Here is a 107,033-nt window from a genome sequence, read left to right on the forward strand (position 1 = left end):
TTTGCTGTCACTTATAAGTGGCCAGAAGAAGATGTGGAGCCGTTCTATGAGCCGTGTGTGCCGAAATAAAGATCCTGGTCCCAGTCGCAATCTGAACTGTCTCTAGTGCTTTGTCTTCCTGCATGACACCCATCTCAACTTTAACATCAAACACAACTCAGAGTCTCAGGGTGTTTAGGGAGGGCCACCATCACAGACTGGTTTAGATTTACATTTATTGATCTGCTGAGCCAATCAGCTGCTGGATGTCCGTCATCAGTCAGAGCTTCTAGAAGCTTTGGAGTCCTCAAAAACTGTCTGAAGTGGTGGAGACAACTGTTTCCTCCTCAGAGCAGATTTACGCACTAGATCTCAGTAAGGTCTCTGCGACGCACGTACACCTCCCTCATCTGCTTCCCTGGTGGTCGTCTGATGTGGCGGTGTGGATCTGAGCCTGATGACCCTGGTGTATGTGAGCTCTGAGTGGAATCATCTAGAACCTCCCTCAGTCTCTGTTTGAGCTGACGACTCAAGCTCTTGTAGAAAAACAGTTCTTTCTCCAGAGGTTGCAACTTGTCGTTTGTAGTGTTCTGGTTCTCTGCTGAGAAATTATGAATTAATGGAAGAAAAAGAAAAAGGAAGAAGAAGAAGGTACCTCTGAGTTTCTGCAGCAGGATCTGGATGTTGCCATGGTGATGGCGTTTTTGCTGAGTCAAACTTCTGTCAGCTTCCAGAGCCAGACGCTGCATGGACGCCTCCATCTCCTTCAGTTTATCGTCCAGCTCTTTAACCTGGAGCTGTAGCTCCTCACAGCACAGCTCCAGGTTACTCTCTTGTTCCCTGAGACACACCACCTGGAGGACAGGATGACAGGGCAGAGATGTGATGATACATGTGATATTACAGGCTTTACTAACATGTTTCTACTTTAGTCTCTTGTTATGTAGAGTAGTGGTTCTCAACCTTTTCAGCCACCAACCACGTTTATTTATTAATCTGAATAATATCCACTGTTATCCAGGAAGTTTATTATTATTTGGACCACAGTATACAGTCATCGTAAAGATGGCAATCATTGTTTTAATCAGAAATAAAATAGGTTCAAAGTGACCAAAAATGGTAGAAAAGGTGGTGAAATGAGATTTCAAAAGCCACTGAAATTGGTTTAAAGTTGCAAATTAGAGTGGGCAAATACAGACAGAAAAAGTGGTAAAAAAAAGGTTCAAAGTGTAAATATTGGAATAATTAGTTTAAACTGGCAAATAATGGGCATAACAAATGGTGAATGTGATTAAATTGGAAAGATAATCAAAAAATATGGTGGAAAGAGGTTAAAAATATTGTATGAATCCATGAGTGTGTTTTTCTCACCTTGTTGAAATATTTCACCAACATTTCAAAAGCCTCAGCCTGGGACAGCCCAGCGAGCTTCCTGATGACATCACAGAGGTGGGCGGGGTCAGTTTGTCGTAACTGAGACAGAGAGGAGGGTGGGATGCCGCACTTCCTCGATCTGGCTCTGATGGATTGGTTCTTAAGGTCCACAGCAGCGTCCAAAGCTTCGATGGCTTCCTCCAGCTGGACCAGAGAGTGCTTGTCCTGTTCAAACACAGAGTTCCTCTACTAACTACCTCATTAAGTTCATTATCATGTGACCTCATAATGCAATTTCATACACTGGAATCTCACACAATCTCATTAAACAACACTATTTAGCACCTTTAGTTACAGAAACTATAAGCTCTTAGCTCCGCCCACACTGACCTCTTCACTGACACCTACTCCATCACTCAGAGTGTCTCTCTGCTTTTGAAGCTCCTCTTTCTCCTTCTCTACTGTAGCTCGTCCACTCCTCATCATCTTCATCTCTCTGCTGCTGCTGAGCTGATGCTCCACTGACTCCAACTGTTTAGACACTCAGTGTGATTATTTATGTTCAGGCTGTGTAACAGGAAGTGGTCAAACACCCTTCATTTTGCTTCATAGTTATTATAACACAAATGTAACGAAGCGAGCTGCTTGGAGTCATTAAAGGGATCCTCTACCGTTTTTACAAATCTGTCCTAAAACCCTCTAAATGTCCTTATTAGTAGATCTATGTCTAACAAAACACATTATTATGAACCATATTCATTGTATGTCCTTTTAAAAATGTGACTACAGTTTTAGAGCCTGTGTTCCGCCATCTTGAAATTACATGATTGACGATGTCACACGGCCCCACTGCCAGTAAACATTCCATTTGTTTTCTATTGGAGTGAAGCATTCAGCCTGCTTTTTAGATCATTTAGCAGCTTTTTCAGTCAAAATGACAACTTGTGCTGCTTTTGGTTGCTCTAAAAAACCAGGAAAGGTTAAATATGTCAATATCAACCTCTTTTGATCATTTAACCCTTCATGAGGAGTCTTACCTGACTGGATCGGAGCATCTTGGTTTCCAGCAGCTGCTTCTCTTTCAAACAGATCTCTCTACGCTGAAGCATCTCCTCTCTCCTCCTTAGCTCGGCTTGGAGCTCCTCCAGCTCAATCCTCTTCTGGATAACTCTCTCTTCTTCTTCCTCAAGCCAACTTCTGTCATCCCACTACAAAGAAAAAACAGGAAGAAAGGAGAAATACAGCAGAGATGATGATGAGAAGTGGTTTGATAACAGGGTTTAACATCATCATTATTAAAGTTTGATAGGAACCTTTCTCTGAGGCTCCTACCTCTGCTTTCTGTTCTTTAATGATGAAAGGTGTTCACTCCGCAAACAGTCACACATGTGTTACAGTAAAGGGGTATATTTGTGAGTGCAAAGTAAAATAGCGTGTGCGATTTACCTGGTTTAATTCTATGGGCCATGCGCATGATAATTGTTTGTTGTTTTTTTTTAACTCATTTTTATATTTTTTTGTTTGGTGTATTTTTCTGTAATGTATGTTTTTTGGAGTCATTATGTGTATTTTTGTATCTTTCTGTTGTATTTTGTATATTTTTTCTATAATCATTGTTTTTTGTTGCCATTGTAGTGTGATTCTAGACTCATTTTGTGTATTTTTTTGTTATAAATACCTTATGTGTGGTGAGGGTGTGTTTTGAGATGTGTGCGTGTGTGTGTATTAGGGAGGTAATGATTCACTCAACTCCCGATATTATTCTATTCATGATACTGGGTTCACAATACGATTCTCTCACGATTTATTTTACAAAATTAGACTGTAGACAACGATGACTGAAATCCATTATTTTTTTTCGGGAAAAAACAAGAAAATACTGTACTATTTTATTTTTATTTTTCATTGTCAAAATATCCCTTGATAAACTATTCAAAACAATGCAATTTAACTAAAAATAAATCCCGAATGAAATAAATAAAGGAATAATACAAATGAAGAAGAAGCTTATTAATTTAAATTCTGGTTCTACAGTAAACAATGCAAAACTGCATAATAGTTCCTTTTCTTTTTGAAAGTGCAACTGAAAATGTATTTTGTGCCTCAACAATTGGACTTTAAAAAAAACAGTCAGTGTACTGTATTTACATCAGATATTAGTTTGGACCAGCAGAGGGCGCTGGTAACCCAGTAGTCGGTTGGCATGCAGCTATTCTAGCAGTGAAGAAGAGATGCTATGCGCTAGCAGACAGAGCTAATAGAAAAATATGACTTTCACAGATACTCACGTAATAATACAGATATTCTCTTGGTGCAAAAGGGGTAAGGAATCATTTATGAACATGTTTAAGAGTAGTAGGCGATTACGCCCTCCGCCTATGCTTCTGGACGGATAAATTATCTTCGACATGACGAGTGCTGTTGTTTGTATCAGGCATTTTCTTCAACGGTACTTGCTTACAATGAGCTGACCAATCGTGGCAAAGTCACATCCAACGTCACTCGCTAGGCTGCCAGTTTGTAAGTACAAACAAATGCATGGCTGGATATATTAGTGGAAATGCACCGTGCAGTTTTATGTGCGCAATGCACAGCAGTGCCAGTAACATGCAAGTGGGGTTGCCAGGTTGGGGGCCCTAAGCAGCCGCTTCGTCTGCGTATAGGCTGGGGCGGCCATGCCTGGCACCGACGCTCACATCACGTGAGAGTGACGTAATTCAAACAAGAGGCGGATAAATAGATAGCGCCCTCTGCTGTTTAAAAAAAGTGCTGCAATTCAATTTTCAGAGTATCGATATGAACCGTGTGAACCTATTAATCGATTTTTAACTGCCTTACGATTAATCGTTACATCCCTAGTGTGTGTGTGTGTGTATGTGGTTACCGTGTGGGACTCTATCCATCACCTCCGTGGGTTTTCTCTCACACACGCACGCGCATCAGCCGCGCGCATGCACATACTCCGTCACATGTTGTTGAAATGCATGTGTAGAAAAAAATAAAAACGGACCCCCGGGAACTATTTCAAACTTCTGAGAACTCTTCCGTTGTCGCAACTCTCTCTCTAAACGGCTCTGTTTGCGAACATGTACATCCAAGGTGCGCATTTCGTTATATAGCACGTGGTGAAAATAGCAGCGTATCCACAGAAATTTTTTTTTGCTGTTCGCTTTCAACACAGCCGCGGCCATTGCCCGCCAATAACTTCCGGGTCCCATCGTCCAGTCTAAACAGTGAACGGTCAAACAAACATGAAAATAACATTTTGAAATGACCAATTGAGTCCAAAATTACGCATGCACACACTCGAGCTATGTGCAAGCTGTTCATAAGAGAAATTTTTCGCAGTTCGCTTTCAACAAGTTGATGTGTTTGGTTTCTAACCGAGCACTGAGGCGTTCCTGTCTCCTCGTTCTCCTGGTGGAGGGTCCTCAGGCTGCTCTGGAGATGGTTTCTCTGGGCTCTCATCTGCTGAAGGCTGACCTCCTCACTCTGCAGAGACAGTGTGTCCAACATGTCCTCACTCTGTCTGTCCAAGGCTTTGGTTTGTTTGTCTGTGAAAACAAAGACGTTAGATCTACTAACGGTTCCTAATTATTCATTCATCAACCACTGGAAAATGTTTTATTACCAGTGGTGTTGATCTCCTGAAGAAGTTCCTCCTTCAGACTGATGTTGACTGACAGGTCTCTGATCAGTGCCTTTGTAATGTTAGCTTGAACCTTCATGCTGCCCTGGAGGAGCTGCTGCTCTGTGTCACCTGAAACACACACACCGAGAACCATTCAGTGATAAAAGGTAGATGATATGAGATAGGCCTCAGGAGATTCATTTAGAAACAAACTGAAGTGTTGGAACCAAATATGAGAACAGAGTGAGCAGCACCTGTGGATAGACGAGGAGTAGGATGGACCATCATCACCACCGTCTGATCTTCATCATCGTGGGTCCTTCTTTTCTGCTGGTTGGTCCATGTTAGGTTCATGGACCGCCTGGAAAAACATCCAGTAGAGTTAAAAAAAAAAAACATCCAGTAGAATCTACGAGGCTTTAGAATAATGAGTTTAACAAACACTGATAATAATGAGTTTATCAAACACTGATAATGAGTTTATCAAACACTGAAAATAATGAGTCATTTAAACTAAACACAGTCCTAGTTATTATTATCCTCATTTCTCATTTGATTGATTGAAACATCTCCATCGTGAATATCGACAGTCACTGTGACTGAATAACGTTACTAAGTTAGTAACTACATTAAAAATCATTTATTAATTTTTTGTGAAAATAAAAGCTGTAGCAACAAGTCAAATTTAAATTGAGAGTCTATTTAATAACACTGGACACTCTTACCTAAACCTTGATCTGCCTACAAAGATGTCATCGTCTTCATCATCATCCTCCTGTTCTTCCTCTCCGTGTTCACTCTCTACCTCTTCTTTTATAGATGGAGATGACACAAAGTGCTTTTGTTCTACCTCAGGCTCTGACAGATGTCCACTGATCCTAAATGATGTCCAAACTCTTTCCGATAGACTGGAGTGAATCTACAGCAGCATGAAACACAATGATTATAGTGTTAATAATAATACTAATAATAATAATAATAATAATAACTAGAACTGCAAGCAGACTCGGCCCCCAGGTTTCGCAGAACCCGTGAAAGTACATCACAAAGGTTGACGGGCTTGTGGCGAGCGTCAGGACACAGGCCAGCGTTCCATTTGCTATGAACAGGTGGATATGAAGTTTTGGAAGATGTGATTTATTTTTATTTATTTATTATTTTTTTTAAAAAAAAAGGAAGATGTGATTTGCGCATATTATGCCCGAACAAATTTTTTTTGCTGAACTTTAGATCAGGTCCAATTGAAAACTCTATGTGCCAAGTTTCACGCTGATTGGACAAAACCCCAAAGAGGAATTCGAAAAAGTAAGTTTTTGATATGTAGTGACTTACAAAGAGCAATGTGCTGTGGGAGTAGGCGTGGCCTATGTCAGAAGATGCGACTCTATGTAGGGAACATGTGGATATGAATTTTATGAAGATGTGAATTAAATTGTGAAAGTTAGAGGCCAAAATGTTTTTGCAATTATAGCGCCACCTAGTGGCGCAATTTTTGGTATGGGTGGTCTGTGTGGTCTTCTATATCTACCCTGTAAATTTCACTGCCCTCAACATAATAATTCAGCTGAAATAAATGTTTGTTTATTTATATGTTATGATGTAATAAGCCATGCCCACTTTGACCAATCGCGAATAACTTTGAGATATCGCCTCAGGAGGGACTCAACATCATACCCTCCAAATTTGGTAAAAATTGGTAAATATTAGTTATTTGCAGCGCCCCCTAGTGGCCTACGTTATTCAAATTTGGCGCATACCCTCACAGTCACATGCCAACTATGGATCTCAGATTTGGTGTTGTTAGCATTTATTTTGACTGAGATATGCGGCAGTTTGCATTTTTATAGCTAGCTAGAAAACGTTACTTGTTAATAATTTGCGCATATTTTACCCAAACAAAATTATTTTGATAACTTTAAATCAAGTCCAACTGAAGACTCTATGTGCCAAGTTTCACGCTGATTGGACAAAACCCCAAGGAGGAGTTCGAAAAAGTAGGTTTTACCTGGCCCCGCGGGCCTGGCCCCCTAATTAGGGGCCAGGTAATGATAATGATAATAGTGATAATGATAATAGTGTAAAAGGAGACCAGGTACTGACCTTTCTGATAGGTCTTTTCACACTGTTAATCTTCATCAGGGGGACACTGACACTGTGGCATCTTTTCTCTGAATACCCAGAATCCTTTGTTTCCTGTGTTTGTCCAGAGGTGATGAGGTCACGTTGTAGATGGTCAATGAGAACCTGCTGGTTCACCAGTTCTTCTGTCTAGAACCATAGATAGTGATGAGATGATACTGAGTGTAATAACACAGTAACTCTTTAACTCCTCCTCCTCCTCCTCACCTGTCGACCAATCAGAGCTCGGTCTTCTTCAGACGCCTCACGGTTAACTTTGATCTCCTGAATCAGTTTCTTCATTTCTTCTTGTAGCCGTCGTAGATCCGCCTCCTTCTGCTGCAGGAGTTGATGCTGGATGTGAAGAGAGTTCTGAGGAGAACGTTGACCACAGGATGAAGTAACATTACACCTCCATCTATATAAACTATAAACTAGAAATGATAAACTATAAACTAATCAATCAGACATGTGATGGCAGAGGCAGTCTGAAGAGTTAGTGAAGAAAGGACTCAACATTTGTCTGTTTGGGGAGAAATAGAGAAGGGAGTGAGGTCTAAACCACCACCAACAGTTCCCGCAATTATTGATTATGGATGAAACAATCATGAAATAAGTGTGTTATTGATGAACGAATGAAACTGAACAGAATCATCACAGCAGGATTTAAGCTACACGTGTTGGTTTAGTTACACAGTTAGTATCACATAGAACGACTAAGGCCAATTATAAATGTAATGGCATAATTGATAGTTAATTACAATAATGACATAATTCTAATTGGAAAAAATCTGTTGCTGTTGTAATTGAATTGTAATTGAGTTCAGATCATTGATTTTGTAATTGTAATTGTCATGGAAATTCTATAAAAACTGTCATTAACAATTTAATCAAACGCAAATCTGTATAAGACGCCCACACCAAAAATATATTATTACCAATATTTTGTATTTTACAGCTGATTTACGACATGGGTCAAACTGACCTGTTATCATTAGAGATGCTAACAGAAAGCTAACACAAGAGGAAGGTTACGTTTTATGTAATTATTTATTATTGGCTCAGTAAGTGTGATTAATTGTAATTTAACTTCAGTAATGAAAATCGCAATTGTAATTGACTTTCAGGGGGAAAATAATAATTTTCATTTTATCGGTAATTGGAAAAAATGCTGGTTACAGTAATCATAATTTAGTTATAAATAAAAATGGATAATTGAAGATGTAATTGAAGAATTACAGGGTTTGCCGCTGACTGAGGCAGAGTGGGATTCACACCCACAACCTCCTGCTGATGAACACTGATCTATATGTTGGTACCTGATTTTTGTTGAGTTCTTTTCTGAGCTGGAGAACGTTGGCCTGGTCCTCACATATTAATGAATCTTCATCACAATCATCATCATCATCCTCATCATCATCATCCTCTTCCTCAGTGTGATTGACAGCTGTTACTCTGAGCTTCCACTCCCTCAGTGCCTGTGTGACTGATGGTGGAGAAGAGTGAGAGATGTGAACCAGTAGATCAGCAGCTTGTTGGATCAGAACCCTGTAGTGGGACACCTTTGACCCCACCCTCCCTCCCCCCTCCTTGTCTCTGGGCGCGTGCAGCTCTTTCGCCATCTCAGCCACTTCAGCTTCTCTACGTTGCCATATTTCAGGTGATAACCTGAGCTCTGAGGGAACCTGTGTTGCCGAGGCAACATTATGGATGTCACGAGCTTTGGACGCAAACTGCAGCACGCTCAGAGTGTCGGCCACATAGTGGTTGGAGGGGCTTACGCACGCCACCATCAGCGTGTGGGCGGTGCCTCCCAGAGAGTCCCGGAGCAGACGTGTGATCTTAGCGTTACGGTACGGCACATGAGCGCTGCTACCTCTGTTGCCATGGCGACCACTCAGAGCACGCATGACATTGCCCAGGGCGAGCAGACCCGCGTTGATGTGGGCCGACTCCTTCAGCTTGGTCCCACTGTTCCCAGTACGAGCAACACGCTCCGACCCAGCCAGGTCCACCAACCGCAGTTTAGAGGAGAAGTCGTTGCTGTTGTTGTTGTTGTCGTGGCGACATGGGCGAATGTGCAGAGTGAGGACGGTGTGAGAGCGACTGGACTCCTGGTTCATCCCAGTAGAACCAGTTTGACTCAAAACTCTCCCCATGTTCACAAAACTGAGCAACTCCTCAACGGATGATACGTCAACTTCCTTAGCCCCCACCACAACTGGACACACACACACACACACACACACACATTAGTGAAGGAGTCACACTGTAAATGTCTAGTTTGACTGGATGAATATGTTTTGAGATATGGACAATTTAGTGAAGGGGATGTATGTAGATTTTTGCTCTACACAGCTCTCCCTCACTAAATTGCATTCATCCAGTCAAACTAAACATGTTGTGTCTTTATTCTCATTCTCACCGGTGTTTCCTCGCTCATCTTCTCTGATGTGCAGGTCTTTGTGAATGTGGGGCATCTCCAGCAGGTCCCTTAGCTCCTCCATGTACAGCTCAATGTAGGACACTGTCACCTGCATGTCATCGCCTGAGCTCCGTTTCTCCTCCAGCAGTGAGAACAGATCCTGGACTGCCAGGTCCACCACTCCTCCATCTTCATCTGGAACATGTTGGAAGTCACAGACATTTGATTATAAAACATATGTTATTTATATCAATAACACTCACCCACTCCAGTAATAATACCGAAACACACACTTAATTAATATGCTTAAAATCTTTAATGTTTCTAATCAAATGATAATATCTCTAGATTAACGTCAGGGTTAAATATAATGTATTATAGGCTGGGACGATATACCGCACATATGATGAGATCTGTGAGATCTAGAATCAGCAGAGGTTGTATTGCTGCCCTCACTGGTCATCAGAGTAACTGTGTCTATGGCACTGGTCCCCTTCCTATTTTGAATCGTGACCCCATTTTTATTTCACCAATTTCTGTCGACCGCAAAGACTTTTTTTCTATAATTAGTTTTTAATCATGTTTGCTAGATTGTGTAACAAATACAGAGTAGAAAGGATTAGTGACAAAGTGACAAAATGCACAAACTCAGATATTCTTATGGCCCTTTGATTGTTTGTAAACATTGTGATTTTGTTGGGCGGGGCTTAGCCTGGAGGCAAACCACCATAGATATATAAACACTAGATGACTCACCCATGCTGTTAGACAATGGGGAGCGACGTAGCAACGTGGCAGACGTCTTACCTCAGACAGCTGGCCCGCTCATTACATTGATGGAAATTGTGCATGTATTATTTAAATAACCCTAACTTGCTAAATGTTCAACCAATTTTCAAACAATAAGCAGCAACTTTAACATGTACAAACATTCTATGTCATACCAACGTATAATGAGGTTTCTAATAAGGTAAACCGTTTGTAAATCTGTCAATATTTCATCGAGTCAAGGGTATTTTGTTTAAGCTGATCACTCCCTTTCCAACAGCTACGGTAGAGCGTGTCAGATGGTCGCCGTTGAGCTACGTTGTGTTATGGCAATTTTTCTAATATCATAATATCGTCAAATGTGTGTTCATGTGTACAATTTGTCATGTTTTAATACATGATGACTGCATTACTCTTCGCACTTTTGAACAGCTGAGTCATGTTAGATTAAACAGTACAGATCGTATTGTACTCAGTGCAACACAGAGTCTCTGCTGAAGGCCATACACACGAACACACACACTATCAAGGATAGATAAGAGTGGCGCCCAATCTTCCTCATAATATACATGTCTTCATCATCCTCAAATGTTTCCACTGTTGGGCATCTGACTCCCTCCTTCTCCTCACCTCAGGTGGAACCTTTTCTGTTATCTGTATAAAAGCTTAAGCTGTGAAACTGTTAGTTATAGTGGGTCTTGCCTTTTTGCTCTGCCACGAGCCTTTTGCCTTTCATTCTTTCAGAATGGAAGCTTCTTTTTTACACCTTTTTTTATTTAATTTTATAATAAATCTTTTTTATAAAATCATCAATGCCTCGCCTGGACTCCATCATTCAACCAGAGCAATAAATCATGTCTCCAAATGAGGTCAACCGCAAATTTGCCGTGACAGTTGGCAAATCCCACTTGCATCATCTCGTGTTTATATATATCTATGCTTTAGCCCGCGGCATTTTCTGTATAATACTGTATTTTATTTATTCATATTCCTTTTTTCTCTCTTTTCTCAAACCGGAATTAAAAAAAAAAAAATGTATTTGGGAAATTGAAAGCATAGAATACAGATGTGTGTTGTGTTTTAATTAGAAATAATAATTTAAAAACGTATTTTGAATTGTTTTTTGTTTTTTTTTTTAATTATTATTTATCATTAGACGTTTCAGGCGACCCCACATGGTGTCACGAACCCAAAGTTTGAAATCCCTAGTCTATGGTGTAGTAGACCACGTCTCAAACTCTATTTTTAGTAGTAAACATTTTAATTAAATAATAATAATAATAATAATAATAATAATAATATAAAATTATAAAGTAAATAATTAGTTTTTTGTAGGTAGATTTGGTCTGTTCCTTTTTAAGTGTATACATGAGATGTGTACTGTATGCAAGGGAACCGTGGCAATATTTATTACCAACAATAAACGTGGGGTAACGTAGTAACTTTTACTTTGAGCACTGTTAAATTCAGCTACTTTTTTACTTTTACTTGAGTGTTTTATGTATGACTTATTAGTACTTGCACTGAATACAATTTCAATCTCCTCCCCCGTACTGTACTACTGGTACTGACCGTCCGTGTCCCTCCTTCCGCCCAGGGTGTAGCTCTTCCCTGAGCCGGTCTGTCCGTAGCAGAACACCGTAGCGTTGAACCCGTCCACCACGTACCGAACCAGCGGCTTCACGCTTGCACAATACACGTCGCGCTGCGTGGCCGTCGGACCGAACACCTGGTCGAAGTTGAAGAGTTTATCGGTGCCGAGCAGCACCTGCTTGGCCCCGGGGAGCACTCGCACACACGCCTGGTGTTGGTGCAGGAGCTCCGCGGGAAGCATGGGGCGGACACGCACAGCCACTCGCACACACATCTCAGTCATGATGTCACGGACACTGTATATTAACGATATTCACGGAATCAGCGTATATCCTCTGTAACTAAAGCGGGATAGAAACTCTTTCATCAGTGACCAACTCTCGTTTGTTTTCGATTCTCGGTTGTCATGGATACCGGCCTGTTTCAAAGGCGGAGCATCTACATAGAACTTCACAGAAGAAGAAGAAGCGTTCAGGGATATCCGGTAAAAACAACACCTGCAGTGCCAAGCCTTAAGTTAAAAAAACAAGTACTGACCATTACTGAGTAAATTATTATTTTTTATTTCTGTTTCATGGTTTCTTCATAATGAAGCACATTGCACATAATACATATGTGGTTTGTCATGTTATTTCTTATCAAAGCCACTTTCAATTGTTGTGGTTTCTACCTATTATGTTATATTATATATGATATTATGTTGTTGCCCACGTGGAACATTTAACATGTTTTAGAGTTCATAAATGTATCTATACTTAGAGCCTGATAATTCATTCAAGTAAATTCATTGGTTTTATTTTATTTTGTACAGATGCCTTTGTGGAAAATTAATTAAGTTTCAATTGTGGTACACATTTAATATACATACATATATATATATATATAGGTAAAAAAAAGAGCATTAAATCTAAATCTAAATGTTATATCTGAATGTTAAATCTGGGTCTAAATATTTAATCTAAATCCAAATGTTATATATCACATCTAAATGCTAAATCTTATATCTAAACGTTAAATCTAAATCTAAATATTAAATCTCTAAATGTTTAAATCTAAATCTCGATATTATATGTTAAATCTAAATGTTTAAATCTAAATCTAAATGTTATATATCATATCTAAATGCCTACTCTTATATCTAAATGTTAAATCTAAATCTAAATGTTAAATTTAAATCTAAATGTTTAAATGTTAAATCTAAATCTAAATGTCGAACCTAAATATTTTGCACATATGCTAATTGACCCCGTCCCTTGTAACCTCAATCAATACACAAGTAGAGACACACACAGCCACTCCCACACACCTCTTCACCGATGCCTGCCTGATTGATATGTGTATAAGTTTGGCAGAAGTCAAACATGGCTGGTTCTCTCCCGGCAGCGGAGATCGAGTGCGCGGTCATGGCAGGTGTACGATTTACACTTCAAAGTACACTCCCAACACAACCACTCACACCATTAACAGTAAGATATCATTTGAACTTTTCAAACTTTTTTTGGAGACATTTACTTTTATCAAGCAACATAGCAATCCTAAGTAGCTAGCTCAGTTGGGCAAGTTTGCCTCAGATTCCAAGCATGACACCGTACCGAGCATCTGGGATGTGATGTATGCATCATTACAGAGAGGACGGGAATTATTGTAACGGACCAAAAAAATCAACCATTGAATGTAGGTTTCAATATATACAGTCAATAGTTTCAACCTTCAACACGTTTTCCCAGGTGCATTCAATGACCCTTCACAACATAGGAAATCTCAAAGATCACATTTGCCAACGTCAGGCTCGATTTTTTTGAAGGCTTAAACGGAAAAACATGATTGTATAAAATGTCTATTAAATCGCTGTTATTCGAATTAAAGTGTGGCCAAATGGAATTTAGAATTGAAGACTAAATACTCTACAGGCACTTATGATAGTTAAAATTAAGACTGTTTTTGCAGGTGTCTGGACTACAGGGTAACTCGCAGATGCTTCCAGCAGTGCCCCCAGGGGCTGCAGCCCGGTTTCCAACCGCAGTCACATCAGAGATCGGTGATCGAAGCAAGAATGCTTTTGTTCATCCTAAACTAATTTAATGTTGTAGCGCCAAAAAAACTTTGTAAATTTGGTGCTTTATAAATTCAGTTGGCTTGGCTACATTCATATTAAATCAGTGACCTCTTTTTGCATAATTCATATTAATGTTCAATATTAATGATAGTTATGGGCTTATTTAAATTGCAAATTTTGTTTTGTTTTGCATGATTATATTTAGTGTATGGCAAATAATTTATTCCTGTATTTCTTAATATCTGAATATCTTGTTCTTTTCTTTTAGAATGGACATGCCTTCATTTTTAAAGAAGATATTGAGGGTCTGTTGTCCCAAGGGGCATCACTTTCTGAGGCAGCCTCTGTTCTGTGTATATCCAGACCCACATTATACAAGCTCATGCGGATTCCCGCATGAGCTTGTATAAGGCATACCAGATTCAGTGATATTTCTGATCAGGACCTAGATGTAATGATAAGAGCCATTAAAGCTGAACATCCTCATGTTGGAGAAAATATGCTAAATGGACATTTGTGTGCCAGGAACATTATCATCCAAAGACGTCATCTCAGAGACTCTATTAAAAGGGTTGATGGTGCGGGTGTTGAGTTCAGAAGAGCGACAACAATACAGAGGAGAGTCTACACTGTTCCTTTCCCAAACTACGTATGGCACATCAATGGTAATCACAAACTGATCCGATGGAAATTAGTTGTACATAGTGCAATGGATGGCTACAGCAGAATTATAACTTTTCTCCAGTGTTCCAACAACAATAGAGCTGAAACTGTAATGGGCCTTTTCAGTACAGCCATTAGGGAAGTTGGGCGGCCCATTCATATTAGAATTGATCACGGGGGGGAGAATGTGCTGATTTGGGAAGAGTCCACAGAGGAGAAAATTCTACGTTGACTGGAAGCTCTGTGCATAACCAGCGCAGTGAGAGATTCAATCGGGACTTGAACAGGAACTGATCAAGTCCTGAACAGGAACTGATGTTCCTGTTCAAGTCTTTGAACAGTCTTTGCCCCAATATTTTCTGAACTTGAGTCAATGGAGATCTTGGATGAAGACAATGAATCAGATTTATTTTGTCTCCACTATGTGTACATCCCTAGGATCTGTCACACATTGTACGAGTTTAAAACAGCATTTAACAATCATTCAATTTCTACTGAGAGTAACAGAACTCCTGTTCAGCTTTTCACACAAGACAGACATCTTCCGTTATTAAACAGTCCAGAAGCTGCAGCTGAGGAAAGACAGGAATCTGTATCAACGCAGGGAGTGCAATACTTATTTTGCCCCCTTAATAATCAGGACTTACACTTTCAAGAACTGGTTGTTGAACCCACTTGAAAATGTTTTTTTTTTTTACTTTATTTTCATATTCTGTATAATGTTAAATATAGTTGGTTTACTAAAGTTTTGAATAAACAACAAATTTATGTTTTGCATTTTGTTTCATACTGTTCCGAAAATTAACCGAACTGTGACCTCAAAACCGATGTACGTATCGAACCGTGATTTTTGTGTATCGTTACACGATAGTAAATATGCAACATTATATGTTTAGTAATGTTTAGTTAGAAAATACTGTACTGTAAATACAACCAAAGTGCATTGCTCCTGCAAAGACTAAACATTTGTAACATTTAACAATCTAAAAAACAGTTACAATTGTATAAACTCAAACATATTGTGTGCTATCTTGCATACCCTGCATGTGGATTTCTCACAATGTATTTAAAATAACTTTGTTCAGTAATGGTGCAGAGGTGGGTAATCCAGGTGCCATAAAGTAAAAATCCTGTCCAGCAGTTGTTCCAACCAATCGCTAAACCAGCTCCTCTGCAGGTAGATGGTAGGTTGTTAGTGAAAACACCTGTTCTAAATGTACAGGCTGATCCAGAAACATGGCAGGGTTTTTACTCTATGGCACCTGGATTACCCACTTCTGGTCTTAAACTTGTGTAGTCTATATTGCACTAAAGATTTCTCCATTCATGAGAGCCACCAGGATGTGGTACTCAAATTCATCATCTGCCAGCATCTTTGAGTTTGCAAAGATCTGAATCTCGTTTGAGCATGTGTGAGCAATGGGAAGGTGTTTTGTGTCATCGTGAACAAAAGTCAGCTTTGGACTGGGATGAAATCCAACAGCAGGAAGTGGCAAAGGCTAGGATGTGACCAGGATTCAAAGTCTGGATGAAAGCTTTTTCTGTTTCAGTGAGGTTTCTGGAACTGAGATGTTGACCACTAGGGTTGGGTCGGCACGTTGCAAATCGAGACCACCAATGACAATTTCATATGTTTCTGCTGGCAATTGTTAATTCAGTTCAAATCAACTTTATTTTTTATGAAGCAGTTTCCAACAAAATCATCTCAATGTGCTTATCAAAATATAAAACTGAACCCACTTATCTATGCGTACTTCAGATCAGGACCACAGGATTATCATATGGGCCTTTTGCGAAAGGTCAATTGTATAAAACACAAACTGTGATGTCACTCTTTACATTTGCATAAAAATAAACAGTTATCTTAAAATTACGTTAAACTACAATAAAATAAATTAATAGACCGCTGTTGCAATGCAATCAATGTTTTTCATTAAACATATTACTACTGTTTTATCCATTTCTGTTTAGCGCTAGCTGCTAACAGCTAACGTTCTGCTAGCTTGCTTGATAATGCACGACTCGATCACAATTAGTTAGTCCATGATAGTCTTAAAACACTGGCTTACCTCTGGCTTTTCCACAAATTGCCGCACCAGATAATGAGTTTGGTCATTTACGCATGATGACGCCACTTGCTGCACACACGAATCAGGTCATTAAAACAGTAAACAACTTGGCCCGAGCGGACTGGGTCACGCCTCAGGTGTCAATCAATGTGGGGGGTGGCGGGCTGGGGAGTAAAACTCTTTTATACTATCAAATTTAGTATTCTAATAATATCACCGCTTTGATTGTTTAATTCCTTTTTCTTTTTTTCCAATCAGCCAATTTGGTGCCCTCTGGATGTATGGTGCCCTTAACATTTGCCTATATTGCCTATATAATGGGCCGGCCCTGTCCCTGTGCTTCTTGACCACAGTTGGTCTGCTGCACGGGAATGGTTAACTCATGGATCATTTAATCTCTTCTGACCACTAAGCCCCTATGTTGAATCTGCCATCATGCTCCATTAATGACTTAATAAACTCAATCGCGTGTATGTGTGAATAGTGACCACAGGGGTGGCCGTTACTAAACAAGGCATTGCTGATAATTTTTTTGGCTTTTGACAGGAAGATTCCCGCACAATATGGTATATACTCCGGAAGATGGCGGCGTGCACAGACGAAGCGGCTCAGAGCTCTGCTTATTTGTGCATTCTTTTGTGCTTATCATGTGTTGTACGTTTGTCTACCTACACTACTCACTACAGTCGTCTGGACTTACTGGACATCGGTTTCCAACTGAAGATGACCATCTCCAGTGACTTTCATCGCACTCACAACATTCCGGAAAAGATAGCAAGGATAGCGGTGTCTGTGGATTGATATCGGGTCTGGCAGGCGACGCCGGCGGCGACATGAGAGGAAACAAAAGCGAGGCTGCAGGCCCGAGCTACTGGCTAGGTTAAGGAAACAGCTACTCAAACCTACACTGCCAAGCCTCTACCTTACAAACGCCAGATCCTTGGTATACAAAATGGACGATTTGGAACTACAGCTGGCTGGTAATCGCTACGTTTGTGATTGCTGTGTGTTTGCTGTCACGGAGATGTGGCTACGTACGCAAATCCCTGATGCCACGGTGCAGCTAGCAGGCTGCCCGCTACACAGATGGGACAGGACCAGCGACTCCAGGAAGAGCAGATATAATTTTATCATCATATTTGTTGACGAAAACAACACTGTTGAAGGGAAAAGGCAGCTGTTTTGAGATGAAGCCTCCAATTGGCTGCTGCAACTGTTTCTTTTTTTTTTTTTAAAGCCTGGTACATTTTTCAACTTTATTTTTCAAAGGCAAACTAATCATATTAGGCCACATTGAAAAAAAAAAAAAGGATTACAAATGATGATATTGCATTGCACATATATATATATATATAGTTCCAAAATAAAACTATAAAGTTCCTCCAGATGTAACTTAAAAACAGTAGAATATTCACAACGTTAACATAACTCAGCAATGTGCAACATACCGTTCAAAAAATACATATATAAAAAAGCTTTTTGTCTATTTCAAAGGATTGTAATTTATGATAGGCATGTTCAATAGGGGTTACATTTTTAAAAAATAACAAATAACTTTTCAATACTAACAAATCAAAACAATACAAAACAGAATCTCATGTTCTGCTGATGTGAACTCTCCTTTTACCCGTGAACTGCAAAATAAGATTAAAAGCCTATAAAGCCTGTCACCATAGCTTTCGATTGCTGTGTGAAAAGCAAGCACTGACTGAACATCCAGCAATCAATGTTGATCATGTGTCAGTTTGTCTTGACTTTTGGTTAGACTTTATGACTTCAAGAAGTTTGGGTGAGAATGGCTGGAACTTTCCTGTTTTCTCAGTTGTTGGGATTTACAGCACCTACTCAATCCCTTAACAGGATATGTTGGTATTTGTGAACAACAGGAACTTCAATCTTCATCTTGTCCTGCTCAATAAGTTTTTTTGATTCTGTTTGGAAAAAAACAGTTTATTTTTCAGATTTGGCATCAAAGGCAAAGTCCTTAAACTGAAGATGACAAAAACCACCATATAAAACAATCTCGACCCTCCCACGCTCCAGAGAAAATGAAACCCATACACAACCCTCACTGCTCTAAAAGCCAAATGAAGACTATTTTTACGGTTTCATCCTTGGTAATGTTAATTTCTCATCTAACTTCAGTTGTCATTCAAGCCAAGGATCTTAACTGATAAATAGATATATTTTTCATTAATTCTGCAGTGTTTTATTAGGCTCCATAAAGATATTTTAACCAAGCTGTCGGACGCCTTCTCAAAGTCAGAAAAACATTGCATGAAGTGACGCGTTTGATTGTTTTGTGATGCAAAGTAGATACTGTATTTGATGTCTATGAGCCAGAGGTGTAAAGAGTACTGATATATCCTACTCTAGTGGTACGGTTACTTGATTGAAATTATACTCAAGTACAAGTAAGTCAAACATAAAAAGGAGCTCAATTGAATAGTACTCAAAGTAAAAGTTACTAGTTACTTTCAACCCCTACGTTTATTTTTGGTAATAATACAGTATGTCTCATGTATAAACTTAAAAAGGAAATGAAAAGATTTGATCTTAATTTTTTTTCCCGCAAAAGCATCTGTGTAAAATAAAATGTTTCAATTCAAAGTAAAAAATTCCCAGGCTCTAAGTATAGATAAATATATGAACTCTAAAACGGAGAAAATAACCTCCATTCAGTGCTGGTTTGGTGCCATGCATTACATTGAATCTGATTGGTCAGCTTTGATGTGATGCATTTGATTATTGTCTAGTCATTTCATTTTTTGTAGTTTCACAATGTCTGTTGATCATTTTAATACAAAAAAATAATTTACTCATTAATGTTTGGGTGTATAAATGTAACAAATAACTTTTAAAATGTACTTAAAGGGGCAGTATTATAAAAAAAGTCACTTTATAATGGTTTTGCTATAGTGATATTCATTCCATTAGCCTCATTCAGGTGTGACATCATGTACAACATGCAAAACCATCCAGTGAAAATAGTTTCCTTCAATGTAAACGGGTTTTGAATCTAATCAAGAGAAGATCTTATCAAAACTTAAAGAGAAGGCAAAGATAGCCTTCCTTCAAGAGACTCACATGAGTTATGCTGAACATGCAGCATTAAAATGGATTGGCTTTAATTAGGTATTTCACTCCTCTCGTCGAACTTGCCACAAGCGAGGAGTGGCCATTCTTACCAATTTAAATTTTGATTACAAATCAGAGACCAAGGACAAGGATGGATGGTTCATCATGATAAAAGGGCGGATAGAAGGCAATGAAATATCACTGTTTATGCTCCACCAGGGAGTGAATGCAAATTTCATAGAAAATTATTTGATTTAATGCTCAGATCCTGAGGGTTGGTAATCTGCGGAGGGGATTTTAACACCAGGCTAAATTCAATACTAGACTCTTTAAGAATGACAAATCAAGATAGACATCTGACAAGAAAAGTAAATGCATTAAGAGTTCGGCTGTATAAGCAGATTGTCCCTCAACGGGCACCATAGGTTGCGTTAATCTGTGCACGGGTGCCATTTTGTTTCATTGTTTGCTGTCACTTATAAGTGGCCAGAAGAAGATGTGGAGCCGTTCTATGAGCCGTGTGTGCCGAAATAAAGATCCTGGTCCCAGCCGCAATCTGAACTGTCTCTAGTGCTTTGTCTTCCTGCATGACACCCATCTCAACTTTAACATCAAACACAACTCAGAGTCTCAGGGTGTTTAGGGAGGGCCACCATCACAGACTGGTTTAGATTTACATTTATTGATCTGCTGAGCCAATCAGCTGCTGGATGTCCGTCATCAGTCAGAGCTTCTAGAAGCTTTGGAGTCCTCAAAAACTGTCTGAAGTGGTGGAGACAACTGTTTCCTCCTCAGAGCAGATTTACGCACTAGATCTCAGTAAGGTCTCTGCGACGCACGTACACCTCCCTCATCTGCTTCCCTGGTGGTCGTCTGATGTGGCGGTGTGGATCTGAGCCTGATGACCCTGGTGTATGTGAGCTCTGAGTGGAATCATCTAGAACCTCCCTCAGTCTCTGTTTGAGCTGACGACTCAAGCTCTTGTAGAAAAACAGTTCTTTCTCCAGAGGTTGCAACTTGTCGTTTGTAGTGTTCTGGTTCTCTGCTGAGAAATTATGAATTAATGGAAGAAAAAGAAAAAGGAAGAAGAAGAAGGTACCTCTGAGTTTCTGCAGCAGGATCTGGATGTTGCCATGGTGATGGCGTTTTTGCTGAGTCAAACTTCTGTCAGCTTCCAGAGCCAGACGCTGCATGGACGCCTCCATCTCCTTCAGTTTATCGTCCAGCTCTTTAACCTGGAGCTGTAGCTCCTCACAGCACAGCTCCAGGTTACTCTCTTGTTCCCTGAGACACACCACCTGGAGGACAGGATGACAGGGCAGAGATGTGATGATACATGTGATATTACAGGCTTTACTAACATGTTTCTACTTTAGTCTCTTGTTATGTAGAGTAGTGGTTCTCAACCTTTTCAGCCACCAACCACGTTTATTTATTAATCTGAATAATATCCACTGTTATCCAGGAAGTTTATTATTATTTGGACCACAGTATACAGTCATCGTAAAGATGGCAATCATTGTTTTAATCAGAAATAAAATAGGTTCAAAGTGACCAAAAATGGTAGAAAAGGTGGTGAAATGAGATTTCAAAAGCCACTGAAATTGGTTTAAAGTTGCAAATTAGAGTGGGCAAATACAGACAGAAAAAGTGGTAAAAAAAAGGTTCAAAGTGTAAATATTGGAATAATTAGTTTAAACTGGCAAATAATGGGCATAACAAATGGTGAATGTGATTAAATTGGAAAGATAATCAAAAAATATGGTGGAAAGAGGTTAAAAATATTGTATGAATCCATGAGTGTGTTTTTCTCACCTTGTTGAAATATTTCACCAACATTTCAAAAGCCTCAGCCTGGGACAGCCCAGCGAGCTTCCTGATGACATCACAGAGGTGGGCGGGGTCAGTTTGTCGTAACTGAGACAGAGAGGAGGGTGGGATGCCGCACTTCCTCGATCTGGCTCTGATGGATTGGTTCTTAAGGTCCACAGCAGCGTCCAAAGCTTCGATGGCTTCCTCCAGCTGGACCAGAGAGTGCTTGTCCTGTTCAAACACAGAGTTCCTCTACTAACTACCTCATTAAGTTCATTATCATGTGACCTCATAATGCAATTTCATACACTGGAATCTCACACAATCTCATTAAACAACACTATTTAGCACCTTTAGTTACAGAAACTATAAGCTCTTAGCTCCGCCCACACTGACCTCTTCACTGACACCTACTCCATCACTCAGAGTGTCTCTCTGCTTTTGAAGCTCCTCTTTCTCCTTCTCTACTGTAGCTCGTCCACTCCTCATCATCTTCATCTCTCTGCTGCTGCTGAGCTGATGCTCCACTGACTCCAACTGTTTAGACACTCAGTGTGATTATTTATGTTCAGGCTGTGTAACAGGAAGTGGTCAAACACCCTTCATTTTGCTTCATAGTTATTATAACACAAATGTAACGAAGCGAGCTGCTTGGAGTCATTAAAGGGATCCTCTACCGTTTTTACAAATCTGTCCTAAAACCCTCTAAATGTCCTTATTAGTAGATCTATGTCTAACAAAACACATTATTATGAACCATATTCATTGTATGTCCTTTTAAAAATGTGACTACAGTTTTAGAGCCTGTGTTCCGCCATCTTGAAATTACATGATTGACGATGTCACACGGCCCCACTGCCAGTAAACATTCCATTTGTTTTCTATTGGAGTGAAGCATTCAGCCTGCTTTTTAGATCATTTAGCAGCTTTTTCAGTCAAAATGACAACTTGTGCTGCTTTTGGTTGCTCTAAAAAACCAGGAAAGGTTAAATATGTCAATATCAACCTCTTTTGATCATTTAACCCTTCATGAGGAGTCTTACCTGACTGGATCGGAGCATCTTGGTTTCCAGCAGCTGCTTCTCTTTCAAACAGATCTCTCTACGCTGAAGCATCTCCTCTCTCCTCCTTAGCTCGGCTTGGAGCTCCTCCAGCTCAATCCTCTTCTGGATAACTCTCTCTTCTTCTTCCTCAAGCCAACTTCTGTCATCCCACTACAAAGAAAAAACAGGAAGAAAGGAGAAATACAGCAGAGATGATGATGAGAAGTGGTTTGATAACAGGGTTTAACATCATCATTATTAAAGTTTGATAGGAACCTTTCTCTGAGGCTCCTACCTCTGCTTTAATGATGAAAGGTGTTCACTCCGCAAACAGTCACACATGTGTTACAGTAAAGGGGTATATTTGTGAGTGCAAAGTAAAATAGCGTGTGCGATTTACCTGGTTTAATTCTATGGGCCATGCGCATGATAATTGTTTGTTGTTTTTTTTTAACTCATTTTTATATTTTTTTTGTTTGGTGTATTTTTCTGTAATGTATGTTTTTTGGAGTCATTATGTGTATTTTTGTATCTTTCTGTTGTATTTTGTATATTTTTTCTATAATCATTGTTTTTTGTTGCCATTGTAGTGTGATTCTAGACTCATTTTGTGTATTTTTTTGTTATAAAAAATAAGATGTTGTTTCATCTCCGTAACATTGCTAAAATCAGATCTATCCTGTCTCAGGGCGACGCCGAAAAACTAGTCCATGCTTTTGTTACCTCTAGACTGGATTATTGTAATTCTCTTTTAGCAGGCTGCCCGAGCAAGTCGCTTAAGACACTTCAGCTGGTTCAAAATGCTGCAGCACGTGTACTGACTAAAACTAGGAGAAGAGATCACATTACTCCTGTATTAGCCTCTCTGCATTGGCTTCCCATAAAACATAGAATAGAATTCAAGATTCTTCTTCTCACTTATAAAGCCCTAAATGGACAGGCACCAGTCTATCTCAAGGAGCTTGTAGTGCCATACAATCCCCCCAGAACACTACGCTCTCAAAATGCTGGACTACTCGTTGTTCCATTCGTCTCTAAAAGTAGTATAGGAGGAAGAGCTTTCAGTTATCAGGCCCCACTTCTCTGGAACCATCTACCAACGACGGTTCGGGGGGCAGACACCCTCTCTACCTTTAAGGTTAGGCTCAAAACATTCCTCTTTGATAAAGCTTTTAGTTAGGAACCAGCTCATAGCTCATAATTAAGATGCAATAGGCATAGACTGCCGGGGGGGGGGGTCTGGCATGCTCGGTTGGAGAGAGGTTGGAGAGGGCGTTAAGAGAGAGGTCATTTAGGTTAGAGAGGGACCGGAGAGAGTCCCATTCCTCTTTCAAACACTCCCTCTATGTCTGCTTCTTCCCTTGTGTGTTTGCTCCTGTACTCCTTCTGGCTTTTGTCTTGCAGGTCCGTGGGATCCTCAGTGTGGAGTTACAGAGACTCAGCGGCTCTGTCTCCACCCTTTTCTCTGCACACACCCAACACAGCATAACGTGGATGGCTGTTCATCATAGGAATGGGATCCACACAAGGTTCCTGCTGCTTAACAGAAGGTTTTCCTTGCCGCCATGATGAATTCATGTTGGGTGTGGGATACATATGTATGTGTATATACGTATATATGCATATGTGTGTATCCATAAAATGAAGAGTCCGTCCCTAAGACTGCTCTACTGTAAAGTGCCTTGAGATACCATTGGTTATGATTTGGCGCTATACAAATAAAGATTGATTGATTGATTGATAAATACCTTATGTGTGGTGAGGGCGTGTTTTGAGATGTGTGCGTGTGTGTGTGTTAGGGAGGTAATGATTCACTCAACTCCCGATATTATTCTATTCATGATACTGGGTTCACAATACGATTCTCTCACGATTTAGTTTACAAAATTAGACTGTAGACAACGATGACTGAAATCCATTATTTTTTTTCGGGAAAAAACTAGAAAATACTGTACTATTTTATTTTTATTTTTCATTGTCAAAATATCCCTTGATAAACTATTCAAAACAATGCAATTTAACTAAAAATAAATCCCGAATGAAATAAATAAAGGAATAATACAAATGAAGAAGAAGCTTATTAATTTAAATTCTGGTTCTACAGTAAACAATGCAAAACTGCATAATAGTTCCTTTTCTTTTTGAAAGTGCAACTGAAAATGTATTTTGTGCCTCAACAATTGGACTTTAAAAAAAACAGTCAGTGTACTGTATTTACATCAGATATTAGTTTGGACCAGCAGAGGGCGCTGGTAACCCAGTAGTCGGTTGGCATGCAGCTATTCTAGCAGTGAAGAAGAGATGCTATGCGCTAGCAGACAGAGCTAATAGAAAAATGTGACTTTCACAGATACTCACGTAATAATACAGATATTCTTTTGGTGCAAAAGGGGTAAGGAATCATTTATGAACATGTTTAAGAGTAGTAGGCGATTACGCCCTCCGCCTATGCTTCTGGACGGATAAATTATCTTCGACATGACGAGTGCTGTTGTTTGTATCAGGCATTTTCTTCAACGGTACTTGCTTACAATGAGCTGACCAATCGTGGCAAAGTCACGTCCAACGTCACTCGCTAGGCTGCCAGTTTGTAAGTACAAACAAATGCATGGCTGGATATATTAGTGGAAATGCACCGTGCAGTTTTATGTGCGCAATGCACAGCAGTGCCAGTAACATGCAAGTGGGGTTGCCAGGTTGGGGGCCCTAAGCAGCCGCTTCGTCTGCGTATAGGCTGGGGCGGCCATGCCTGGCACCGACGCTCACATCACGTGAGAGTGACGTAATTCAAACAAGAGGCGGATAAATAGATAGCGCCCTCTGCTGTTTAAAAAAAGTGCTGCAATTCAATTTTCAGAGTATCGATATGAACCGTGTGAACCTATTAATCGATTTTTAACTGCCTTACGATTAATCGTTACATCCCTAGTGTGTGTGTGTGTGTATGTGGTTACCGTGTGGGACTCTATCCATCACCTCCGTGGGTTTTCTCTCACACACGCACGCGCATCAGCCGCGCGCATGCACATACTCCGTCACATGTTGTTGAAATGCATGTGTAGAAAAAAATAAAAACGGACCCCCGGGAACTATTTCAAACTTCTGAGAACTCTTCCGTTGTCGCAACTCTCTCTCTAAACGGCTCTGTTTGCGAACATGTACATCCAAGGTGCGCATTTCGTTATATAGCACGTGGTGAAAATAGCAGCGTATCCACAGAAATTTTTTTTGCTGTTCGCTTTCAACACAGCCGCGGCCATTGCCCGCCAATAACTTCCGGGTCCCATCGTCCAGTCTAAACAGTGAACGGTCAAACAAACATGAAAATAACATTTTGAAATGACCAATTGAGTCCAAAATTACGCATGCACACACTCGAGCTATGTGCAAGCTGTTCATAAGAGAAATTTTTCGCAGTTCGCTTTCAACAAGTTGATGTGTTTGGTTTCTAACCGAGCACTGAGGCGTTCCTGTCTCCTCGTTCTCCTGGTGGAGGGTCCTCAGGCTGCTCTGGAGATGGTTTCTCTGGGCTCTCATCTGCTGAAGGCTGACCTCCTCACTCTGCAGAGACAGTGTGTCCAACATGTCCTCACTCTGTCTGTCCAAGGCTTTGGTTTGTTTGTCTGTGAAAACAAAGACGTTAGATCTACTAACGGTTCCTAATTATTCATTCATCAACCACTGGAAAATGTTTTATTACCAGTGGTGTTGATCTCCTGAAGAAGTTCCTCCTTCAGACTGATGTTGACTGACAGGTCTCTGATCAGTGCCTTTGTAACGTTAGCTTGAACCTTCATGCTGCCCTGGAGGAGCTGCTGCTCTGTGTCACCTGAAACACACACACCGAGAACCATTCAGTGATAAAAGGTAGATGATATGAGATAGGCCTCAGGAGATTCATTTAGAAACAAACTGAAGTGTTGGAACCAAATATGAGAACGGAGTGAGCAGCACCTGTGGATAGACGAGGAGTAGGATGGACCATCATCACCACCGTCTGATCTTCATCATCATGGGTCCTTCTTTTCTGCTGGTTGGTCCATGTTAGGTTCATGGACCGCCTGGAAAAACATCCAGTAGAGTTAAAAAAAAAAAAACATCCAGTAGAATCTACGAGGCTTTAGAATAATGAGTTTAACAAACACTGATAATAATGAGTTTATCAAACACTGATAATGAGTTTATCAAACACTGAAAATAATGAGTCATTTAAACTAAACACAGTCCTAGTTATTATTATCCTCATTTCTCATTTGATTGATTGAAACATCTCCATCGTGAATATCGACAGTCACTGTGACTGAATAACGTTACTAAGTTAGTAACTACATTAAAAATCATTTATTAATTTTTTGTGAAAATAAAAGCTGTAGCAACAAGTCAAATTTAAATTGAGAGTCTATTTAATAACACTGGACACTCTTACCTAAACCTTGATCTGCCTACAAAGATGTCATCGTCTTCATCATCATCCTCCTGTTCTTCCTCTCCGTGTTCACTCTCTACCTCTTCTTTTATAGATGGAGATGACACAAAGTGCTTTTGTTCTACCTCAGGCTCTGACAGATGTCCACTGATCCTAAATGATGTACAAACTCTTTCCGATAGACTGGAGTGAATCTACAGCAGCATGAAACACAATGATTATAGTGTTAATAATAATACTAATAATAATAATAATAATAATAACTAGAACTGCAAGCAGACTCGGCCCCCAGGTTTCGCAGAACCCGTGAAAGTACATCACAAAGGTTGACGGGCTTGTGGCGAGCGTCAGGACACAGGCCAGCGTTCCATTTGCTATGAACAGGTGGATATGAAGTTTTGGAAGATGTGATTTATTTTTATTTTTTTATTATTTTTTTTAAAAAAAAGGAAGATGTGATTTGCGCATATTATACCCGAACAAATTTTTTTTGCTGAACTTTAGATCAGGTCCAATTGAAAACTCTATGTGCCAAGTTTCACGCTGATTGGACAAAACCCCAAAGAGGAATTCGAAAAAGTAAGTTTTTGATATGTAGTGACTTACAAAGAGCAATGTGCTGTGGGAGTAGGCGTGGCCTATGTCAGAAGATGCGACTCTATGTAGGGAACATGTGGATATGAATTTTATGAAGATGTGAATTAAATTGTGAAAGTTAGAGGCCAAAATGTTTTTGCAATTATAGCGCCACCTAGTGGCGCAATTTTTGGTATGGGTGGTCTGTGTGGTCTTCTATATCTACCCTGTAAATTTCACTGCCCTCAACATAATAATTCAGCTGAAATAAATGTTTGTTTATTTATATGTTATGATGTAATAAGCCATGCCCACTTTGACCAATCGCGAATAACTTTGAGATATCGCCTCAGGAGGGACTCAACATCATACCCTCCAAATTTGGTAAAAATTGGTAAATATTAGTTATTTGCAGCGCCCCCTAGTGGCCTACGTTATTCAAATTTGGCGCATACCCTCACAGTCACATGCCAACTATGGATCTCAGATTTGGTGTTGTTAGCATTTATTTTGACTGAGATATGCGTCAGTTTGCGTTTTTATAGCTAGCTAGAAAACGTTACTTGTTAATAATTTGCGCATATTTTACCCAAACAAAATTATTTTGATAACTTTAAATCAAGTCCAACTGAAGACTCTATGTGCCAAGTTTCACGCTGATTGGACAAAACCCCAAGGAGGAGTTCGAAAAAGTAGGTTTTACCTGGCCCCGTGGGCCTGGCCCCCTAATTAGGGGCCAGGTAATGATAATGATAATAGTGATAATGATAATAGTGTAAAAGGAGACCAGGTACTGACCTTTCTGATAGGTCTTTTCACACTGTTAATCTTCATCAGGGGGACACTGACACTGTGGCATCTTTTCTCTGAATACCCAGAATCCTTTGTTTCCTGTGTTTGTCCAGAGGTGATGAGGTCACGTTGTAGATGGTCAATGAGAACCTGCTGGTTCACCAGTTCTTCTGTCTAGAACCATAGATAGTGATGAGATGATGCTGAGTGTAATAACACAGTAACTCTTTAACTCCTCCTCCTCCTCCTCCTCACCTGTCGACCAATCAGAGCTCGGTCTTCTTCAGACGCCTCACGGTTAACTTTGATCTCCTGAATCAGTTTCTTCATTTCTTCTTGTAGCCGTCGTAGATCCGCCTCCTTCTGCTGCAGGAGTTGATGCTGGATGTGAAGAGAGTTCTGAGGAGAACGTTGACCACAGGATGAAGTAACATTACACCTCCATCTATATAAACTATAAACTAGAAATGATAAACTATAAACTAATCAATCAGACATGTGATGGCAGAGGCAGTCTGAAGAGTTAGTGAAGAAAGGACTCAACATTTGTCTGTTTGGGGAGAAATAGAGAAGGGAGTGAGGTCTAAACCACCACCAACAGTTCCCGCAATTATTGATTATGGATGAAACAATCATGAAATAAGTGTTATTGATGAACGAATGAAACTGAACAGAATCATCACAGCAGGATTTAAGCTACACGTGTTGGTTTAGTTACACAGTTAGTATCACATAGAACGACTAAGGCCAATTATAAATGTAATGGCATAATTGATAGTTAATTACAATAATGACATAATTCTAATTGGAAAAAATCTGTTGCTGTTGTAATTGAATTGTAATTGAGTTCAGATCATTGATTTTGTAATTGTAATTGTCATGGAAATTCTATAAAAACTGTCATTAACAATTTAATCAAACGCAAATCTGTATAAGACGCCCACACCAAAAATATATTATTACCAATATTTTGTATTTTACAGCTGATTTACGACATGGGTCAAACTGACCTGTTATCATTAGAGATGCTAACAGAAAGCTAACACAAGAGGAAGGTTACGTTTTATGTAATTATTTATTATTGGCTCAGTAAGTGTGATTAATTGTAATTTAACTTCAGTAATGAAAATCGCAATTGTAATTGACTTTCAGGGGGAAAATAATAATTTTCATTTTATCGGTAATTGGAAAAAATGCTGGTTACAGTAATCATAATTTAGTTATAAATGAAAATGGATAATTGAAGATGTAATTGAAGAATTACAGGGTTGGCCGCTGACTGAGGCAGAGTGGGATTCACACCCACAACCTCCTGCTGATGAACACTGATCTATATGTTGGTACCTGATTTTTGTTGAGTTCTTTTCTGAGCTGGAGAACGTTGGCCTGGTCCTCACATATTAATGAATCTTCATCACAATCATCATCATCATCCTCATCATCATCATCCTCTTCCTCAGTGTGATTGACAGCTGTTACTCTGAGCTTCCACTCCCTCAGTGCCTGTGTGACTGATGGTGGAGAAGAGTGAGAGATGTGAACCAGTAGATCAGCAGCTTGTTGGATCAGAACCCTGTAGTGGGACACCTTTGACCCCACCCTCCCTCCCCCCTCCTTGTCTCTGGGCGCGTGCAGCTCTTTCTCCATCTCAGCCACTTCAGCTTCTCTACGTTGCCATATTTCAGGTGATAACCTGAGCTCTGAGGGAACCTGTGTTGCCGAGGCAACATTATGGATGTCACGAGCTTTGGACGCAAACTGCAGCACGCTCAGAGTGTCGGCCACATAGTGGTTGGAGGGGCTTACGCACGCCACCATCAGCGTGTGGGCGGTGCCTCCCAGAGAGTCCCGGAGCAGACGTGTGATCTTAGCGTTACGGTACGGCACATGAGCGCTGCTACCTCTGTTGCCATGGCGACCACTCAGAGCACGCATGACATTGCCCAGGGCGAGCAGACCCGCGTTGATGTGGGCCGACTCCTTCAGCTTGGTCCCACTGTTCCCAGTACGAGCAACACGCTCCGACCCAGCCAGGTCCACCAACCGCAGTTTAGAGGAGAAGCCGTTGCTGTTGTTGTTGCTGTCGTGGCGACATGGGCGAATGTGCAGAGTGAGGACGGTGTGAGAGCGACTGGACTCCTGGTTCATCCCAGTAGAACCAGTTTGACTCAAAACTCTCCCCATGTTCACAAAACTGAGCAACTCCTCAACGGATGATACGTCAACTTCCTTAGCCCCCACCACAACTGGACACACACACACACACACACACACACACACACACATTAGTGAAGGAGTCACACTGTAAATGTTTAGTTTGACTGGATGAATATGTTTTGAGATATGGACAATTTAGTGAGGGGGATGTATGTAGATTTTTGCTCTACACAGCTCTCCCTCACTAAATTGCATTCATCCAGTCAAACTAAACATGTTGTGTCTTTATTCTCATTCTCACCGGTGTTTCCTCGCTCATCTTCTCTGATGTGCAGGTCTTTGTGAATGTGGGGCATCTCCAGCAGGTCCCTTAGCTCCTCCATGTACAGCTCAATGTAGGACACTGTCACCTGCATGTCATCGCCTGAGCTCCGTTTCTCCTCCAGCAGTGAGAACAGATCCTGGACTGCCAGGTCCACCACTCCTCCATCTTCATCTGGAACATGTTGGAAGTCACAGACATTTGATTATAAAACATATGTTATTTATATCAATAACACTCACCCACTCCAGTAATAATACCGAAACACACACTTAATTAATATGCTTAAAATCTTTAATGTTTCTAATCAAATGATAATATCTCTAGATTAACGTCAGGGTTAAATATAATGTATTATAGGCTGGGACGATATACCGCACATATGATGAGATCTGTGAGATCTAGAATCAGCAGAGGTTGTATTGCTGCCCTCACTGGTCATCAGAGTAACTGTGTCTATGGCACTGGTCCCCTTCCTATTTTGAATCGTGACCCCATTTTTATTTCACCAATTTCTGTCGACCGCAAAGACTTTTTTTCTATAATTAGTTTTTAATCATGTTTGCTAGATTGTGTAACAAATACAGAGTAGAAAGGATTAGTGACAAAGTGACAAAATGCACAAACTCAGATATTCTTATGGCCCTTTGATTGTTTGTAAACATTGTGATTTTGTTGGGCGGGGCTTAGCCTGGAGGCAAACCACCATAGATATATAAACACTAGATGACTCACCCATGCTGTTAGACAATGGGGAGCGACGTAGCAACGTGGCAGACGTCTTACCTCAGACAGCTGGCCCGCTCATTACATTGATGGAAATTGTGCATGTATTATTTAAATAACCCTAACTTGCTAAATGTTCAACCAATTTTCAAACAATAAGCAGCAACTTTAACATGTACAAACATTCTATGTCATACCAACGTATAATGAGGTTTCTAATAAGGTAAACCGTTTGTAAATCTGTCAATATTTCATCGAGTCAAGGGTATTTTGTTTAAGCTGATCACTCCCTTTCCAACAGCTACGGTAGAGCGTGTCAGATGGTCGCCGTTGAGCTACGTTGTGTTATGGCAATTTTTCTAATATCATAATATCGTCAAATGTGTGTTCATGTGTACAATTTGTCATGTTTTAATACATGATGACTGCATTACTCTTCGCACTTTTGAACAGCTGAGTCATGTTAGATTAAACAGTACAGATCGTATTGTACTCAGTGCAACACAGAGTCTCTGCTGAAGGCCATACACACGAACACACACACTATCAAGGATAGATAAGAGTGGCGCCCAATCTTCCTCATAATATACATGTCTTCATCATCCTCAAATGTTTCCACTGTTGGGCATCTGACTCCCTCCTTCTCCTCACCTCAGGTGGAACCTTTTCTGTTATCTGTATAAAAGCTTAAGCTGTGAAACTGTTAGTTATAGTGGGTCTTGCCTTTTTGCTCTGCCACGAGCCTTTTGCCTTTCATTCTTTCAGAATGGAAGCTTCTTTTTTACTCCTTTTTTTATTTAATTTTATAATAAATCTTTTTTATAAAATCATCAATGCCTCGCCTGGACTCCATCATTCAACCAGAGCAATAAATCATGTCTCCAAATGAGGTCAACCGCAAATTTGCCGTGACAGTTGGCAAATCCCACTGGCATCATCTCGTGTTTATATATATCTATGCTTTAGCCCGCGGCATTTTCTGTATAATACTGTATTTTATTTATTCATATTCCTTTTTTCTCTCTTTTCTCAAACCGGAATTAAAAAAAAAAAAATGTATTTGGGAAATTGAAAGCATAGAATACAGATGTGTGTTGTGTTTTAATTAGAAATAATAATTTAAAAACGTATTTTGAATTGTTTTTTTTTTTTTTTTTTTAATGATTATTTATCATTAGACGTTTCAGGCGACCCCACATGGTGTCACGAACCCAAAGTTTGAAATCCCTAGTCTATGGTGTAGTAGACCACGTCTCAAACTCTATTTTTAGTAGTAAACATTTTAATTAAATAATAATAATAATAATAATAATAATAATATAAAATTATAAAGTAAATAATTAGTTTTTTGTAGGTAGATTTGGTCTGTTCCTTTTTAAGTGTATACATGAGATGTGTACTGTATGCAAGGGAACCGTGGCAATATTTATTACCAACAATAAACGTGGGGTAACGTAGTAACTTTTACTTTGAGCACTGTTAAATTCAGCTACTTTTTTACTTTTACTTGAGTGTTTTATGTATGACTTATTAGTACTTGCACTGAATGCAATTTCAATCTCCTCCCCCGTACTGTACTACTGGTACTGACCGTCCGTGTCCCTCCTTCCGCCCAGGGTGTAGCTCTTCCCTGAGCCGGTCTGTCCGTAGCAGAACACCGTAGCGTTGAACCCGTCCACCACGTACCGAACCAGCGGCTTCACGCTTGCACAATACACGTCGCGCTGCGTGGCCGTCGGACCGAACACCTGGTCGAAGTTGAAGAGTTTATCGGTGCCGAGCAGCACCTGCTTGGCCCCGGGGAGCACTCGCACACACGCCTGGTGTTGGTGCAGGAGCTCCGCGGGAAGCATGGGGCGGACACGCACAGCCACTCGCACACACATCTCAGTCATGATGTCACGGACACTGTATATTAACGATATTCACGGAATCAGCGTATATCCTCTGTAACTAAAGCGGGATAGAAACTCTTTCATCAGTGACCAACTCTCGTTTGTTTTCGATTCTCGGTTGTCATGGATACCGGCCTGTTTCAAAGGCGGAGCATCTACATAGAACTTCACAGAAGAAGAAGCGTTCAGGGATATCCGGTAAAAACAACACCTTCGGTGCCAAGCCTTAAGTTAAAAAAACAAGTACTGACCATTACTGAGTAAATTATTATTTTTTATTTCTGTTTCATGGTTTCTTCATAATGAAGCACATTGCACATAATACATATGTTGTTTGTCATGTTATTTCTTATCAAAGCCACTTTCAATGGTTGTGGTTTCTACCTATTATGTTATATTATATATGATATTATGTTGTTTCCCACGTGGAACATTTAACATGTTTTAGAGTTCATAAATGTATCTATTTTTTTTTTTTTTTTTTTTTTTTTTTTAAAGGATTTTTTGGGCTCTAGTGGCCTTTATATGACAGTTGCTTGACAGGAAAGGGATCAGAGAGAGCAGGGAATGACACGCAGCAAAGGGTCCCAGGCCGGGAATCGAACCTGGACCGGCTGCAGGTGAGGAACTACAGCCTCCGTACATGGGGCGGGCGCTCAGTGGGTACAAGCTCATGCGGATTCCCGCATGAGCTTGTATAAGGCATACCAGATTCAGTGATATTTCTGATCAGGACCTAGATGTAATGATAAGAGCCATTAAAGCTGAACATCCTCATGTTGGAGAAAATATGCTAAATGGACATTTGTGTGCCAGGAACATTATCATCCAAAGACGTCATCTCAGAGACTCTATTAAAAGGGTTGATGGTGCGGGTGTTGAGTTCAGAAGAGCGACAACAATACAGAGGAGAGTCTACACTGTTCCTTTCCCAAACTACGTATGGCACATCAATGGTAATCACAAACTGATCCGATGGAAATTAGTTGTACATAGTGCAATGGATGGCTACAGCAGAATTATAACTTTTCTCCAGTGTTCCAACAACAATAGAGCTGAAACTGTAATGGGCCTTTTCAGTACAGCCATTAGGGAAGTTTGGCGGCCCATTCATATTAGAATTGATCACGGGGGGGAGAATGTGCTGATTTGGGAAGAGTCCACAGAGGAGAAAATTCTACGTTGACTGGAAGCTCTGTGCATAACCAGCGCAGTGAGAGATTCAATCGGGACTTGAACAGGAACTGATCAAGTCCTGAACAGGAACTGATGTTCCTGTTCAAGTCTTTGAACAGTCTTTGCCCCTGTCATGGCCGGTATTCAGAGGCTCAAGTGCAGGACAACAAGACACGACAACCAATGATCTTTTGCAGTATTTAATTCAACTTAGATATAAACTCACAAACAGAACTGGGGCACTAATCTTAACATTCCAAACTCAACTAAAACTACTTCTCTGCACCCGCAGAGAATAGGGAACAGAGCTGGCAGTTTGGGTGATGGAGAGATGGTGACAGAGGATCAGGAAACAGGCTGACTGAGGTAGTGGAGGATGATGGCTGAGCAGAGCCGTGTGAGGAAATCCAGTCCAGAGGAGAAGCAGAGGCAGATGGTGGAGTTGATCCTGGGAGATGTGAAGCAGTGGTTACTCTGGCAGATGATATTGCAGTTTCCAGGCAAGTGGGTAGAGAAACAAAACTGGAGACACAGAGAATGGCAGCAGAACAGCAATCGTACTGACTCTATAGTAGTTAACAGTCTGACACCAGAAAACACACTGCCTGCAGCTTTTATGTGAGGACCAATGACTCCTGCTGCAGCTCACTCCCAGGTGTGTCTCATCCACTGATTAAGGATCTGCAGCAGCCAAGGTAAACGCCCACCTAAGGAGAAGGGAGGGGAAGGAAAAAAAAAGGAAGAGGGGGAAAAGTACTGCCACTACTTGGTGCTCCCTGTAGTGGCTGTGACAGCCCCAATATTTTCTGAACTTGAGTCAATGGAGATCTTGGATGAAGACAATGAATCAGATTTATTTTGTCTCCACTATGTGTACATCCCTAGGATCTGTCACACATTGTACGAGTTTAAAACAGCATTTAACAATCATTCAATTTCTACTGAGAGTAACAGAACTCCTGTTCAGCTTTTCACACAAGACAGACATCTTCCGTTATTAAACAGTCCAGAAGCTGCAGCTGAGGAAAGACAGGAATCTGTATCAACGCAGGGAGTGCAATACTTATTTTGCCCCCTTAATAATCAGGACTTACACTTTCAAGAACTGGTTGTTGAACCCACTTGAAAATGTTTTTTTTTTTACTTTATTTTCATATTCTGTATAATGTTAAATATAGTTGGTTTACTAAAGTTTTGAATAAACAACAAATTTATGTTTTGCATTTTGTTTCATACTGTTCCGAAAATTAACCGAACTGTGACCTCAAAACCGATGTACGTATTGAACCGTGATTTTTGTGTATCGTTACACGATAGTAAATATGCAACATTATATGTTTAGTCATGTTTAGTTAGAAAATACTGTACTGTAAATACAACCAAAGTGCATTGCTCCTGCAAAGACTAAACATTTGTAACATTTAACAATCTAAAAAACAGTTACAATTGTATAAACTCAAACATATTGTGTGCTATCTTGCATACCCTGCATGTGGATTTCTCACAATGTATTTAAAATAACTTTGTTCAGTAATGGTGCAGAGGTGGGTAATCCAGGTGCCATAAAGTAAAAATCCTGTCCAGAAGTTGTTCCAACCAATCGCTAAACCAGCTCCTCTGCAGGTAGATGGTAGGTTGTTAGTGAAAACACCTGTTCTAAATGTACAGGCTGATCCAGAAACATGGCAGGGTTTTTACTCTATGGCACCTGGATTACCCACTTCTGGTCTTAAACTTGTGTAGTCTATATTGCACTAAAGATTTCTCCATTCATGAGAGCCACCAGGATGTGGTACTCAAATTCATCATCTGCCAGCATCTTTGAGTTTGCAAAGATCTGAATCTCGTTTGAGCATGTGTGAGCAATGGGAAGGTGTTTTGTGTCATCGTGAACAAAAGTCAGCTTTGGACTGGGATGAAATCCAACAGCAGGAAGTGGCAAAGGCTAGGATGTGACCAGGATTCAAAGTCTGGATGAAAGCTTTTTCTGTTTCAGTGAGGTTTCTGGAACTGAGATGTTCTTCAAACTCCTCTACAAGAGAGCAGAAAGGGAAAAGTACAAAACATTAAAATCATGTGTGCACTCTAGTTTCAGTTCTTCACCTAATTTGTTACACCTTCCCTTGTAGCTGGCACATACCACTTAGATGTACAACAGTGTGGTCTACAGATTTAGATGTTCAGCTACAGTCTTTGTCAGTATTTTTTTTTAGAATGCATATAAACAGTTAATGTATAGTGACAAGGTTAAACATTTGGTTATTAACTTGGTGGACTTTAAACATTAAGAAATGGTGAAGAAGCAAACAAACATACCTTAATTTGAGCCTATAAATACAATGATTTGTATAATTTAGTGCTCATCAGGGAAGGAGACAATTAATTTAAGTTTGATAACAATAGCTTGGACAGAATGGAGAAACTCTCTGAATTTAACTATCATTAACTCCTCTCTTGGTCTTCTGTTGCTTCCCAGGACAGAGTAACTGGGTTTAAGGATTGCAGCTACAACATCTGCTGTAACATTCACTGGGTTCTTTCGGCATATCCAGAAGGATCCTGATAGGAGGGGTTTCTTTCAAGAGTGGAAGAACCTGTAAAAAATACCAACATAAACTCTATTAAATGTTGACCCTAAAAGTACTCTGGACGCTTGGGCGTTTTCTGCTTGTGTACCTGAGGGCAGAGGTTCTCAAAAATTTTCAACATTGTTCCCTTATGTAGAATAATCTTTCAGCCAAGTACCCCCTAAACTAGGGGTGTCAGTTTACATTTTAGTTCAGTGGCCACATTCAGCACAATTTGATCTCAAGTGAACCAGTAAAATGTCAACAAAAAAAACTAAAAATAATGAAAACTCTACATTTTCTCTTTGTTTTAGTGCAAAGAAGTACAAGTACATTATCAAGATGCCTCTTCATAACAGTAATAATAATCCATCCATCCATCCATCCATTTTCATACCCGCTTATTCCTGTTTAACAGGGTCGCGGGGGTCTGCCGGTGCCAATCTCCGGCTCTCACAGGGCGCTGGGCGGGGGTACACCCTGGACAAGTCGCCAGTCCATCACAGGGCAACACAGACACAGACAACCATTCACTCTCTCATTCACTCCTATGGGCAATTTAGAGACTCCAATCAACCTCACAGTCATGTTTTTGGATTGTGGGAGGAAGCCGGAGTACCCGGAGGAAACCCACGCAGCACGGGGAGAACATGCAAACTCCACACAGAAAGGACCCAAGTCCACCCCAGGGCTTGAACCCAGGACCTTCTTGCTGTGGGGCGGACGTGCTAACCACTAAGCCACCGATAAATGATAAATGTAATTTAAATGCAAGAATTTCACTCAAGACAGACAGATTGCAACAATAGTTGTTGCAATTGCTATTGATGATGTGTTGTTTTTGCAACAACACATCATCAGCAGGGTAAAACTAACAGTGTCCTTGAGTGCAATAAAAGTAAGCAGAGAATAAAAACCAAAATACAGGCATAAAACATGGGATAATGTAACTACAGAGTGTATTCAATTTTGAACAGGTGACTATCGAGTTTGGATTTAAACAGAGGGCGAGAGTCGATGTAAATGTGGACAGAGTGACTAAATGCTCTCCTCCCAATGGTGCTGAGCCGGCTGGAAGGCACAATGGAGGAGGGTGGAACACAATGGAAGGATGGAGGACCTGAGGGTGCGTAAGGAGGTGGCAATATGCAGGAGATCTGACAGATAAGGAGGGGCAAGGTTGTGGATGGCCTGTAATGTGTGCAGTTGGATTTGAAATTTAAAATGACTCCTGAAATGCGCATGAAGCTAATGCAGTGATTTTAAAACCGTTATGTGTTCTTACCCTCTGGTCCTCAACAGAACCCATTGCTACTGAATTCTAAAGTAATTGTACGTTAAAAAATACTCATTTTGGGAAGAGGAAATTACAATAATATATTCTACTAGGAAAAAAAATAAAATCCAAACTGAAGTCAGATATAGAAAGTAAGAATGTTCTAAAACAGGGGTCTGTAACCAGCGGCTCTAGAGCCTCATGCGGCTCTTTGACTCATTTACAATGGCTCCCTATAGCTTTAAAAAAAAATTTTAAATAATTAATTCTTATTTCTTACAGACGGTGTTGATGACTAATGACAATAACTTGAAATAGAATTATGATAAAACAATTTGTTAACCTAAAAATAAATTATGTAGATCACCCCCTGAAACCTCTACAGACCATCAACTTACCAGGTTTTAAATCCCTGGTGGGATAACTAACAAAAATAATATTCTGGAAGAAAATAGATATTTTATTTGTGTGGGGAAAGATTTGCAAGATGTTGCAAGAAATGATCACTTAGCATGTGTTGACCGACATGATGTGTTGTAGCCCTTCAAATACATTAACTCAAAAAATATTTTTTACATGAAATGATTCAATATAATTTGAACTGTATAGAATTGTATACACTATATTGTCTTTATTGAGAAAGTATTTTTTCGGCTCCGGAATGACTTTAATCCAGGTGAGATTAGGCAAATTGGCTCCTTTGAGAGTAAAGGTTGCAGACCCCTGATCTAAAAGATACAACAAGTTGCCCTCCCCCCTTTTTTCCCACGTACCCCCTGGAGTGTTTCCATGTGCCCCCAAGGGGTAAATGTACCCCCATTTGAGAAACACTGCCCTAGGATCCTGGTTTTGACCACAGACGAAGCTGCAAATTATAAATTTCAACTTTTTCAACTGTGTCAGTGACAAAAATCTATCATCTCTTGCCATTTTCCCTAGAAAAAGTTGAGATAACCATATAAAAATAATTAATCTGAGAATAAAGTCTTCAGCCAATCAGAGCAGGGCTGTGTCATCATCCAGGTGGATCTCAGTGGAAAGCTACTACTGTCTTCTGAAGCTTCTCATGAGTGCTTACACATATATCTAATGGTTACCAGGAGGAGAAATGGGAAGATGTGATTTTAGATGTTGATCCTGTAGTTTTAGGATAGAAACACTATCCTGAAGTTATACTTCAAAGTCTGTGCATATAATAAACAGCCTTTGAGCAAGTGAGAATACAGTTTGGCATAAAAAAAACGAACAAAAACCTTCGCCTAATGGCAGTTTTAATATTTGTATAAAATATAAAGTACGACTCAAGAGATTGGATATCCATGTAACCGGTATACCCATTTGATCAAACGTGTATGTGTCCAAACTTTAGAATGATATGGTATTTATATGAGCATCTGTATTTTGCAAGCCATATTGCTAATAATACTGAAAATTTCACGCATTTCACTGATTCCTTTATTGTGCAGCTCACATGCACATGTAATTAAAGTTGCATTTAAATTTAAACTTATCCCCATAGTACTTTAAACCCTCAGCCAACTGATCGTAGCAGCTCTTTCGATACATGAGGACATGGAAAAGTACTGCACTTTTTACAAATACATCTTTGTTGTCCATGAGTCACAACACTCCACAGCTTGAGCTAGATCAGTCTCATTTGCTGCTTATTCCACATCGAAGTGAAGAAAGGAAACAATAAAAAAGATGCATTCAGAACACAGAAGTTGAAATTGAAAGCAAAAACGTACCCTTTTCAGGGATCCTCTAAGTTCCATGTCAGCGACATCTTCCCGAGTGGCTTTTACCTCAAAAGATGTTCTCTGTCATAAAGTAGTCAGCCACAAGAGGAGACAAGAGGGCAGGGGGTTCAACCACCCTGGACAATTATGGTAGACATCATCTGTCCAATAGTATGATACACTCCATTTTGCACGTGAGAAATGTTCATTCTTGGAATTAAGCCATTTGGGGACTCTGGGGAAAAACATTAGACTATTGGAATGTTATGAATATCCCATTCAGATATTGCATGAACATATGCTTGTAGTAGAAGTGGATGTATGAGAGACACAGTAACAGTAACTGCTAACACCTAAGTTTTCAATGCCCAAAACCCAGTTTAAATGATTTTGTAGGGAGTGCTTAGTCCTGAATTAGACAATAGGCTAAATGTTATATCAATAACAATCCAATTAGCTACGCTATTAGCACCATGTGAAAAGAAAAATTAGTTGAGTCTGTTTTCTATAATCAAAATTTGACACCTAAAAAAGAAATTCAAATAATTTGGTTGAATATGTACGTGAACAATTTTTTTTTTCCAATATAAATTCACCCAGCATTAAGAAAAGATCTTTTTAACCCAAAAACAGTAACAGTACCAGTGTCTAACATTTAGGATGTTCTGTTGGGTGACATGGAATATTATTCATAGAGCTTTATAACTGTTGTTGATTAGTGTGGAATCAAGTCTAAATAAGAGTCACTAGTTTTTTTTTATTCTAACACTGATCGTCAATATTTACAAGTGGTATCCTCCTTCTTGTTGCCTGCCATGTCACACAACAATGTTTCTACAAAAGCTCGAAATGGACAAACCAAATATTGCTTCTAGAGCAGGCCTTGTAACATTTTATGCAGCCACCCAAGTTCATGGTAAACATTTGAAAGGGGAAGTTGAGGTACAGTTTGTTCAAACAAACAATTTTGCCACTAGTCGTGATTATGTTCTACGCACTGGAAATGTACTATGCATTAATTTTAGTATGCAACACATTTACAAGTAAACAATAAGAAAAGTGTATAACCTTCAAATGCTCCGCTATCTTTATAGATTGCTTTCTCAAGTAGACAGAAGAATTCACGCCTGGGCCCTCCAAGGTCTTCAGCTTCTTCACTGGTATCTTCATCACTGGCAAAGGTCACATGCAGCACATCGGTACTATCAGCGAATCTATACGTCTACTAAACTGCTGGAGAGCAGATGTCAGCTTGGCTGATGAAGATTGGTCTGTAGGCAGTTGTAACAATGCTCTTACTGTGTGCTTTCACGATTCCTATGATTTCTTTTTTGCTACCTTTAAAACAGAAAGATCACAGCTTTTACCAACATAAGTAAAAAAACAAAGTATGCAGTGCAAGCACTCCAAGCTACATATAATCTCTGAAAAAATACGTTGAATTCTGGGAGGACTGCACAGTTTCATCTAAAAGACTTTGTCTGATGGCCTCCTCAATGTCTTCATCTTCATCAACATCATATGGTCTATAAATTGGATGGGATGAAAAATTCAGGAAAATGTTCAAGGAGAAAAAAATTAACAAAATAATATAAATGTTTAAAAAAAAAAAAAGTCACAACATATACATGAAATCTGCAAAGTGAACTTGAGCTTCATTCGGCCTTTGTTGTTCTAGAACTCAACTTCATCATCAGCATTTTATCGCAATAATTATTGCGTTTTATCGCAAAACTATTGCTTTATTTTGCAATAGTATTGCATTATTTTAAAATAGTGAAGGTTTTAAATAATCAATTGGGTGTTGATCTAACCATATAATCATTGCTAAAACCATTGCTTAAGACAAGTGCAGCAGGTAAACATGTCCTGTTTCAACATTTTGTTGTAATTTTCCACTCTGAGCTATTGCAGCCACACACTTTTTTCCCTGGAATGGTCAAGGTCAATGCCATATATGGCATTATTGAAATCTTTGTGTAAACAGTTAAAAACTCACTTTCTGAATTACTTGAGATGTCATTTGTAACATTGTGATGTTGTTGAATAACGTGTTGAAAAGATTATAATGGTTCAACCACACTCTATGTCTTTTATAGTTATTGGAGTCAGATTACACACTATCACAGTGACTGAGAAACAGATGACGTAAGTGAAAAGTATAAATTAGCCCTGGACATGAAGTCGGGGCTCTTCCTCTTTGATTTTGCTCAACACTCGGTGTTGGGCACTTTTCTTAGAAGGGTGTGGTTGAGCCCGAGATCTCGTATTGAACTGCTTCCTGCACAACAGGTAAAATAAAAGGTCAAATAAGAATTTGAACTGTGATCCTTCCTATTCACAAACACACTGGAATAAGAATAGATTATATTCCAACAATTTGGTGACCCCGACGTGATAGGACGGCTTCACACCGACCCGGTCCGGCAGCCAGTGGGCCCGCCACCTATAACATTGGTAAGAACACCTTTGTTGTTCATTGTTTTGGCTCCTGGAGGCTCGGGCATCGTGTCGTAGTATTTTGTGTGAATTTGGATGTTGTGCAGAAAGCTGTTGCAAAAAAAAAAAAAAAAAGTATTCAGTAGTGCACAGTGTTGAAATAAATAAAGATACGGGCAAAGGTAGGACTCTAAAGAGTATAGCTTCATTGTGGTAGGAAGAAAGGACCCAAGAGCCTGGGGTCAGTCTGTACCTGTAAAATAAATAAATAAAGATACGGGCAAAGGTAGGACTCTAAAGAGTATAGCTTCATTGTGGTAGGAAGAAAGGACCCAAGAGCCTGGGGTCAGTCGGTACCTGTAAAATAAATAAATAAAGATACGGGCAAAGGTAGGACTCTAAAGAGTATAGCTTCATTGTGGTAGGAAGAAAGGACCCAAATAGCCCGGGGTCAGTTGGTACCTATAAAAAAATCAATTGTTGAAATTTCTGTTAAGCGCTGTGTGAGTTTTGTTTGTTTCATTTTATTGTTGTGGTGTGACCCACTGTGGTCTATATATATATAAAAAAAGAACAGGTTGCTAAGGCAGCAATTGTGGCTACGACTGGCATGACAGATCAAACTCAGAAAGAAAAGTTGCAGAAAGACATACAAGACTGTGTGAAAACATTGCAAGATTTGGGATTGTTTCCACCTGATTTAGTCACTCATGATGTGTTCATAACAGTGACGTGCCGTCAGGGTAGGCAAGGTAGGCAGTGCCTACCCAAGGGTGAATTGATATTTTGATTATTTCATTATAATTTTTTTTTTTTTTTTTAATAATAAATTGTTTATTTTTTCATTTCCAATAGCCTACATAAGTGTCCGAATTTTGTGCGTTTCATAGCCCAAATTACTAAACAGCTATTTCCTGGAACAGCTGCACAGTCTTTTTTTTTCTTTTTTTTTTTCGCTCTGCTGTAAGGCAGAGGGAGGCCACGCCCCCTCCCAATGGCACGTCGCTCCTCTGCCTCCGTTCCCATTGCGTGATTTTACGTGTTTGCGCATGTGCAGTCAGGTCCCCAATATGACATCCATTTACGCGTAAAGGCAGCGTAGAGAGCTGCCTTTGCACGTAACTGCGCTATGCTAAATGCTATACGTAAGTTCACAGCACATTAGTGAATAGATGACACGTGACTGCTGCTGCTATGTTCTTTAACTAGTGGGCGGGTGACAGCGCTAGAGATGATAGAGAAACTTTGTTTTGAGGAAAAACGACAGCTTTTAAAAGATTGAGACCAACACCTGAGCTACCAGAGCTTCAGCAATGGTAAGATCAGAACATGTTTCATACTTTTCACAGTGAATGGTACAAAAGGAAGGATTGACTTTGTGGATGCTCCTCACTGAGGCTGTTCTAAGTTGTCATTTTTTCCGTGTTTCTGTGTTTCCAACACAAACAACAGATGTGCTGCTGTGTCATGAGATATATCTTGTTGGGAGAGTATATTAAATAATTGTTTATGTTTCTTTAATGGTGTTTATGATATTGATTTTGTTAGATGGCTAAATGCTTGTTCATGTGGATGTTGTTGGGTTTTTTCTTTCTTATTATGAATTTTACATTTTGATAAGCGCATTGAGATGACGTTGTTGGAAATTGCTTTATACAAATAAAATTGATTTGAATTGAATTAACACTTGCCAGCAGAAACATATGAAATTGTCATTGGTGGTCTCGATTTGCAACGTGCCTACTCAACCCTAGTGGTCACGGCACGTCACTGGTTCATAACTGTGTCCAGGGCAGAGCAGGCACTGATGAGAGTAATGAAGAGAGTTAAAGACGTCAGAACTTCAGCGTTATCCTCTAAGCGTCGTAAGCAAAAGACAGCAGTGCAGGCTTATGAACACATGAGACTGGGCAGAAACTAGCAATTTGTCAGACTCGAGTGGGAGGAACAGTTAAGATGGGAGGACATACGTCACACAGCACACAGCCACTCAGTTCTGAGGAGGAAAAGTCCTCTCTGCTTTCATCTGGTGGAGAAAAGACAGCATTACACATGCCATCTAAAAAAATTCATTCCACCACACACATTGAGCCTTCAGCTCCACCAGAGTATACTGAAAACTTAGTGAATAAAGAAACACTCACAACCCTTCCTTTGACAGTTCAAATGCCACAATTACAGATCAACAGTGGGTCTCTTAACTGTCAATGGGGAGATTATACGGGGGACATTCGACATGCAGATCTGACAATCAGAAATCCAAATAACCCATTCCATGAACCTGGTGCAGGATTAGGTCAGGCTTGGGATAAGCTTACTCAGGAGGTACAGGAGCCTGTACGGATAAAACAAGAGAGAGAGAGACATAATCGATCACATGGTTACCAAAGGGGCGATCCACATCGACCAGAATATTCTTCACATGCACATTCACAACGATCCCAACAAAGTGTAGTGCGCTATGAGTCTGACGATTCGTTTGAATCGGAGATTGATGGACAACAGCCTAATGAGATAACAGGAGAATTAACTGATTGAACATTATCTACTGGAGCTCAACGACTTGCTTCAGAACTACAAAGAGTGCTTCCACAATCCACTTCTACACATGGATATAATCTTAGGCCTAGGAATCGTGATCAAGGTCAAAGTCATTCATCCAGAACAAATTTACAGTTTCCACTCATCGCCAATGCTAGTGGTACAGCTGTTACTTACAAACCATTCACCCTGACGGATATGAAATGCATTGCGGATAAATTACCTCCCATCTCCGGAGGAGGCGCGCCCTGGATGCAGGCCCTTGGCCAAGCCACTGCAGGGTTGATGCTTACCACCGGAGATGTGCTAAGTATTCTTGGACATAGTTTGACCACGGCTGATTATACCGAGATATCTGGACGGTGCGGGTTAACCAATTTCCCTCAAAATCAACCAATGAATACACACTTGGCTGATTTGTTAGGAGGCACAGTTCGTGACAGGTTTCCAGTACCCCCAGGTAGATTGCAAACTATGCATTATACTATAAAAGAGGGGGAGTCACCTATGGAATTTCTAACCAGATCCAGAAATGACTTCCTTCAAACTACAGGAAGTGATCCAGGTTCTTCACAATTACATACACATTCCTATGTTATCAGCAATGCACCTGACAAAGTAAAGACAGCTATCCTTTCGAACCCTGATTTACATGATGCTTCTCAGCCCCGCTGGACGCTCACTTCTGTAGCCACATGCAGCAACATCGGATGGAGCAAAAGAAAGAGAATGATCAAACTAAGGATCTTGAATTGAAATTATTAAAAATGCACCCTAACCCTGTTTTATGACAGGGACAGTGATCTTCTATATGAAGGGAGTTTCATGGAGGAGGTGGAGGGTGCTTCTTGGGAAATAGCTCTTGAACATTTGTACATTGGTCAACAGGGCATGGCTTTTGCGTGTAAATTGACCCCAGATCAGCTTGCGTGGTACGTGATGACCTCGGAGTCATCATTTCCACATATTATCATGTCAGTTGGCGCAGCTCATCAGGCTAAAGATCTGGGTCCCATGACCCAGCAAGCTGTTTCCGCTACAGATTGGCAACAGTCTACCATTCCTTCTGTGGATTATTCCCATTCTCTTTCCATGTACAGAATTTCATTTTATGCTCAAGGTACATCACTATTGGCTCATCAAACACTAACATGTTTTCACGGTAGAGAGAGGCAAGATCGTGACTCCACTCTTGCAATGCTGTCATCTTTGCCGCCCTCCCTGTGGACTCAGAGTCCCACTGATGTAGGTTTTTGTTCTTCCGTCACACCGCAATACCCTACTTCGCCGGCTGGTAGGGAAGGTATTCGTGAAACAATTGGGGGATTACTCCGTGCCGATGTGCTTTTTGAAATAGGTCCGTCGGAGTGGAATACTCCCATCCTACCTGTGGAGAAAAATGAAACTGGGAGATTCCGCATGGTTCACGATTTACGTTTAATCAACAAAGCGGTCGATACTAAAACCATTCCAGTCCCTAATCCTTACAGTGCTCTGTCTAAAGTTGGCCCTGGACACAAGTATTTCTCACGTATTGACCTTGCAAATGCTTTCTTTTGTTTACCATTGGCGCCGCATCTACAACAGGTTTTTGCATTCACCTTTGAAGGCAAGCGTTACACTTACTCACAAGGCTTTGTGTTGTCGCCTGGGCTTTTTAACGCAGCTTTGAAAAATTTATTGTAACCTCTCCAGATCCCACCAGCAGTTGTTGTTGTTCAATACGTCGATGACATTCTCATTGCGGCTCCCTCTGATGATGTTGCTCTACAAGTCACTCACGACCTATTGCAATATCTTCATGACTGCGGTTTCAAGGTCTCTCAATCTAAAATTCAGTGTTGCAGGTCAGAGGTGACGTTTCTGGGTCGGAGGGTGTCTGTTAGGGGCACAGGTGTTTCATCTGCTCACAGACAAACTATTTTACATCATTCTAAACCACATACAGTGAAAGACATGTTGATGTTTTTGGGCTTAGCCAAAGACAGTAGGCATTTTTTCCCTGATTATGCTGAACATACCTCTCCATTGCGTCAGTTGATAAATGAGCATGGTATGAAGAACCTGAGGGCATCCTTAGACTGGACTCTTACTGCTGAACACTCATTCATTACTCTTAAACAGCTTCTTACACAAGCCGCAAACATGTCGGTTCCAGACTATCAACAACTATCTAGATGTTTCTGAAAAAGCTGATTCCATGTCAGCTGTGCTTTTCCAGAAAAAGGGGGATGGTAATAGACAGGTGTTGATGTACACATCAGTTTTACTGGAACCAATCGAAAAGCGTCAACCACCATGCACAAGGTATGCTTCTTCGTTATCAAAAATACTGAACAAGACATCACATGTGCTTAAACATCCTCTTACAGTACTGACTACGCACAGTTTGATGACATTCATCACAAGTACTGCATTCACACTCACCTCACAAAGGCAGACAAAGATTGAACAAGTGTTGACGCAACCACACATTACATACAGTCATCAAGGTGTCAACATGGCAGATGGGATGTTGGAAGGCGAACCACATTGCTGTGAGGAAAGAGTGAAGATAGACCAGTCCTTGAGAGAGGGGTGGCAGAGCACACCATTAACACATCCAGACCTCACCTTGTACACTGACGGATGTTGTTACAAGGGGGAGGGTGGACTGATAGCATCGTACGCGGTGGTATCACAAGATCAGGTGACAGGAGAAACTAGAGTTGCCGATGCAGGACTACTACACAAACACCAATCAGCACAGGCAGCAGAAATGAAAGCGGTCATAAGAGCATTGCAACTAGCAAGTGGACAAAAAGTAAACATCTACTCTGACTCTGCCTATGTGTATGGTGTCGTGCACACACAACTGTCAGAATGGCAAAGAGCAGGATTCAGAACAACTGCAGGAAAAGACATTAAACATGCAGCTTTAGTACTAGAACTTTTAGATGCATTGTTTTTGGATGTAGTTTTTGCGTTTCATTGTAAATTATTGCAAATTTTCTCATAATATCCCCTGGCGGGCTCCATCAATTTAGAATTGTGTCAGTGATGCTCAAAAAAGGTGCTCACCCATGCTTTTTACAGGCCCCCCAAAGACTAAGGTCTGGCGACGGGTCTGAGCACACACAACATTCATCTACTTTTATTTACCATTTATTATTTATGAAATAGATTGACACAGAATACTAATAAAACAAATGTTTACATATAGATAGCATATAGATAGCAATTTTATTAAAAGTAAAATGAGAGGTATGAAATATCCAACATGAATAAATCAATGACCTGCTGTTCATTAGGTTTCCGTATAAAACACAAACTGTGATGTTATTCTTACATTTGCATAAAGATAAATAGTTATCTTAAAATGACGATAAGCAAAAATGAAATAAATTCATAGACCGCTGTTTGCTATGTAATCATTGTTAAGCTAGTACTTTATCTGTTTCTGTTAACGCTCTGCCAGCTTGCTTGATAATGCACGACTTGAGCACAATTAATTAGTCCATGATAGTCTTAAAACACTGGCTTACCTCTGGCTTTTTCACATTTTTCCTCCTTTTCTTTCGTTTTTTTTCTTCCCTGGGCACCAGATAATTAGTTTGATCGTTTAGGCACGATGACGCCACTTGCTGCACACACTCCATGAGGTCATTAAAACAGTAAACAAGCCTGAGCCGCCTTGGTCACGCCTCGGACACAGGTGTCAATCAGTGTGGGGGGTGGCGGGCTGGGAAGTAAAACTCTTTTTTATTGTCATTAAAACTAATTATTAATAATACTATCAAGTTTAGTATTCTAATAATATCAGTGCTTTGGTTGTTTAATTGCTTTTTAATTTTTTTTTTTATTTCACTCGATTTGGTGCCCCCTGGATGTATGGCGCACTTAGCATTTGCCTATATAACGGGCCGGCCCTGTCCCCTGACCCGGATCTACCATATGGGCAACCTGGGCACGTGCCCAGGGGCCCTCGGGCATAGAGGGGCCCTCTGCCGGCAGAAATAATAATGGTCCAATCAGAATAAAATAATGGTTGTCTACAAGAAATGGACTCTCGTGATTGTCTCCCTTATATGTCAGTTTGTTGACTTGACAGGTAATGATTGGGAGCGGGTGGCAATGCATTGTGTAGATTGGCTAATGATAATGGTGGGTGGGGCTTAGCAGGTGGTTTCCATAGTTTCCATATATTGTGTATGTAGTGAAAAGTGGCGGAAAATGGACCTCAGCAGCATCAACAAAAAGCCCAGCGGACACGCAAAGCGCAAGGAGAAAAAAGAAAAGGAGGAAAAGGAAGCGACAGCTATAAAAAATGTTATGCCAATTAACAGCTTTTTCAAAAAAGCTAGAATTGAAGAGGAGGGTTTCGAGCTAGCCAGCAGCAATGTTAGCTTGGAAGCGCCTTCTACCAGTGATGCCCAGCCTGAGCTAACGGCGGCAACTATCCTTACCGGAGAAAATGAAGCGGCATCTATGAATGAAGAGCAAGCGGAACAAGGTAATTCCTCAATATCTGAAGACCCTGCACTATGGGGATCGCTTACAGAAAGCACCCGCAAGGAAATTTTATTTAAAGGAATCTCAGCCTTTCAAAATCGGGCGGCTAAATATCCTGCTTCACGGAGGGGGAACGACGCAGAGGGAAAGACGTGCTCCCTTACTAATGACGCTCTGACCCGGCGCATTTACAATGGGGAAGCTATTCCACGAGAATGGATTATATATTCACCATCAACGGGAGATATTTTTTGCTTTCCTTGCAAAGTGTTTTCACAATGCAACAATGCATTTATTGCGGGGTTTAGCGATTGGAAACACCCAGAGCGAATAACGGAGCATGAAATGAGTGGGGAGCACCGAAGATGCATGCTTTCACTTGCACATCGCAGCAAACATCTGGGCACTGTTGATGCTTCTCTTGGGAGACAGATCGAAGCAGAAGGTCAGTACTGGAAGGATGTTTTGAGGCGTGTAGTTGCCGTGATTAAATTTCTGAGTGAAAGGGGGCTTCCCTTCCGCGGAGATGATGAACTTTTGGGATCTCCTCACAATGGCAATTACCTGGGAATCCTCGAGCTGCTTGCACAGTTTGATCCGTTTTTAAAGGAACATTTGCAGAAGTATGGTCAGAAGGGTCGTGGCAAGCCTTCATATTTGTCATCAACTATATGTGAGGAGTTTATTAATTTAATGGGAGAAAAAACAAAGCAAGCCATTGCTACAGAACTTCAGCAGGCGAAGTATTTCTCTGTTATAGTAGACTCTACACCTGACATGTCTCACGTGGACCAGCTAACTTTTGTGTTCCGATTTGTGAGTGAGACAGGAAAAGTGGTTGAGCGATTCATCGGATTCGAACCAATTCACAGTCACACTGGATCAAGTCTGGCTGAATGTGTGATCAAGATGGTCAGTGACTTGGGGCTGGATCTTTCTAACTGCCGTGGGCAGGCTTATGACAATGCATCAAACATGTCAGGGAAATATAATGGATCGCAAGCTCAGCTCAAGAAGAACAACCCACTAATGCACTACATTCCTTGTGCCGCACATTCTTTGAACTTGGTTGGTGTGAATAGTGTGGAAAATAGCTGTCGGGGAGCAAGCCAGTTTTTTGACTTCCTTCAATCACTATATGCGTTTTGCTCTGCTTCCACCCACCGATGGAATAAGGTGTTCACTGCAGACATCTCACTGACGCTAAAATCCCTCTCCTGTACAAGATGGAGCTGCCGAGGAGACTCCACCAGAGCTCTTTCTGAAAATTATGCTAAAATAGCAAGCTCCTTACAGATGGTAGCCTCGGACGATGAAGAGCGACGGGACACAAGGCGGGAGGCCGCTGCGCTGTGTAACAAGCTTGAGAAGCTGGAGACCGCGCTCATGACCATGTTTTGGGACACTGTGCTGCAACGATTCAAGCTGACAAGCAACAGCTTACAGAAGAGAGAGATGGACCTGATGACTGCTGTGCGGCTTTTGGAGTCACTGCACACTTATGTTGCATTACTAAGAGGACAATTTGGTGACTTTGAGACATCTGCCCGGGCCATCACAGGTGTGACACAGGCCTACCAATCCGAGACCCACCGCGTGAGTAAAAGAAAAACCTTTGATGATGAGACAGTTGACAATGAAGTGGTGCTCACTGGGAGTAAAAAGTTCCAAGTTGAGACATTCAATGTGATTATTGACAGTTTGCTGTCAGGACTGAAGAAACGGCTGGATGCTTATAAAGACATTAATGATCGTTTTGGTGTCCTATTTGACATGGACTGTGCGGACACTGATCTCTTCAAATGGGCCAATGCTCTCTCATCTTCATATCCATCTGACTTGGATAATTCTTTATCTGATGAGCTGATCCAGTTTAGGTCTTTTGTCAGCACTGAGCAAGATAAGACACCTGCAAATCTATTGCAGATTGTGCAGAGGAATGGACTCCAGACAACCTTCCCCAACGTATTTGTTGCTCTCAGGCTTTTTCTCACACTGCCTGTATCCAACTGTGAGGGAGAGAGGTCCTTTTCACAACTAAAAAGAATAAAAAACGAACTCAGGACAACTATGGGTCAGAAGAGACTTTCTGCACTGTCCTTAATGGCCATAGAATCTGAGCTGGTGAGGGAGCTGGACTTTGAGGACTTGATTTGAACTTTGCAAAGAAAAAGACCAGAAAGAAGAACTTCTAAAGGTAAGAACCATTGTGCTTTATGTGAAGTGAGTAGGCCACTATAAACTCTTATGATTGTGCAGATAATACATGTATTTTGCTTATTCTATTATGCTGTTTGCACAACATGTATCTTGCATAATTCATTGTGGTGTGATGCAGAGAGTTATAGTGCTGCATATTTGTTTTTTTGCAGTGTTAAGTTATCCAGCTGACTTGGTGACAGAATGCAACCTGCACTCAGTTGTGTTATGTGATGGCATTGTTATATCTTCAGTCAGTAACATTTGAGAAGTACTGGTGGAGGTTCTGCTTGGGTGCTTTAATGTGAACACTTTATTGTCATAATCCTTAGCCATGCACTGGGCTGTGATGATTTTTTTTATTTCATTGTTGTTGTGTAATTTGTGAGAGAGATGACAGTGCTTGATTTCTCATTCTGGAAAGGCGAGTATATATATATATATATATATATATATATATATATATATATATATATATATATATATATATATATATATATATATAAAATAATTTGTGTGCGTATTAGGTTAGAGAAGGGGCCTGGTGAGTCTCAGTGCCCAGGGCCCCTGGTGTTGCTAATCCGGCCTTGCCTGTCCCTGTGCTTCTTTACCACAGTTGGGCTGCTGCACCACCAAGCCCCTTTGTTGAAGCTGCCATCATGCTCCATTAATGACTTAAAGGGGACATATCATGCTAAATCCACTTTTTTAGCCCTTAAATGCATTTTGTTGTATATTTAGAGCTTAGAAGTACAGAAAAAATCAAATTAGTCTCTTCAGGTGCTCTGTAGATATCTTTATATTCTGTTTTGCTCATATTTTTCAATCTTTTTCGATTTTTCTATTCTCTATTACGTTTTTTGAACTATTACATCACAGTATTTGCAGCGGAACTGCCAAATTAGTACATCAACTCCAGGTCCAACACTTCGAGCAATCCGCCATTTTTATTTCTCGCTTTTATTTTGTAGTCCAAGCTCAAGGATGCCGAAGTTACGAGAGGATAAGTCAAAATGTTCAGTTGTTGGATGTAGTAACCCACACGCTTCATTACACCGTCTTCCAGCATCAGAACCTTTTCGAAGTGCCTGGTTGAGTTTTATTTTTCACGGAAATGTACCCACATCTGTGGGTAAGGTCACTTTTGTGTGCGGAAGCACTTCAAGGATGACTGCTTCTGCAACCTCCGCTAGTATAAAGAAGGATTTGCTGAATGACTTCGTCTGATTGAGGGTTCAATTCCTTCTATCTTTGGAGACGACGAACAGAGCACTTCGGTAAGCTGTAAATAACGCTAAAAAGTGTGATGATAAGACGTCCCTGTCATTGTTTTGTTAGCATTAGCAGTTGCACCGTCTTCAGACTTCATATGTTAGTGCTGTGTGTTCGTTTTAGATCCTTGATGATATGGCCTACTTGATTTATTTAAGTCTAAAGTTTTCATTAGTCATTTCATTTTGCCGTTTTTGTCTTTGAAAAGACTGTATTAAAATGCATTTCGTGACGTTAGCTTGGCGCTAGCGTTAGCTCGGTGCTTGTGTTAGCTCACTTGTTAGGGTTCTGCAGGTTCATCATCTTCATTTTCATCTCGCTCCGCCGGGTCCGACTCTGGCTCGAACATGTAAAGCTGGATGGACAAGTCTTCTGTTGTTGACATTTTGTAAATAACCTCTGAATAAAAAGTTTATGCGCCGCTACATAGCCGTATCTCTTCTATCAAACTACAAAAATGGCCGAGCAGGGTGGAGTTGAACCGAGTGTCACCTGAAGAGGGGGCGGGGTATGGAGTGTCTCATTTGCATTTAAAGAGACCGCACCAAAACGAGTTGCTCTCAGAAGCACATCAGAAAAGGGTAGAAAAGGGGCCTGTGGAGCTATAATAATGAGGAATTCAGACCCAAGCATTGCAGTTCCGCTTTATATAGACCACAACTGTATGATTTATATGTAAAAAGGAAGGATTTAAAACCATGATATGTCCCCTTTAATAAACTCAATTGCGTGTATGTGTGACTAGTGACCGCAAGGGTGGGCGTGACCAAACAAGGCATTGCTGATATTTTTTTTGGCTTTTGACAGACAGATTACCCGCACAAAAGGTGGAAATGTCGTGCATTTTGAACGTCTGATAGGCCACCTATTAAGGTTTTCGTCCAGTCTCGTCATGTCAACAAAAACTCAACCACGTATATCGTCATGTTTTAGTTATAAAAGAGCCATGTTTAGCTTGTCATCGTCTCATCAACATCATGAACAAAAGGGGGCGTCAACTAAATAATTTCGTCATCATTGACGAAAACAACACTGTTGGGGAAAAAAGGAGCCGTTTTGAGGTGGAGCCTCCAAGGGCTGCCGCACCTGTTTTTTTTTTGTTTTTTTTTTAAAATGCCTGGTGCATTTTTTAACTTAATTTTATATATTATATATAATCATATTAGGCCAAATAAGACATATCAAAATCAAGTTTGTTATTTCTCACATTGGGAATTAAAAAAATTGGATTACAAATGATGATATTGCATAGCACATAGCACATAATACATATGTTCCAAAATAAAACTATAAAGTTCCGCCAGATGTAACTTAAAAACAGTAGAATATTCACAATGTTACCATAACACAGCAATGTGCAACATTAAACATGCAGTTCAAAACACATCCACTCCCCTATTTATAAATTTCACAATATAAATAAAGCTTTTTGTCTATTTCAAAGGATTATAATTTATGATAGGCATGTTCATTAAGGGTTACATTTTTCAAAAATAACAAATAACTTTTAAATACCAACAAATCCAAACAATACATTGAAAACGAGACTCATGTTCTGCTGATGTGAACTCTCCTTTTACCAGTGAACTGCAAAATAAGATTAAAAGCCTATAAAGCCTGTCACCATTGCTTTCGATTGCTGTGTGAAAATGCAAGCACTGACTGAACATCCAGCAATCAATGTTGATCATGTGTCAGTTTGTCTTGACTTTTGGTTAGACTTTATGACTTCAAGAAGTTTGGGTGAGAATGGCTGGAACTTTCCTGTTTTCTCAGTTGTTGGGATTTACAGCACCTACTCAATCCCTTAACAGGATATGTTGGTATTTGTGAACAACAGGAACTTCAATCTTCATCTTGTCCTGCTCAATTGTTTGATTCTATTTGGAAAAAACAGTTTATTTTTGCAGATTTGGCATCAAAGGCAAAGTCCTTAAACTGAAGATGACAAAAACCACCATATAAAACAATCTCGACCCTCCCACGCTCCAGAGAAAATGAAACCCATGCACAACCCTCACTGCTCTAAAAGCCAAATGAAGACTATTTTCACGGTTTGATTCTTGGTAATGTTAATTTCTCATCTAAGTTCAGGTGTCATTAAAGCCATGGATCTTAACTGATAAATAAATACATTTTTCATTAATTCTGCAGTGTTTTATTAGGTTCCATAAAGTTATTTTATCTAAGCTGTCAAACACCTTCTCAAAGTCAGTAAACGTTGCATAAAGTGACGTGTTACAATTTAGGTTGTGTGTTTTGTGATGTAAAGAAGCTACTGTATTTGATGTGCCTATGATCCAGAGGTGTAAAGAACACTGATATATCCTACTCAAGTGGTACTGTTACTTGATTGAAATTATACTCAAGTACAAGTAAGTCATACATAAAATCCACAAAGGCATCTGTACAAAATAAAAGGTTTATCAAAATGTACAATTATTTTTTTTATATAAAACAACACCAATGAATTAAATAAAAAAATAACAATAAAAATTCCCAGGCTCTAAGTATAGCTAAATGTATGAACTCTAAAACTGAGAAAATAAACTAAATTTAAAGCTGTTTTTGGCACTGTGTATTACATTTAATCTGGTTGGTCGGCTATGATGTGATGCATTTGATTGTTGTCTAGTAATTTCAATTTTTGTAGTTTCACAATGTCCGTTGATCATTTTAAAACAAAAAATAATAACTTACTCAGTAATGGTTGGGTGTCGTAATGTCTCTTTTAAAACGTACTTAAAGGGGCAAGATTGTGAAAAATTCACTTTATAATGGTTTTGCTGCAGTGATATACATTCCTTTAGCCTCATTCAGAGGGCCAAAGTTGGAAAAGTTCAGTTTCCTCCCTCCCTTGCTATTCCACATTTTGTAAAAAGTCAGCTCAAACGGGCAAGTTGGATTTTTGCCCCAATATTACATCATATAGGGCAGGGGTCTGCAACCTTTACTCTCAAAAGAGCCAATTTGCCTAATCTCGCCTGGATTAAAGTCCTCCTGGAGCCAAAAAAAAAAAAAAAAACATTCTCAATAAAGACAATACAGTGTTATTATTCTATACAGTTAAAATAATATCAAATACTTGTATGAGTTAATGGATTTGAAGGGCTACAAAAAAAAAAACTTGAGTTTGATGACATGTGAGAGATCATGTCGGTCAACACATGCTAATAACTAATTTCTTGCAACAAATCAAGCATGCATTCATTAAGCCGACATGTTGGCAATTAAATAAATCTTTTCCCACACAATTAAAATCTCTATTTTCTTCCAGAATAGTGTTTTTGTTGGGTTAGTTATCTTACCAGGGATTTAAAACTTAAGGTTAGCCACAAGTGCAGGAAAGTTGATGGTCTGTAGATGTTGCAGGAGGTGAAGTAGGATGGTGGCAAAGTTATTGCACAATGTGATTAATTTTTAGGGTAACCAATTCTTTTATCATCATTTTATTTTAAGTTATTGTCATTAATCATCAATACCATATTTTTTTAAACGCTACAAGGAGCCATTGCAAAAGAGTCAAAGAGCCACATGTGGCTCCAGAGCCGCAGGTTGCAGACCCCTGATATAGGATAAACTCTTCCTCCTGACAATCCTGGCTCCTCCTACCCTACATAAGAATGAGAAAATGTAGGCTCCTTCCACTCAAACTGCCTCAGAGGTAAAACAAACACTGTGGTTTAGTATAGAATATACATCATATTGTTACATACACAAAATTTGTTCTCTGCATTTAACCCCTCCCTGAGGAGCAGTGGGCAGCCACGGTGTAGTGTCTGTGGAGCAGCAAGGGTTAATATAAGGGACCCATCAGCTGCTGCTGGTGCCGCACACACACCCTGAAGCAGTGTTTGTCGGACTCATAATCACATTAGCCGCTTAAATAACCATGTTAAGTGTTTTACTTTGTTTTAGCTGAAAACAATAACAAGAATGTGTGGATAGCAAAAGAAAATCGCTATGGTGATCAGCTGTGGTGTGGAGTCTGCATCTACAGACACGCCCACTCATGCATATGCATGAAGGCCCCAAAACAGTCTGTTTTTAGAGTCATCATGAAAGTGACTTTTCAGAGGGCTAAAACTCAAGAAAACAGGCGAGTTTGGTAAAATAAACCTCAAAATGTTGTTGGGATTCTTAGAACAAATAGAGATGTGTGGAAAAACAGCATAATACTGGACCTTTAAAGCAATACAAATTATGTACAAGATTATTGATTTATCAGTAATTATTTATCATTTAAGGGTCTAAGGTGTATGCTTATTTGATTTATTTGGTATATGTATATGATTTGTTTAATGTGTATTAGGTTTAATATTTAAAAGAAAAAGCAGACTTTTTATATGTTCATTCATTCATTTTTATTTTTGCATTTTGGTCTCGATCTTTCTTTTAGTGATAAATTGACTGTTCCTGAGATTGTTTCTATCTGATTGTCTCATTGCTTACATGTGTTGTGTTGTTTAATTTCGATTTAGTTGAAATCAGATGATTTGAAACTCTTTGTCCTATAGGCCTCGAAAAAGTTGACCTGACTGACGATATATTTTATTAAAAGGATTATTTACCATGGAGCATAGATATATCTAGTATAAGGATAGATAATTATAGTATGTTTTAAATAAACGATACATGAATGATATTGAATATAAACAATAGCCTTCTCAAAAACATCTGGTACTCATGGTAAATCCTGACCTTTGCTATAATCTTTCCTGTGACGACAAATTGCCTTATGATCGTCTCCTCCATCATTACGTCACCCCGGTGCGCTGCCTCCTCCTCTGCGTACTCCGTGCGCACAGCGCGGCCATGGTGGACTCTTCTTGCGCCATGAAGAAGACACTCACTGTTCCGGAGATTAAACCTCTGGACCTGTACGACATCAACCGAGCCAAGATTTGCTCCAGCATCCGTTGGCTGCTATTGAAATTATACAGCTCTGCAGGTAAGGACCGCGGTTGTTTCAGTCTGTAGTTGCTTGGGCGGGGCTCTTTATGATTTATTCCGCTCCATGTGAATAAAGGCTGAACGGTTCTACTGATGAGCCACTAGTATCTTCCCTTCCCCTCAGTCTAATCTCATCCTCTACTGCATCTTGGTGTTTTCCTGTGGGCGAGCTTGTAAAACACTTAAACAGGGGAATATCTCCTCAGCTCTGCAACAAATCCTATTGTCAGCGCGCCGTATAAAACCATGGCATTAAACCCCAACGCAACACACGACATGCACTGTATATGTGGGTGTGCTGCGTGTAATTAATTAGGCCAGAATATTTGTTTCAGTCCACGTCCATTGCGCTATTACGTCTGACTGAAGGTGACATTTTCAGGACAATGGAGGGTTGCTGATGTTGCTAATTCATATTTAATTTGATGAGGGCGTTTAAAAGAATTTTTGTATACATACAAACTACAAACCTCGGCCTGTGTGGGAAATCTGGGTCCACGCATGCAGTGGGATCAATCGGGAACACGTGGGATCCAATGTATGCATTATTTTTTCCACAATTAATTTTTCATATATTAGGAAAACATTTATTCATTCCATATTTAAGCGTTAAGATATGGTGACATAAGACTAAAAGACAAAACACAGCCTTTATTGTGTAAATTATTGATAATGTGATTATGATGCCTTAGCCTATATTTGTATAATAAGATGCCAGTCTGAATCACAGCTCTTGATGACTAATCAGGGTTGTTTATGGATTTATAGCAAACAATAGCTTGCCAGTGTTGCCTTATTCAGCACAAGCCAAACCAGGAGAAGAAAAAAATAATAGCTAAGAATTCTCTAAGCAAAGAGGCTGCATGAGTGGTGCACAATACTGTCGTCCATCACAATGTTGGAGTTATCAGGCTTTAAGTGGGCTGGTGCAACGATACTCACTAAATTATTCCCCACAGCGTACTGCGACTTCTTTTCAGCATATGCTGGGACTTTTTCTGTCTTACCCACCTTCCTCAAACCTCCTCATTATTCAAGGCCGTGGCTCAGTAAGATAAACAGCCAGACTAAAGAGGGCCAGTGGTGTTCCACAGTTAAACGGTAAATGGACTTGATTTATATAGCGCTTTATCTCCACACTGAAGTGTTCTCAAAGCGCTTTACAATATCAGCTCATTCACCCATTCACAGAGATGCATGCAAGGTGCTTGTGGGAGCAACTTGGGAGCAACTAAGATCTGAAATAAAGGGTGGTAAACCAGGTGCGTCCCCAAATCCTTTGATGATGGTAAATGGACTTGATTTTATATAGCACTTTATCACCACACTGAAGCAGTCTCAAAGCGCTTTACACATCAGCTCATTCACCCAATCACTCTCACATTCACACACCAGTGGGACAGGACTGCCATGCAAGGCGCTAGTCGACCACTGGGAGCAACTTAGGGTTCAGTGTCTTGCCCAAGGACACTTCGACACATAGTCAGGTACTGGGATCGAACCCCCAACCTCTCGATCAGAAGACGACCCACTACCACCCGAGCCACGGTCGCCCCATGATGCTTTCTATTTAGCATTTGAAATTGAGGACGCACCACTGTGTTTTAAATCAGAAGTGTGGAAGCATTTTGGCTTCCCCAAGACAAAATGAAAGAAGTGAGAAAGAAAGAACATGTGAAATCAAAGGTAAGAGGGGCACAGAGAGGAAAGGGAGAAACAAGAGAGAGAGAATGAAAGTAATAGTTTGTTTATTTATATTATTTCTTTGATTTGGGATTTGTTTTAAAGTTCACTTATTAAGGCAAAAAATAAATTTTCAGTTGCACTTTTAAAAAGAAAAGAAACTATTATGCAGTTTTGTATAGTTCACTGTAGAGCCAGAATTTAATTAAATAGGCTTTTTCTTCATTTGTACTATTTCTTTATTTATTTAATTCAGGACCCTAACCCTAACCCTTTATCAAGGGATTTTTTTGACAATGAAAGATAAAATAAAACAATACAGTATTTTTATTTTTTTTTCAAAGGGAAAAAAAAGAAAATTTTTCAGTCATCATTTGTCTACAGTCTCATTTTGTAAAATACTGTAAATCTTGAGAGAATCGTATTGACATAATTATGTATCCACATATAAGGTACATTGTCCCCACTGAGCAGACCGACATTGAAACAACGTTGAAATTACGTGATGGCCTGATGTTGCGAAGACGTTTTTGGCGGGTGCAGAATGAAAGTTTTTACAAGTCATTTTCGGACGTCATCTGGATGTCCGAAAACAACTTATTCTAGACATCCCAAAAAGACGGATAAGAAAGATGTCCCATTGTGGGTTCGATACCCAGACCTTATGCTTTCAAGTGCAATGCCTTACCGATTCAGCTACCATAACTGTAAAAATTAATCACAGCATATGAACATCGGAACGACCAAGGTGTGCCGCACCGTCGACTAAAGCCAGATATTAATCTTTTCTATCCACATCATTTTTCAAAGTCAGTTATTTGAAATGTTTACCAAATTAATTGTCTGAAACACTATGACAAAATACAGCATTAAAATACATTTGAATAACTGTTTTGCATTGTAAGAGCATACAATACCATTAATTTTGGGGGTATTGTAATGTATATGCAATTTTGACGTTCTTGTGTGTGTTCATTAAATTAACCTGACCCGACGACGTCCGAAAAAGATGTCTTGCTCAGTGGGAGCTCGACATTACTTATTTCTTAAAAAGATTGCAGAGCATAATACATGTTAATGAAGTATACCTGGATATAGAATTATTGAATAATGATTTTTAATAAACATATACACACGCACACATGTGTCTGTGACTGTGTGTGGGTTTGCAAGGCTGTTTAAATTTCATATGAGAAGTGAAATCGCTTCAAACGTTGAACGTCATATCAAGGTCCAGATGAGGTCATGGTCATGACGTTCAGATGCCGACCTATCTTGGATGTCACAGACGTGCAGATGTGGTCCAGACAGACCGACATGATATGAACATGATCTGGTGGTCCGTGGATGTCGGATGTTTAGTGGGTCTGCTGTCACTCGGCCCCGTAGACAGACAGACAGAAAGACACACACACTGTTAAAAGGATGCTACTGTAGCGAGACAACAACGAAGCGCATGGACGTGCACACACAAACACAAGCTTGTTGTGTGTGTGCTGCCCTCGCAGCAGCCTACGTGTTTTAGGCTGCGCTGCTGCTGGCGATAGGTTGATGGGCGAGTGTGCACGAGCCTTACGTCATGTTTTTTAATTATTCACGGTAATACCGTATACCGCGGTAAAATAGGGAGGCGGTATAATATAAATTTCGATACCGCCCAAGTCTAGCGCACATCAGCGCACACTCGACCACAGCATGTGTAGAACTAAGTGGACTATTGAGTGTCGCGATGGTGAGAGAAAATGATTAAAAAAAAAAAAAAACGGGGCAAGCTGTGACACTCGGCCTCGGGAGGAGGCTTGGAGGAAGGCCAAAATACAGTAAGCAAACTATTCAGTTCTGACCCAGATAGCAAAATAATAATAATTTTGCCATTAAAAGCCAGGTCTCAGTGTTGTTTTTGTAGTTTTATAGAAGGAAACCAATGTTGAAGTTTCCCTAAAGCAAAAAAAAAAAATATGCTTCAAAGTCACCGACAGGTTTTTGTCACAAACTGGCGATTTGTGTGAAACTTGCCTCAATTCAACTGGAAGAACAAAACAAGCTAGAAACAAAAAAAAGTACAAAATATTCTGTGGGTCTTGAAAGATTAGTGAAAATCATCTAAAACGCCTGGCAATATGGGGTTGGCTGCTCTGAAAATGGCTGGCAGTGAATGAGTTGAACAACTTTAAAACCTAATTACATTTTTCCCCCCTAATTTAATGTGGCTGCTCCATTAGGTCATGTAACTTTGCTCTGATCAATCCATGAAAAAAAGGCAGATTTGGACAGAAACCGTCCTATTGATCTGCCATTGATCTGAGTTAATGCAGCAACACAGTCTGCACCATTTGAAGATGATCTACTGACCATCATCCAGCAGGTTTGAGCAGCGCTGTGTGAAGCACACTCTCATATGTGAAAAATGCACCATCACTGTGTAAATTACGCATCTGATCAGCTGATTCTTGCCTGACATCAACGCACACGTACCAGATTCCACAAGGGCTTCAGGCATCTAGCTTTTTCTCTCCCTCCCACACACTTTACTCACACTTTTTTTTTCTCATTCAGTGGATGTAAATATTGACTATTGTTTTATTTGAATTATTTTCTTATACTAGAAAGGTTCACTGGAGCCATTTTTCTATCTCCGCTGCATGTTTTGTGTAAACATTTTCTGCGTGTGTTTGCATCTGCTTGTGAGTCGTACTATTTTCCTGTGCTAAAACAACCACCGCAAACAGTTTCAGATTTTATGAATTGCATTGCACCCACTGCATTAACTTATTTGCATGTTCTCCTCCCATATTTTTGCTCCCCTTGTGAGCTCCGCCTACTATAGATATTCATTAAATGGAAACACGTTAAATGGAATCAAGGGCACACTCCCTGGGTTTTGTACAGCTTATTAGCACGTGGAATGACGTTTGCACACATTTTAATACCCCTAAACCTTTAGTGAATCCACCAGTGTCTTGCCCAAGGACACTTTTACAGGTATAGACCTTTCGATCAGAAGACTCAACCACCTGAGCCACGGTCATTCAGCCATCTCACTAGGACAAACACAGTGGCACGGTCAGGCATAACCATAAACACTCTATGCAGTTGTTTAGGGCCACAACTGCTGAAGGGGGGCACTATCACAGTGTATGATATGCTTTTTGACTCTTTATTTTTATTCCCACATTCACTAAAGTTGATCTTTCCATCCGTTTTATGACCCACTTGCTCCTTTTTTCAGGGTCACAGGCATTTACTTAAGTCACAAATAAAAATATATAAACAGACGCATGAGTAAAGGAGTGAAAAATAAAGGGGTCAAGTGCCGGTAAGTGCATTTGTGACTTGCTGCGCCCTGCGATTCACGCAGTGGTTTGGTCAAAACTGCCACACCATTCCCACACAGACAGACAGCCACTGACAGTCAGGTAGAGTGCCAAGGATGGATATTAAGTAGGGATGTAACAATTCACTGAACTCCCAATACCCTCTACAGCCCTCTGCTGTTTAAAAAAAGTACTACGATTCAATTTTCTGAAAATCGATATGAATCGTGATACCTTTGAATCGATTTTTAACTGCCTTACTATTAATCATTACATCCCTAATATTAAGTAGTCTGTTTCTTCTGCTGCCTCGACCATACACAGACACAGACAGGCCAGCAGATAGACAGAGCTATGAGGAGTGTGATTAAGTAAGTATATTAAACTCTGAGCAGTTATTTAGTTATTTATCCCTCCACTTGTTCAACAAGGACACACATAACATGAAAAGCTAAACGTTAACTCCTTTGTTTTCAAACAAACACTGGTAAGCTAAATAACAAGGTATTAATTATTAAGATAGAATAAAATTTGGACTGTATATAGCACAGGTTGGCAATCAGTTTGTGAATTGTCCACCAGAGTTTTCACTTCTGACTAATAAACAGTCTATCCTTACCTCATGCAGCAGACATTCAGAGGACAGACACATCCTCATCCTTAAGGTGCATTCACACCGAGCTGGGGTTAGACCGTCGTGAGACAAGTTAGTTTTACCGTACTGATGATGTGTTGTTGCAATAGTAATCCTGCTCTGAAGCGACTGAAGCGACTCGATTACATTAAAATCAATGTAATTGACGCGACCTCAAGTTATCTCCCCTCAAACGACGCAACTTGTGTAATTTGAGCTACAAGGTCGAGCTCAACCTCGTAGCTCAAAGTTGAAAAATCTGAACTTTTTAAAAGACTACAAGCGACAAATCCCTCGTCCTTCACTGTCTGTAGAGCGGAGGCTGCAGCCCCTCCCTGCTCCCTCCCGCTTCAGTGCAGACGGCTGTAGCAGAGGGCTGTACAACTTCCTCAATTTATCGGGGCAACATTAAAGCGGCAAACTTCTTGAAAACCACAGTAACTACTGATTGACCCATTCATCGGCCGGCTGATTTAATCGGCCGATTTTTGCGTGTTTTACGTGTATCGGCATCGACCGATGCGTGCTGCTGCGTTCGCCGATCCGCTTTAACAGAGCGGGTGCTACAGGCTGCTCCGTGTTACTGGAGACAAACGCTGCAGAGCCCCTCTCCCCACTAGCAGAGCGTGAAGCAAGCGCTTCAATCCCAGGCAGGTTTTAAACTTTCAAAGCATCTTTTAACTGTTTAACTCAGCGTTTGTTGTTCCGTGGGTCCACGTGTTGTGTCGCAGCTGTAATTAACAAGCAGCTGGCCGGAGGTTTGGCGTGTGTGTTTCTTTTACTCTCTCTGTGTCTCACTCAGCGCTGTGCTGAGAAGTTTTTAACTTTGAGAAGCAGTTTACTACTTGTTTGAATATTTATTCTTGTTAATGTTGATGCAATGTCGAACAGAAACTTGAACACTTTGTTGCTTAATGCGCATCTGACATCACGTTATTTTCCTCTGTTAATTTATGTTCTGGGGTTGTGTTGGAATGAACACAACCCCATGTGTTCATGGTTTCTTTTTGTGTTTAATACTATAATTATATATATTTATACTCAATAATCCTGTTAATAAAATATATCTTCAGTCAGGCCAACTTTTGTCAAAGCTATTTTTAGGACAAGGACGAACAGTTCTCTTTCATAATTTCACGAGATGTCTCACTTTATTTTTTACGTGTTTTTGTTCTACATTCCGCTTTTTTGTTTGTTAATTATTTTTACTTAGTGTCATTCTACCTCACCTTTGTTAATTTCAATAATTGTTCCTTTTTTAAAATTGAGACTTGTACCAATTGTGCACTTTTTATGATGTAAAGTGTCCATTACACCATTCATCAAATCACCATTGCAATATTGTTGACCTTAATTGCAATCGCTAAATTTTCCCAAATCATGCGTCGGTACTGTTGACCTACAGGGTACCAGTGGAAATTGTACTACTGTTGGTCAAAAAGGAGAAGAGGATTGATCGTTGCTCTGAACTCTGACTGGGGGTTTCCACTGGATACGTCTCCGCTGTGCCACAGCACTGATCCGGTTTTCCGCGCTGTCTGCCGTCCGGTAATCCCCACCGATTGCGTTTTGTGTGCGCCACGGTGCACTCCGGTTGAACGACTGTGACGTCATAAGACAGAGCTGTTCTCACGATATTTATATAATCACGCAAGAACGCAGGTAAATGTATGTGTTATAAATGCAACAATAAACAGGTTAGTGTTCCTAACGAAGGAGAACAAGAAGGTTAGACTCTGGATTTGTCATAGCCACATTTTTTAGCAACAGCCAACAGAGAAGAGATAAAACTACATTATAACATGAACTAAATCAAAGTTGCTGCAGTTTACAGTGCAGTTACAGTATGAGAGGAAACAATATAGTGAATGTGATTTTGTTTTTACACATTATGACTTTTTGGTGATGTAGTTACTTGAAATATAATCTGAAGTGTTTTATTTTGAAAAGTAACCCGGTATTTTATTGCGGAATATGTGCTTAATTTCCTGTTTAGCTTCATTTGTTCTGTGCTGATTGATGTGTCATGATCCGGTGTCCGCCAAAAATAGAAGCCCTGGCGGAGGGCACCGGACTGCCGCAGCTGGGAAGGAGCAGACGCACCGCAGCGGACCCGGTGGAAATAACACATAGACTAAAGTGGAAACTTATCAGCGGCGGTGATGTAACGCAGCGGCCTGCATCCAGTGGAAATTGTGGGTGAGGCTGATGGAGACGCTTCCATATGGAGGACGGACAGACAGAGTGCGGCCTAAGTTAGGCTGCGGCATTTGTGTGGATTTTTCTTAGAAAATTGCTAAATTATTGTAATGCAGCCAATAAAACAGTGCGCTTTATAGCCCGGAAATTACGGTCATATGAACACTATTAAAACATTAAAGATCTCTGGAATGAAATTACAAACGCCGTTCGGTTGGAAATATCAACAGTGAACAAGCTTGCTGATTATATCCCTCTCAACCTATGACCCACCAGGTCGCACATGCGCAGTTCCAGAATGTGAAAAGGCTATTACTTGTATGCTAGGTTGGTTAGTAAAGAGGGAGTGACTGATTTATACAGGTTGGTGAGGCAGGGAGATAGCAATAGAAAGGCAGGTTAGGGTGACTAAGAATAAAGATGGAATTGTCTTATAAAAAAAAAACAAACAAAAAAAAACTATATATATATATATATATAATATATACTGTATATAATATATACTGTATATATATTACATATCTTGTCTTAAAAATTGTAATTTTGTAATTGTAAAGAAGATATTGTCTGGATATGTCATGAACAAGATGATAACGTGACTTTAACCACCACCTCTGTCCTCTAAATGGATCAATTAATGGGATTTACTGATGGGATGGGAGCTGAAGCATGTATTCACATGACTAAATGGCCCTCATTCAGAGTTATTCAGGGAATAACTGGCAAGTAAATGAAGCCATAGTATACTTATTATTTCCGCTAAGAGCGATATGTGGAGCGGAAGGTTATGTTTTACTCTGCGTCTGTCTGTCTGTCTGTCTGTCTGTCTGTCTGTCTGTCAATCTGCCTGTCTGTCTCTCTGCCTGCGTGTTGGCAAGATAACTTGAAAAGTTATGAACGGGTTTGAATGAAATCTTCAGGAAATGTTGATAACTAGACAAGGAACAGGTGATTACATTTTGGTGATCTTCTGGATTTCCAAAAATGAGAAAATACCACTCGTAGAAATCACATTAAGCATGAATGTGCGTGCTCCTTTAAGCGCGATGGCTTATGGGTAATGTAGTAGTGGTAGGGAAGTGCATGATGTACTCTTTAATCACCAGCACGGCCGCCTGGACTACAGCCAATATTTATTTAATAAGAGTCTTAAAAGACATAGATATAATGGAAAGAGTGGATGGACGGAGGCATATACTGTATATGAGGAGATTCACACAGACTTATTACAAACACACGGACACACGGACTATACAGACACAGACTTCAGCAAACGGAACAGCCTTCATTGACGCATGAACCACCAGAGTTTTACTAATGATGCGTGGATCATTATAAAGTTCATTTTTCACTCCTGTGTAGTGGAGGTAGAACAGCTGTAATATTAACTGCTGGCTTTGATTGACCAAAATATGGACTTCTAGCTCTCTCCCCCGCTGCTCTATCGCTCTTCTACTCTGCATGGCTGTGTGTTCATGTCGAGCTGCTGCTTCAAAACTACAATAAAAATAAAAGACAAAACAGTTCTCATGTCGTCTTCTATGTTGTAGCCCTGTCCAATCAGAACCCTTCCCAACCCTCAGAGGCCCAGACCTAGAGCGGAATTGAATAAAGTCCAATAAACTGGTTTTTCATGTAAACCTCATTTCGGGAATTACTATTTCCATGTAAACGCGAAGCAGAACACTTTAATTACAAATAATTTATTTCAGAATAACTAATACCGGATTAAAAACATCTTGTAACCATGGCCAATATGGGTGGGAATGAGCTACTTGGCGGAGGTCTGTACTCTCCGAGTGCTTTTTTAGTTCCTTTAAGAAGTTCAACCCAGCCTTTTAGACCTTGAGTCAGTTAGAAGGTGTGTTCTTTTGTATTCACTAACAATGAATGTGAAATGACTGAAGCGCGCACACACACACATTTAATCTATGATGCAGGCTCTGCATCTCTGCAGTCTGAAAGTGTAACTCCCTGTCACCTAATTATATTGTCTGGGAATGGTTCTAGTTTTAACCCCAATTCTTCTTATTGTTTAACTAGAGTGAATCACATGCCTGTATTAAAAGTGTAATTTTTAACAGCATAGAAATTTTGTGCATTAAAGGGATCCTCCACTGTTTTTACAAATGTGGCTTAAAACCTTTGAAATGTCCTTATTAGAAGATCTATGCCTTACAAAATGCATTATTTTGCACCTTATTCATTTTATTAAATTTTACAACTAGGGCTACTTTACCCTGTGCGCCGCCATGTTGAAATTACATCAGTGGTGACGTGATCAGCCCCTTTTAGTTCATTGAGTTCTATAGGAGTTGAAGCATTCAGGATCATTTAGCAGCTTTTTAAGTCAAAATGACAACTTGTGCTGCTTTGGGTTGCTCTAAAAATCAGTAAAACTTAAATTTTTTGATGTAAACCTCTTTTGTTTACTGAGAGATGATCAATTAAAACCAATAACCACTTAGTTTGTAGAAAGATCTCTGATTGGCTAAAAAGAACACTTTGAATTACATTATGCTCATAGGTTATTGTGGAGTTTTGACCAAATGATGCTAAAAAAAAATGTACACACTGCAGCTTTAATTGCAGTAAATTTAATGTATATCACCATGAAAAACTGTAAGAAATATCACAGTTGATAATTGGGAATTGAGCACACAGGTAAAGTACCATTTCATATCATTTGGGAATCTAATATGTTTTGAAAAGTGGTTGGCTAAACACTTGCAAGCTCTTTCTCATAGAGAATGAATGTCTGTGTCTAAATAGACACATGTAATAATCTCAGGGATAACATCCATTCTCATGTTTTAGAGAATGTTCCTGTCGAGTTGCGAGACCCGCTATACAAAGACCAGTATGAACAGGAACACCTCAAGCCAGCGGTATCCACGCTGCTTCTCTCCCCGAAGACGTACTGCCGTGTCCTGACCCTCCTGGCTCAGGGACAGGGGGTCACCCAGCCAATCGACAACTCCATCCTGCTGCAGTTCCTCATCAAGAAAGGCTTCACTCCAAAAGTTCAGGATGTCAATGTCACAGAGGAAGACCTTTGCAGCACCCCAATCAAAACGGTAGGAAATATTAAAAGATGTCAATTAATGTTAGAGTTTCTCAATATCAGATCACTGTTGAGGTGTAAATAATACAATGTCCTGATTCCAAGTTTAGTATCATGACAGAAACTGGAAGTAAAAATTCCCCGTTGTTAGAAGGTATCTCTTACTTTGTATCTTTTCGCCTCTTCTCCTGATGAGTGCAGAAAGCCCACCTCGCCCTCATTGACTCCCTCATGTCACTGGATGCGAAAGAGACGGTGGGACGGGTGAAGATTGCCGCCGATGCCGAGCAAATGGGAGTTCTGTCACCATGGGAGAACGCTTTGCTCTTCTGGGTTAACAGAGTAAGATCACACAGAAAAAGGCAGCAGTTAAACCTTTGGTTCATATTCACAGTAAACAGTAATAATCAACACCTCTTGCTATGGGGAGGGGTGGCCTAGTGGTTAAGGACGCTGGGCTTGTAATCGGAGGGTTGCCGGTTCAAGCCTCACCAGTGCCGTCAATGTTGAGCAAGTCCCTTAACCCCGAACTGCTCCCCAGGCGCAGCAAAATGGCTGCCCACTGCTCCTCAGGCATGGGTTAAATGCAGAGGACAAATTCGAAGCCTCAAATGAAAGACTTTTATATATGAACTTTAAGGAATGAGAGGCAATTTAGAAGTTGCATATGCATTGCAAAAACACAAAAGTTGTTTGAGTAATCACTACGGCGCAAACAGCCACAGTCAGACAGTCTTTCAGTTGAGCTGTATTTGTAATTTGGTTAACGGTTAAGCAACCATTTGGCATTTAAAGGAACTTTTAGTCCTCTTTTCCCTATTCTGATGCTCTGTTTAAATTAAGCCAGTGAAACAATTGAAGCAAAAGTACAGAGAATGCAAATCTCCACCAAGCTCCAATTCTCCTCTTTATCAAATATTCACAGTTATCTGGATTCATGATGAGTTATCATGGTCATGGTAGCATGATCTTTCAAACTTAAAATACTTTTTCTGCTGAATACATATGTATTTGGGTATTAAGTAGTGCTGTTAATTGATCCTAGTCCAACTTTTAAAATTTTAGTTAAAGTTTTTTAATTTTGAATATTTATTTGTAAATTGTCAGTCACTGCCCTCTAAGGGTTGAAGGCCCGCAATTATAATTGAATTTTGCTATTGGCAGAGAAAGATGCATCATCAACTTTGCCTGTTGGCCCCGCCTCTTCTATAAAATCTGAGAGGAGGGAGGAGGGTTTCCTCCAATCACAGCCCTCAGTGAGCATTGATTGACAGCTCTACTGTGATGTTTTTGACTCTGTGCTTCTATAAAGAGCAGATTCTGCACTAATCAGAGGGTTCATCAAGCTATGTGTGTATGTACAAAGTACAGACGTGTATTCCCGTCTGTCTCTGCGTGTGCGTGAACGTTCTTGTCAGAAAACCTTATCTGCGTCCTCATCATAAAATTCAACGTCAAAAACATGTAACAGAACATCTACAGAAGCCTGATGACTTTTGGAAACAAGTGCTGTGGACTGATGAAGTTAAAATAGAACTCTTTGGCCACGATAAGCAAAGGTATGTTTGGAGGAAAAAAGGAGCAACATTTCATGAAAATAACACTTTGTTAACTGTTAAATATAGGGGTGGATCCATCAATGCTTTGGGGTTGTGTTGCAGCCATTGGGACAGGTAGCATTGCTCGGGTGGAAGGAAGAATGTATTCCATTAAAAATTCTGGAGGCAAATCTCACAGGATCTGTAAAAATGCAGAAGCTGAAAGGAGGATGGCTTCTACAACAGGATAATGATCCGAAACATACCTCAAAATCCACCATGGACTACTTCAAGAAACGCAAGCTGAAGGTTTTGCAGTGGTTTTCACAGTCTTCAGACTTAAACATCATTGAAAATCTGTGGGTAGATCTTAAAAAAGCTGTGCATGCAAGACGACCCAAGAATATTGCAGAACTGGAAGCCTTTTGCAAGGAAGAATGGGGGAAAATTCCAAATAATAGAATCCAGAGACTTGTTGTTGGCTATAAAAAGCATTTATAAGTGATATTGACCAGAGGTGGTCCTACTAAGTACTGAAGGGACTGATGCTGTAGGGTGCCCTGACTTTTGCACATGACAAAATGATGTTTTTTATTTTTGTAATTTTGTTCAATTTATAAAATAAAATGTAACTATGCATTCATGTTTCCTGATAATATTATCTTTTTTCCCTATATACCAGGGAGACTATAAATATGAATTAAGTTTTTGTAATGCATAAAATATGCTGTTTTTAGAGGGGTGCCCTGAATTTCGCACACAACTGTATGACGTCAAATCCCGTTTTTCAACCTCAAATAACTTATTCAAAACAAACTTCACAGAGAAATGAGCACTTGAACGCAATGTAGGGTGATAATTAATGATCACAGCATTTAGAAATTATGTTATGAGTATTTTAATTTTACAGTTTGACCCACATCCCATCTGGTAACATTGAGGAGGCGGGGTTTATGACCTATACTGCAGCCAGTCAGCAGGAGGAGCTTTAAAAATAAAAGCTTTACTGTCTCGAGAGGATGTCCTGTCCATCTTTTTTCACAGCCCGCTGTGTGAGCTCTCTGGCGGGGACGAGCTGACGGCAGCACCCGCTGTTCAGGACAGCAACTACAGAGTGATTTGTGCATTCATGTCTCTGAAATGCCAGAAAACTCTCCAATCACACAAGATAAAGTCCCTGCTTTTGTCATTAGTCTCCATGGAGAAGAAAAGTGGCTAAGAGATCGACAGTTCAATACGGGAGGTTAAGTTTTGGTTTTGAAACGGAGCGGAGGGAGGATTCTACATACTGCAGTATTGCATGTGGCGCCATGCTGTCCTTAACCTGGACTGTCTGCGCTGCAAAATCTCTACACCACACCAAAAAGCACGGGGAGCAAAGCAATAGTCTGAGAAATCATGCGTTGCGATCAAAACGTGTGTTTTAGGTCGCCAAAATAGGGGCCAACATGTCAATTGTCACTTCTACAATAAACACATTTATCTGCAATGGTTAGGAACTTGTCTATTATATAATGTGACATGATTTCTCATATTGTCACCTTTTGAACATGAGAGATTTTATGTTTGAATGTGGTTTGAAATAAATATGGTTTATGACGTTAACAAAAAATGCAATTCATCAACAACAAGTGTGTTATATGTGTGTAGTTAAACCAGAAGCTGAGACAGAACACAGAAGAAGAAGGAGAAGAAGAAGAAGCAGAAGAGCCACCAAAGTCACATAAGTGCACAGATCTTCAGCCTGCAAAGGAAATGGTAAAGAACAAAGCACACACACACCCAGCGATTTTCGTGATTGTTTTGACCACAACTTTCTGTCATTGGTGTAATGTTGATGAACATGCTCATGTCTCCTGCTCTCTTTCAGTCCCAGTCATCTCGTTGGTACTGGAAGCTGGTTCCTGTAAGTCAAACTCTTCTTTACTCCAGTCCTCTGTCCCTCTGCTGTGGCTGATGTTACTGTGCTTGCTGACAAAACCCACACATACTTATAGATGTTATTTGTCCTCTCATTAAAAGTGCTTTTGCAAAGGGTGCTTATATTGTCTCAAAGTACAAATTTAAATCTGAATTGTAAGATTCTTTCCAACTATCTGATTTGCTGATGTTTTGGTCTTTTGGTGCTTCTGACAGTTTCTCTAGTTTTATCCCAGATCCGTGAGCAGAACAATGGGAAGGAGAAGTTTGAGTTGAAATGACTATTAGCTCCTGCTTTCTTTGTCCTGCCTCCTCCTCCTCCTCCTCCTCCTCATCTTGTCCTCCCCCCTGCAGTGACCCTCTGTTGTGACTGCTCAGAAGTCCAGCCCCTTTGTCATTTATGCTTGTTTTCCTTTTTCTACCATACTCTCATCCAGCATGCTATCGCTTTTTGTTTGAAGGAGTCCGGGAATAAGCCGCCAGTGGTAACGTATAACACTTTGCTTTTTTACAAATGCCCCCTCTTTCATGTTCAATGTCTCCTAGAGCAGTGGTTCTCAAACTTGTTTGGCCCCCCATTCTCTTATTTCTGAATCCAAGTACCCCTTTGTCTGGCTTCAACATTTTGCTCAGATTAATATAAAACAACAACTGTAGAGCAAAATAATGGAATTAATGAGTGATAACACACATTTTAAAGAATCTAACTGTGTAAATAAGTGGAAAGAAATAGTGTTTAGTGCCTCCTGAATAGATCTCTATTAATCCCTGTCTCCCACCTGGTGTGGGATCAAAACTTACCCTTGTATTTTCAGTTTATATTCTAATAAAAATCATTTTAATTATCATAAATATGATATTATAATCATTTTAAACCAAAAATATATTTTTAAAATCCCCATATTGTTCATTCTTTTATTTGTTAATTTTCCACTCTCTTTCACTCTGTCAAGTATCCCCTGTCGTACTATTGCACACCCTTAGGGGTACACTTACCCCCATTTGAGAAACATTGTCCTAGATCAAAGCTCATGAGTGACCAATTGCATACTCACAACCACTGACTGACTGACTGCAGTCTGAAGGGCTGCCGAATGGATGACAACTCATTTATTGCTTGTTTTCTGTTAAAGTGGTGTTGTCAGAAGTGTTTTCCAACTGGAAGTTAGTGGACTGGTCACCCTTACCCTTCTTCTAACAGCATAACTTGGTCCATCCACAGACTTGCTTTTGTTTTGCTATAGAGCTCGATGAAGCATCAGTGCTGCAAAACTCATATTTTCTGTTGACTGAGGAAAAGTCGACAGTGTCACCAGTTCCTTGTTCTGCTGCATGAACACCGGAGGAAAGATCCTCGTTCCACTCACATTTTTCTATCCACGTTTTTTTTTTTTTTTTTATTACGTTCCTTGTGCTTTTATTATAGTTTGTGCTGCATATGTTGGCCATTGTGTGTGTTCAATTATCCATTGTATATCGCTTTATCGGTTCTGTGCTTTCTAACTGGGAATTGGCAGACATCAGTCTTAGAGTTAAGGATTTTATTTTTGTAACCTAACTCCAGCTTGTGTTTATTTTCTTTGCTACATTTAAATCACTGTAAAATCCTTTCAGCACACTGTATTTGTGCCCACATTTGTAGCATGTGCAATTTCTGCCAATTTCCTGCAGATACCTCCATCTATCATCTTATCTCATTGCTCTGCCTTTGCTCTCTATTCTTCTCCCTTAGATCCGCTACAGAAAGGACAAAGTGCTGTCTAAGCTGACTCCGACTTTCCCTCTGGTCTCTGAAGTCAAAGATCTGTCTAATGGCTGCGCTGTAGCTGCTGTGCTTCACTACTACTGCTCTGACCTGCTGCCTCTTGAGGGTACACAACATCTCAGGGGGGTAGATACTAAAACCCGGAGACATCTGGAAACATTTCGGAGACATAAGCTACTGGAGACAGAGTAAATTCTTCCCCGTACTGCTTGCACATGCTATAATATCACCAAGTTCATTATTGTTGTTAGAGCTACTATGTTTACCAGGGAGCAAGTATTTTATTATTGTGCGTAGTTTGTGTGAACATATACGTAGGCTACATCTGAATGATGTAAGCTTTTAAATAATAATAATTAAACAATAACTAAATAATTAAAAAAAACAACTGGTTTCCATGTGTTTCCGAGCAGTAGGAACTAGTCACCGGTAAATAAAGCCCAATAAACTCTGGAAAACAATAACCAGGAATAAATATTTGCTCCCTGGTAAAGATAGAAACTCTAACAACTAGTACAATAATAAACTTGGTGATATTACAGCCTGTACATGCAGTACGGGGCAGAATTTATTCTGTCTCCGGTATGTTTTCGAAATGTTTCCAGATTTTAGTATCTCCCACATCTCAGCCACAAACACACATGCATGACTGCAGATAATGAAATATTTAGCCTGCTGAGTGTGTGCTATCTAATACTATACTGTTGAGGTTATTTCCATTTGTGTGCTTGAAGAACCTTCATCCAAGTTGGTTTATCTAATGAATGTCTTTTATTTTGTGTTTGATTTAGAAATGACCAAACCTCAGCATGCCTTGCAGGTTTCGTTGAAAGAATAGGACAATTTGATACCAATGAGGTTGAGCTGCATGCAGCTCCTAATTTTTGTGCATATGTTTTTTCCAGATGTGTGTCTGAAGGACACTATGTCGGTGGCTGACAGTCTGTACAACCTGCAGCTGATCAAAGAGTTTTGTGAGAGTAGCTTGCAGAGTTGCTGCCTCCTAGATCTTGAGGATATACTCTATGCCCCACCCACCTTGCACGTAAGCAATGAGATCGGTAATACTGCAATTTTTTTTTTTTTTTTTTACAATTTGTTTACTTTATTTCTCATTAAGAGGATGAACAACAACAAACAACAAGAACTCACAAAAAACCCTCCCTCCCTTCCACCCACAACAATACAAGATTATCGGCAAAAAGAAAGAGACAATAAAATAATAATATGAAATGAAATCACATAAAAAAGTAAGTGATCTTAGATAAGAAAGAATATACAGAAAATAAATGAATAGATAATAAAATAAAACAAAAATGCATAAAAACTTAACTAGAGGTAAAACAGTAAATCACAAGCCTTCTTGTTACGATGATGGTGGTGGCACCAGTCCTTGTCTAGATGCAGGCAATTGTACGTTTAGGTCATCCATGAAGTGTAAGAAAAGAGTACTCAGCTTTGCCTCTGACTATGTAAGTCAGTTTTATTAACGCTAGATTGCAAGACATTTCATTAATCCACTGACTGCAATTAGGTCCCTAAATATCTTTCCACTTTAAAGCAATCCCACGTTTGGCTTGCAACAGTAATTTGACTGGTGTAATATATGTCCTGAGCAACCATTGAGACTGTAGCAGTTTGCGTCTAGTATTTATGGTTTGGGTTTGGGCCAGAAGGCATGTCTTCTCCCATTCCTCTACTTGGATGTCCTGCTGCATGTCATTTTTCCATTCAGATAGATAAGAAAGTGTGTTGTCTTTAGAACTTGCTAGTAATAGATCATAAAACCTTGACAGTCTATTATTCCATATAAAGCAGGTGAAGCTTTTTTTAGTGTGGAAAAGAAGGAGACTGGTAGGGGATTACTGCACTTTGTTTACATAATTTTTGCATCACATATTTCACCAGAAGATAGATTCTAAGAAATAGGCAATATAAACACAAATAAAACACTTTAGTTTGTCACTACAATATCAAGGTTTTAAACAAAAGGAATGGCTTTTTATGCTGAATACATTCATTTATCTTCTTTCCAAACTTTTTTCTGGACAGCCTGCTTGTGTATCCCATTAGTCTTAAGATGCAGTACACCTTAGACAGGATGCCAGTTTGCCATAGGGCCAAAACATAGTGCTAGTTAAATGTAATCCCTAATCCCCTCACTGTAATTACCCCACCAGACATGTTTACATGAACGAAAACGCTGAGAAGAACATGCAAACTCCACACATGAAGGTTATATGATTCTATCCCCTTTGATGTTTAGCCTTCATTATGAAAATTTGCTGAATTGGTCAATTTTAAAAGCTTTATTAAAAATATCAACAAGTTACAAAACCCATATGATTAATATTGTTTTACTGCATTGTCTAAATTACATCACATTATCTACAATTAATTTTAACTAATATAAATGTATATATTTAAGCATGTTTCTTAATTCTGTCACAGGTTACATTATTCAACCTTTAACAGGCATTCTAAACTAAAACTAAACTTTTAATAAGATAAAAACTGATATAATACAAAAAAGGGAATAAAAACACAATATACAGCATGCTATGCAGTCTGTACAATAGGCCCTATTCTCCCATGCATGTACAGTGCATATGGAAAGTATTCACAGCGCTTCTCCCACATTTCATTATGTTACAGCCTTATTCCAAAAGGGATTGAATTCACTTTTTTCCTCAAAATTCTGCACATAATACCCCATAATGACAAACGTTTGTTTGATATTTTTGGCAAATTTATTAAAAATAAAAAACGAAGAAATCACTTACATAACGTACATAAGTATTCACAGCCTTTGAGATTGTCACGACAAATTTGCGGTTGACCTCATTTGGAGACATTATTTTTGCCCTGGTTGAATGATGGAGTCCAGTCAGAGCTTGATGATTTTATAAAAAAAAAGGATTTATTATAAAACTAAATGAAAATGAGTACAAAAAAAAGAGTGTCCCATCTTGTATATTGGAAAGGCTAAAATGAAAAAGAGTACAGGATGGTCCAGAAAGGTTCTTCCCCAGCTCAGGATATGCAGGACTGACTAACAGTTTCACAGCTTAAGCTTTATAGAGATATGAGAAAAAGTCCCAACCCTGAAAGAAAGGAAAGGAGGGAGACAGATGCTCCCAACAGTGGAAACGTTGAAGGATGATGAAGACGTGTATATTATGAGGAAGGCCTGCACCACTGGTATCTGTCCTTGATAGTGTGTGTGCATGTATATCTGCTTGTGAGTTTGAGTTTGGCCTTCAGTAGACACTGTGTGTTGAACTGTGGATACAATACGATCTGTATTGTTAATCTAACATGACTCAGCTGTTCAAAAGTGCAGACCTCCGAGACAGGATTGTCTCAAGGCACAGGTCTGGGGAAGGGTACAGAACATTTTCTGCTGCTTTAAAAGGTCCCAATGAGCACAGTGGCCTCCATCATCCATAAATGGAAGAAGTTTGGAACCACCAGGACTCTTCCTAGAGCTGGCCGTCCCTCTAAACTGTGTGATCGGGGAAGAAGGGCTTTAGTAAGGGAGGTGACTAACAACCCGATGGTTACTCTGACATAGCTCCAGGGTTCCTCTGTGGAGAGAGGAGAACCTTCCAGCAGGACGACCATCGCTGCAGCACTCCACCAATCAGGCCTGTATGGTAGAGTGGCCAGACGGAAGCCATTCCTTAGTAATAGGCACATGGCAGCCCACCTGGAGTTTGCCAAAAGGCACCTGAAAGACTCTCAGACCATGAGAAACAAAATTCTCTGGTCTGATGAGACAGAGATTGAACTCTTTGGTGTGAATGCCAAGCGTTATGCTTGGAGGACACCAGGCACCGTATTACTTGGCCAATACCATCCCTACAGTGAAGCTGGAACATCTGCCATTGCAGTTTCCCTATTCTCTGATTGGAACACGCATAAACTTTTGACCAGCAGCTTGAGCAGCCAATAGTAACAGCAGAAACAGCTCATTGATCGCTCTGTTGGTAGAAAGATTGCTGATTGGCAGAAGTCCCGCATCACGCTCCTGGATTTCTAAAGCTCATTTACAAAGCCAGGAGAGGGAGAAGAAATTCACTGTCCACTCAAACACTTTGGATTACAATGTGATGGACTTTTGACCAAATGTCGCCAAAAAACGTACATACTGCAGCTTTAAGTCTGTCACTGCGCGCCTTCATCACAGCACATTTTGTGTGTCCTTAAGCATGTTCTCTTGTCTGCTTCAGCACTTTTCCTCCTGCATGCTTCATAGCCTGGGAAGGTGAAACATTTTATTGCACTTGAAGTTTGGACGCAGTTACATTTCAGGCCACACCTACTAATAATATTGCAAAACTGACTCCCAGAAAGAATCTATTCAAACTGCCACTACCACTTTTTATACTTTCTTCCCTGCTAATAATACACACCTGCAACATTTTCCTTCTCTTTGCACTCCACAATTCATTAAACAAATGGTTTAATGATGATCATCAATCAACCAGATATGTGATCGCTTTACATTCATTGAGATGAGAATTTGTGGGATGGCGCTGGGCAGCACAGGTACACCAAAGGATTGTCTATTGGCATTTCTGACATGCTCACCATTTACAGATTTATCAGTTAAAGACGGGGCACAACTGAATGTATTACTTTTTAACATACATACATAATATTTTATCTGCGCTGTCCCACCTTGTCCTGTGAGGGCGGTGAGTGCCGTGAGGTGAGCACACCAGCTCGTTCAATGAAGCACTTATGGACTTTTGTTCACACTGGTCAGACTGTTGTTGAACTATTTTCATACGATGTCCAACGTAAGGCCACAGTTTGGTCATGCTACAGGCATAAATACAGTAAGTGAAACAAACTGTCATCCATCCAGGGGTTGGTGAAATGCTTATTTGAGAGTGGATATCTGAACCAAGCTCAATGGGTCAGGCCGGATTCAGACACATATTTAGAAGTGATGCTCGGCTTTATGTTGGTCACATCAGCGCCATAAGGCATTAACCATTTTAAATGTAAAACAGCTTGTTATGTAGGAAGCCAAATGACCTGTTTCACTGGATGCAAACAACATCGCCGTCTACTCGGCAATAAGGCATGGCGCTTTGCAGGATTACAGACACTTGTCCACCTCGCATTAATGCCCTCAAATCTGCAGCGGTGCACATTCGTTATAGTCATTGCTCGACAACGTGCATGCTTTCGAGTTCACACAGCAGTGATGGCAAATGTCTCTTGCCTATTCAGACAGGTACAGGTACAGACAGGGCAGAGACTGATGAGACTGATGTGCTAATCTATGCTAATTGTCGCTGATCCAGATTCTAATGCTCATATCTTGTCAAATAAAACTGTTACATTCTCCTTAAATGGATAAGGCATTTTATAATTAAAAGTGTGGTTTATCTTTTTTATGGATTTCAATGACACTTAAGTGTGATGGAAAACTCTAGGCAGCTGAAAAAGTGGCATGGCAAGTTTGCCTCTTTGTTAATGAATCACATCAGACCCATTGCTATTATGATAGCTGTGTTCATCGCCATGACAACTGTTGTGATGGTGATGAATATTATTTTATGGAGACGGTGTCAGTCCCCCGACCCATATTTCACAATGATTTTAACATAAAATCAAATAAAAGAGCTATCAATTATAAAAATCTGAAAAAAATTAAAATCTCAAATCTAGAAACACCAAAACATAAAACCATTAGATGTGCTCTATTAAATATTAGATCACTGAGATCCAAATCTCTACTAGTAAATGACCTTATCTCAGAAAATAACTTTGATTTATTCTGTTTAACTGAAACATGGCTGTATCAAGATGAATATGTTAGTTTAAATGAAGCCACTCCTCCCAGTCATTTAAATACTCATATGCCACGAGACATAGGCAGTGGAGGTGGTGTAGCAGCTATTTATCATTCCTCTCTTCTAATCTATCCTAAACCAAAGGCCAACTACACTTCCTTTGAAAGCCTGGTTCTAAATTTATCTCATATCGAATCAAAAACCTGCCAGCCAGTCTTATTTGCGATAATTTACCGTCCTCCAGGCCCTTATTCTGAATTTCTATCAGAATTCTCTGAGTTTATATCAAACTTAGTCCTCAGTTCTGATAAAATACTGATAGTAGGAGATTTTAATATCCATGTGGACAAAGATAGTGATAGCCTGAGCTCAGCCTTTATATCCCTAATAGACTCAGTTGGCTTTTTTCAAACTATTAATGAAGCTACTCATCGTTTAAATCATACTCTTGATCTTGTTCTAACATATGGCCTTGATATTAATGAACTAAAAGTCTACCCTGAAAATCCTCTGCTATCAGATCACTTTTTAATATCTTTTAACATTATCCTAGAGGATCTCGCACTGTGCAATAAAATAGTTACGAGTAGAAATCTGTCCAATAGTGCTGTGGCTAAATTTAAAGAGGCCATTCCTGCTGCCTTAAACTCAGTGCACCATCCAATAAATAACTATGATATTAATTATAACCCCTCTCAACTGGATCTGCTTGTCGATAGCTCTGCTAGTCTACTAAAATCCACCTTGGACTCAATTGCCCCATTGAGGGAAAAAACTATTAAACGTCAGAGGAAAGCTCCGTGGTTTAGCTCTGAAACTCACACACTCAAACAAACAACCCGTAAATTAGAGAGAATGTGGCGCTCCAATAAAACAGAGGAGTCACGAATACTCTGGCAAGAAAGCCATAGTAAATACATGACAGCCTTACGACATAGTCGATCTACATACTATTCCTCACTAATTGAAGAAAATAAAAATAATCCGAGGTACCTTTTCAGCACTGTAGCCAGGCTAACACAAAGTCAGAGCTCTATTGAGCCCATGATTCCTCTAGCCCTCAGCTGTGAGGACTTTATGACATTTTTTAACGATAAAATTCATAAGATTAGAGATAAAATTAGAAACTCTCTGCCTTCACCTGGGCCTGCTGTACCATTAAATGTAAATAGGCCTAACCTAAACTGTTTCACACATATAGGACTTCAGGAACTTAACTCTATTATTTCATCCTCCAAACCATCGACCTGCCTTTCAGATCCGATCCCAACTAAGCTGTTTAAAGAAGTTGTTCCCCTGGTCTGCCCATCTTTGTTGGAGACAATAAATATATCCCTATCAATAGGCTACGTGCCACAGTCCTTTAAAGTAGCTGTAATCAAACCCCTTCTCAAAAAACCTACTCTTGATTCCAGCACTTTAGCAAACTACAGGCCTATATCTAATCTTCCTTTTATTTCAAAGATTCTTGAGAAAGTTGTGGCGGCTCAGCTCTGTGAATTTCTTCAAAACAACAGCCTGTTCGAGGACTTCCAGTCAGGTTTTAGAGCTCAACACAGCACAGAGACTGCTTTAGTTAAAGTAACTAATGATCTACTCTGGGCTTCAGATGAAGGACGACTGTCAGTGCTGGTTTTATTAGATCTTAGTGCAGCTTTTGACACTATAGATCACTATATTCTACTAGAGAGATTAGAGAAATTACTTGGAATCACAGGGACTGCCCTAAACTGGTTTAAGTCCTACCTATCTGATAGGTACCAGTTTGTACACGTGAATAATAGGTCTTCTGTGTACACTAAAGTAAGCTACGGGGTTCCTCAGGGCTCTGTGCTAGTTCCAATCCTCTTCTGTATCTATATGCTCCCCCTTGGTAATGTTATGAGAAAATACTCTGTTAACTTCCACTGCTATGCTGATGATACCCAACTGTATGTATCAGTGAAGCCAGGTGAGACAAATCAGCTATCTAAACTTGAGGCCTGTCTAAAGGACATTAGGGCCTGGATGGACCAAAATTTTCTTCTTCTCAACTCAGACAAGACTGAGGTCATTGTACTGGGCCCGCGACACCTTAGAGAAACCTATGCTAGCCTAACTGCCCTAGATGGCATTACTCTGGCACAAAGCACAACTGTTAGAAACCTTGGGGTTCTATTTGATCAGGACTTATCCTTCAACTCTCACATAAAACAAACTTCAAAAACTGCCTTCTTTCATCTCCGTAACATTGCTAAAATCAGATCTATCCTGTCTCAGGACGACGCCGAAAAACTAGTCCATGCTTTTGTTACCTCTAGACTGGATTATTGTAATTCTCTTTTAGCAGGCTGCCCGAGCAAGTCGCTTAAGACACTTCAGCTGGTTCAAAATGCTGCAGCACGTGTACTGACTAAAACTAGGAGAAGAGATCACATTACTCCTGTATTAGCCTCTCTGCATTGGCTTCCCATAAAATATAGAATAGAATTCAAGATTCTTCTTCTCACTTATAAAGCCCTAAATGGACAGGCACCAGTCTATCTCAAGGAGCTTGTAGTGCCATACAATCCCCCCAGAACACTACGCTCTCAAAATGCTGGACTACTCGTTGTTCCATTCGTCTCTAAAAGTAGTATAGGAGGAAGAGCTTTCAGTTATCAGGCCCCACTTCTCTGGAACCATCTACCAACCACGGTTCGGGGGGCAGACACCCTCTCTACTTTTAAGGTTAGGCTCAAAACATTCCTCTTTGATAAAGCTTTTAGTTAGGAACCAGCTCATAGCTCATAATTAAGATGCAATAGGCATAGACTGCCGGGGGGGGGGGGGGGGGGTCAGGCATGCTCAGTTGGAGAGAGGTTGGAGAGTGCGTTAAGAGAGAGGTCTTTTAGGTTAGAGAGGGACCGGAGCGGGTCCCATTCCTCTTTCAAACACTCCCTCTATGTCTGCTTCTTCCCTTGTGTGTTTGCTCCTGTACTCTTTCTGGCTTTTGTCTTGCAGGTCCGTGGGATCCTCAGTGTGGAGTTACAGAGTCTCAGCGGCTCTGTCTCCACCCTTTCCTCTGCACACACCCAACACAGCATAACGTGGATGGCTGTTCATCATAGGAATGGGATCCACACAAGGTTCCTGCTGCTTAACAGAAGGTTTTCCTTGCCGCCATGATGAATTCATGTTGGGTGTGGGATACATATGTATGTGTATATACGTATATATATGCATATGTGTGTATCCATAAAATGAAGAGTCCGTCCTTAAGACTGCTCTACTGTAAAGTGCCTTGAGATACCATTGGTTATGATTTGGCGCTATACAAATAAAGATTGATTGATTGATTGATTGATTGATTGATTGACCTTCATTCACAGCCTTACGTGCACTGGGTTTATTTACGCGTCTGGATGGGAGAATACGCAGAAGAGAAACGTGCGTAATTGCATGAGTATAAAAATCTCTTAAGCACAAATTGGAGAATAGGGCCCAATATGAATAAAAGCAAATAATAGGGTTTTTTTTTTTTACCGGTCTTCATATGTCATTAGAAGTTAATCTTTTAGGGTTGTGTATTACCTTAACAAAATAGCACATGGGACATTTCTTTTTCGAGTGAAATGGCCCTTTTGCCATTTAAGAAGCTGTAATCTTTCTTTCATGTTTGAAAGCTTGTCTGTGTAATGGTAGCTCTATCTTCCTGTAATTGAAGCATCTTTTCTCAGTTGAACATCATGAGTTTCATGGCAGAGCTGCTGAACTGGTTTGAAGTCAAGAAGCCAGATTTTGTAAAACCTCTACAACCCATTGACCTCACAGGTGACACATTCTGTCTGAACATGTCAGTATTATTGTTTTAGTTGTATAATAATTTTATAAACATATTTCTGTGTCTTTTAGATGTCTCATGGTTACTCGATTGTACAAGTCCTGTCAGTGGAAATATCAACAGGTACCAGCTACTGGTATTTTTTTTTAGGGCCCCAACCAATTACACACATTGCTATGAAATATAAAGAACATATTTGGACGAAAAGTAAATTTGAGGCTAGGGAAACCTTTAATTAAACTGGCTGAACATAAACTCAGATTAATTTGGGAAATAAATAAAAGATGTTTTATTGATAAATGAACTTGACTTTGCATGGTATATTGGAAAGTTTTCTATCTGAGTCATTTATATTTGATCAGGTTGTAGTTGTTATTTTTCAAAGATAATAGCAATAATTAAAGGGATCCTCCACTGTTTTTACAAATGTGGCCTAAAATATTTGAAATGTCCTTATTAGAAGATCTATGCCTAACAAAACGCATTATTTTGCACCATATTCGTTTTATTAACTTTTAAAAATGGGAACACTTTACTGTTTGAAATGATGTCATTGATGATGCAAGTTGCCCCTTTCAGCCTATTAGTTCTATTACTATAGGAGGTGAAGCATTCAGGATCATTTAGCAACTTTTTCAGTCAAAACTACAACTTGTGCTGCTTTGAGTTGCTCTAAAAATTAGTACAAGTTAAAAAAGTCAAGCAGACAGATTCAACTTGGGTAGGCATTAATGAGCAGCAGTCGATACTGGTTGCTTGTATTTACATGCGCTCGGAGCTCTTCTTCTCTTCTTCATGCCGTCTACGAAACAGCAGAGTTGGAACTGTCACCCCCTGTGGTCACAGATTTTTTCGGGTCACGGATTTTGTTTTTTTTTGGAAAAAAACAGCAACATTGATTTCAAGAGCCCAAGATGGCCGCTGAGGAAGCACACAGTCTGATAGGTGCTGCGTTTGCTCCTCATAATCCACAAAAAATCCAACCACGTTTGGTAAAAAATGGATTTTTGGGGTCATCTCAACCGCTTGCTTGTTCTTTTTGTCAATGCGGGGACGGTTTACAGCCACAGACTCAGAACGTGTTTCTCCATGCACAACAAGTCAACACCTTGTGCATTCAATATTTCTAAATAACGGACACGCAAAGATGCCTTCTACGAAGCCAGCAAAGCAAAAACATGCAAGTATATCGATGAAGTTGCTACATCTAGCCATCATAGTACTGCTGGCAGGCGACGTTGAGATTAATCCTGGACCGGATTCGCAACTAACTAGGCCTGAACTTGGAGCGCAGCTGGCTCAGAATCCTCAGCTGTGCTGCTCCTACTGCCCACACCATGGGCACTACAAACACCACTACTACCAGAACCATCAAGCCTACTACGGGTCGCTCATATACTACACACCGGGCGCGGTGGCCTACCTGGACATTGCCTGGGGTGGAGCAGTGGCGGTGATGTTGCTCGATTGGAGTCGGGACATCGGCAGGCTCCCCCGGTTCTCACGGATGCAGTCGCTGTGTGTTCAATGAAGGCCGTGCTTGGAGCTTTTCCCTGGCGTACGGGGACCATCAGCGGCTCGGGATCTCATGGCGCAGTGGCTGCACGCTTGGCGGTGCCTGGACCGGGAGCATTGCTGCCTTCTGGGAGAAGTATCAGCGTTCCCTCCACTTCCACCTACAGCGTGATCGGTGCTTACCCGGAGGAGCCCACACCGGGAACTTTCCCATCGCTGGTGGGAATAATCGGCTCGCACGTCTCTTCCAGCCTTGGACCGGTGAGCGCGCACCCTGCGTAGCCAGTGCCAGGGTGCTCTCCAGATACGGTGACAACGCACTCAATGAAGCAAAGCAGCGGGCAGGTGCACGGTCATCTGGACTGCCCCGCCATGAGCATAAACACTCAACCTCGGGCGACCGTGGCTCAGGTGGTAGTGGGTCATCTTCTGATCGAGAGGTTGGGGGTTCGATCCCAGTACCTGACTATGTGTCGAAGTGTCCTTGGGCACTGAACCCTAAGTTGCTCCCAGTGGTCGACTGGCGCCTTGCATGGCAGTCCTGTCCCACTGGTGTGTGAATGTGAGAGTGATTGGGTGAATGAGCTGATGTGTAAAGCGCTTTGAGACTGCTTCAGTGTGGTGATAAAGCGCTATATAAAATCAAGTTCATTTACCATTTACCTCAGCTTGTCTCCAAAACAACTAGGTACAGAAACACAGTTTTCAAAAAATATAAAACATCTAAAATATTTACTACTTTTAGCCATGCTCGGATTGTTTGGGATCCAGTCTATAAGAGAAGTGGTTTACTTGGGGGGCACTTAAATATAAGTAGTATGATACCAAAACGTGAACAATTAGAGCATCTGATATGTAATTCAAATCTAGATTTTTTTTTTTTGGCTTGTCTGAGACGTGGCTAAATAGTGTTTCCCCAGACTCAGCAGTAACGTTACCAGGTTTTAATACATTTAGAAAAGACAGGGATCGAGGGAAAGCAGGTGGAGTTTTATTATATGTCAAAAATACATTCAAATGTAGTCAAACTGTATGGCCAAATGACATTATGTTAGAATGTGTTGGTGTAAATATTTTTCTTTCTGCTGAAATGTCACTGATTGTAATTTGTCTCTATCGTAAACCCACTTCTAAAAATGATTTTGATGATCAACTCAAAGATCTCCTAAATACATGCAACCATAAGAAAGAAATCATATTATTAGGTGATTTCAGCATAAACTGGGATGACAAAAAGGACAGGAAAAATCTGAAATTAATAACCGATCAGTTTAATTTTACTCAATTAATTGAGAACTCCACCAGAATCACTGATCACTCAACATCCAGAATAGATTTGCTTTTCACAAATAAACCGGAAAGGATTACTAAAACGTATAATCTATTGATTGGTCTTTCAGACCATAATGCTATTCTATGCACAAGAAAATTAACTCAACAACGCTTTGATCACTCCTTTCCCAACCACTCAGGGAAACATAAAAATACTGGCATACCCAAGAACCAACAACAACATTTTGGGAAAGCTTTAAATGATCTGACCTGGGAAAATGTAACTTCATGTGATGATACTGAAACATGCTCTGAAATATTTCTTAAAGAAATTCAGGAAGTTTATAGGTCCTTCACAAAAACAATGACGTTTAAAAGGAAAAAAATTAACTCCGTCCCATGGTTAAACTCTAATTGTTTGAAACTAATGAAAACTAGAGATCAGCTACTAAAAACTTCAATTAAATCTGGGTTGACCACGGACAGACAAAAATATACATCAATGAGAAATAAAGTAACATCAGAAACACGAAAAGCAAAAGCAATTTTTTTTATTACTATTATGAAAAATGGAAATGGAAAACAAATTTGGCAAAACATGAATAAGCTTCTAGTGAGGCAGAAAAAGAAAGATACAAATGACTTGGAATTGGAAATTAACAACCAGCTAGTGAATGATCCTGCTATACTAGCACAAGAGCTGAACTTATCGTTCCTACGCTCTGTTGAAGAAATAGCTGCACGTTTCAAAACACCGGAAATATCCTATGACACTGAAGCAAACAGTCAAACCTTTAAATTAAAACCAATTTATGAGGCAGATGTTGTAAAAATCATGAATATCATAAAAAAATCCAAAGCTAAAGATTATTATGGTTTTGACATTGACCTCATTAAAACTCATAAAATGGCGCTGGCATATCCAATTACCCATTTAATTAATCTGTCCGTTAAGCACTCCATTGTACCGTATACATGGAAGGTGGCCACAGTTACCCCTATTTTTAAAGCAGGTGATAAAAGTAATATGAATAACTACAGACCAATTAGTATACTGCCAGTGTTTTCAAAGGTCCTCGAGAAATGGGTTGCTAAACAGTTAACTGAACATTTAATGTATGGCCAAACTCCTTTGCATCCCATGCAGTTTAGCTTTCGTGCACATCACTCAACTGAATCTGCTGTTGCAATGTTTGTAGAAAAAGAAAAAGTAGTTTGGATAAAAACAGTTATGTAGGAGCAGTTTTCTTAGATTTGAGAAAAGCATTTGATGTAGTGAATCATAGCATACTCCTGTCAAAGTTGCAATCTTTTAATTTTTACTGACCAAGCCTTAAAATGGAAGGCATCATATTTTTCAAACAGAAAACAAGCCACCATGGTCAATGGAGTGACATCATCTTGTTTGAATTGTCCACTAGGGGTCCCCCAAGGATCCATCCTGGGGCCCATTTTATTTTCAGTTTTCATTAATGATCTGCCAGATGTTTGCAAGGGTGTGGACATGCAACTATATGCCGACGATGCAGTGATCTATACAAGTGCCAAAACATCTGAGGAAGCAGCTCAAACTCAAACATTAACTCACATTCAGAATTATCTCATCACTTCCTGTCTCCAGTTAAAAACACAGAAAACTGTCTGTATGTTTTTTTCTAAAAGAGCCTCCAATATTACCTGCTCAAATGTGTATTTTGGAGATCAAGAACTGCAACTAGTGAAGGAATTTAAATATTTCGGAGTGTTGTTAGACTCTACACTCTCCTTCAAGAGTCATGTCAAAATGATAACAAGAATAATTAAATACAATTTGTCTAACTTTAGCCAGATAAGAAGATCAATGACTAATCAAGCTGCTATGATGTTTTTGTACTGTATGATCCTTTCCGATGTAAGCTACTATATAACCAGCTGGTCTCTGACAGGTGTAACAATTCTAAAACCAATTGAGAGGCTTTATAAATAAGCTTTGAAAATTCTTGACAAAAAAAAACATCTACATACCACCATTGCAGTATTCTTTCAAAGTATAATCTACTGAGCTTTGAGAACTTCATGAAATTCAAAAATGGAAGTTTTATTTATAAGAGCTTACATGGGTTGGCTCCACCGCCTCTTAATAATTACATTAAATACATAAAGACTGCCTCGAGGACCACTAGGGCCATAAGCAGGGGTGACTTTCAGGTGCCTGCGAGAAAAACTACCTTTGGTCAAAACGTCTTGTCCTACAAAGGCAGCGTTCAGTGGAACAGTTTACCAACCACAGTGAGGAAGCCCCCCAGTTTTAACACTTTTAAAAGTCATTTAAAGGAGTGGCTCAGGTCAACCCAGACTTGTGACCACCAGTGATTTGAACTGATATTTATATGGTACATCTTAGGGCTACGTGCAATGCACTGTTGCACATTAAATACAAATATTAGAGAAAGAAGCACCTTAAGGCTATGTGCAATATATTATAGCACTTTAAATTAAAAAAAAATGAATAAAAATAATTAGAGAACGTAGCAAATTAGGGCTGTGTGCAATACACTATAGCACTTTAAATCAAAGAAAATTATAGAAAGAAGCACCTTAGGGCTGTGTGCAATGCACTATAGCACTTTAAATAAATAAACAAAATTGAGACAAAGCACATTAGGGCTATGTGCAATGCACTACAGCACTTTAAATATATATATATATACTTTTATTATTATTATTAACATACAGCATCCTGTCTTTTCTCTTGAGTGTAGTTGTTCTGGTCCCAGTGTTCCATTTACATGAGATGTTACTGTATTCTATGATCCCTATGTTTTTTGTCCTGTATGTAATCGTTTTATATATTTTTTTGTGCTTCGCCATGTCTTATTAAGTGTAACATTTTATTAGATCAGCCTGTCTAGGGACAACAGATGGAAATTAGCTTTTGGCTACAATCTGGCATATTTACATTTTTTTTTTTTGAATGTTCATTAATATGTATTGTCCTACTTAAATAAAGAAATAAAGAAATAAATCATATTTTGGTAAACAAAAGAGATTTACATCAACTTTTTTAACTTTTACAGATTTTTAGAGCAACCCAAAGCAGCACAAGTTGTCATTTTGACTAAAAAAGCTGCTAAATGATCCTGAATGCTTAATCTCCTATAGAACTCAATGGACTAAAAGGGGCGATTGACGTAATTTCAACATGGTGGCGCACAGGCTCTCAATCGGTAAAGTACTCCTATTTTGAAAAGTTAATAAAACAAATATGGTGCAAAATTATGTGTTTTGTATACTGTTAATCTTCTAAAAGGGAAATTTCAAAGGTTTAAGGCCACATTTGTAAAAACAGTGGAGGATCCCTTTAAGAAAACACAATTAAGGAGCAAAAAACACATTTTCTTTGTGGCAAGATGCCTTGTTGTTATAACATTAATGTTTTGGTCAATTGATATTTTCCAGTGGTTGTCCTTCCTTTATCTTCAAGCAACCTTTTGTGACAATCTCTTCTTCAGGGTCAGCAGGTAAGGAGTGTCCGATGTATCGAGTACATTTATTCTGTCTTTTATAAAGATAATGTTCGTTACTTCTATATTGGACTTCTCCTCATGTACTTCTTTTAAATTTCTTCAGAAAACAAAAGTTGGAACAAGAAACAAATCAGGTAGTTCTCAGTTGTGATTTATATTTGTTTGTATTGTTTTGTCATAATTTATATTTATTTATTTATTTATTTTTTCAAATCTTCACTTTGGCTTTTGTGGTCTCTGCTTTTCTATAATTGCTGGCACGATCCATCTATTTGTTCATCTTTCCGTCACCATTGGCCTCTCTGCAGTCGTCCTCTGTCAGCAGTGACGTTCAGCATCCCATTTGGCCTGGACAGTGATGTTGACATTGTCATGGGAAACCCAATAGATTCTGTCTTTCGCTCTGTCAGCACTGACAACCTCGCCACTGGCGTCCCTGCAATGACCTCAGCTGTGACCTTGGCGGGGATGACCCGCGTCCCCTACAGCCCGCCAGAAGACCTCAGCCACCTGGTCAGCACCTCAGCCCCATTGCGCCATTCTTCCTGGGGTCCATACTCTCACACAGCAACGATGAGAGAGCTGCCAACCATTGAAGAGGCACTACAAGTGGGTTATATACCCACCAGCAAAGAAAGAAAGAAGGGACAAACCCCAGAGAAGACTGGGCAAGGAGTTGTGGTGGGCAGGCAGGAGTTACGGTTGCGCCCTGAGGGAGCTCCATCTGGTTTTTTCTTGCATTCTACTGGAGAGGATTGTACCCAACTCAGTAGTTCTGCCTCTAGTCGCACTGGAATCCTCCACCAACTGGAACACAGTGACAACCAAAGGCCTGGAATAGGAGAAAGTAGGAGGTCAGGAAGAAATTCTGACATGTCACGCGATGACGATTCTGTACTCCGAGATGGCAGTGTTGACTCTTCCGAGGCATCAGATGATGCATGCAGAAATGCCCCATGTAATATGCAGCTCAGTAATGGTCGTCATGGTAACTGTAGCACCAGCAGCAGTCCACGCATGACAAGCTTTGCAGAGCGGAGAGACAACCGTAGACGACATCCCGCTGCTCCGGAGGATGAATCCTCTGCTCCAACCCCAACAACTCCAGGGACACCACACACACCATGTACTCCAGGAGCAATTTCTGGTCAACAGGACAGCCCTGGCCCCACAAGTCCTGAACCAGGCTCTAAGGCCTGGGAGCTAGGAGCTCGTCTTGAAGAAAAACGCAAAAGCATTGAAGCCCAAAAGAGACGCATTGAAGCTATTTTTGCCAAGCATAGACAAAGACTTGGAAAAACAGCTTTCCTTAAGCTGCAAAAAGAGCAAGGAGAGGGAAGAAGGCAAGGGAATCTGACTCTGGAGGAGCATCTCACTTGTGTGGAGGAACAACTGAAACAAGAGGAGGAGAAAGAACAATTAGAAAAAGCTTCAGGGAAAGAAAAAGACAAACCATCTGTTTCTAATCCATCACGGTTAGAGAAGCAAGTAACCTTCTCCATTGAAAGTAGGAAAGCTGCAAAAAAAGAACAAGAATCAGAGAAAAAAGGGGAAACTGTGATAGTGGAATACAATGAAGTGGTACAAAAACTGAGCGAGGCTCTTCAGTCCCTGCAAAAAGATATGCAGAAGCTTACTGAACAGCAGCAGCAGCTAATGAGCAACCAAAAACCCAAAAACACAACCAAAACCTTTATAAAAACCAAAACTCCTCCTCACACTCCTACAAAAACACCACCCAGAACTCCAACAAAGACTACCACCAGGACCACCAGTAAGGCTTATATGATACCTCCAGGCTCGAATCAGCCTCTGGCATTTTCCCCAATAAAGCATTCACACACACTTTCCCCGTCCACTTCCCCAAAAATCTCCTCTTCATGCCCTGCTCCGCGCACCAAGATTCACATCTCTTCCTCTCCCAGCAGCCCCAAAATTCACTCGCGGCCCCAACATCTACTCCATCCACGACCATCTGAACTGAAGTTTCCTTCATTCAACCGTGTGTTGATGCCAACTCAGAATGTGGACACTTTGCCTCATCTAAGGCGTGTGTCACCAAGCAAGTGTCAAGTGCAGACCTCTTCCTCCTTCCGTATTGGTGGGCCAAAGACACCTCATGAGTATCCTCAGCCGACTCAGCAAGCACAGCTTGAGGAGAGCACCTCAGACACAGGCTCAAGTGAGACTCCTACCCAATTCAGTCTGGAACTTGACCAGGAGGATGTCGAAGCTGTGGGAGAACTGCCAGCCTTTGCCCATCCAAGGCAAGATTACCCAAGAGCAGCAGCTGGGAGCAGCTCAGGAGCTCCCTCTGAGTGCTCTTTTGACAGTGAGACTTTGTCCATGTCTGCTACGTTCAGTGCAGTGGCTGGTGAAGAAAGAGGTGCAGAAAAAACTTGCAGAGGAAATGAGGCGTCCTTATCATCTCCAGGGCCAGATGGAGCGAGTGATGAACCAACTGATGAGGGTCAGGAATTTTCCTCTGACTCAATGAGTGATCACACAGAGTCTGCCACAGAACTAGCTACAAAAGGGGCTGCAGTATCATTCGATCCCACAGAGATAATGAAACTGGGATCAGAGGCCAGATATTTACCCGAACATGAATCCGAAACAAAGGCTGAAGACACAAAACAGACAGAGACTGCAGACTTAAAAGGAAATCAGAGTGAAGCTGGAATCAGAGGAGCCATCGGCTTCTTTGTTCAGGTGAATCATGCCAAAACAATAACAAAATAAAAGTTCCTGTGTGACGTCATCTCTGTCCTTTTGATCCATTGATTGATCTTGTCATTTTGTGATCATAGGAGGAGGTACACAGGGAAGGAGATATGGCTATGCGTAAAGCCCTGCTTTTAGAAAGACAGCAGAAGAGAGCCGAAGAAATGAAGAAGAGGAGGCAGTGGAATGAGCAAGAAAGAGAGAACAGGTATTACACAGACGCACACAATCATCAACGCACTTAAACACAATGAGGTTTTTGCATGTGTCCTCCTCTTGTTTGATTTCAGCCCAGCATCTGCAGACAGAGTGGCATCTCCTGCTAACACACCACCTGTCAGCACTACTTCACCATCTCCCACACCTCCGGGTACTCCAGCTCGCTTTGGAGATTTCACAAGGGGGGAATACGCACTGCGGCAGCAGCTCAGAATCATGGATGACCTGGGCAAAGTACTAAAGCAGAAATCAGGCAATCCGGTGCGGACATCAACTAAAAAAGCTCGCTCCAGACCTCACAACATGACGAGGGAGTCGACAATGCTGTCTCTGAGTCCAGCCAAAGGATTACCAGGTAAAGTTTGAAATAGTTATACTTGCTTTTAGTAAATGCTCTTGATTTTTATTTTCGAGGCTCAAAGTTCACCAAAGTATACTTTTACTCTTCACTCAATCTGACAGTTACCGGTGAATCAGAAGGCAATGGTACTGACTCCCCTCAGAAGCCCTACAGGTACATCACGACATGGTTGAGCCATTTTTCAGTTCTGTTTATCAAATAACACAGTATGCAGAATCACAGTACTATGATTTGGCAATAACAGATGATGAACATTCTTTTTGGTAAACAAAAATGTAATTCTCAGTCATCAACACAGGCTGATGAAATGATCTTGCAGAGTCATTAAACCCTCTCAATTGAAACAATGAAGCCACCAGTATAATAGCAGATTATGTTTTTGTAAGACACATTAATTCATTTAAAAGGGAACTCAAATTATAGACTGCTCAACTGTAATACTATCACAAACTTTACTAGTAGGGATGAGAGGTGACTTAGGAGCTCCAATATGCAATAAAAAGCACTTGAAATGCATGCTTCTGGAGGTTGACATGTCTGACAAACAGTGACTAACTGAGTACTCATATCACATAACTCCAAAGTGTTTTATATGGGATTAAAGAAGGCAATTGTTCCGATTGTAGCATAGAAAGATGGCTGATAGTGGCAGCTAAATGTTGTGCCAACCAGGATTGTCAAAGTCCGATTTCTCATTTCCTTGGAGGTGCAAACTCAAAATCTGTGCACCATAATGTTTCTGGTGTTAGGAATGACTTTATAACGTCCAAGGAACTGGATGACACATAACTAAGCATAAATAATTAGATTAAAATCCTTTTTCACCATAGAGACAAATGACATGTCGAGAACAAAAATGTGAAATGCTAATTGAAATCTCCAAAATGACGATGCCAACACATTGAGGAGTATTACGTGTGTTTAAAGGCTAAATGGTGCTGTATTTGCTTCCAAAGACATTTCTTACAACCATTTGTAACAAAGTATTTTTATTCAGCTTCAGGCCAATAATTTAAATTGTATTCAGGTAATGTGTTGCATATCACTTTAAGGCGGGCATACACTGTGCGTTTTTGCCCCATTTTGAGCCGATTTTTGACTTGTGCTTCAATCTCTGCTAAATCGTGTGTCGTGCATCGTGTAGTATACATGGGGTCACAAGAAGCAATTAACACCTCACAACCAGCTCCCGATCAGCAACCGTATGGTCGTAAGAAAATCAAACATGTTTGAAATCCTGGTCACTCCTTGTGACCAGGATTTCAAACATGTTTGAAGCAGTGCCATGGACCGACTGATCTCAAACTCTCACACTGTGCATGCACGAACACCGTAGGACCACTGTAGAATTGACAGACCGTACTGCCCACGTCTGTCCAGCCAGGTCCTGGTCCATTGCATCGCAGCCTTTTCTTTTTTTAAAGCTCTTTTTGCTGAGATTTGCGAGTGTCTGTCCACTTCCGGGTTTTTCTTCTTCTTCTGTTTTAATTGTAATGCTTCAGAGTTAATCTTCTTCTAATTTGTACATTGCATTTCCGGAAACAAGACCCCGACGTGTTGTGTATGGACTTACAGTTTGAGCAGTCAGGTCGCGTCAGGGTGTCGGCCCGTACAGTGTGAGCATATGAATCGTGGGCTGCGCACATTCGGGCTCTGCAATTGAGTCACGCAGTTTGAGCTGGAGCTGAGAACAATGATTGAAAAAATCGCATAGTGTATCCTTGACTTTAAAGGGAGGCTCATTTATTGATTGTATGACTTATTTGTCCAGCAAACGTCCTGATTCCCCCTCCTTATGTCGTACACCAAGCAAACTAGCAAGTCCGAATGGAGGCAAAGAATGGGATACTGGTTCCACTGGTACCTCGCCTGCTCCAGAGTACACAGGTGTGACTGAACAGTACATCGCTCTCTCTTTCTAGGACCTTATAAGGGTTTCCTCACTGGATTAGTATTAATGTGTTTGCCACTTTTAGGGCCAAAACTCTTCAAAGAGCCAAGCTTCAAGTCCAACAAATGTATTATTCATAACGCTCTTTCTCGCTGCTGCCTCGCTGGAAAGGTCAATGAGAGACAAAAAAACAAGATTGTTGAGGTATGATGGCTTTTTCCTCTTCTTAAAGTGTTTTATTGTTCTTTGCCCATGTTTCTTTGGTTGAACACGACATTCATGTTTTATAAAGAAGATGAAAAACTATAAAGAACCACATCTTTGTACTTTTTTCTTTTACTTTTATTTGTAGGAGATGGAAAAAAGTCCTGCCAATCACTTCCTGATCCTTTTCCGGGATTCCAACTGTCAGTTCAGGGGAGTTTACACAATGAACCCAGACTCCGAGGACCTAGTGCGACTGACAGGTGTTGGGCCTCGGACTGTCAACTCCTCTCAGGTGGAATCTATTTACAAATACAGCTCAGACAGGAAGCAGTTCAGTACCATCCTGTCTAAAACCATGGGCATGAGTGTTGATGCCTTCACCATTCCTGGACATCTCTGGCAAGGAGGAGCACCAGGAGGAGGAGGAGGAGGAAGCAGGCGAGCGAGTATCACAAAGAAGGCGGTAACTTCTAAGGCTGCTTTCACACCAGTATAGTCTGGGCTCGGGCTGAATGGACGGAGAACAGCCGATAATTCTGTCACCTTGATTTGGCTCAGTTTGTGTTCACAGCACACTTTTTGATCTGCTCCAAAGTTACAGGGAAAACCCTATCAGTTACAGAACTGCTTATTTTTAATGTACTGTGACTTATTTAGTACAGTGTAGTTAACAGCAGTTAAAAGCAGAAAGAAGAACAAGGTGAAGTTAAAGCACATCAGTGACTGCCTCACTTGCTTCTTCTCAGCGCGTTACAACCCGTTGTCCTTGCAGGCAGCATCAGGGAAATCTTGGCAGCATGCTCTGCCCTAAACAAGCCTCTAGCGCTGGTTATTACTGAAAGTTTCCTCAAACATCCACATTTGCCTGCTGCTACTGACTGCTTTCCGTCTGCATATGAGCCATTTTTAATGTTTTATAGTGTTTTTTGTTTTAATTTTTTACTTTACTTGCACTGTGGCTATGAGCTCTTTGCTAAAGCCCAAACATACTCGGACAGAACGTATGCGGAGTGGACTCCACTCCCATTGGCCTTGTTTATGTCCACAAGGCTAATGCGCTCAGAGCTCCAATTTTATGACCGTGCGGACTCTGCTCTGTGTACCTGGTGTCACACAAAACACTGCTCGGCATGTATTTTTCACATCCGCATTGAATGTAACATCAAACTGCATTTTCCCCTTGTGGTGAAACAGACCAGGAGAAATGGAGACAAGCTTTGAGGAGCGACTGGCAGACAAGGTACGAAAGTGCAAGATGTCCCAGAAAGAGTTAAAGGACTACAGAGAAGCACAAAATATGAGATATGTGGGATTTCACGGGAATTTCTCAGGACTCTACGACGCGGCAATGTGCTCCAGATGTGCTCGACTATGAAAGCTCTGAGTACGGATGTTCTGCACACTCCGCCTCTGCCTATGTTCTGCCCTAGTAAGTTTTGGCCTTCGGAGGTGTGATTTTGTGCACAAACGCTCTGAGATTGGCCAAAACAAACATGAATTCGCTTGTCTGATCCGCTCTAGACTTTGCTTGCATGTTCACACCAGGTAAACCAGTTCCAGACTGCTAAAACGCTCCAGGATTCTCCGATGTGAACTGAACGAAAGAGTAAAGATTCAATGCTGAAAGAACTGTAACTCCTAGCCTGTTATTCTTAATCTGGGTGAACAGACAGGTATCTATTAGCATTGATGTCCTTTAGCTTTCATTCTCAATTTTGGTGATATGTCCAAAATGTTTTATAACTTCAGCGTTTTGTGCTTGAATAGTGAAACAGCACAACATTCAGAGAGAGGAGACAAAATTACTTCCTAAATGTTCTTTTGATGTCTCTTTTTTGGTTTGATTAGCAAACAGTGTTTTGTTTGCAATAAAACATTAAATTTTTTTCCCTTAAAAAATGCAAATATACTGTAGATAGATTACCCGAAGGCCATATTTCAGGCATCCAAACCCCCTGCTTTCTCAGAGTAGTGTTTTGCTCCCTGCACTGTTGTAGGCGTTTCCCTAGATGTGAGGCATGCTGCACCATCAACACATGATGCACCAAGGGTTGTTTGTCCCTTGGCTCAGCCTGCACTGTCCAAGCAAAGCCTCACCTGAAAAATTTTGAATCTGTTCACAAATTCAAAATTTGTGAACAGATTCACAAATTTTGAAAAATAATATATATATATATATATATATATATATATATTTTTTTTTTTTTTCGTTAGGTTTACCACATATAGTAACACAATTAATATTTTATTTTGTAGAACACACACTCTTTCACTTTTTCAGGCAGGTGTGAACCTTCATTTTTATGCACAATGCCAGCTTCTTTTCCTGTCCTCCTCTTAGGCAGGTTTATCTTACCGATAAACCTGCCTAAAAGCAGACACCATTCATGAATAATGAGGGATTTTGCAGCTGAATGAAGTGGGCACAATCCTAAGTGCAATAAAGCCCCGCCTTTCCGTCAGGGAGAGCACACCTTCTGTCCACACCTACAACTCAGCCTTCTGGTCCGTTGTGTGGGCTGCGCTGTGCTGCACAAAATAGGTGGTGAGAAATGTTACCCCCAATTTCAACCTTATCCATAACTGCTCCGTAACTGCTCCGAAACCGCAATGCAGCTCCTATGATTCCATTAAAGTCAATGTGTCAATTTCCACCACATCCGAATCTGTTCCAGCGCAGCTGTGTAACTCCAGCAAATACGCAGCCCTTCTATTGTTGCCGAACGCCGGAGCTGTGCTTGCGGCAATTTAACAAAAATAAGCCAGTGCGGGACAGGAAGTAGTGCATAGGCAGAATAAAATATACGGTTTATTTTCAAAATATATTACTCAGTGTTCAAGGCGGATCGTAATTCCATCTATTGACCGAGGTTAAACCTGGCAGAGGAAAACACTGACCTCGACTGTATCTGAAAACCGAGTACGTATTCGGACTCAGGGGAAAAAAACCTATCCTCTGATACCACATTTTGCCTGATCTGAGCACTTTTAAAATCATATTTCACATATAAATATTCCATTTATCCATGGTTATATCACATATATATATATATATATATATATCGTGCGATTACACATGAATTAGCGAGATCTTCTGAGTCCTTGCTACAACAGATACGCAGCAAAACCGGAGGCGGTGGGGATTGCTGGACTGCAGTTATGCAACGGAGCAGTTTCTGAGCAATGTTTGACTGATGTTGATTGATGCACACTGGTTTTGCAAAATACAACAGCCATAATGATGTGCAGAAGTGATTTTTTTCTGTTTTTCAGTGTAAACGGATGACAGCATTGATGAGTATTTACTGTTTGGGATTAACATATTTCACAGTAAAAACCTGATGAAACTTTGTTAATGGTATTTAACCCTTGAATGCCAAATAAAAAGGCTTTTATACACTGGATGAACAGTTGCAATGACTACAGCTCATTTTAAATAGTCATTTATTGTAACAGGACAAACTTGATGACGTCGTCAGAACATGGAATACACATACTTTAGGAGCAGTGACTGATTCACCGTGGAAGTCAGGAAAATTATCGTAACTGTCAGACAGTGTCGAGACCATCCCACATGTGTGTCCAATGAGCCATCTTATGAAATCTCGGCTAAGCTGTTTCTCATAAAGTGCCCTGATTTTCTTTTCTCTTCAGTTTCATCCCTCCAGAAAGATTTAAGGTCAATCTCGGGGTGGACACTACATTTCTGTGGAGTTTGCATGTTCTCCGTTTCTGGATACTAGTACTCAGGCATTCTCCCACATTTTAATTGTCTGGCTGTGTTTCATTGCAATATACTGATGCCCTGTCCTGGCTGCCCAATGACAGACGGAGAAAGGCAGCAGCAGACCCCTGAGAAAAAGCAAACGGGTTGGAAATGATTGATGGGTTTGAGAGCACTTTACATGTGGATCATTTTCCCAAAATTGAAACTTCCTGGTGAGATATTTCATCCAAGATGTTTAACACTTGATGTTTACGCTCATAGACGTTACAATTTATACCCAACCAAGCAAAGTATTTTAACCATTACATTGTAATTATTAATAACCAAAACGCACAGGGTCCGTGTTTATTAAAGGCCAAAAGAAACATTTATTTATGCACAACTAATTAATTCAATTTGTCATTAATTTATCAAAATAATAAATATGTTGAATAATATACATGTCACTTGAAAATTGAAACAAATACATTAATTAATTATGTCACTGTTAGCCTATGTCATGAATTTATTTGATCTCTTACGTCTGATTAACCAATCACAATTGTTGATTTCACACTTTGCATTGAAACCTGTTTTCAACAATTTAATTTAAAGCATCTTTCATTACTGTGTAGGGCAGAGGCCCTGCTCTGGGCTCCTCCACTCCGCAAAGGTGCTGAGTGGCCAAAAAGTCAGGAGGAATGTCTTTGATGAAGTTGGTTGTTGGTCTTCACATGTTCCTCCCGTGATAGCACAAAGTCCTGTGTTGGCAGGGAGGATCCCTGGCCTTTGATATGTAAGTAATAAAGTTTTAAAGGATGCCTTTTGATTACAGGGTTGTGTCTGACCAGGTCTGATGGGGAGAGTTACTGTATCTCAACAGGCTGTGATGACTCTGCATCCAGTGAAGAACAGAGAAATGCAGTTTGAGTGATTTAAAATAATCAAAGGAGGATGACACATAAGAGATTTTCTATTGTTTAGTTTAGTTTTTCAAAACTTACACAGGATAGGGTGGCAGTAGCTCAGTCTGTAGAGACGTGGGTTGGAAACCGGAGGGTGGCCGGTTCAAGTCCCAATGCGGACCAAAATACAGAAGTTGTTCTGGTACCTGGAGAGGTGCCAGGGCACTTCTCGAGCACTATCGAGGTGCTCTTGAGCAAGGCATCAAACCCCAACACTGCTCTGGTGCGCTCCCTTCATTGTGGAAGCAGCCCCACTCTGACGTCTCTCCATTGATGCATGTTCACAGATCCTGTTTGTGCATGTGTGTGTGAGAAGCATGTCCCTAAAAATAACAGAGTGTTACATAATTTCCCTTCAGGGATTAATAAAGTAATTAAAATTAAAAATAATAACTTTACTTATATTGTATTTTGCTGTTACAAGGCAGCATGTTTAAGAAAATGCTAAGTAATTTTTGAGTATGCCGAGGTCTGGCCAAGTGTCCTCTTTTTTGGAAATTAAAATATGGTCACCCCCTATGGCAGGGGTGCCCAATCCTGGTCCTCAAGAGCATGTTTTAGAATATGTTCCATCTTCCAACACACCTGATTCAAATGATTAACTCACCATCAAGCTCTGCATAAGTCTGATAACGATCCTAGTCATTTCTACGGCATAGGTGTCAAAGTCATGGCCCGGGGGCCAAATCTGGCCCTTTGAAGCATCCAATTCGGCCCGTAGAAGACAGCAGTAGAAATGACTGATGAGATGAATTATTTAAAATTTAATTTAGTTTAAATTACGAAATAATCCTGTTGTATATATCTCAAATTCACCAATTTAATTTTTTTTCCTTTGTTTATATCACATGAATGCAATCATTTTGAATTGCAAATTGTGGCAAGCACTCTCGATTTTTCCACTAATCTTGCATTTTCTTACAAATGACTGTACAAAATTCCTCTAAATTACACAAAACGTATTACAAAATCAAGAATTTTTTAAGTGAAGAGCCGACAGGAACTGATATTAAAAACTAGGGCACAATTGATGTTAAAATTTTTATTTTTTTCCACCTGAAATCTTCAGCCCACTTGAAATCAAACTGGTCATTATTTAGTCCCTGAACTAAAATGAGTTTGACATCCCTGCCCTATGGGCAGAGGCGTTGCAACAGGGTAGGCAACACAGGCAATTGCCTTGGGCCCCGAGCTGAAGGGGTCCCCCGAGGAATTGCTGACAGTCAATTTCAGTGACAAAATAATGAAACTGCTTTGAGACGCTGCAGCCACAGCGCATCGAAAGTACCCTTTCTGAGTACTCACTGGCTAGTAGGGGACCCCGACAGACGGCAGATATCAGTGACACAACTTGAAACCCCCCCGGACACATTACAGTGATACGTCGAGAACCTCCATAATGGGGCCCCACTACTACCGGTCCCTGGTATCAACGTGCTGATGTTATCAAACACACACCGATAAAATGAAGCGGACATATCCCTCAGTGTACATGAAAAGAAGAAAAATAAAAGAAGAGGATGAAAAGAAAAAACGTGATAGTGAGAATGTGTAAACTGTGTGTTACATTATAAAAAAGTTTGTCCCAGTTAGTCCCAGGTACTTTGTCCCAAACTCTCTGTCATCCACCCAGCACCAGAAAAGTTAACTGCACATTTAAGTCTGTGTAAAGGGAATTCAGCCATTTTCTTCTAAACACATTCATAAAGTGTGTTTATATGTATATGTTATCCATTCAAATTTGACAGTGTGGTTAACAACAAACTTCTGTGGTATGGCAAACTTAGAGCACATATTTATTCTTTTTTTACACCAATTTTAACAGATTTATGTTAAGAAGTAGTCCAGCTTTGCTGCCAAATCATAAGTCTTGTTGCCAATGGCTGTGTACATACTGTACATTCATAGCCACACAATAAGTTAGTCCTTTGCTGCCAATGATATTTTCTTCCAGAATAAAGTGTTTGTTGTCAAATGGTAAAACTAAATGTTACTTTAAATAAAATGTTAACATGAAGCATTAAAGTTGTTATTGCAAATTAATGTTCATTAATTATTCTATACATGTCTCAAACCTTTAGTGTTTGTGTAGCATGCACATTGCTTTACTTTATGCAAGCCAACCAAATACGTTGTGCTCTTTTCTTTTTCCATCAACAGCAGCAGCAACAGCAGACCTCTCTACATGAAAGTAGGAACTTACTTAGTTTAACTTTTTAAAATACATTTTAAAGTTTAAAATATATCATGGGAGCTATCTGATTTAATATGACCACACAAATATTTGTCTTAAACAATTGCTTCTTATAGTATTTTCTTTCTAGCAATATAAACCTCAGATCATGAGTGGGGTCTTGAAGAAGAAGAGCAGGACATGATGGTACCTTCATGCAGCACAGCATTCCAGTGAGCGTAGACTGTGCAGTAAGAAGCCAGGGGGACAGTAGAGGCAGCCGCTATGACGAGGACGACTGGGATTGGTTATCTCTGTCAGTCAATCAGTTACCGTATTTTTCGGACTATAAGGTGCACTTAAAATCCTTTAATTTTCTCAAAAATCGACAGTGCGCCTTATAATCAGGTGTGCCTTATATATGAAATTCACTACTGTGCTTCAACATACTGAACTGAAAAAGTGACTGTATTGTTCTGTATTTTATGTGTTAAACCTGAACAATGTTGAGAGTTATTGTTAATGAGTTTAATAAAGTTTGACTTATCTGACTATTTTATTTCGCTTAATGCGTCTTAATAATAATGATATTAATAATAACAAACCGGTGCGCCTTATGTATGAAAATAGACCCAGTCAGACCCATTCATTGATAGTGCGCCTTATAGTCCGAAAAATACGGTACTCGAAGTACAGCAAACCGCGAGGACCAAAGATCGTTATGGTAAAAAAATAGAGGAAATATAAGCATGAGAAATGTCAAGTGTGCCGTGTGGGTCAATAAAAATAAACTTGTAATTGTATTAAAAAAATCAAAATTCCAGAAGTAAACTTTGACAGCAGAAGAAACAAGCGAGTTGAGAACACAGGTACAGTCTCCTTGGAAACCATCTGGTGCTACCACACACCATAGGCAGGGGTGTTTCTAGACCCCCTGGGGGCCCTAGGAAAGAAGGACTATTGGGCCTCACGGCCCCAGAAGAATGATGAATGAAGTCCAGGACGACGGATCAGTAAAGAAATACTTTAGGCTATTGGAAATGGAAAAAGAAATAATTCATAATTATATTATAATTAAAACAAATAATCAAAATATCAATTCACCCTTGGATAGGCACTGCCTACCTTGTCTACCCTGACGGCATGTCACTGTGTGTTTCAAGGTTCATTAAAGTGTTCAGAAACTGTGTTCACGTGGGCGGAGCCAGGTGCCAGCGACTAGGTTTGGTTCACAATATTGCCATGGTAACATACTCAGAGAAGAACATACCTCGAGTTTAGGAATGGGATACTCAGAGTTTCCCTCATTTTAGCCCGAACATACTCAGAGTTTGAACATAACCCGCTTTATGGAATACCCCTCTGCTGAATGATTAGTGTTTGCCGGTCACTGGTATTCGGTGATAGGCTGTTTCCGCACCCTGGTTCCACTTGTCTGTTAGCTGATTGGTTGAACCACAGACATGAAACGTGCTGAACGAAGACAGCTCCAATTTGACAGAATTACGGTTCAAAACAATCAAACAAGCTAAAGTTCTGTCTCACCCAGACGCACACACCATCACAAACACTAGACAACACACTCACCATGGCTGAAGCATTATGTTGGAGAAGAAACATGATTGTCAAATACAATTTTTTAAAAAGACAGTGGATTTGTTATCCTAAATTGATTATTCATGTAGTTAAATGTACAAAGGTAACTGAATGATTATTTAATTTCAACCATATAAATTCTAACTTATTTGTTTTTTATTGCTTATATGCTTTTGTACATGTACTCTTATCATGCACCAAACAACATTATAAGTAATGAATAAGATTTATAACTTGTACAAATATATTGGCAACTTCTATCATAGTGGGGCCACAAAAATGGGTTTGTTTGCTCGGAGGGTCACATGATCAACATTCATATTGGCATTTAGAATAATGAGCGATCTGAGCATTAATACAGGAAAGAACAGAGTTTTTATCGTAATTTTGTGTGTTTCTGTCATTCTGTGTATGTTGTCTTGTTGTCAGACATGTTGTGCATTGCTGTAGTCTTTTTGTGTATTTTTCCTCTAAAATATTTTTTGTAGTCATTGTGTATTTGTGCTGCCATTTTGCTTTTTCTGAGTAATTTTTGTGTATCTATCTTTTTGTGTACCTTTGTTGTCATTTTCTGTAATGTATATTTTTCTGAGTAATTGTATTACTGTTGCTTTTTGCTCATTTTTGTAGTAGTTTTGGAGTATTTTCTGTATTTCTCATCTTTTACTGTATTTTTTTGCAGTGTTGTAATTCTTTGTGTTTTCTTGCTCTTGTTTTGTGTATTTTTCTGTCATTTTGTACATTTACTTTGGGGGCCGCATAACATTAGACATTTGACCCCCGAGCTGCCAGTTGCTCATGTCTGCACTAGTACATGTTGTGTTCATTAGAAAACGCACTTACAATTATCTAATAGCTTTAAACCGCTTACTAATGTTAATGTCAAATGTATTAAGCGATGGAGTGCAGTTGAGGAATATGTCACAATAGAATGAACTAACTTTAAATTCAGAAAATGAATGGGTTATTGCTATATAACCAGTCGATGATGGCAGCCCTCCCTAAGCACCCTGTGACTCTGCATTGTGTTTGATGTTAGTTTGGGGTGGGTGTGATGCAGGAAGACGAAGCATCGGAGTCAGGAGTTCAGATTGTGGCTGGGACCAGGAGCTTTTATTTTGGGTCACACTGCTCATAGAATGGTTCCACATCCACTTTTGCATACCTGTCAAGTTTTGGATTTGAAAATAAGGGAAATTGTCTGGCCCCCACAACGAGCCGTCCCACCCGCCCAACCAAGCTCCAGTATTCCTTATATTTTAAGATAGGTGTACAAGAAATCTAAAATACCCACTTGTCAATCACTTACTAAATACAATTATGTGATTAGAATCTGGTAGGTCGACCTTTATTAACATTAAAATGCTGTGAACATTCCTACTAGGGCTGGGCAATATGGACAGAAACTCGTATCTCAATATATTTTCTCTAATTGGTGATATACGATATGAATCTAGATAATTTTATCAAATAAAGTCTGACCAGAAAGACAATTCTGGTTTAAATTTGCCACAAAACGCCACACAGGGACATTTATTAACAAACAGCTGCACAATATGAGCACTCAGAAATTAATCTAATTGAGCTTTACATGTTGTTCTGAGAAGTAAAAGCAGCGACTCCTAAAACTAGTATTTTGATACATGATAAGTTATTATATATATATTGATATATGAAATATTATAGTTTTCTATATCCCCAAAATAGAAAACTCGATACATCTTGAATCTCGATATATCGCCCAGCCCTAATTCCTAAATTATAAAACAGACTAAATAAAAACATAAATGTGTATATGAAGCACATGTGTTTATTTAATATACTTACAGTTTATATACAAGTTAACATGTTGCATATTTACTGTTAATTTCACATTGCTTGTCTTTAAATTAGAGATTAACATTTTATTTTATTACATATTTTCTTGTAATTTCTCATACTCACTCTTATTAGACACTTATTAGACACATTTGTTACAGACTTTACATTCTTTAACACTTTTTTAAAGCAGTGTATATTTGTGGCGCTTGTGATTGGCTGATTTTTCATGGTGACTTACGTGGTTCCTTCCGCTGTGGTAGACGTTAAAATCTAAAGTGTCCCATCCTGCTGCTCTTTAGGAAGATAAACTCTGTCACATTTCACAACATATTTACACCAGTTATTAGTTTTTTCGCCGGAACGTCTTCATCCATCTCTCTTCTGAATTGTTGGTACCACTAAGCCAGGCCATTTCAGGTGGTAGTTCTCGTGAGGCTAGTGACGTCGTTCACTTCAGTAAGGCATCTTTGAATTATTATTACATTCAAATACAGGATATTTACGGGAAAATAATAATACGGGAAGATGGCGGGAAAGAGGGGTAAAATACGGGAGTTTCCCGGCCAAAACGGGATACTTGACAGGTATGCACTTTTGACACCTTAGAAATGACACAAAACAATCAAATAGAAAATGAGTGCAAGAATATTATTGTGCTTAACATAAATTGCGTAGAAACAATAAATAAAAATTGATTAATAAAAATACAGTTCTGCACATTTTCTTAAAAAGGCACTTATAACATCAGGAGGTAATCAACAAACTTCCAGTTACAATTTAGAAATAACTGAATTAATGAAATTAAAAAAAAACCTTGTGAAATTAAAAGCTATTTCTAACACATGCACCCTGCTAACGTAATGCTAAAGCTAATCTGAAAAGGTGGTTCATTCTTACTACACACAACACAAATCAGTACATAAGCATCTTACATTAACACATCCATTAAAGATACTGGCTGGGTGGCCGTTTTAAGTTTAAACATTTATATTTTACACAGAACAATATACCATGCTCACCTTATAAATGACAGAGAACAATGAAACAAAAAGGCCCCCGCGCTCAGATTAATGCAAACTATGGTGCCCTGTGAGGGACAAACTACTTGTACAGCCGACTACAAAGCGATACCTTGTGGCAACGTTAGGCCACTACCTTACATCTATATATATACACACACACATATATATAT

General features: G+C 40.0%; 3 protein-coding genes and 1 long non-coding RNA gene across 6 annotated transcripts; 1 reads left to right on the forward strand and 3 right to left on the reverse strand.

Moving 5' to 3' along the window:
* Positions 1-201: 201 nt before the first annotated feature.
* LOC114464169 (kinesin-like protein KIF27) lies at positions 202-12,291 on the reverse strand. The gene is made up of 14 exons (XM_028448243.1): positions 11,868-12,291; positions 9,528-9,722; positions 8,422-9,323; positions 7,331-7,474; positions 7,085-7,252; positions 5,710-5,903; positions 5,239-5,345; positions 4,985-5,113; positions 4,738-4,907; positions 2,391-2,561; positions 1,744-1,884; positions 1,351-1,578; positions 635-833; positions 202-580 (listed from the first exon to the last, which is right to left on the reverse strand). The coding sequence occupies exons 1-14, from the start codon at positions 12,169-12,171 to the stop codon at positions 345-347; spliced, it is 3,288 nt and encodes a 1,095-aa protein (XP_028304044.1). The 5' UTR covers positions 12,172-12,291; the 3' UTR covers positions 202-344.
* An 8,129-nt stretch (positions 12,292-20,420) lies between these two features.
* LOC114465652 (kinesin-like protein KIF27) lies at positions 20,421-33,623 on the reverse strand. Its single transcript, XM_028450810.1, has 14 exons — positions 33,200-33,623; positions 30,862-31,056; positions 29,748-30,649; positions 28,659-28,802; positions 28,410-28,577; positions 27,036-27,229; positions 26,564-26,670; positions 26,310-26,438; positions 26,063-26,232; positions 22,610-22,780; positions 21,963-22,103; positions 21,570-21,797; positions 20,854-21,052; positions 20,421-20,799 (listed from the first exon to the last, which is right to left on the reverse strand). The coding sequence occupies exons 1-14, from the start codon at positions 33,501-33,503 to the stop codon at positions 20,564-20,566; spliced, it is 3,288 nt and encodes a 1,095-aa protein (XP_028306611.1). The 5' UTR covers positions 33,504-33,623; the 3' UTR covers positions 20,421-20,563.
* Positions 33,624-39,065: 5,442 nt separating this feature from the next.
* LOC114471143 (uncharacterized) lies at positions 39,066-44,619 on the reverse strand. The gene is made up of 3 exons (XR_003674945.1): positions 44,608-44,619; positions 44,437-44,443; positions 39,066-39,245 (listed from the first exon to the last, which is right to left on the reverse strand). It is a non-coding gene; the product is annotated as an uncharacterized LOC114471143 (long non-coding RNA).
* Positions 44,620-57,990: 13,371 nt separating this feature from the next.
* LOC114461748 (calmodulin-regulated spectrin-associated protein 3-like) lies at positions 57,991-99,972 on the forward strand. 3 transcript variants are annotated; one of them, XM_028444077.1, is made up of 19 exons: positions 57,991-58,154; positions 68,804-69,063; positions 69,252-69,392; positions 72,239-72,346; positions 72,459-72,494; positions 72,946-72,993; positions 74,241-74,379; positions 75,179-75,318; positions 83,782-83,875; positions 83,957-84,008; positions 90,111-90,172; positions 90,282-90,312; positions 90,589-92,890; positions 92,989-93,110; positions 93,193-93,476; positions 93,584-93,635; positions 95,254-95,369; positions 95,459-95,577; positions 95,726-99,972. In XM_028444077.1, exons 1-19 carry the CDS (start codon positions 58,019-58,021, stop codon positions 96,074-96,076), a joined length of 4,593 nt encoding a protein of 1,530 aa, XP_028299878.1. In that variant the 5' UTR covers positions 57,991-58,018; the 3' UTR covers positions 96,077-99,972. The 3 variants fall into 3 exon arrangements, with proteins under 3 accessions (XP_028299878.1, XP_028299859.1, XP_028299868.1); XM_028444058.1 differs by having other exon boundaries at positions 90,487-92,890; positions 95,726-99,971; XM_028444067.1 differs by lacking the exon at positions 72,946-72,993 and having other exon boundaries at positions 90,487-92,890; positions 95,726-99,971.
* The last annotated feature ends 7,061 nt before the right edge of the window (positions 99,973-107,033 follow it).

The sequence above is a fragment of the Gouania willdenowi genome, chromosome 1 (genome assembly GCF_900634775.1).
Source record: "Gouania willdenowi chromosome 1, fGouWil2.1, whole genome shotgun sequence".
Taxonomy (NCBI): domain Eukaryota; kingdom Metazoa; phylum Chordata; class Actinopteri; order Blenniiformes; family Gobiesocidae; genus Gouania; species Gouania willdenowi.

What these genes read in the sequence shown, in the direction of transcription:
- LOC114464169 (XM_028448243.1), bottom strand. Translation starts at nt 12,171, where the DNA reads ATGACTGAGATGTGTGTGCGAGTGGCTGTGCGTGTCCGCCCCATGCTT. An exon ending in GAGCTCTGATTGGTCGACAG is followed by an intron (nt 7,253 to 7,330) that starts GTGAGGAGGAGG and finishes CTATGGTTCTAG; the next exon opens with ACAGAAGAACTGGTGAACCA. An exon ending in GAGTAGGTGTCAGTGAAGAG is followed by an intron (nt 1,579 to 1,743) that starts GTCAGTGTGGGC and finishes GTGTTTGAACAG; the next exon opens with GACAAGCACTCTCTGGTCCA.
- LOC114465652 (XM_028450810.1), bottom strand. Translation starts at nt 33,503, where the DNA reads ATGACTGAGATGTGTGTGCGAGTGGCTGTGCGTGTCCGCCCCATGCTT. An exon ending in TACTCCTCGTCTATCCACAG is followed by an intron (nt 26,439 to 26,563) that starts GTGCTGCTCACT and finishes TGTGTGTTTCAG; the next exon opens with GTGACACAGAGCAGCAGCTC. An exon ending in CAGGAACGCCTCAGTGCTCG is followed by an intron (nt 22,781 to 26,062) that starts GTTAGAAACCAA and finishes TTTTCTTTGTAG; the next exon opens with TGGGATGACAGAAGTTGGCT.
- LOC114461748 (XM_028444058.1), top strand. Translation starts at nt 58,019, where the DNA reads ATGGTGGACTCTTCTTGCGCCATGAAGAAGACACTCACTGTTCCGGAG. An exon ending in GCAGCACCCCAATCAAAACG is followed by an intron (nt 69,064 to 69,251) that starts GTAGGAAATATT and finishes TGATGAGTGCAG; the next exon opens with AAAGCCCACCTCGCCCTCAT. An exon ending in GGTACTGGAAGCTGGTTCCT is followed by an intron (nt 72,495 to 72,945) that starts GTAAGTCAAACT and finishes ACTCTCATCCAG; the next exon opens with CATGCTATCGCTTTTTGTTT.